General features: G+C 43.6%; 6 protein-coding genes across 13 annotated transcripts; 3 read left to right on the top strand and 3 right to left on the bottom strand.

The window, feature by feature from the left end:
* Window positions 1–29897: 29897 nt before the first annotated feature.
* LOC110504002 (kelch-like protein 23) lies at window positions 29898–34333 on the bottom strand. Of its 3 annotated transcripts, XM_021582934.3 has the most exons (5): window positions 34067–34176; window positions 32147–32251; window positions 31219–32014; window positions 30619–31030; window positions 29898–30500 (listed from the first exon to the last, which is right to left on the bottom strand). In XM_021582934.3, the coding sequence occupies exons 2-5, from the start codon at window positions 32180–32182 to the stop codon at window positions 30197–30199; spliced, it is 1548 nt and encodes a 515-aa protein (XP_021438609.3). In that variant the 5' UTR covers window positions 32183–32251; window positions 34067–34176; the 3' UTR covers window positions 29898–30196. The 3 variants fall into 3 exon arrangements, with proteins under 3 accessions (XP_021438609.3, XP_021438453.3, XP_021438540.3); XM_021582778.3 differs by having other exon boundaries at window positions 31219–32251; window positions 34067–34333; XM_021582865.3 differs by having other exon boundaries at window positions 31219–32251; window positions 34161–34296.
* Window positions 34334–45817: 11484 nt separating this feature from the next.
* Window positions 45818–70199, top strand: tmprss9 (transmembrane serine protease 9). 4 transcript variants are annotated; one of them, XM_036964798.2, is made up of 17 exons: window positions 45818–45994; window positions 48939–48992; window positions 49176–49355; window positions 49461–49588; window positions 49694–49761; window positions 50022–50197; window positions 50429–50470; window positions 50570–50683; window positions 50793–50958; window positions 51295–51569; window positions 51684–51826; window positions 52340–52601; window positions 54255–54368; window positions 66905–67073; window positions 68728–68993; window positions 69124–69260; window positions 69750–70199. In XM_036964798.2, the coding sequence occupies exons 3-17, from the start codon at window positions 49220–49222 to the stop codon at window positions 69909–69911; spliced, it is 2358 nt and encodes a 785-aa protein (XP_036820693.2). In that variant the 5' UTR covers window positions 45818–45994; window positions 48939–48992; window positions 49176–49219; the 3' UTR covers window positions 69912–70199. The 4 variants fall into 4 exon arrangements, 2 of the variants coding, with proteins under 2 accessions (XP_036820693.2, XP_036820748.2); XM_036964853.2 differs by lacking the exon at window positions 48939–48992 and having other exon boundaries at window positions 45828–45994; XR_016482762.1 differs by lacking the exon at window positions 52340–52601 and having other exon boundaries at window positions 45874–45994.
* Window positions 70200–70451: 252 nt separating this feature from the next.
* LOC110503939 (mitochondrial import inner membrane translocase subunit Tim13) lies at window positions 70452–72333 on the bottom strand. The gene is made up of 3 exons (XM_021582641.3): window positions 72077–72333; window positions 71588–71656; window positions 70452–71407 (listed from the first exon to the last, which is right to left on the bottom strand). The coding sequence occupies exons 1-3, from the start codon at window positions 72194–72196 to the stop codon at window positions 71309–71311; spliced, it is 288 nt and encodes a 95-aa protein (XP_021438316.1). The 5' UTR covers window positions 72197–72333; the 3' UTR covers window positions 70452–71308.
* A 12980-nt stretch (window positions 72334–85313) lies between these two features.
* LOC110503571 (vimentin-type intermediate filament-associated coiled-coil protein) lies at window positions 85314–93393 on the bottom strand. 3 transcript variants are annotated; one of them, XM_090183045.1, is made up of 4 exons: window positions 92881–93393; window positions 92567–92781; window positions 92100–92448; window positions 85314–86277 (listed from the first exon to the last, which is right to left on the bottom strand). In XM_090183045.1, the coding sequence occupies exons 1-4, from the start codon at window positions 92908–92910 to the stop codon at window positions 86122–86124; spliced, it is 750 nt and encodes a 249-aa protein (XP_090039171.1). In that variant the 5' UTR covers window positions 92911–93393; the 3' UTR covers window positions 85314–86121. The 3 variants fall into 3 exon arrangements, with proteins under 3 accessions (XP_090039171.1, XP_090039175.1, XP_021437678.2); XM_090183049.1 differs by having other exon boundaries at window positions 92567–92738; window positions 92854–93021; XM_021582003.3 differs by lacking the exon at window positions 85314–86277 and having other exon boundaries at window positions 90689–92448.
* On the top strand, window positions 88104–90341 carry larp6b (La ribonucleoprotein 6, translational regulator b). Its single transcript, XM_021582117.3, has 4 exons — window positions 88104–88190; window positions 88325–88449; window positions 88694–88910; window positions 89034–90341. The coding sequence occupies exons 1-4, from the start codon at window positions 88146–88148 to the stop codon at window positions 90144–90146; spliced, it is 1500 nt and encodes a 499-aa protein (XP_021437792.3). The 5' UTR covers window positions 88104–88145; the 3' UTR covers window positions 90147–90341.
* Window positions 93394–93412: 19 nt separating the features above from the next.
* LOC110503510 (NADH dehydrogenase [ubiquinone] 1 alpha subcomplex subunit 11) lies at window positions 93413–95735 on the top strand. The gene is made up of 4 exons (XM_021581890.3): window positions 93413–93568; window positions 94007–94099; window positions 95052–95174; window positions 95546–95735. The coding sequence occupies exons 1-4, from the start codon at window positions 93490–93492 to the stop codon at window positions 95656–95658; spliced, it is 408 nt and encodes a 135-aa protein (XP_021437565.1). The 5' UTR covers window positions 93413–93489; the 3' UTR covers window positions 95659–95735.
* The last annotated feature ends 47929 nt before the right edge of the window (window positions 95736–143664 follow it).

Genomic DNA, 143664 nt, shown 5'->3' with positions numbered 1-143664 from the left:
ATCAGTTTGTCCCGAACACCAAGCGGCACGTACCTTCGCCCCACTGGACACTGAGGAGGCGCGGGTTCAGCCCGTAACGCCCGCTCGATGTCCGAGTCCACCTCCCATACCACTGGGGCTACCAGCTTCGAGGCGGGAAGGATGGGAGTAGGTTCGGTGGACCCATCCTCCGTGTCATAAAGGCGGGACAGTGCGTCAGCCTTCACGTTCTGGGAGCCCGGTCTATAAGACAAAGTAAATCGGAACCGGGTGAAGAACATGGCCCACCTTGCCTGACGTGGGTTAAGTCTCCTAGCTGCCCGAATATACTCCAGATTCTGGTGGTCGGTCCAGATGAGAAAGGGGTGTTTAGCCCCCTCAAGCCAGTGTCTCCACACCTTCAGAGCTCTAACCACCGCTAGCAACTCCCGGTCCCCCACATCATAGTTACGCTCCGCTGGGCTGAGCTTCCTTGAGAAGAAAGCGCAGGGTCGGAGTTTTAGTGGCGTACCCGAGCGCTGTGACAGCACGGCACCCACCCCAGCCTCGGACGCGTCCACCTCCACTATGAATGCTAGAGAGGGGTCCGGATGCGCCAACACGGGCGCATCAGTAAACAGCGCCTTCAACTTGTTGAATGCTCCGTCCGCCTCTGCTGACCACTGCAAACGCACCGGGCCCCCCTTCAGCAGTGAGGTGATGGGAGCCGCTACCTGGCCAAAACCCCGGATAAACCTCCGGTAGTAGTTGGCAAAACCCAGAAAACGCTGCACCTCCTTTACCGTGGTCGGAGTCGGCCAATTACGCACGGCCCTAATGCGGTCACCCTCCATCACTACCCCCGAGGTGGAAATGCGATATCCCAGAAAAGAGTTTAGAGAACACGCATTTCTCAGCCTTGACGTATAGGTCATGCTCCAGCAGTCTACCAAGCACCTTGCGCACCAGAGACACATGCGCGGTGTGAGTGGCCGAGTAGATCAGAATGTCATCGATATAAACCACCACTCCCTGCCCGCACAGGTCCCTGAGAATCTCGTCTACAAAGGATTGGAAAACGGCTGGAGCATTCTTTAACCCATACGGCATGACGAGGTACTCATAGTGGCCTGATGTAGTACTAAATGCGGTTTTCCACTCGTCTCCCTTCCGAATACGCACCAAACTATACGCGCTCCTGAGATCCAGTTTTGTGAAGAACTGCGCTCCGTGGAACGATTCCACCGCCGTAGCGATGAGAGGTAGAGGGTAACTATACCCCACTGTGATGGCGTTTAGACCTCTATAATCGATACACGGACGCAAGCCTCTCTCCTTTTTCCTCACAAAAAAGAAACTTGAGGAGACGGGTGAAATGGAGGACCGAATGTACCCCTGTCCCAGCGCCTCCGTGACATATGTCTCCATTGCCAACGTCTCCTCCTGGGACAGCGGGTACACGTGACTCTTGGGAAGCGCAGTGTCTACCTGGAGATCTATCGTACAATCCCTTCCCGGTCGATAAGGTGGTAATTTAGTCGCTTTCACTTTACTGAAAGCGATTGCCAAATCGGCATACTCGGGGGGAATGCACACCGTGGAACCCTGGTCTGGACTCTCCACCGACGTAGCACCGATGGAAACTCCCAAACACCTTCCAGAACACTCCTCTGACCACCCCTGGAGAACCCCCTGTTTCCACGAAATTTTAGGATTGTGCCGGGCCAGCCAGGGAGTCCCCAGCACCACTGGAAACGCAGGCGAGTCAATAATAAAGAAACTGATACGCTCCCTATGATTCCCCTGCGTCACCATGTCCAGTGGGACCGTGGTCTCCCTGACCATCCCTGACCCTAATGGCCGGCTATCTAGGGAGTGCACGGGGAAAGGAGAATCTATCGGCACCAGCGGAACCGCTAATTTAAGGGCGAGTCCGCGATCCATAAAGTTCCCAGCTGCGCCTGAATCGACGAGCGCCCTATGCTGGGAAGAGGGAAAAAAGCGAAGGAAAAAAGTTAAGACAAACATGTGGCCAACAGGGGGTTCTGGGTGAGTTTGATGCTGACTCACCTGGGGTGACCGAGAAGCGTTCCGCCTGCCATCTCTACTCCCAGACGGACCCCCCCAGCACCGATCAGACGTGTGTCCTCTCCGACCACAGTTGGTGCAGGGAAGGCCTCCTCCTCCGGTACCCCTCGGCGCAGCCCCTCCCAACTCCATCGGAATGGGAGCGGAGGGGCTGGGTGGTGGAACGCACAGGACCCTCTCTGAACGCCCGCGGGCAGCCAGCAGATTATCCAGTCGAATGGACATGTCAATCAGCTGATCCAGTGACAGAGTGGTGTCCCGACACGCTAACTCCCGGCGGACATCCTCTCGGAGACTACACCTGTAGTGGTCCATGAGGGCCCTGTCGTTCCACCCAGATCCGGCTGCCAAGGTCCGGAACTCCAGCGCGTAATCCTGGGCGCTCCTCCTCTCCTGCCTGAGGTGAAATAGTCGTTCTCCCGCCGCTCGGCCGTCTAGAGGGTGATCAAACACGGCGCGGAAGCGACGGGAAAACTCTGGGTAGTGCTCCCGCGCTGAGTCTGGACCATTCCAGACCGCGTTCGCCCATTCCAGGGCACGACCTGTGAGGCAGGAGATGAGGACACTCACCCTCTCCTCTCCTGAGGGAGTGGGTCTGATGGTGGCCAGGTATAGCTCCAGCTGGAGCAGAAACCCCTGGCAACCCGCCGCCGCTCCATCATAAGCCCTCGGTAGCGTCAGACGGAGGGTGCTGGAGTCGGGAGATGGGGAGTCCGGAACCGTGGGTGCCGAAGGTGGAGAGAGGAGCCCACTCCTCTCCCATCTGTCCATTCTCTCCATCACTTGATCCATCGCGGATCCGATCCGATGAAGGACGGTGGTGTGGTGGAGAACCCGTTCCTCCATCGATGGGAGAGGGTTGGCTGCTGCTCCTGCTGACTCCATCAATTTGATAGGTGCGGGATTCTGTAATGCTCCGGGTGTCGTGGGTGTGGAGTCAAATGCAGGAGACAGAGAGTTCAATGCTGCGCGTCTTTTAATCGCACCAATGCACCACAGGGTGCTCACAAAAACGTTACATTCCCAAAACACAGGGAAATCAAAATGTACAATGGGAAACAATCCCGACCGGACACTAACACGTGCCTATACCACAGAGCCGAAGGTTTACATAGAAATAATCCCGCACAACAACCAGGCGGGCCGGCTGTCTAATAAAGACAAACTAATCAAACATTCACAGGTGCTACCACTCAACATACAAGGAGGGGAAGGAAAAACAATCAGTGGCAGCTAATAGGCCGGTGACGACGACTGCCGAGCGCCACCTGCCCGGGAAAGGGAAACACCCTCGGTCGGACTCGTGACAATACCTCTTGTGTCTGAGCCGTTGTTTTGCGCGGAGGGAATAGTTACACTGTTTGTATTCGGTCATGTTTCCGGTCACCTTGCCCTGATTAAAAGCAGTGGTTCGCGCTTTCAGTTTCACGCGAATGCTGCCATCAATCCACAGTTTCTGGTTTGGGAATGTTTTAATCGTTGCTATGGGAACTACATCTTCAATGCACATTCTAATGAACGTGGCTAAATGCAGTGCACCATATGGAAAATAGTGTGATTTGAGATTTGTCTAATATAACTAATGCTGAACTCCATTGTCGGTCTGCCTGTCCTTCCTACAGGGCCATAGCCATCCCACTGAGCAGACAGCTGGGGGTGAGAGACAGGGTGTGGATTCGAGCCCCATCTGTCCCAAAGCTGGAGACCTTTTATAAACGGAACAAACATCAACCCTCACAGGTCAGTAATGATACACTCAACTAAACCTATTGTACTGTATATCAATCTTAGTTTGATATGGAATATCCCGTTATAGAACTGTAGAAACATCTGTTACTGATTCAGTACAGATTACTAGAATCTTCTACAAGACACTACAAAAGGCATAGCAGATATTGCATATACATGATAGTATTAATGAAATGAGTCTAGTCCTCAAGTAGAATTAGAGCATTGGCACATAAAGGGTGAGTTGTCATTTTATGGTCTTCACTGGGTGAATAGGGATCAGGTTGGAGTTGAAGTAGTTTCTGCTATCTCTTTCTGAATGGAAGAAGTCATACTTTAGATAAAAGGGAACGATTAGATGGAACTCATTCAGTGGTATTGGGTTGGGCTTACTGTCTACTGTTCTGGGTTGTAGTACAGCAGGAAATGATAGTTGTTTATTTGTCAGATATATTTGGTGGCATAGGATAAATAATAAGAGTACTTCCTTGGGTAAAACCCTTATTACTCAGATGACTTGGCTAAATGCTTTGGCATGCATTTTTCTAGTAGCCTTTCCCTTCCTTGCAGGCATGTAAGTACAGGTGTAGATAATATTTAATGCTTTGGCTTGGTTCACATGTAAATGTTTATTTAACCTTTTTATTAATGTTCCATCCCTTCTACTGGTTAGGAGCTTAGAGTGACATGTGGGACTGTACCCCTGTCTGGGCATGGGTCTCCTCGTTTATATGTTGAAATCTGATGGTAGAAACACTACAGTATATTGTCTTCTGGCCAGAGTGCAAATTACACCATGACATTTGGAGGAGGTCTCTATTGAGTGTACAATTGAGATTTGTATTTTTTTAATGGGACTAATATTAAAGAAGTAATTTAAATTGTAAAAATGAATGACCATTTAATGTGGCATGAACACAACCAGTCATGATATTTTCATCTAATTGTCAAACAAATCACTTAAAAAACTAGGCTACCTGTGCAATGGTCGTCCACTCCAAAATAATTCCAGCAGAGGCTACTCAAGCCATTTGATGAATGGAAATAGACATCTGTTACATACTTTTAAAGTGTATAGTCTACTTGTTGGATGGATTGGATGCACATTGGTGTCTAGCTGTAGGCTAGATGTCTAGTGATATTGTTGAGCACCATCAGCTGATCCAGGAAAGAAAACCAATATTGATAGAAAATGATAAAGCTAAATGGTCTGGTACTTCTGGTCACGGACTACACGGAGAACACCAGTATCCGCGCGCACCCGGAAAACAAAGCAATGAGCGCTCTAAAAAGCTGACTGACAAAAGCAAACAATGATAAATCAACGAATACATCTAATCCATTTGAGTAAAATTTATTTTTCATCAAGGATGCATGGTAATCAAATTGTGAAAATGAGGAAGTACAAAGGAGTTCAGCTGTAGCCCGAAATTCAGCGCTACTGAGTGGACAGCTCCTTCGCATAGAAATGGTTTAAACCATGACAGAGGGGTGAGGGTGTTCGTTTAATTTGTAAGTTCTTATTTTCATATTTACCACTACATTCAAACAAATAGGAGAATGGTTCAATTAGCATTATTGGTGCTCCTAAAAATAAAAAAAATCCAGATTGCAGCAAAATATTTAGGCGCATATACAAGTAAAATGGTCGCACTGTAGAGCCCTGCTCATTGGTACAGTTTGTTACAGATGTTTTGGAGGTTTAGGTGAGTGGTTTGTCTGTCTCTGTGCTCGGCATTTACTCAAAGTGACAGGCTTACTAGTACTACTAGGAGCCTCCTAGGGAAATGAAGTACCTCCCCACACAGCAGCCATTCTACAGTGCAGTAGAAACATAAACCTGGGTAGTGTAAAGTGTCAGGGAGAAGCGGGGGGGGAAGGGGTATAGCTTACACAGAGCAGGGATAAGGGGAAGACAAATGGGGGGATTAAAGACATTTGTCATTTTAAGAAACTTCCTTATTTCTTTTACATACAGTAAATATTAAAATTATGTTCTAATGAACTTGTGATAAAACACCTGTTGAGATCATTTTAAGGCACTGAAGTAGGTAATGGCTTATCGCTCTGAAAAAATCTGTATATGAAAGATATTATATTGATTGTCTTCTTGGGAAAAGGGACAGTGGAGCTGCTCTCTCTGAGCATTTGTCCCGTCTGTTCATAGTGAGGTCCTGGGCCTGGGGAAGCAGTCTCAGTCAGCTACAGATGGAACCGGTGTTTCACCATCGCCGAAACCAACACAGACCGAGCAACACCAATACGTTTTCTCATTCAATGTAGGCCTATTCATGTGATTCATAACAGGTCAAGGTATAGTTTATTATAGAAAGAATACTAAGTTATTGTCTCATGACAAATATTTTGTTTAGTTGTTTTTTGCAGTAGGAGGTTTGTTTTCTACATCATTGCATTTTTGTGGCAGCACTTACGTATCTGATTTGATGTAATATATTAAGCACATTCACTGTTTCAACCTTTATCCTGTACAGTGCTACTGCTCCATGCAGGCCTACTACTTCTAACAGGCCCTCTCTGTGACCATTTGTTCTACCCCCTCAGACCCCCTAGTTCTGGGACCACAGCGAGTGCTGGCGAGGCTACCCAAAACAAGTGAGTAGAACAATTCACTCTAACCAGTGGTTTCCCAAACATATTTGTCCTGTGACTCATCAAAATCCTATGGAATTTTCCTGTCACCCACTAAGTAAATGCATCCAATGTTTCCAATGACAACCCATTCTAAGAGGAATAAGCCGCATCCCACACCATTGAGAGTCGAGTCCCAAAACAAGATTTGAGAACAACACTGCATTGGTTAATCTCAGGAAACTCACTCTTTCACCATTGGCAATTATGTCTGTCTGGAGGAATTGATAACAGTAATGACATTCCTCAAGGGGACTTAACCCATCCTCCCTCTTTACCTTTGGAGGTCATGACCTGAAACGGAGAAAACACTACAAGGACAAATATCATGGCATCTCTATCTAAACTTAAACTGATTATGGCCCTGTAACTGTTACGGTGAGTGAATGAGGACCCAAAAGCGAACTAACTTAAACAGAGCTTCTTTAATAACCAAACATAGGTAGGCTCAGATAGACCGGCAGATTCCGACAGGACAGGACAAGGTTACAGCAAACATGACGATAGTCTGGCTCAGGCATGAAACACAACAAACAAGAATCCGACAAGGACAGGAACAAAAACAGAGAGAGATATAGGGGACTAATCAGAGGGAAAAGGGGAACAGGTGGGAGAAGGGGTGACGAGGTAGTCAAGAGGAGACAAGGAACAGCTGGGGGAAAGCGGGGGAGAAAAGGTAACCTAATACGACCAGCAGAGGGAGACAGGGTGAAAGGAAAGGACAGAAAGACACAACATGACAATACATGACAGTAACCCCCTAATGCTGTTGACCTTTTCTTTGTTGAAGCCTGGCTGTTTTCTGTGCCTTGCAGGGAGGGAGGATGTGATTTCTAGGTGTTAAATGGCCCAATAAGCTTCCCTCTGTCTCTCTAGAGCCTTGGAGAGTACTGTTTGGTGGTGGGTGTTTGGTTCACGTCAGACTTTTTTTTTTTTGTGACCAACTTTTTATTTAGTTTTGTTATTTTTCTTTTTCAGAGGGGGGTTACAGGTATTCCCATCCCACCCTGTAACCAAAGCTGTTTATCTGTCCCACTCCCACCCATCCATCCCGAGTCTCCCCTTAGATTCCCACCAATGATCAGATGCACCCCCCTCCCCCTTGTACCACTCCTTCCCAGTGGGACAAAAAGCACCAAAAGTCTAAATCAATTCATATAACTGGTTTGTATGTGTGGGGCTTTAGCTGAGATCGTTCTTTACAGAGTAAAATATATTTGTCCATGCCTCAATTGGAAAGGGAAAGGCGGATACCTAGTCAGTTGCATAAGTGAATGCATTCAACTGAAATGTGTCTTCTGCATTTTACCCAATCAGACTAGCTGTTGCTGTCGATAATTGCAGTGGTATAACTTCTAACAGTAACTGTATCCACTGGTTAAATGGGAGAGAGTGAGGTGGTTGCCATCTTAGAGTCAACCTTTTTTTTGCATCAGTAGTGCCTGCTAGCAGTGATCTTCTCTGATTGATTGAGAGATTCAAGGGGCTATCATTGTTAAGTTAGATAATGGATGGAAAGCATTGAATATTTATATTCATGCACTTCGAAATTAATTTTGCAACTTTGACTGCAGGGCACTGTCACATCATATGAAGGAATGTGCCTACCTGATTTAGGGGACACAGTAAACAGTTGGGAGTTGGGGCCAATTTCATCATAAAACATTTACTTGGTGTTAAATATAGTCTGTGAACTAACTTAGTGTATAAATTGATGGTTCAGATTAGGGGATGCCAAGGTCATACTTTTCCATATTCTGTTCCAGTTAAAGCGTCACAGCCATTTTGATTTATCACCACTTTTTATGCGTGTACATATCCCCTCTGGTTTTTTATGTCAAGCCCTAGACTGCGGAGGCGTTGGAACGCTTGCTAAAGGACAGGGTTTTCAAAGCTTCAGCTTCAAAGCTTGGCTTGTGAATTGGAGGGGGTGTATTGAGCAAAGTTGCACTTTTTTTCTATTTCAGTCAAGGGAGGACCTCCAAACACAGAGCTCCATGTTGTAAATACTCAGCTGTGTGGACTCTGGCCTGGCATGGGCTGAGTGTCTGTCTATCTGCTGCTGCTGGGCCTTCTTGGTAACCTTCTGACTGATCTCTCCCAGTGCACCACTGGAGGAGGGAGTCTCTCTCTCTCTCTCTCTCTCTCTCTCGCTGCCTCGCTGCCTCGCTGCCTCGCTGCCTCGCTGCCTCGCTTTCTGAATGCTTGGCTATGAAAATCCAACTGACATTTACTCCTGAGGCGCTGACCTGTTGCACCCTCTACAACCACTGTGATTATTATTTGACCCAGTTGGTCAACTATGAAAGTTTTTAAATCTTGAAGAACGATCTAGCCTTAAAGGCCATGTACTATTATAGTCTCCACCGGCACAGCCAGAAGAGGATTGGCCACCTCTCGGAGACTGGTTCCTCTCTAGGTTTCTTTGTAGGTTCATGCCTTTCTAGGGAGTTTTTCCTAGCCACCGAGCTTCTACATGTGCATTACTGTCTCTTTGGGGTTTTAGACTGGGTTTCTGTATGAGTACTTGGTGACATCTGCTGATGTAAAAAGGGCTTTATAAATACATGTGATTGATTGATAGTCCTCCCTACTTGGGCTGGGTCTCAAAAGGTCTCCTTACTCTCCCTGGTTTCCATTTTTTCATCATCCACGCTTAAGTGTGAGAACTGGACGGGGGAAAGCAAATACGTCCATTTAGGCTTCAACTTTCCTGTTCTGTCAGATCAGTGCAGATGAAGTGAAGAGGAAATTAAAAGGAAGCCACTTTAGACGATTGGGATGCACCCAGGGTCATGGTCAGTAACCTTTAACCCCCCTGGTGTTTGTTTTGTTTCTCTCTTTCCCTGCAGCCTGTCGCTGAGGCTCACTATTGGTATTACATCACAGAGCTTAGTTTCTATTGGTCCCTGCTGTTCTGTGTCTGTGGATGTAAAGCGGAAGGTATGTGTCACTTCTGTCACCTCACACACTCTCCTGTCATCTCACACAAACTCTCCTGTTAACTCACACAAACTCTCCTGTCCCCTCACACAAACTACTGTCATTTAGCAGACGCTCGATTTACAATCAGAGCATTAATCTTAAAATAACTAGGTGAGGCAACATCAAAGATGTGAACACATTTTTATGACCTAATGATTAATTGTTATCTAAGAGGATGTTTGTTTCAGTATAAATTAAGCTGGACATTCTACCATTCGTCAGTGTTCAGTCTATTTAGAGAATCCTGGATTATGGTTCAAAATGTTCAAAAAGCTCTATAACAAATCATGTGGAATATGATTTTAGCTAATGGCATGGCAACAAAGAAACTTTCTCCACACACACACACATAGTGACTCTAAACCGCAGGACGGCCTCAGCTTTCATAGGAAAACCATTACTTTCCATTCCAGATTATAGTTGGTGTTCACAGCAGATTTCCAGCTTGTTTTGCTGAAACTTCCTTTTCATTTTTGTAGAGTCGTGTTTCCTCAAAGGAACTGCCTGCAGAGGTGGTTGATGTTTTCAATGATAACTAGAGTATGTATCTGGATGTTGTCCACTGAGGTTTAGTAATTATACACTAGTCCTGCCCTTCAGGACCCAGGTTACCTGCTCCCTGCCAAGCCTTCCCTTCCTCTCCTCATTCAAATGGGCAACTGAAAGGTCACTTATTTGAATCCCCAAGCCGACAAGGTGAAAAGGGAGAGTTTGGGATCTGCAAAAAACACATTTTCAATTCACACATTAGTATTAATACACACTTGTACATGTGTGAAAATAGGACAATTATAAGCACCCACCTAATTAGTATGGTTATTCTCTCCTGCTATTCCCTCTGCTGTACTGATAAAATATCTACCTGTAATCTTTCCACAGATTGTCACGTACGGTGCATTCGGAAACTATTCAGACCCCTTGATTTTTTTTCCACATTTTGTTACATTACAGCCTTATTCTAAAATTTAGGGAAAACATTTTTTCAATCTACACACAATACCCCATAATGACAAAGCAAAAACAAGTTTAGACATTTTAGCAAATGTATTAAAAATAAAAAACAGAAATATCACATTTACGTAAGTATTCAGACCCTTTACTCAGTACTTTGTTGAAGCACATTTGGCAGCGATTACAGCCTCGAGTCTTCTTTGGTATGACACTACCAGCTTGGGACACCTGTATTTGGGGAGTTTCTCCCATTCTTCTCAGCAGATCCTCTCAAGCTCTGTCAGGTTGGATGCGGAGAGTCGCTGCACAGCTATTTTCAGGTCTCTCCAGAGATGTTAGATCGGGTTCAAGTCCAGGCTCTGGCTGGTCCACACAAGGACATTCAGAGACTTGTCCCGAAGCCACTCCTGCGTTGTCTTGGCTGTCTGCTTAGGGCCGTTGTCCTGTTGGAAGGTGAACCTTCGTCCCAGTCTGAGGTCTTGAGCGCTCTGGAGCAGGTTTTCATCAAGGATCTCTCTGTACTTTCCTCCGTTCATCTTTCCCTCGATCCTGACTAGTCTCCCAGTCCCTGTCTCTGAAAAACATCCCCACAGCATGATGCTGCCACCAAATAAAATCAAATTTTATTGGTCAAATACACATATTTAGCAGGTGTTATTGTGGGTGTAGCGAAATGCTTGTGTTTCTAGCTCCAGCAGTATCTAACAATTCACACAATTCACAACAATACACAAATCTAAAAGTAAAAGAATGGAATTAAGAAATATAGAAATATTAGGACGTGCAATGTCAGTGGCATTGACTAATACAGTTGAATAGAATGCAGTATATACACATGAGATGAGTAAAGCAGTATGTAAACATTAAAGTGACTAGTGTTCCATTATTTAAAAAGTGGCCAGTGATTCCATATCAATATAGGGCAGCAGCCTCTGAGGGGCAAGGTTGAGTAGCCGGGTGGTATCCGGCTAGTGATGGCTATTTAACAGTCTGATGACCTTGAGATAGACACTGTTTTTCAGTCACTCTGTCCAAGCTTTGGAATGATGGTCCCAACGATGAGCCCCTTCGTTTTGTTGACATTGAGAGAGATGTCATTTTCCTGGCCCCACTCTGCCAGGGCCATCACCTCCTCGTACACTGTTTCGTCATTGTTGGTAATCAGGCCTACTACTGTTGTGTCGTCTGCAAACTTGATTGAGTTGGGGCCCCACCCTTGTGGAGCCCCTGTGTTGAGGATCAGCGATGTAGAGGTGTTGTTTCCTACCTTCACCACTAGGGTGCGGCCCGTCAGGAAGTCCAGGACCCAGTTGCACAGGGCGGGGTTCAGACCCAAGGCCCCAAGCTTAATGATAAGCTTGAAGGATACTATGGTGTTGAAGATGGAGCTATAGTCAATGAACATCATTCTTACATAGGTATTCCTCTTGTTCAGGTGGGATAGGGCAGTGTGCAGTGCAATGGCGATTGCATCGTCTGATCTATTGTGGCGGTAACCAAATTGAAGTGGGTCTAGGGTGTCAGATAATGTAGCTGTGATATGATCCTTAACTAGCCTATCAAAGCACTTCATGATGACAAAAGTGAGTGCTATGGGGCAATAGTCATTTAGTTCAGTTACCTTGGCTTTCTTGGGTACAGGAACAATGGTGGACATGTTGAAGCAAGTGAGGACAGCAGACTGGTATAGTCCTTGGGAGCTGGCTGCATCGATGGCACTGTGTTATCCTCAAAGCGGGCAAAGATTGTGTTTAGCATGTCTGGGAGCAAGACGTCGGTGTCCGCGAGGTGGTTGGTTTTCCCTTTGTAATCTGTGATTGTCTGTAGACCCTGACAAATGTCTTTTGTCTGAGCTGTTGAATTGCAACTCCACTTTGTCTCTGTACTGACGGTTGGCTTGTTTGATTGCCTTACGGAGGGAATAACTACACTGTTTGTATGCGACCATATTCCCAGTCACCTTGACATGGTTAAATGCAATGGTTCACACTTTCAATTTTGTGTGAATGCTGCCATCTATCCACGGTTTCTGGTTTGGGTAGGTTTTAGTCACCGTTGGAACAACAACCCCTATACACTTCCTGATGAACTCAGTCACTGTGTCCGTGTAAGCGTCAATGTTATTCTCAGAGGCTATCCAGAACATATCGAAGTTCACGTGATCAAAACAATCTTGAAGTATGTATTCCGATTAGTCAGACCAGCGTTGAGTAGAACTTAGCACGGGTACTTCCTGTTTGAGTTTCTGCCTATTGGAAGGAAGGAGCAAAATTGAGTCGTTAGCCGATTTGCCTAAGGGAGGGTGGGGGATGGCCTTGTAGGCATCTCGAAAAGGCGAATAGCAATGATCTAGTGTTGTCCCTAAATGAGTACTACAGTCAATGTGTTGATAGAACTTCGGTAGTGTTTTCCTGAAATTTGCTTTGTTAAAATCCCCACCTACAATAAATGTGGTGTCACGTTCTGACCTGTATTTCCTTTGTTTTGTATTTATTTAGTATGGTCAGGGCGTGAGTTGGGTGGGCAGTCTGTTTGATTTTCTACGTTTTGGGGTATTTCTATGTTTCGGCCTAGTATGGTTCTCAATCAGAGGCAGGTGTCATTAGTTGTCTCTGATTGAGAATCATACTTAGGTAGCCTGGGTTTCACTGTGTTTGTGGGTGATTGTTCCTGTCTCAGTGTTTGTTTGTTCACCAGATAGGCTGTTTAGGTTTTCTCACGTTTGTTGTTTTGTTAGTTTATTCATGTATAGTTTTCTTCATTAAAAGCCATGAATAACCACCACGCTGCATTTTGGTCCGACTCTCCTTCACCTAAAGAAAACCGTTACAGAATCACCCACCACAACAGGACCAAGCGGCATGGTAACGGGCAGGAGCAGCGTAATAAGGACTTCTGGACTTGGGAAGAAATCCTCGATGGGAGAGGACCCTGGGCAAAGCCAGGGGAGTGTCGCCGCCCCAAGGTGCAGCAGGAGAAACGGCAGCAGGAGCAGCGAGAGGAATGGACATGGGAGGACGAATTGGACGGAGAAGGACCATGGGCTCAGCCTGGAGAATATCGCCGCCCCAAGGTGCAGCAGGAGAAACGGCAGCAGGAGCAGCGAGAGGAATGGACATGGGAGGACGAATTGGACGGAGAAGGACCATGGGCTTAGCCTGGAGAATATCGCCGCCCCAAAGAAGAACTGGAGGCGGCGAAAGCGGAGAGGCGCTGGTATGAGGAGGCAGCACGGCGACGCGGACGGAAGCCCGAGAGTCAGCCCCAAAAGTGTATTGGGGGGGTGGGCTCACAGGGAGTATGGCGAGGCCAGGTAGGAGACCTACGCCAACTTCCTGTGCTTACCGGGGGGCTAGAGAGACCAGGCAGGCACCGTGCTATGCTGTGGAGCGCACGGTGTCCCCAGTGCGGGTGCATAGCCCGGTGCGGTACATTCCAGCTCTGCGTATCGACCGGGCTAGAGTGAGCATTGAGCCAAGTGCCATGAAGCCGGCTCTACGCAGCTGGTCTCCAGTGCGTCTCCTTGGACCGGCTTACATGGCACCAGCCTTGCGCATGGTGTCCCCGGTTCACCTGCATAGCCCAGTGCGGGCTATTCCACCTCGCCACACTGGCAGGGCGACCGGGAGCATTTAACCAGGTAAGGTTGGGCAGGCTCAGTGCTCAAGAGCTCCAGTGCGCCTGCACGGTCCGGTCTACCCAGTACCACCTCCACGCACTAGCCCTCCGGTGGCAGCTCCCCGCACCAGGCTTCCTGTGCGTGTTCTCGGCCCAGTACTACCAGTGCCAGCACCACGCATCAGGCCTACAGTGCGCCTCGCCTGTTCAGCGCAGTCAGAGTCTTCCTCCTCTACAGCGCTGTCGGAGTCTCCCGCCTCTCCAGCACTGCCAGAGCCTTCTTCCTCTCCAGCGCAGCCGGAGTCTCCCGCCTGTTCGGCGCTACCAGAGCTCCCGCCCTTCATTCCAGAGGCGCCAGAGCTACTCAGTCCAGCGCTGCCAGAGCCTTCCTCTCCAGCGTTGCCGGAGCTTCCCGTCTGCCCGGCGCCGCCTGAGCCGCCCGTCTGCCCTGAGCCGCCCGTCTGCCCTGAGCCGCCCGTCTGCAAGGGGCCGCCAGTGCCCCTCGTCTGTCCCGAGCTGCCGCCCCTCTGTCCCGAGCTGCCCCTCTGTCCATTGAGAAGGGTCGCCATGGTTAGGAGGCCACGGAGGCGGACAATAAGTCAGACTAAGACTATGGTGAAGTGGGGGCCACGTCCAGCACCAGAGCCGCCACCGCGGACAGACGCCCACCCAGACCCTCCCCTATAGGTTAAGGTTTTGCGGCCGGAGTCCGCACCTTTTACTGTCACGTTCTGACCTGTATTTCCTTTGATTTGTATTTATTTAGTATGGTCAGGGCGTGAGTTGGGTGGGCAGTCTGTTTGATTTTCTATGTTTTGGGGTATTTCTATGTTTCGGCCTAGTATGGTTCTCAATCAGAGGCAGGTGTCATTAGTTGTCTCTGAGAATCATACTTAGGTAGCCTGGGTTTCACTGTGTTTGTGGGTTCCTGTCTCAGTGTTTGTTTGTTCACCAGATAGGCTGTTTAGGTTTTCTCACGTTTGTTGTTTTGTCACCTAAAGAAAACCGTTACATGTGGCCCGTTACATGTGGTCCAGTGTAGTTCCTTGAGGGCCGTTGATGTATTGGCTTGTGGGGGAATATACACCGCTGTGACTATAACCAAAGAAAATTCTCCTGGGAGGTAATACGGTCAGCATTTGATTGAGGTATTTTAGGTCGGGTGAACAAAAGGACTTGAGTTCATGTACGTTATCACAATCACACCATGAATAGTTAATTATGAAGTATACACCCCTACCTTTCTTCTTCCCGGAGAGTTATTTATTCCTGTCTGCGTGATGAACTGTGAACCCAGCTGGCTGTATGGACAGGGACAGTATATCCCAAGAGCCATGATTCCGTGAAACAGTATGTTACAGTCCCTAATGGCTCTCTGGAAGGAGATCCTCGCCCTGAGCTTGTCTACTTTATTGTCCAGAGACTGCACATTAGCAATAATATACTCGGAAGTAGTGGAGGGTGTGCCTGCTTCCTAAGTCGGACTAGAAGTCCACTCCGAATACCTCTACTCTGCCGGCAGCAACTTGGAGCAACCTCTGGGATAAGTTCAATTGCCCTGGGGGGTACGAACAAAGGATCCAATTCGGGAAAATTGTATTCCTGGTCGTAATGCTGGTGAGTTACCGCCGCTCTGATATCCAAAAGTTATTTCCGGCTGTATGTAAAAAAACGTTATGGGCTAATAATGTGAGAAAAACACACAAGAATACTGCAAAGTAGCTTAGGAGCTAGAAGCAGAGCTGCCATGTCTGCTTCACCGTAGGGAGGGTGCCAGGTTTCCGCTTGACGTGACGCTTGGCATTCAGGCCAAAGTGTATCTTGTTTCTCATGGTCTGACAGTCCTTTAGGTGCCTTTTGGCAAATTCCAAGCGGGCTGTCATGTGCCTTTTACAGAGGAGTGGCTTCCGTCTGGCCACTCTACCATAAAGAGCTGATTGGTGGAGTAATGCAGAGAGTTGTCTCCCATCTCCACAGAGGAACTCAGGAGCCCTATCAGAGTGACCATCGTGTTGTTGGTCACCTCCCTGACCAAGGCCCTTCTCCCCAGATTGCTCAGTTTGGCCGGGCGGCCAGCTCTAGAAAGAGTTTTGGTGGTTCCAATCTTCTTACATTTAAGAATGATGAGGGAACTGTGTTCTTGGGACCTTCAATGCTGCAGACGTTTTTGTAGCCTTCCTCAGATCTGTGCCTCGACACAATCCTGTCTCGGAGCTCTACGACAATTCCTTTTTGCTCTGACATGCACTGTGAACTGGGAGAACAGGTGTGTGCCTTTCCAAATCATGCCCAATCAATTTGATTTACCACAGGTGGACTCCAAGGTGGGCTCTAATTAAGGATGATTGATGGAAACAAGATGCAACAGAGGTCAATTTTGAGTATCAAAATAATGGGTCTGAATAATTATGTAAATAAGGCATCTGTTTTTTATTTTTAGTACATTTGAAAAATGTCAACCTGTTTTTGCTTTGTCATTATGGGGTATTGTGTGTTGATTGATGAGGAAAACGTTTTATTTAATCCATTTTAGAATAAGGCTGTAACATAACTACAGTAAATGTGGAAAAATGGAATGGGTCTGAATACTTTTGGAATACAATGTAGATCTTATTTGTACTGTTTTTTTAAACAGCTTTTTCAGCATTCTGTACCATTGATAAATCAACCAGTACTGTACACAGCTGACTGATTTACAGCACCAGGGGTGAAGGACTGCTGAAGCCCAGGTTATAGTATCCTCTACAGTTGTGTGGTTTGTGTTTGTTTCCAGGATTTCAAAGAACAGATTATCCACCACATTGCTACCGTTTTCCTCATCGGGTTCTCGTACTGTGCCAACTATGTGCACGTTGGCACTCAGGTGATGCTAGTTCACTATTCCTCAGACTTCCTCCTAGAGGTAGGAGATCAGTCTCAGCTTACAAGTCTCACACAAATCATACACACAGTAAACTAAAGTCAAGTAAAATAGGAATACAATAATTATTCTATAATTATTATTCTTATCATACATGCTCAAGCTAATTTGGCATTACCATTTTCCCACAGACTGTTTTGAGGGGTTGTGTGGTTATTTAAGCAAGTTTCTTGGCTGACATGGAGGTCACTGTAAACTTGATTTGAATACAGGGATTGTTTATTCACATAACATCCTCATCTTATTTTGACCATGAATTTCTCTATTTTCATAGCAATCAAACACATTTGGTTTTAAGTACCAATTTTTTTGTGGAAAGCAAAACTCGTCTTGGGGGTAAACTTCTCTTACCTCTCTCAAGAGACTTTCAGCTCTGAAATACGACTCCTATTGTCACATTTATTCCTAAGTGTTTTTAAACGAACTCAGTAAAGTCTAGTATTGCCTTGATGTTATCTCATAATAAACATTGTCTCTATCATCTGAGCCTGATGAAATATGTGTGGCTTGTGGTGAGGATCCAGGCATGAAGAATACCTCCTTTAGAAGCAGTCAATGGGAGAAATTGGAACAGAAGGGGACAAGGTGTCAGTTAGCCGAGCGGTTAAGAGTGTTGGGCCAGTAAGGTTGCTGGTTTGAATCCCCAAGCCGACTAGGTAAAAAATATTCCAATGTGCCCTTGAGCAAGGTACTTAACCCTAATTACTCCTGTAAGTCGCTCCGGATAAAAGCGTAAATAGCTCAAATGTAAATGTGTAATGTATGTTAGAGAACCACAACACTTGTCCATCAGAGTAGGAACTGGGAGCTCATACAATATGTTAGACAATATCATCCCTGTACTGTACATTACTATTTGCTCAACCACTGTGCTATATTAGTAAACCCAGATGATAATTAAGCAATAAGGCACCTCTAGGATTTGTTGTATTTGGCCAATATACCATGGCTAAGGGCTGTGTCCAGGCAATCCGTGTTGCAGCCCTAAGCCGTGGTATATTGGCTATATACACCATTGACTAGTGGTCTTCCCTGGCCGGTGAGACTGGAGGCTTTTTCACAAATTGGCGCAACAATTTATTAGGAGTGCATTACGAAGGTCAAGTCTAATAAAAGTAGTAATAAGATTACTTAGGGTCCATTATATAGTCATTTTATAGATTGTTTACAGTTGAAGTCGAAAGTTTACATACACTTAGGTTGGAGTCATTAAAACATGTTTTTCAACCACTCCACAAATGTCTTGTTAAAAAAACTATAGTTTTGGCAAGTCGGTTAGGACATCTACTTTGTGCAAAACACAAGTAATTTTTCCAACAATTGTTTAGACAGATTATTTTACTCATAACTCACTGTATCACAATTCCTGTGGGTCAGAAGTTTACATACACTAAGTTGACTGTGCCTTTAAACAGCTTGGAAAATTCCAGAAAATTATGTCATGGCTTTATAAGCTTCTGATAGGCTAATTGACATAATTTGAGTCAATTGGAGTTGTACCTGTGGATTTATTTCAAAGAATACCTTCAAACTCAGAGCCTCTTTGCTTGACATCATGGGAAAATCAAAAGAAATCAGCCAAGACCTCAGAATTTTTTATAAGGCTCAACAAGTCTGGTTCATCCTTGGGAGCAATTTCCAAATGCCTGAAGGTACTACGTTAATCTGGACAAACAATAGTACACAAGTATAAACACCATAGGACCTCGCAGCCGTCATACCGCACAGGAAGGAGACGCGTTCTGTCTGCTAGAGATGAACGTACTTTGGTGCGAAAAGGGCAAATCAATCCCACAGCAAAGTACCTTGTGAAGATGCTGGAGGAAACAGGTACAAAGTATCTATATCCACAGTAAAACGAGTCCTATATAACATAACCTGAAAAGCCGCTCAGCAAGGAAGAAGCCACTGCTCCAAAACCGCCATTAAAAAGCCAGACTACGGTTTGTAACTGCACATGGGGACAAAGATCGTACTTTTGGAGAAATGTCCTCTGGTCTGATGAAACAAAAATAGAACTGTTTGGCCATAATAACCATCATCATGTTTGGAGGAAAAAGGGGGAGGCTTGCAAGCCTGAAGAACACCATCCCAACCATGAAGCATGGGGTGGCATCATCATATTGTGGGGGTGCTTTGCTGCATGAGGGACTGGTGCACTTCACAAAATAGATGGTATTATGAGGGAGGAAAATTGTGGATATGTTGAAGCAACATCTCAAGACATCAGTCAGGACCCCAAGCATACTTCCAAAGTTGTTACAAAATGGCTTAAGGACAACAAAGTCAAGGTATTGGAGTGGTCATCACAGAGCCCTGACCTCAATCCTATAGAAAATTTGTGGGCAGAACGGAGAAAGCGTGTGCGAGCAAGGATGCCTACTAACCTGACTCAGTTACACCAGCTCTGTCAAGAGGAATGGGCCAAAATTCACCCAACATTGTGGAAGCTTGTGGAAGGCTACCCGAAACGTTTGACCCAAGTCAAATCAAATCAATTTATATAGCCCTTCGTACATCAGCTGATATCTCAAAGTGCTATACAGAAACCCAGCCTAAAACCTCAAACAGCAAGCAATGCAGGTGTAGAAGCACGGTGGCTAGGAAAAGGCCAAAACCTAGGAATAAACCAGGCTATGAGGGGTGGCCAGTCCTCTTCTGGTTGTGCCGGGTGGAGATTATAACAGAACATGGCCAAGATGCTCAAATGTTAATAAATGACCAGCATGGTCAAATAATAATAATCACAGCGTTGTCGAGGGTGCCGCAAGTCAGCACCTCAGGAGTAAATGTCAGTTGGTTTTCATAGCCGATCATTAAGAGTATCTCTACCACTCCTGCTGTCTCTAGAGAGTTGAAAACAGCATGTCTGGGACAGGTAGCACTTCCAGTGAACAGGTCAGGATTCCATAGACGCAGGCAGAACAGTTGAAACTGGAGCAGCAGCACGGCCAGGTGGACTGGGGACTGCAAGGAGTCATCATGCCAGGTAGTCCTGAGGCATGGTCAGGAGACACTGTTGCCCCATCCGATGATACCCCCAGACAGGGCCAAACAGGAAGGATATAACCCCACTCACTTTGACAAAGCACAGCCACCACACCACTAGAGGGATATCTTCAACCACCAACTTACCATCCTGAGACAAGGCCGAGAATAGCCCACAAAGATCTCCGCCACGGCACAACCCAAGGGAGGGCGCCAACCCAGACAGGAAGATCACATCAGTGACTCAACCCACTCAAGTGACGCATGAAAGAGCACCAGTAAGCCAGTGACTCAGACCCTGTAATAGGGTTAGAGGCAGATAATTCCAGTGGAAAGAGGGGAACCAGCCAGGCAGAGACAGCAAGGGCGGTTCGTTGCTCCAGCGCCTTTCCGTTCACCTTCACACTCCTGGGCCAGACTACACTCAATCATATGACCCACTGAAGAGATGAGTTTTCAGTAAAGACTTAAAGGTTGAGACCGAGTCTGCGTCTCTCACATGGGTAGGCAGACCATTCAATAAAAATGGAGCTCTATAGGAGAAAGCCCTGCCTCCAGCTGTTTGCTTAGAAATTCTAGGGACAATTAGGAGGCCTGCGTCTTGTGACCGTAGCGTACGTGTAGCTATGTACGGCAGGACCAAATCAGAGAGATAGGTAGGAGCAAGCCCATGTAATGCTTTGTAGGTTAGCAGTAGGTTAGCAGTTAAACAATGTAAAGGCAATGCTACCAAATACTAATTGAGTGTATGTAATCTTCTGACTCACTGGAAATGTGATGAAAGAAATAAAAGCTGAAATAAATCATTCTCTCTACTATTATTCTGACATTTCACATTCTCAAAATAAAGTGGTGATCCTAACTGACCTAAGACAGGGAATTTTTACTATTATTAAATATCAGGAATTGTGAAAAACTGAGCTTAGATGTATTTGGCTGTCACGCCCTGACCATAGAGAGCCCTTGGTTCTTTCTCTATGGTGTAATAGGTCAGGGGGTGTTCTAGTATGTCTATTTCTATGTTGGTGCTAATATGGTTCCCAATTAGAGGCAGCTGTTTATCGTTGCCTCTGATTGGGGATCATATTTAGGTAGCCATTTCCCCACCTGTGTTTTGTGGGATATTGTTTTGTGTTTGTGCATCACTACTGTTCACATTTAGTTATTGGTTTAAAGTTTCACCGTAATAAAGATGTGGAACTGCAATCATGCTGCGCATTGGTCCGCTCATTACGACGATCGTGACATTGGCTAAGGTGTATGTCAACTTTAGACTTTGACTGTACATGTGTAAATCAAATGTAGACCTCAATGCAAATATCCCATTGCTTCTGATGTACGCACATCTCAACTGTGTTCAACAGTGTTGGATCCTGCCTAGCCATCTGTCTCAAGAGGACCACAATGGAAATAGGTCCCAGACTTTATTGTGTTATCCTCCATGATTTTATTCATGTGCATGTATGCTTTTTAATTAATTTTTTTAAATGGTCTAATTAATTAACTAAACTAAAGTCAGAATAGAGCACATAGTGTCTACTGTAAATCAGATGGATGTGTTCAGAAGTAGGGTGGCAGGTAGCCTAGCAGGTATAACATTGGGCTAGTAACCGAAAGGTCACTGGTTTGAATACCTGAGCCATCTGGGGGTAAAAAATCTGATGTATCCTTGAGCAAGGCTCTTAACCCTAATTTGCTCCAGTGGTGCCATACTACTATGGCTGAACCTATAAAACAACACATTTCACTACACCTATCTGGTCTGTGACAATAAAACATCATGTAGGAAATGTTCAAAATGCAAGGCTTGAGGAAGGGTTCATTTACTGTTTTCTATGACACTACTTCCTGATTTTCAGAATAGTCCACAATACCCTGTTTGTTACTTTAGATTTCTTCCAGCCTTTCCTTTCCTAATACTTCTTCAATGCCCTGCTACTTGTGCTGCAAGCTCTGCACATCTTCTGGGCCTGGCTGATCCTACGCATGGTCTACAAGTTTGTCTTCATGGGCAAGGTAAGTAGACTAAAGTCATCATCATTTACCTTATTGCCTAGTAGGGATTTCATTGGTCCATGATACAGTACAATAATAGATTATTTGTCAGAAGTAGCTTAGTGCTGAATCCTTGTAGTAAAGCCCATAATGATAGAAATTGACAGTTACACTATACATTATCTTCATTGATTTATTTATTCTCTGTATGGACGTGTTTCATCCTAAACGTTCAACACACAGCAGACGAAACGTGTCCATACAGAGAATACATGAATCATTGAAGATTATTATGGTGTACAGTCCTTTTCTTTCAATATACAGTACATATAAGTGTCCCAGAGTACTACCTTTAGAGCATAGTGTTTGTAAGATTTATTGGCATTATCAATAATTTCTCTTCTGTACCATCTGGTAATTGTCCGTTATTTTTTAAAACCCTTTTTCTCCCCAATTTCGTGGTATCCAATTGGTAGTTACAGTCTTGTCTCATCGCTGCAACTCCCGTACGGACTCTGGAGAGGCGAAGGTAGATGAGCCGTGCGTCCTCTGAAACACAACCCAACCAAGCCGCACTGCTTCTTGACACAACGCCCACTTAACCTGGAAGCCAGCCGCACCAATATGTTGGAGGAAACACGGTACACCTGGCGACTGTGTCAGCATGCACTGCGCCCGGCTCGCTACAGGAGTCGCTAGTGCGCGATGGGACAAGGACATCCCTGCCGGCCAAACCCGCCCTAACCCGGACGACGCTGGGAAAATTGTCCGTCTCCCGGTCGCGGCCGGCTGCGATGGAGCCTGCCTTATACCACTGCGCCTCTCGGGAGAGATTTAAAACCTTGGCCTGTCACTTAAACAGTGGGGGAAAAAAGTATTTAGTCAGCCACCAATTGTGCAAGTTCTCCCACTTAAAAAGATGAGAGAGGCCTGTAATTTTCATCATAGGTACACTTCAACTATGACAGACAAAATGAGAAAAAAAAAATCTGAAAATCATATTGTAGGATTTTTAATGAATTTATTTGCAAATTATGGTGGAAAACTTTTGTTATTGACCAAATACTTATTTATCTCAATACTTTGTTATATACCCTTTGTTGGCAATGACAGAGGTCAAACGTTTTCTGTAAGTCTTCACAAGGTTTTCACACACTGTTGCTGGTATTTTGGCCCATTCCTCCATGCAGATCTCCTCTAGAGCCTTGATGTTTTGGGGCTGTTGTTGGGCAACACTGACTTTCAACTCCCTCCAAAGATTTTCTATGGGGTTGAGATCTGGAGACTGGCTAGGCCACTCCAGGACCTTGAAATGCTTCTTACGAAGCCACTCCTTCGTTGCCCAGGCGGTGTGTTTGGGATCATTGTCATGCTGAAAGACCCAGCCACGTTTCATCTTCAATGCCCTTGCTGATGGAAGGAGGTTTTCACTTAAAATCTCACGATACATGGCCCCATTCATTCTTTCCTTTACACGGATCAGTTGTCCTGGTCCCTTTGCAGAAAAACAGCCCCAAAGCATGATGTTTCCACCCCCATGCTTCACAGTAGGTATGGTGTTCTTTGGATGCAACTCAGCATTCTTTGTCCTCCAAACACGACAAGTTGAGTTTTTACCAAAAAGTTATGTTTTGGTTTCATCTGACCATATGACATTCTCCCAATCTTTTTCTGGATCATCCAAATGCTCTCTAGCAAACTTCAGACAGGCCTGGACATGTACTGGCTTAAGCAGGGGGACACGTCTGGCACTGCAGGATTTGAGTCCCTGGCGGCGTAGTGTGTTACTGATGGTAGGCTTTGTTGCTTTGGTCCCAGCTCTCTGCAGGTCATTCACTAGGTCCCCCCGTGTGGTTCTGGGATTTTTGCTGGGTGAGATCTTGCGTGGAGCCCCAGATCGAGGGAGATTATCAGTGGTCTTGTATGTCTTCCATTTCCTAATAATTGCTCACACAGTTGATTTCTTCAAACCAAGCTGCTTACCTATTACAGATTCAGTCTTCGCAGCCTGGTGCAGGTCTACAATTTTGTTTCTGGTGTCCTTTGACAGCTCTTTGGTCTTGGCCATAGTGGAGTTTGGAGTGTGACTGTTTGAGATTGTGGACAGGTGTCTTTTATACTGATAACAAGTTCAAACAGGTGCCATTAATCCAGGTAACGAGTGGAGGACAGAGGAGCCTCTTAAAGAAGAAGTAACAGGTCTGTGAGAGCCAGAAATCTTGCTTGTTTGTAGGTGACCAAATACTTATTTTCCACCATAATTTGCAAATAAATTCATAAAAAATCCTACAATGTGATTTTCTGGATTTTTTTCCCTCATTCTGTCTGTCATAGTTGAAGTGTGCCTATGATAAAAATTACAGGCCTCTCTCATCTTTAAGTGGGAGAACTTGCACAATTGGTGGCTGACTAAATACTTTTCTGCCCCACTGTGTGTGTGTGTGTGTGTGTGTGTGTGTGTGTGTGTGTATGTATGATATATATATATATATTAGATGGAGAAAGATGAGCGTAGCGATGAGGAAAGCGAGCCTGAGGAGTAGGCAGAGAGACTAGCTGGGAACTGAGAAAGGGCACTCTTAATTCCAAACTGGCGTTGCTTGCCAACAACTGTGTCCTGAACAACCTAACCAATCATGGAAATATGAACAGCAGACTGCCCAAAGCATTTTCCTCTCCATCCACAGTATATGCTGGTAATATACAATGCATTCGGAAAGTATTCAGACCCCTTCCCTTTTTCCACATTTTGTTACAGCCTTATTCTAAAATGGAATAAATACATAAAAATCCTCATCAATCTACAAATCAAATCAAATCAAATTTTATTTGTCACATACACATGGTTAGCAGATGTTAATGCGAGTGTAGCGAAATGCTTGTGCTTCTAGTTCCGACAATGCAGTAATAACCAACAAGTAATCTAACTAACAATTCCAAAACTACTGTCTTGTACACAGTGTAAGGGGATAAAGAATATGTACATAAGGATATATGAATGAGTGATGGTACAGAGCAGCATAGGCAAGATACAGTAGATGGTATCGAGTACAGTATGTACAAATGAGATGAGTATGTAAACAAAGTGGCATAGTTTAAAGTGGCTAGTGATACATGTATTACATAAGGATACAGTCGATGATATAGAGTACAGTATATACGTATGCATATGAGATGAATAATGTAGGGTAAGTAACATTATATAAGGTAGCATTGTTTAAAGTGGCTAGTGATATATTTACATCATTTCCCATCAATTCCCATTATTAAAGTGGCTGGAGTTGAGTCAGTGTCAGTGTGTTGGCAGCAGCCACTCAATGTTAGTGGTGGCTGTTTAACAGTCTGATGGCCTTGAGATAGAAGCTGTTTTTCAGTCTCTCGGTCCCAGCTTTGATGCACCTGTACTGACCTCGCCTTCTGGATGATAGCGGGGTGAACAGGCAGTGGCTCGGGTGGTTGATGTCCTTGATGATCTTTATGGCCTTCCTGTGACATCGGGTGGTGTAGGTGTCCTGGAGGGCAGGTAGTTTGCCCCCGGTGATGCGTTGTGCAGACCTCACCACCCTCTGGAGAGCCTTACGGTTGAGGGCGGAGCAGTTGCCGTACCAGGCGGTGATACAGCCCGCCAGGATGCTCTCGATTGTGCATCTGTAGAAGTTTGTGAGTGCTTTTGGTGACAAGCCAAATTTCTTCAGCCTCCTGAGGTTGAAGAGGCGCTGCTGCGCCTTCTTCACAATGCTGTCTGTGTGAGTGGACCAATTCAGTTTGTCTGTGATGTGTATGCCGAGGAACTTAAAACTTGCTTCCCTCTCCACTACTGTTCCATCGATGTGGATAGGGGGGTGTTCCCTCTGCTGTTTCCTGAAGTCCACAATCATCTCCTTAGTTTTGTTGACGTTGAGTGTGAGGTTATTTTCCTGACACCACACTCCGAGGGCCCTCACCTCCTCCCTGTAGGCCGTCTCGTCGTTGTTGGTAATCAAGCCTACCACTGTTGTGTCGTCCGCAAACTTGATGATTGAGTTGGAGGCGTGCGTGGCCACGCAGTCGTGGGTGAACAGGGAGTACAGGAGAGGGCTCAGAACGCACCCTTGTGGGGCCCCAGTGTTGAGGATCAGCGGGGAGGAGATGTTGTTGCCTACCCTCACCACCTGGGGGCGGCCCGTCAGGAAGTCCAGTACCCAGTTGCACAGGGCGGGGTCGAGACCCAGGGTCTCGAGCTTGATGACGAGCTTGGAGGGTACTATGGTGTTGAATGCCGAGCTGTAGTCAATGAACAGCATTCTCACATAGGTATTCCTCTTGTCCAGATGGGTTAGGGCGGTGTGCAGTGTGGTTGAGATTGCATCGTCTGTGGACCTATTTGGGCGGTAAGCAAATTGGAGTGGGTCTAGGGTGTCAGGTAGGGTGGAGGTGATATGGTCCTTGACTAGTCTCTCAAAGCACTTCATGATGACGGAAGTGAGTGCTACGGGGCGGTAGTCGTTTAGCTCAGTTACCTTAGCTTTCTTGGGAACAGGAACAATGGTGGCCCTCTTGAAGCATGTGGGAACAGCAGACTGGTATAGGGATTGATTGAATATGTCCGTAAACACACCGGCCAGCTGGTCTGCGCATGCTCTGAGGGCGCGGCTGGGGATGCCGTCTGGGCCTGCAGCCTTGCGAGGGTTAACACGTTTAAATGTCTTACTCACCTCGGCTGCAGTGAAGGAGAGACTGCATGTTTTCGTTGCAGGCCGTGTCAGTGGCACTGTATTGTCCTCAAAGCGGGCAAAAAAGTTATTTAGTCTGCCTGGGAGCAGGACATCATGGTCCGTGACTGGGCTGGATTTCTTCCTGTAGTCCGTGATTGACTGTAGACCCTGCCACATGCCTCTTGTGTCTGAGCCGTTGAATTGAGATTCTACTTTGTCTCTGTACTGACGCTTAGCTTGTTTGATAGCCTTGCGGAGGGAATAGCTGCACTGTTTGTATTCGGTCATGTTACCAGACACCTTCCCCTGATTAAAAGCAGTGGTTCGCGCTTTCAGTTTCACGCGAATGCTGCCATCAATCCACGGTTTCTGGTTAGGGAATGTTTTAATCGTTGCTATGGGAACGACATCTTCAACGCACGTTCTAATGAACTCACACACCGAATCAGCGTATTCGTCAATGTTGTTGTCTGACGCAATACGAAACATGTCCCAGTCCACGTGGTGGAAGCAGTCTTGGAGTGTGGAGTCAGCTTGGTCGGACCAGCGTTGGACAGACCTCAGCGTGGGAGCCTCTTGTTTTAGTTTCTGTCTGTAGGCAGGGATCAACAAAATGGAGTCGTGGTCAGCTTTTCCGAAAGGGGGGCGGGGCAGGGCCTTATATGCGTCGCGGAAGTTAGAGTAACAATGATCCAAGGTCTTTCCACCCCTGGTTGCGCAATCGATATGCTGATAAAATTTAGGGAGTCTTGTTTTCAGATTAGCCTTGTTAAAATCCCCAGCTACAATGAATGCAGCCTCCGGATGAATGGTTTCTAGTTTGCAAAGAGTTAAATAAAGTTCGTTCAGAGCCATCGATGTGTCTGCTTGGGGGGGGGATATATACGGCTGTGATTATAATCGAAGAGAATTCTCTTGGTAGATAATGCGGTCTACATTTGATTGTGAGGAATTCTAAATCAGGTGAACAGAAGGATTTGAGTTCCTGTATGTTTCTTTCATCACACCATGTCACGTTAGTCATAAGGCATACGCCCCCGCCCCTCTTCTTACCAGAAAGTTGTTTGTTTCTGTCTGCGCGATATGTGGAGAAACCCGTTGGCTGCACCGCTTCGAATAGAGTCTCTCCAGTGAGCCACGTTTCCGTGAAGCAAAGAACGTTACAGTCTCTGATGTCCCTCTGGAATGCTACCCTTGCTCGGATTTCATCAACCTTGTTGTCAAGAGACTGGACATTGGCAAGAAGAATGCTAGGGAGTGGTGCACGATGTGCCCGTCTCCGGAGTCTGACCAGAAGACCGCCTCGTTTCCCTCTTTTTCGGAGTTGTTTTTTTTTTGGGTCGCTGCATGGAATCCACTCAGTTGTCCTGTTTGTAAGGCAGAACACAGGATCCGCGTCGCGAAAAACATATTCTTGGTAGTACTGATGGTGAGTTGATGCTGATCTTATCTTCAGTAGTTCTTCTCGACTGTATGTAATGAAACCTAAGATGAGCTGGGGTACTAATGTAAGAAATAACACGTAAAAAAACTAAAAACTGCATAGTTTCCTAGGAACGCGAAGCGAGGCGGCCATCTCTGTCGGCGCCGGAAGTCATTCAACCCCGTAATGACAAAGTGAAAACCGTTTTTTAGAAATGTTTGCAAAAACAGAAATACCTTAAGTTTTCAGACCCTTTACCATAAAACTCAGTCACACAGCCAAGACAACGCAGGATTGGCTTCGGGACAAGTCTCTGAATGTCCTTGAGTGGCCCATTCAGAGCCCGGACTTGAACTCGATCAAACATCTCTGGATGTGTACAGTGACACTCCCCATCCAACCTAAGGGCTTGAGAGGATCTGCAGAGAAGAATGGAAGAAACTCCCCAAATACAGGTGTGCCAAGCTTGTAGCGTCATACCCAAGAAGACTCAATGCTGTAATCGCTGCCAAAGGTGCTTAAACAAGGTACTGGGTAAAGGGGCTGAATAGTTAAGTAAATGTGATCCGTTTTTTAAAATGTTTAATACATTTGCTAAAATGTCTAAAACTCTTTTTTTTCATTATGGGGCTTTGTGGTTTTAGCTGACAATTTATACAAACTTCCCAAGCATTCTCATTTTTGTCATCAATTTGTCATACTGGCCATATTCCTTGTTAGAATTGTGATATCGCCCTCTAGTGAAGAAAATGAGAACATGCCTATTCGTTGGGGCGGGGCGGGGCGGGGCGGGGGGGGGGGGGCAGGAAATTCTGCCTTATGGAGCAGCGTCATGACCAGGCATTTAACATTTTATAAGGTTTTTCTATAATTGTTTTATATGAATATCCCTGTGACAACAGAGAGGCGTTTGCAGCATGTTTCACCAACAGGTTGTTTTACTCTGTGCTACTGAACTTTAATACTTTGTCACAAGCACTTGTTAGAAAATATGACAATGTTTTAGATTCTGTCTGAATCTATAACTGGAATGTCTCAATCGATTCAATTTTACTACTCATATTGGTTATAGGAGTTTTTGCAAAAATGTGATGTCATTAGATTGACAAAATGTTCAAGCACTAAAGACATGATACTACTGTGCTGTGAAAAGATGGGGGTTTGGAATTACTCTTTTGCCCAGAGACGTGTCAATCATCTCTATCTCACACTGGAATAAGAGATCTGTATGAGCTTGTCATGCAATGACAGCGATAATCACATGGGATGACTAAAGCACACACCGATCTGGGACCAGGTTAGGAACACACTTCTTTGAGACTGACAATGTTGTTACCAGGGTCTAGGTGTGCCTCACTCTCTTAATGCTGCTTTTGTACTGTAACACCAGTGTTACACCCTTATGTTATACTAGGGACATGTTGTTTCCATAGCTAGGGCTGACAGTGAGGACTTGTGAGGAGCAGAATCAACAACCTCTGCATAACCAAAACAGTTGCTTTGTTTTGAAGGTATTAAAGTTCACAGTTAGTTGTTATGCTCAAAAACATTAAAAAAAATATATCTTCCTAGCAAAGAGCAATTTCTCAAATCAAGAATTTAGCTAGAACTGTCTGGGAGTGGTCTGAGTGGGAAGGGGAAAACTGAAAACTAGCTGTTATTGGCAGAGAGGTTTGGAACTCTTTCTTATTGGTCTATTAACTGTGAAATTGTGAAAATTATGATAATTCCCTTTTTAGTGTAAGAACTGTTTGAAAAGACCGCCTGAAATGTTTGACTATTTTGGTGGGATGAAGGGCATTATCAGCATTTTCAAATGTTCACAACCTCAGTGTGGAAATGTACTGCATATATAAAACACAGAGAAATCACATTTTTGACTGCACTGGGCCTTCCATCATGATTATTGGATGTTTATTTTATTACAAGTTCTATTAGTGCAACGATACAAATGGCAATAACACATAACTAGTCTTGTTCTGAATGCACACATACGTTTGTTCACTCTGGCCAGTTCAACAAAATCAATAAATAACCTTTATCAAACTATTGATAAATGTGTTTGTACCTTTCCATTCAAAAGCAAAATCAATAGCTGATAAGTGTCTGACCATTTCAATAGAATATCTCTTATATTGGGGAGAGGGATTTGGTGAGAAGGATGTGAACTGCTAAATGATTACTGGCAACTCACCAGTGTCATGTGGCCAAGCGCATGGTAACACAGCCACGGAGAGGCACAGGACAGGGTATGGCATTGTCTATTTCCATGCAGGTGTCGATGTAAGGATCCATCAGTACCATGTTGGGGAATGCTTTGTTCATCTTTCGCTCGCTCAGCAGGTAGATCTGCCCATTGACTGTGGTGCAGCCACCAAAGAACTTTCTGTCCAGACATTCTTCATCTAGAACTGTCCATTCGTCTGTCTCCACATCTAGCCGCAATGCCTGACCTCCCAGGAGATAGAGGGCCCCGTTGAGCACTGTTGCAAGAAGGTCATACCTACGGGACATAAATCTATTTTTATAAGGAACCTGCCCCAGACAAAAGTCTGATGCAACCTAGCTAGTTCCATGACTTTCAACCTAGCAGAACTAGTGCAAGCTCTGATTTCACTTACCTGGGCAGAGGGGAGTAGGTGACCACGTCCCATTGGTCCTCCTTCACCAGGTATCTCTGAATGCCACTGTACACCTCCCCATTCTCATCCAGTCCACAGGCGACATAGATACACAAATCACGAGCAACGGTGGCAGCCCTATCCACAGCCCGCACCATGGGGCTGACATCCTCCCAGACCTGTGCTCCCAGCGGCAGCTTCTCCACGTGGGCCACAGGCCCCTCGTCCATGGTGCCCCCCAGGACGTACAGCTCCTGCCCCAGGCCCACAGAGCAGTGGCTGTGCCTGGACTTCTGCAGCGGAGGGCCATCCACCCAGCGCTGGTTCCCACACTGGAATATCCGCACCCAGTCCACGCTGTACCAAAAGATCTCATCACGGAAGTTTCCTCCGGTGACTACAATGTTTTCTCCTGGGAGAGGAAGAAACAAGAGCCTGGCATAAATTACTTGAATTATGACTCCTATGGCTTATTCAAGTATACATACTCCCGATAGCGTACTGATAGTAAGTTCATAGATCACTTCAGCTGACTTAATTTATTCAGAATAAGAAAGGGTGTTTAACTTCAGAAAGGGAGTCAAATTGTCAAATCATTACCTACTGCTGCCACAGAGTACTGTGTGAGATTCTTCCTCTGAAGTGGTGCATGGGACTGCCATCTCCCACTGTGGGGGTAAAACTGGTAGAGAGACTGTTTGTCCTGGTCATGGGGCCCTCCGAGTATGTACAGTGTCTCGCTGGCCCGAGGTATGGACCTGCCCATAGACCAGCTAGTAGGAAAATTGTCATTCAGTTTACAGATGAGTTTGGCTTGTGGGTCAGACCCTTTGAGCCTGGTAAGCAGATCAGTGATGTAGGGCAGAGACAGGCTCTCTAGTCGCACCAGCTCCACCAACTCCATGAAGTCCTCCTCCCGACTGGGGTCAAAGGTTGCCCAGCGTAAGGTCATCTCCAAGGCTTGATCCTCCCTGGGTACAAATAGTTTATCACTGGCAAGAAGGTCCGCCACACTCTCCTTAGACAGATACATGAAGTCTTCCTCTGTGGCGATAGCAGGTAGGTGGGTTAGAGCCACCTCACGTGCTGCTGTGTAGAGCTCCCGGCATCCCAGCTGCCAAGCGTAGGACATCATACCCAAGCAGTTGCTTAGATGCAGCTCTCTCTCCAGGAACTTGCAGCATAGGAGCCTGGGTCTCTCCAGCTGGAGGAAGTCTGCTGTCTCTAGGATCCTCAGGACATTTTCTCTGCTGAGAGATAGCTTGGATGTCTGGGTGTATTCCATCAGAACACGAAACTGGTCCGCACCCACACCTTTGATCTCAATGTGGCGCTTGCCACTCTCTCTGCCGCCGCCATAGAAAAGTGCACGGAAATAGGGGCTCTGAAGAGCCAGCTGTTGACGGTTCACAAAGAAGGATTCTGTCTCTATGTGAAGAACTGTGTCAGGTATCATCACATTTATCTCAGCCTCCTCGTTGGAACTATCGTTATCAGGGCATAACACAGGAGAAGGTGTTGCTCTTACAGTATACGGCACCAGCTCTGGATTTCTGCAGGCCATGTCACAACAGCCACGGTCCTCCCCTCGTCTTACTTTCTCTGGTGCGACCTTTCTCTGGTTCTCTGTTGGCTACCAATGGGGAAAATAGGTCAGGTCAGTTTGCAAAACACAAGCTAAATATAACTGTGGCCTATGTGCCAACCAGACCGCAGGCATACCAAACTATTTGTTGTGGGTGAAAGGGGTTTGTAAAGACCCATGTAATAACATTGAATTATAACATTGGCTCCTTTATAAATCGCAGCTTTATGTGTTAAACAGAGAATGATCAATTTACATTTATTTTTGTAGCCCCTGCGTGTGACCCCTGCTCTTTGCCGAACATGAGAGATTTCTGCACAGAGGGAAATTAATAAATATCGGGTCCGTTTTTTTCTATGAAACATATTTAGACTATGGAAAAAACACCTCTTTATTATTAATAGAACATTCTATTGTTATGGTCTCAACTACACACAAAAAACGTCAGATTGGAGGACTAATCAGGTCAAACTGTCACTGAATTTACGGAACAGCGAAAATGGCTGGGAGTTCGTGTTTTGTTCGTCTTGTTTGAATGAATAAACAAAAATAATTTAGCTAATTTCCATACATTTTGTAAAGGGTTCAACTTTTAAATATTTTTGTAGTCTTTACTTATCATTCCGACTAGATAGAGACACCTAACCACCAACTATTGTATTTCTAGCTCTGCTCCATGGCATTACATGTGGCTTGAGTCTGCTTCAATGCCCTCTATCTTTACTCACCAAAGTAAAATATGCTCAAGTTCTGACGAAATTCGACGCAATGTGCGAGCAGGCCCATGGGCATGCGTCGGATCTGCATTACGAGCTGTGTGCGCATGGACAAGAGCTAGTCTGACGACAACCAGAGTGCTCGAAAGTAGTTTATTTCGTATTTTGGACAAATGACAACTTGCGCATACTTAAATAAGTTGGTCAGCACTCCTGCAACACTTATGTTTGCGAGTAACGAAAGTATATTAAAGCCAGTCAGTAAACATAATTAGAAAAAAATCCTCTATGGAGGGTAGCCATGTAAACTCGAACCTCAGCTGCATATCTAATATGCTGTTTATTAGCTGTAAATATATTTTCGACTAAGCTTTACTTGGTGATACTTTCTTTGTTCTCGATTTGGAAGGGGCCGGTGTCTTATAAACCTCTGTGTCCAGTTGCAGGTGGAACTCCAATAAGGAGGATATATTCAGAAAGATATATAAACCACGTTCTGTGTGCTGCATACATTGGATAAATTGGACGTATGCGTAGACGGCTTGACAGAAATGGTAGCGGAAGGCGAATGTTGAAATTATGTTGCTTACATATCCCGATGAGGCTCTACCATTTTGCGCAATAACACTGTCGGTGTGATCGAGGTGTTACAAATGACTAGTTCCTGCAAAGATGCCAAACGCCAGATCTCCAGCAGCTAAAGTGGCGAGGAACCTCCTCCTGTGGTGCAAAAATTAGATTAAATATTTTTCAGAATATTCCGTTTTTTGGAGTACCACCTGCAACTGGCCACAGAGGTTTATAAGACACCTGTGCATTCCTAATCAACAATGAGGAGTATTGCCAAGCAAAAGGTGGTCAGAAATTTGATGACTACGGCTAAATAGGAGCATAGTAGCGACGGCTATCACAAGCAAATTAAATTAATACGCATACGTTAAATTGATGATAGTCGTTTGATTTGATATCAGTTATATTAATCGAAATATGCAGGCCGTTGAAGTCGAGGCTCAAGCCACACATAACACCCTGGACCAGAGCTAGCATGTTTCCAATCCACACGTGACACATTGTCAATTCATAAGTTATTTCCTCTGCAGCATAAAGGTAAGAAGTATATTTGACCTTTCAAAATATATTGACATACCAATCCGAGTGAAATTTCAGGGAGGATGAGAAGGTAATTGTCGCAGCTATTTTGACCTAGGACTGGTCATTCATGTTTTTGAAAGTCAATGCACCTCAATTCCAAACAGTAATTGTATTCACTGACAATCGTTCACAGCCAGTGGTGTCCTGAAGGGTTTTGATCCTCTGTTGAACCTACTGTTGGATGAAACAGTTCAATACATGCGCGGAAAGGGATACAAACTCCTCTGACAAATTTAATAGCATACTCATGTCCTCTCTCCTTGCCTCCTTTCTCAAAACCCATTGGAGGAGAAGTTCAGAGAGGAGGAACCTCTGTCTTTCTCATCCATTCCTAACACCTTTTTACAGCAGCAGGAGGGCTAGCCAGTAGCAGCACCTCCACCACCTCTCTCCTATTACTCTCAGGGGATGCATCTCAACAGTCTACATTGGCTTCCTCTCCTTTTATTCTCCCCTTTATCTGTTCCCGAAAAGACAAGATCGGTGAAAGCAGTAGGACTACTAGAAATGTTTCTAGCATTTGTCCAGCTATTCTTTTTATTTTAATTGAACCTTTATTTAACTAGGCAATTTAGTTCATTTATTTATTTTTAATTTAACCTTTATTTAACAAGGAAAGTCAGTTAACGAATTCTTATTTACAATGACAGCCTACCAAAAGGGCCCCAGCAGGGACGGCTGCTGGGATAAAAAAAAAAACACATAACTTTTTAATATATTTTTAATTCACCTTTATTTAACCAGGTAGGGCAGTTGAGAACAAGTTCTCTTTTAAAACTGCGACCTGGTCAAGATAAAGCAAAGCAGTTCGACACATACAACAACACAGAGTTACACATAAACAAACGAACAGTCAATATAACACAATAGAAAAATCATTGTACAGTGTGTGCTAATGTAGAAGATTAGGGAGGTAAGGCAATAAATAGGCCATAAAGGCAAAATAATTACAATTTAGCATGAACACTGGAGTGATAGATGTGCAGATGATGATGTGCAAGTGAAGATACCGGGGTACAAAAGAGCAAGAAGATACAAATCAATATGGGGATGAGGTAGTTGGGTGTGCTATTTACAGATTGGCTGTGTACAGGTACAGTGATCGGTAAGCTGCTCTGACAGCTGATGCTTAAAGTTAGAGAGGGAGATATACAGTTGAAGTCAGAAGTTTACATACACTTAGGTTGGATCATTAAAACTTGTTTTTCAACCACTCCACAAATGTCTTGTTAACAAACTATAGTTTTGGCCAGTCTGTTAAGAAACCTACTGTGTGCATGACACAAGTAATTTTTCCAACAATTGTTTACAGACAGATTATTTCACTTATAATTCACTGTATCACAATTCCAGTTGGTCAGAAGTTTACATACACTAAGTTGACTGTGCCCTTAAACAGCTTGGAAAATTCCAGAAAATGATGTCATGGCTTTATAAGCTTCTGATAGGCTAATTGACATAATTTGAGTCAATTGGAGGTGTACCTGTGCCTTTTTGCTTGACATCATGGGAAAATCAAAAGAAATCAGCCAAGCCCTCAGAAAAAAAAATGTAGACCTCCACAATTCTGGCTCATCCTTGGGAGCAATTTCCAAACGCCTGAAGGTACCACGTTCATCTGTACCAACAACAGTACGCCAATATAAACACCATGGGACCACGTAGCCGTCATACCGCTTTAGTTTTACTAGCATTTAAAAGCAGTTGGAGGCCGCGGAAGGAGTGTTGAATGGCATTCAAGCTCATTTGGAGGTTTGTTAACACAGTGTCCAAAGAAGGGCCAGATGTATACAGAATGGTGTCGTCTGCGTAGAGGTGGATCAGAGAATCACCAGCAGCAAGAGTGACATCATTGATATATACAGAGAAAAGAGTCTGCCTGAGAATTTAACCCTGTGGCACCTCCATAGAGACTGCCAGAGGTCCGGACAACAGGCCCTCCGATTTGACACACTCTGAGAAGTAGTTGGGGAACCAGGCGAGGCAGTCATTTGAGAAACCAAGGCTATTGAGTCTGCCGATAAGAATGCGGTGATTGACAGAGTCGAAAGCCTTGGCCAGGTCGATGAAGACTGCTGCATAGTACTGTCTTTTATCAATGGCGGTTATGATATCGTTTAGGACCTTGAGCGTGGCTGAGGTGCACCCATGACCAGATCGGAAACCAGTTTGCATAGTGGAGTAGGTACGGTGGGATTCAAAATGGTCAGCAATCTGTTTTTTAACTTGGCTTTCGAAGATTTTAGAAAGGCAGGGCAGGATGGATATAGGTCTATAACAGTTTGGGTCTAGAGTGTCTCCCCTTTGAAGAGGGGAATGACCGCGGCAGCTTTCCGATCTTTGGGGATCTCAGACGATACGAAAGAGGGGTTGAACAGGCTAGTAATAAGGGTTGCAACAATTTGGGCAGATACTTTTTAGAAAGAGTGTCCATCACGACAAGAGAGACAACACAACACTACATAAAGAGAGACCTAAGACAACAACATAGCAAGGCAGCAACACATGTCAACACAGCATGGTAGCAACACAACATGACAACAACATGGTAGCAACACAACATGGTAGCAGCACAAAACATGGTACATTATTAGGCACAGACAACAGCACAAAAGGCAAGAAGGTCGAGACAACAATACATCACACAAAGCAGCCACAACTGTCAGTAAGAGTGTCCATATTTGAGTCTTTGAATGAAGAGATTGAGATAAAATTGTCCAGTTTGAGTGTTTGTTGCAGCTCGTTCCAGTCGCTAGCTGCAGAGAACTGAAAAGAGGAGCGACCCAGGGATGTGTGTGCTTTGGGGACCTTTAACAGAATGTGACTGGCAGAACGGGTGTTGTATGTGGAGGGTGAGGGCTGCAGTAGATGTCTCAGATAGGGGGGAGTGAGCCCTAAGAGGGTTTTATAAATAAGCATCAACCAGTGGGTCTTGCGACAGGTATACAGAGTTGACCAGTTTACAGAGGAGTATAGAGTACAGTGATGTGTCTTATAAGGAGCATTAGTGGCAAATCTGATGGCAGAATGGTAAAGAACATCTAACTGCTCGAGAGCACCCTTACCTGCCGATCTATAAATTACGTCTCCGTAATCAAGCATGGGTAGGATGGTCATCTGAATCAGGGTTAGTTTGGCAGCTGTGGTGAGAGGAGCGATTACGATAGAGGAAACCAAGTCTAGATTTAACTTTAGAGGGGAGAGGGGCATTCTTCTTACCAAACCACATGACCTTTGTTTTGGAGGTGTTCAGAAGAAGGTTAATTGTAGAGAAAGCTTGTTGGAGACTAAGAAAGCTTTGTTGTATACACAATCCTGGGAGGGATATAAATATAAATGTAAATGGATGAGAGAGCTTCCTACTGCCTGTGCTATGTTGTTGATGTAAATTGAGAAGAGCGTGGGGCCTAGGATCGAGCCTTGGTGTACTCCCCTTGGTGACAGGCAGTGGCTGAGACAGCAGATTTTCTGACTTTATACACTGCACTCTTTGAGAGAGGTATTTAGTTAACCAAGCCAAAGACCCCTCAGAGACACCAAAACTCCTTACTAAAGAACAAATTCTCATTTTACAATGACGGCCTACCCTGGCCAAACCCTCCCCTAACCCCAGTGGTGTAAAGTACTTTAGAAAAAATACTTTAAAGTACTGCTTAAGTAGTACTACTTTAGTACTCTTTGAAGGACTAAATGTCAGTATTTTTTACTTCAACCACACTTGTGTATTCAAAAGAAAGCAGAGGCTCAGAAAAGTGTTTTCACCCTCATACCGCCCTCTGGAAACTTCTTTCTCAAAACTAAGGATACAAATCACTTTCTGTGCATGTTATTTTGCACACACATTCAAGTTTTTCTCTTTACTCTATGCTTTTCTCAACCTCCTCTGAACCCTCAACCAATTTGATCGACATGATGATGTAGCCAATGTCTCTGCCTCATATTTCTGAACAGCTGAAATAACTTGCCGGCGATTTGAAAGAACATTCCAAAAACCTATATATTATAAAGTCTGTCTGTTGTAATGGATGTTGCTGTAGCACAAGCAAGACTGTCTACACATTGTATTGTGGCAAAACTATCAGTGTTTTGTGTTATGTCATCTTTATAGTTATGCTGCCATATATCCAGAGAACTCTGCCTCCCAATAGCCAATGTTTGCGCATTAAATTACTATTGACTGCCTGTCTGTGTTTTGCTTGTTGATATGCTACATACATATAGCTTGCCTACATAGCAGTGGTGTAAAGTACTTAAGTAAAAATACTTTAAAGAAAGTACTATTTAAGTCGTTTTTTTGTGGTATCTGTACTTTACTTTACTATTTATATTTTTGACACCCAAAAGTATACCTTTCATTTTGACAGGAAAATTGTCAAATTTGAAGAAAACTGTGATGTCTCGTTTGCTTAATATAAGGAATTTGAAATGAATTGTACTTTTACTTTTGATACTTAAGCAGTGGCGATTTAGCAAATACATATTGGGATGCATGCCAGCTAAGCCACAGCACAACACTAAACAATATATTAATTGCACTATAACGGTGACAAACGGTGCCCACCAACTGTTAGGGCCTACATAAAGCTGTCCCAACAGCAGTCCCAACATCTTACCACTGCTACACCTGGCTATCAGCGGAGCCTTGTCTGGCAGCGAAATAGTTAATTTAGCCTCATTTACTGCCTTTTAAGCAAACATAGCTGATATGGCTGACTTGCTTAAACAAATGTGGTTTCTAATGACAATTGAGATGTACAAACTATGGCATAAGGGGACGACAAGCAGATAAGAGGCCATCCGTAATTTAGATTAAGACATTAATGAGCGAGCTAGGATGGACGTAGTCAATATAACTATTTGTTTAGCACTTTTGAAATGTACAGCGACAGAATTCAGAACATGGGCCATTCTTACAGTGTTCTCCCTGTACACCAAGTCAGAACCGTAGGATAAATAAAGCAGACAATGAAAGATTTTACATAATTTTACATAGTAAGCAGACAATGAAAGCTTTTACAATATTCAATGATTACATTTCTCTAAAACAGGTTATAGGCTACTTGTGCACCACTAAGTCAGAACAGTAGGTGAAAGTAAGTGTGGTAAATAGACCAAATTATTAGGGTGAGGCACATGGGCTACTAACATCTTATTACACAACATACACTTAGTATTAATTTCCTAGCTACAGCATACATATCTCCCTGGCATATTACATAATTCATGTAGCAGCATACAATGCATTTTTGGACTCACCTTATTATGCTGTGCTCATGTGAACTGGAAGGTGGCGCGACGGTTCTTCGTGGGCAAAACAACTGGGAACTTGGAAAAAAAAACAAGGTTGAATTATGATGACATCATTGGTCTTCAGGTCGTATATCTAGAAAGAGGCCAGATTTACAATTCGGAGTTGGATGAACGTTCAAAACGTATTTTCCCAGTCATAGCTCGTTTATTCCCGACTTCCCAGTTGTCTTGAACTCACTGAAGTCAAGTTTTCGCAGTTCCGAGTTAACAGTTGTTTTGAGTACGGCACCACTCATGCTTCATTGACACCATGACCAATGTTGAATGCTTATCATTTAAAACCTGGAAAAGAGCCCCTTAATCACAGATTTGGGACCATACAGCCACTCTACTGAATAGCAGGCTAGTGATTGCATTGAAATGCTTGCAGTTAGCCTCTGTCACTAATTCCTTCCAAACCACTCATTGTTGAATTTGTGATTTCCAACTTGTTGTGGAATGTTTATGTCCAATGGCCGATGAACACAACTACGTTTTTTCTGTAATTTCTCTTCATTATTTCTCTTCATATGACAAGCATTAAAAATGATTGTCGACTTGATTCATGATGATGACTCGTAGCTAAGATTTTGAAAATATGATGTTGACATGATCAGTCCAATCAAAGTTACTGTACATACAACGTGATTTGCCGTAATTTTATCTGTGGCCAATGACCTTGAGCCTTTTTGGATGGGCACTTCTATTGTAACTATATCAAATCAAATCAAATGTTTGTTGTTACATGCGCCGGATACAACAGTGAAATGCTTACTTACAAGCCCTTAACCAGCAATGCAGCTTTAAGAAAAGTAAGTGTTACGTAAACAATAGATAAGTAAAAAAGAAAAGTAACAAATAATTAAAGAGCAGCATTAAAATAACAATAGTGAGGCTATATACAGGGGCTACCGGTACAGAGTCGATGTGCAGGGGCACCGGTTAGTCGAGGTAATTGAGGTAATATGTACATGTAGAGTTAAAGTGACTATGCATAGATAATAAACAGAGAGTGGAAGCAGCGTACGGGAGGGAGGGGGTCAATGCAAATAGTCTGGGTAGCCAATTTATTAGCTGTTCAGGAGTCTTATGGCTTGGGGGTAGAAGCTGTTAAGAAGTCTTTTGGATCTAGTAGAGAAAACAGTCTATAACTAGGGTGGCTGTAGTCTTTGACCATTTTTAGGGCCTTCCTCTGCCACCGCCTGGTATAGAGGTCCTGGATGGCAGGAAACTTGGCCCCAGTGATGTACTGGGCCGTACACACTACCTACCCTCTGTAGTGCCTTGCGGTTGGAGGCCAAGCAGTTGCCATACCAGGTAGTGATGCAACCAGTGCTCTCGATGGTGCAGCTGTAGAATCTTTTGAGGATCTGAGGACCAATGCCAAATCGTCTCCTGAGAGGGAATAGGCTTTGTCGTGCCCTCTTCACAACTGTCTTGGTGTGTTTTGGATCATGATACTTTGTTGTTGCTGTGGACACCAAGGAGCTCTCAACCTGCTCCACTTCAGCCCCGTCGATGAGAATGGGGTGCTTGGTCCTCTTTTTCCTCTAGTCCATAATCATCTCCTTTGTCTTGATCACGCTGAGAGAGATGTTGTTGTCCTGGCACCACACCACAAGGTCTCTGACTTCCTCCCTATAGGCTGTCTCATCATTGTCGGTGATCAGGCCTACCACTGTTGTATCATCTGAAAACTTAATGATAGTGTTGGAGTCGTGCCTGACCATGCAGTCATGAGTGAACAAGGAGTACAGAAGGGGACTGAGCAAGCACCCCTGAGGGGCCCCCAGGTTGAGGATCAGCATGGTGGATATGTTGTTACTTACCCTTACCACCTGGGGGCGGCCCGTCAGGAAGTCCAGGATCAGTTGCAGAAGAAGGTGTTTAGTCCTAGGGTCCTGAGTTTAGTGATGAGCTTTGAGGGCACTATGGTCTTGAACACAGAGTTGTAGTCAATGAATAGAATTCTTACTTTGGTGTTAATTTTGTCCATGTGTGAAAGGGCAGTGTGGAGTGCAATAAAGATTGCATCATCTGTGGATCTGTTGGGGCACTATGCAAATTGGAGTGGGTCTAGGGTTTCTGGGATAATGGTGTTGATGTGAGCTATGACCAGCCTTTCAAAATACTTCATGGCTACAGACGTGAGTGCTACGGGTCGGTAGTCATTTAGGCAGGTTACCTTAGTGTTCATGGGCACAGAGACTATCGTGGTCTGCTTGAAACATGTTGGTATTATAGACTCAGTCAGGGCCTGGTGAAAAATGTCAGTGAAGACACTTGCCAGTTGGTCAGCGCATGCTCGGAGTACACGTCCTGGTAATCCATCTGGCCCAGCGGCTTTACTCACATCGGCTATGGAGAGCGTGATCACACAGTTGTCAGGAACAGCTGATGCTCTCATGCATGTTTCAGCGTTACAGTCCTTGAAGCGAGCATTGAAGTAATTTAGCTTGTCTGGTAGGCTCGTGTCACTGGGCAGCTCGCGGCTGTGCTTCCCTTTGTAGTCTGTAATAGTTTTCAAGCCCTGCCACATCCGACGAGCATCGGCGCTGGTGTAGTATGATTCATTCTTAGTCTTGTATTGACGCTTTGCCTGGTTCGTCAGAGGGCATAGTGGGATTTCTTATAAGCTTCCGTGTTAGAGTCCCGCTCCTTGGAAGCGGCAGCTCTACCCTTTAGCTCAGTGCGGATGTTGCCTGTAATCCATGGCTTCTGGTTGGTGTATGTACGTACATTCACTGTGGGGACGACGTTATCGATCCACTTATTGATTAAGCCAGTGACTGATGTGCTGTACTCCTCAATGTCATCGGAAGAATCCTGGAACATATTCTAGTCTGTGCTAGCAAAACAGTCCTGTAACTTAGCATCTGCTTCATTTGACCCCTCACTTGTGCTTCCTGCTTTATTTTTTTTCTTGTAAGCAGGAATCAGGAGGATAGAGTTATGGTATGATTTGCCACCAAATGGAGGGCGAGGGAAAGCTTTGTACGTGTCTCTGTGTGTGGAGTAAAGGTGGTCTAGAGTTTTTTCCCTCTGGTTGCACATTTAACATTCTGGTAGAAATGAGGTTAAACTGATTTAAGTTTCCCTCCATTAAAGTCCCCAGCCACTAGGAGTGGCACCTCTGGATGAGCGTTTTCCTGTTTGCTTATGGCCGTACACAGTTCATTGAGTGCCGTCCTAGTGCCAGCATCGGTTTGTGGTGGTAAATAGACAGTTACGAAGAATATAGATGAAAACTCTCTAGGTAAATAGTGTGGTCCACCGCTTATCATGAGATACTCTCCCTCAGGTGAGCAAAACCTTGAGACTTCCTTAGATTTCGTGCACCAGCTGTTGTTTACAAATATACACAGACCCCCACCCCTTGTCTTACCGGAGGCAGCTGTTCTATCCTGCCGAAAAAAGCGTGAAACCCGCAAGCTGTATGTTATTCATGTCGGCGTTCAGCCATGACTCGGTGAAACATAAAATATTTCAGTTTTTAATGTAGGATATATGTGCTCGTAGTTCGTCTATTTTATTATCCAATGATTGCATGTTGTCTAATAGGACCGATGGTAAAGGCAGATTACACACTCGCCATCGGATCCTTACAAGGCACCCAGACCTACGTCCCCAATATCTCTGTCTCTTTCTCCTGTGAATAATTGGGATGAGGGCCTTGTTGGGTGTCTGAAGTAAATCCTTTGCATCTGACTCGTTAAAGAAAAAATCTTTAACGAGTGAGCAAAGCTGCCATCATGGCAAAGGGTGGCTATTTGAAGAATCTCAAATATAAAATATATTTTGATTTGTTTAACACATTTTTGGTTACTACATGATTCCATATATGTTATTTCATAGTTTTGATGTCTTCACTATTATTCTACAATGTATAAAATAGTAAAAATAAAGAAAAACCCTTGAAAGAGTAGGTGTTGTAAAACTTTTGACCGGTAGTGTAGTTCTTCATGTACAAGCAGCAGCGGTGTCACAGAGTGAGTGAACACTGAGCAGCAGCTGAAACTTGGAGGGGGAAGTGCGCAGATGATCCTGCACATATGTAGAAATGTTTAGTAAAACAAATATGGGTTCCAGAAAATCCGGAACCGCAACCACTGTAAAAAGAACATTGTGGAGGGTTGGTAGCTTGCTGGCTATAGTGTCACATTTATAGCTAAGTTAGAGGGGCTGAACGGCTCTTTTCATCCTCCAGGAAGGGAGGCTTGTTGATTGTGATCAGCGGGCTGTAATTCTTAGCTGCTGTAGGGGGCTACTCAAGCTTGCGGGCACAAACAAAGAGACGCTTGTGGGCGGCTCGGGTCTTCCTGGGGTCTTAAGCGGTGCATGGCTGCGAAATGAATATAGGGGAAACACTGTTGACTCTTGAAAGCATTTACATTTAAACCAGCTACTGGCAATTATTTATCTGTAGATAGATCAAAATGTAATGCCACTTTATTTTCATCCTAAATAGTGTACTGCGTGAGTGGCACAGTGGATGTGGTCTAAATGCACCATGTAACTAGAACTGATAAGCGAAGTTGGCTAGAGAGACTGCAGTCCTGGTAAGATAAGTAAAGATCTGCCAAGAGCAGTGAGCCCAAGGCATCGAGCCAAAAGTTAAAAGAATTCTAGGACTCTCCCCTCCATCTTGAAGTGTTTTACTATGTCAGGAGATAAGGTAATGATGTATACTGAACAAAAAATATAAACGCAACATGTAAAGTGTTGGTATTTCTGCCTGTAATAAAGCCCTTTTGTGGGGGAAAACTCATTCTGATTGGCTGGACATGGCTCCCAAGTGCGTGGGCCTATGCCCTCCCACGTCCACCCATGGCTGCAACCCCTGCCCAATCATGTGAAATCCATAGATTAGGGCCTAATGAATATATTTCAATTGATGGATTTCTTATATGAACTGTAACTCAGTAAATTCTTTGAAATTGTTGCATGTTGCGTTTATATTTTTGTTCAGTATAATAGCCTACATGAACACAAATATTTAGACACTACATGACAAAGGGTAAGTGAACACCTGCTCGTCAAAAACATCTCATTTCAAAATCATGGGCATTAATATTGAGTTCTTCCCCCCGTGGCTGCTATAACAGCCTCCACTCTTCTGGGAAGGTTTTCCACTAGATGTTGGAACATTGCTGCGGAGACTTGCTTCCATTCAGCCACAAGAGCATTAGTGAGGTTGGTCACTGATGTTGGCCGATTAGGCCTAGCTCACAGTCGGCGTTCCAATTCATCCCAAAGGTGTTCGAGGGGGTTGAGGTCAGGGCTCTGTGCAGGCCAGTGAAGTTCTTCCACACCGATCTTGACAAAGCATTTCTGTATGGACCTCGCTTTGTGCACAAGGCATTGTCATGCTGAAACAGGAAAAGGCCTTCCCCAAACTGTTGCCACAAAGTTGAAAGCAGAGAACCGTCTAGAATGTCATTGTATGCTGTAGCTTATTTCCCTTCACCTTAACGGGCCTAGCCCAAACCATAAAAAAGAGCCCCAGACCATTATTCCTCCTCCACCAAACTTTACAGTTGGCACTATGCATTCAGGGAGGTAGTGTTCTCTTAGCATCCGCCAAACCCAAATTCGTCCATCAACTGCCAGATGGTGAAGCGTGATTCAGAGTCCAATGGCGGTGAGCTTTACACCACTCCAGCCGACGCTTGGCATTGCGCATGGTGGTCTTAGACTTGTGTGCGGATGCTCGGCCATGGAAACCAATTTCATGAAGCTCCCGAAAAACAGTTATTGTGCTGATGTTGCTTCCAGAGGCAGTTTGAAACTCGGTAGTGAGTGTTGCAACCGAAAACAGATGATTTTTACACATTATGTGCTTCTGCACTTGGCGGTCTGTGAGCTTGTGTGGCCTACCACTTTGCGCCTGAGCCGTTGTTGCTCCTAGACGTTTCCACTTTAAAATAACAGCACTTACAGTTGAACGGGGAAGCTCTAGTAGGGCAGACATTGTATGAATTGACTTGTTGGAAAGGTGGCATCCTATGACGTTGCCACGTTGAAAGTCACTGAGCTCTTCAGTAAGGCCATTCTACTGCCAATGTTTGTCTATGGAGATTGCATGGCTGTGTGCTCGATTTTATACACCTTTCATCAATGGGTGTGGCTTTAATAGCCGAATCAAATAATTTGAAGGGTCCACATACTTTTGTTTATATAGTGTATATCCAATCAAAACTTTTTTTGATTTGACATTCAACTCCTATGAAATTCACCTTTTTTAGCTCAAAATAAATGTCACAACATTTCAAGTAATTCCATGATGAATACTAGGGAGCACCCTTTGTTTTGTTTTACCTGTAGATTTTTACACATATAATACTGTTAGGTCACATCATTTGTACAATGAAGCCTATGTAAACCGGGATGTAGCCAAACCCTTTTTTAAGGCTCTAGGTGGGATCAGGGTTGGTGGGAGGGGGGACTCAGAGGATTTGTGAAGGGAAGGATATGAACACAAGGTGATTCTAGCGCCTTCACGCCCACTGGCAGGTTGAACAAATACTGGACCTGTTTCCGATGTATTTAGTCTCCATGGATCTTTTGTCTGTCCCGACTCATCTTCTGAAAAGGATACTGTGATCGTCAGTGTCGGACATTGGAGACGGGACAGGTGAGTTGGCATACTTTAAATCGTTTTACTTTTTACTGTAAGCAGTTACTAATGAGTGCTAGCACCTGTCGTGTCGAATTGCTCGACATAACTTTATGCGTAAAAGTGGCGCTTAGGGTTTCTAAAATTACATTCAACTAGTTTAGGCTGCTCATCTCACAATGCCATTGGTGGCGTGTAGACTCAGCATTTGTTTTTCTTACATGGACTTCAAACAACAGACTACTTCTCCTATTTATAATGCTTTTTATTTGGCCTATCCAGTCCTTAGGGCGATCCATTACTCCGATGCGCTTTTGACGGATGAGCGTAAATTTCGAAATCGGCCAAATTGAAGCCATCAAATTAGAAACTTAGATGAAAATCATAAACACCTAAGTATAGCCTACTAAATATGTATAGTTTTATTTCACCTCCACTTTTATTAATAATACCAATGTCTAGTGATATTGTGCTTGTTTACTTATAGTAAATTGCTAGCTTTCTTTGCATTAGTAGATAGGTTTTCATCCAATTGCTGACAGATTTTCATGCGATTATTCTAAAATCCGCATAAAGAAAATATCCTATGTGAATTTCTCACCATTGGTGTTTCCACCAAATGGACTTGTTGAGGATAAAAATCAGTGCGTCGTGATTTAGTGCACACAACATTTACTTTTTTGTTAACATTTTCATGTACCCAATAAAAACCTAAAGTTCAATGTGTTTCTATCGCATTTTCAACTTTACCGATAGTTTTGTCACAAAAACGGTTGAGTTTAATAGCAAATGTGCTTACTCTGGTATTGGAGTGTGCAGGCCTGCAGATACAATGCATGTAGTAGGCTAGACATGATGAGATTAAGGATAACAGCGAGAATATTTGTATTTGTCAAATGGCAGTCAAGCATTGACCATGTCACCAGAATAAGACCCTCGATATTTATTGGAAAGGAGCATCAAAATCACCTTGCAGTTTTCACCACCCTGGGAAGTTCATCATAATTTAATACATCTGTAGCCTAATAAAATGCATAGTTTCTAGTCATTGTGGGAGGGCCACACATCATATCATCGCTTGAAGTTTACTTAGATTTGATGGTTATTATATCAATATTTGCGCATAAAGACTTTTCCACCGTCATTTATCGCATTATTAATTTTACCAACACAAAATATCCCACCATGTCGAACTAACAAATGATCTGTTGGCATTTACAAAATTATACCCAAACTTCCTGTTTCCATCACAGCTGTTTTGATTGTTTAAAATAAGGTATAACTTTACTCGCATAAAAACTGTGGATGTAAACGTGGTTAGTAGCTAGGTTTCCATCCAATTTGCAACAGATTTTCATGAGACTATTCTAACATCCGCAAGAAAACAATATGCGCATTTTCCCACGAGAGATGTGCTTCCATCAAATGGGTTCAAATGTTGCAGATAAATCTGTGCGTGAGGATGTAGTGCACATAAAAATACCTTTGCGGTTAAATTCCCATGTACCGAATAAAAAAAATAAAAAAGTTACATGGGTTTCCATCGCATTTTCAACTCAACTGAACGTTTTCGCACACAAAAGTGCTATCTGTGCGCTGTTGGCTAGAGTGCACGCATAGCCTACATGATGAGATTATGGGGGCTAATATGAACAAAAGAGCGAGATTATTTTTATTTGTCAAATGGGTTGTGTCCGAAAATCATGTCACCAGAATAAGACCCTCGATATTTATTGGAACGGCGCATCAAGCTCATCACCTTGCACTTACACCACCCTGTGGAGTTCATAATGTATTTAATTTGTAGCCTAAAAAACTGCATGCTTTCCCGAGTCGTAGTGGGAGCTCCACACAACATCTCATCGCACAGCCTGGTCAACCAGCCAGCCAGCGTTTAACTACAAGTTCTCTTCAATATTATGGTTATTATATACATTTTTGTGCATAAAATGGTTCCGCTGAAATTTCTAGTATAATTCATTTTACAGACACAAAAAGATCCCACCCACCTTGTCTAGCGTTTTTGGTTTTGTGACATTTGTAACGTTTACCGAAACATTTTATTTTGCCATCAGGCCTGTCATTACATTTGTTTTATCTTACTGTGTACTTTACTCGCATACAAAGGATGGATGGAAACCTGGTTTAAAAATTTCAATGGCCTAGTTAAATGGAATATTTAGTTCCATTGCTCCAGGGTGGTGTATTTCAACTAATGGAATAACATTGGATCGGAGACCAGCCCTTTCTCCCCACGAGAGCCATAATTAACAGAGTTATGCAATGTAAATATCCTCTGGTCAAAAATAGATATCTCATGTAACTAAATATCACCACAAGTTGTAGTATCATTGCCGGATAAAGAATTTCGACCAGTAGCCCTACAGTATATTCCATTACCCTAAATCTTTGCTAGCTAAAGCTCCACCTTATCTCGGCTCACTGGTCACCATAGCAACACCCACCCGTAGCACGCGCTCCAGCAGGTATGTTTCACTGGTCATCCCCAAAGCCAACACCTCCTTTGGCCGCCTTTCCTTTCAGTTCTCTGCTGCCAATGACCGGAACGAATTGCAGAAATCTCTGAAGTTGGAGACATATCTCCCTCACTAACTTTAAGCATCAGCTATCTGAGCAGCTTACCGATTGTTGCAGCTGTACACAGCCCATCTGTAAATAGCACACCCAACTACCTACCTCATCGCCATATTGTTTTTATTTACTTTTTTGCTCTTTTGCACACCAGTATTTCTACTTGCACATCATCATCTATAACTTCAGAGTTAATTTGCTAAATTGTAATTACTTCGCCACTATGGCCTATTTATTGCCTTACCTCCTTACTCCATTTGCACACACTGTATATATATTTTTCTATTGTGTTATTGACTGTACTTTTGTTTATCCTATCTGTAACTCTGTGTTGTTTTTTTGTCACACTGCTTTGCTTTATCTTGGCCAGGTTGCAGTTGTAATTGAGAACTTGTTCTCAACTGGCCTACCTGGTTAAATAAAGGTGAAAAGAAAATTGCCCTTAAATTTCATACCCATCTTGCCATTATTCTTTATAACTTTCTGTTAAACGGGGTTTGATATGCTTTACGTAGAGTAGGCTACTATTACGGGTTTGCCAAAAAAAGGAAAGATTACAATGCATTTCCCAATCTTTGACTGACTGAGTATTCCATTCTATGTGCAGATACTGGAATGCTCTGTATGAGGTAAGGTTGCTTTGAAGCCAACATGGAGTTAAAGAAGGATCATGAGTGGCCCCCAGGGGAGCCCGCTCCTACTCCCCCCAACTCTGTCTGCTGTAGGAACATCACCCTGGCTTTTATCCTAGTCTTATTCATCAGCGTCTTTGTGGGCTTGTTGGTTGGTGAGTCATGTAACTTACATAATGCTTATTACAGATAATGTATCGGCTATTTGAGTAGTAATAATCAATTGCATACAGATGTTTGATCCTCTCTGACATCAACAGCATACTTGGTGGAAGAGGAGCATTACTTCATGGAGACGGTAGAGTTGAAGGGTCTCAAGTATGGTCCTGACCTGCAAGATGAAAGCTCTGCATTCTCTATAGTGCTCACTTCTACTCTAAAGACTAAGGTAAGAGCTGACTGCACTGAGATCCTGGGGCCTGATTTCATGTCACACGTTCACATTTCAATGATTTTATTAATAAATAGTTCCAATCTTTCAATCCACTTGCAGATCAAGAATATTTTCATTGCCTCATCAATAGCACATCACTATATCGACTGTAATATTGTTACCTATGGGTAAGTTCAAAGATAATGAATGTTACACTGAATAATAACATATGCCATTTAGCAGATGCTTTTATCGAAAGAAACTTACGTGCATGCATACATTTTACGTATGGGCAGTCCCGGGAATCAAGCCTACTATCCTGGCGTTGTAAGCGCTATGCTCTACCAACTGAGCTACAGAGGACCGCACATACTTATATGAAATGATAGTAAACAAGTGTTTTAGAACCTTTTATGTTTGTTTACTTTGATGTTTCCATTTATTCCAGTAACATCAATGGCAATGTGATGGCCACATATCGACTGGTCTTCAGCGTGGCCAAGGTCCAGCAGTACTCTGATAACTTTATTCAGGACCTTTTGAGGGTAGGACTGAACGCCCTGTTTCATGGGAAGTCCATAAAAGTGCCTGAGTTTGGAGAGATCAACACTATTGTTTTACTGGGTACTATGTCATCTTTTTTTGTCCGATAGTTATGATGTATGATAGAAAATCCCACTCACACTCAAACACCCTGACTAACATATATCCTGATTGTAGTTACAATGTTTTGACCAAAACAGATCAAGAGATGTTGAAAAAGAGGGGGTATAGATAATGCATAGTTCACAACTATCATTTAAGTGTATAGTTACATATTATGTCATGCTTTCTTCTTTCGTGTTCACTCCCCAGGGGCCAGTGGGAAGTCATTCTATAACATTGGAGACGATATGGGTGAGTTTCTATTCTACTCTGATATTGATTGCTCTAGAAAAGTCAGGGCACCGCAGGTCAGGTTTTTCCATCTGACCATATGATACTGTCTCTCCTCAGCCAGCTGTCCTGACAACACTTTTACCTGTGACAATGGGGAGTGTGTCACCAAGGTCAATGCCGAGTGTGATTTCATCCCGGACTGTGCCGACGGCTCTGATGAAGCGTACTGCTGTAAGTGCTCTAACCTATGACTGACAGACAGAGAGAGATAGTCAGGACAGACAGAAACACTAAAACATACAATTTTCACAATATAGTAACTGACTGCTGTTGTCCCCAGCCTGTGGGACACGCCCGGCCATGGGCAGTAGAATAGTGGGTGGAGTGGATGCACGTCCTGGGGAGCTGCCCTGGCAGGTCAGTCTGAGGCTGCATGGCAGACACAACTGTGGAGCCTCCATCATCAACAGCCATTGGCTTGTCACTGCTGCTCACTGCTTCGAGAAGTAGGTTACTACACTACACCATGCACCGGTTTTCACTAGATAGCACAGCCACAAAGTCAAAATTGGATTTAGCGTAAAAATGTGGTCTTAATTTAAGGTTAGGGTAAGGCATAAAGTTAGCAGTGTGGTTAGGGTTAAGGCTATGTTCAAAATCTCATTTTAAGAAGAGACATTGTAGAAATACGTGGGGTTTCTTTGTGGCTGTGGTAACTAGTGACAACCCCTTGCATCTGTCAATAGACTTGCCACACATAGGCTATCAACGTTGAGAAGTGAGGAGTGATTGGGTCAGTTTGAAGTTGAGTGAATTGACCTCTCTTTTCCAACTCCCTACAGGGACAATGACCCAAAAGAATGGACAGCCCTGGTAGGAGCCAGCCTGGTGAGTGGAGAAGAGTCAGAAGCCATCTCTGTGAACATCAAGTCTGTGTTTGTGTCCCCAGACTACAACCCTATGACCACTGACAACGATGTGACCATGCTGGAGCTAGAGACCCCCCTCACCTTCAGCCCCTACATTCAGCCTGTCTGTCTGCCCTCCTCCTCCCATGTCTTCAGCCCAGGCCGGAACTGTGTGGTGTCAGGCTGGGGGGCTCTCAACCAGCATTCCTGTGAGTTAACTTTGAATTTGTTTTTACAACCACAGCATAACTAAAGTCACACCTTTGCAAGTTACCCTTTGTATTGTGGTGCTCACTGACCCTGCTCTCTGTTGTGCTGTGTAGTTGATACGCCACCATCTCTACAGAAGGCAGTGGTTAATATCATTGATTCAAAGGTCTGCAACAAGTCGTCCGTTTACAGAGGCTCTGTGACCGACAACATGATGTGTGCTGGCTTCCTACAAGGGAAGGTCGACTCCTGTCAGGTGAGAAAGAGAGAGCGATGAGCCTGAAAAGCTATCCGCTTGGAGACTTTGACATTTTTGGTTCCCCTACAGGGTGGCTCTATTTAAGTAAAAAGGCCAATATATATACACCATGGCTAAGGGCTGTTGTTATGCACAACGCAACGTGGAGTGCCTGGACACAGCCCTTAGCCGTGGTACATTGGCCATATACCACAAACCCCCAAGATGCCTTATTGCTATTATAAACTAGTTACCAACGTAATTAGAACAGTAAAAACATTTTTTTTTACATACCCGTGGTATACTCACGGCTTTCAGCCAATTAGAATTCAGGGCTCGACCCACCCAGTTTATAATGCTATAATACATACAAAATACATGTCCTTTTTTTCTATTATTGTTGTGTGGAATGTGTACTTAGAGTTCAAATAACACATTGACCCTTAGGGCTGTCCTACAAATAGTGGTCTGGGATTATGGCATGTTGACATGCTTATTAAATTCCCTGATTTTATATTAAATCACTATCAGGGTGACTCTGGAGGGCCATTGGTGTGTGAGGAGGCCCCAGGGCGGTTCTTCCTCGCTGGGGTGGTGAGCTGGGGCGTGGGCTGTGCTCAGATCAACAGGCCAGGGGTCTATTCCCGCGTCACCAGGCTACGCAACTGGATCCTCAGCCATACCAACCCTGGCATGGTCCACTACCCTGCCCACACCCCGCCAATGGTGCCAGTTACGACACCAACAGTCAGTCCTATTTCCAAGACAATGGTAGCAGCCCCACTCCTGCATGGTAATTTTGGAAGCAAGGTTATAGAGACATTTTAGGTAGTTGATGTTTGATTATTCGGAAAAATTTTCAGACCCCTTGACTTTTAAAACATTTTGTAAAGTTACGAACTTATTCTAAAATGATTTAAATTGTTCTGTTCCCCCTCATCAATTTTCACACAATACCCCATAATGACAAAGCCAAACATTTTTTTTTTGACAATTTCTGCTAAAAAACAACAACAACAATTGAAATATCAAATTTACATAAGTATTCAGACCCTTTAAACAGTATTTTGTTCAGGCAGCTTTGGCAGCGATTACATCCTTGAGTCTTCTTGGGTATAACGCTATAAGCTTGGCACACCTGTATTTGGGGAGTTTCTCCCATTTCTCCCATTCTTCTCTGCAGATCCTCTCAAGAATTGTCAGGTTGGATGGGGAGCGTCGCTGCACAGCTATTATCAGGTCTGTCCAGAGATGTTTGAACGGGTTCAAGTCCGAGCTCTGGCTGGGCCACTCAAGGACATTCAGAGACTTGTCCCGAAGCCAATCCTGCGTTGTCCTTGCTGTGTGCTTAGGGAGGTTATCCTGTTGGTAGGTGAACCTTCGTCCCAGTCAGAGGTCCTGAGCGCTCTGGAGCAAGTTTTCATCAAGCATCTCTCAGTACTTTGCTCCGTTCATCATTCCCTTGATCCTGACTAGTCTCCCAGTTCCTTCTGCTGAAAAACATCCCCACAGCATGATGCTGCCATCACCATGCTTCACCGTAGGGATGGTGCCAGATTTCCTCCAGATGTGACGCTTGGCATTCAGGACAAGAGTTCAATCTTTGTTTCATCAGACCAGAAAATCTTGTTTCTCATGATCTGAGAGTCCTTTGGGTGCCTTTTGGCAAACTCCAAGCGGGCTGTCATGTGCCTTTTACTGAAAAGTGGTTTCCGTCTGGACATTCTACCATGAAGGCCTGATTGGTGGAGTGCTGCAGAGATGGTTGTCCTTCTGGAAGATTCTCCCATGTCTACGGAGGAACCCTGGAGCACTGTCAGATGACCATCACCTTCCTGACCAAGACCCTTCTCTCCCGATTGCTCAGTTTGGCCAGGTGGCCAGCTCTAGGAAGAGTCTTGGTGGTTCCAAACTTCTTCCATTTAAGAATGATGGAGGCCACTGTGTTCTTGCGGACCATCAATGCTGCAGAAATGTTTTGGTACCCTTCCCCAGATCTGTGCCTAGACACAATACTGTCTTGGAATTCCTTCGACCTCATGTCTTAGTTTTTGCTCTGACGTGCACTGTCAACTGTGGGACCTTATATAGACAGATGTGTTTTTTTCTAAATCATGTCCAATCATTTGAATTTACCACAGGTGGACTCCAATTAAGTTGTAGAAACATCTCAAGGATGATCAATGGAAACAGGATGCACCTGAGCTCAATTTTCAGTCTCATAGCAAAGGTTTCTGAATACTTATGTAAATAAGGTATGTTTTTTTATTTTAATAAATGTGCAAAAATATCTAAAACCCAGTTTTCGCTTTGTCATAATGGGGTATTGTGTGTAGATTGATGAGATTTTTAGAATAAGGCTGTAACGTAACAAAATGTGGAAAAAGCGAAGGGGTCTGAGTACTTTCCGAATGCACTGTAACTAATCATTGTGTTTTTTTGGCAGGTGTGAACTGTAGTGAGAACTTCAAGTGCAGGGCTGGGGAGTGTGTCAGCAAAATGAACCCTGAGTGTGATGGTGTCATTGACTGCTCTAACGAGGCTGATGAGAAGAACTGTGGTGAGTTCATCGCTGGCCTGTCTCACAAACTGTACAACTGTCTCAGTTGTCAACATACAATACCTTCAGAAACTATTCACACCCTTTGACTTTTTCCACGTTTTGTTGTGTTACAGCCTGAATTTAAAATTGATTCAATTTAATCTTTGGGGCACTGACCTACACACAATACCCGATAATGTCAAAGTGGAATTATGTTTTAAGAAATGTTAACAAATGAATGAAATATTAGTTTAGGAGTAAAAATGTGCAATACTAGTGTTTAACATGATTTTGAATGACCCCACACATACAATTATCTGTCGAGCAGTGAATTTCAAACACAGATTTGAAAGGTTTTCTAAAGCCTCGCAAAGGGCACCTATTGGATTTCACCGTGAGGCCAATGGTGACTTTAAAACAGTTACAAAGTTCAATGGCTGTCATAAGAGAAAACTGAGGATGGATCAACAACATTGTAGTTACTCAACAATACTAACCTAAATGACAGAGTGAAAAGTAGTAAGCCTGTATAGAAAAAAAATATTCCAAACATGCATCACCTCTTTTCTGAGTATATAACCAGCTTCTCAGGCGCTATCTCAGTGTGCTTCATTCTATATTTAGTATCACGTTTCAACGTAAGACCCAGATGCAGACAACATTGAATTAACAACAGTTTAATAATCCAACAGGGGCAGGCAAAGACAGTTCAAAGGCAGGCAGGGGTCAATAATCCAGATAGGTGGGGCAAAGGTACAGGACAGCAGGCAGGCTCAGGGCAGACAGAAAAGGTCAAAACTAGAAAACAGGAACAATCAAGAGACAGGAACAGAGGGAAAACCGCTGGTAGGCGCGACGAAACAGCCCCCCCAGGGGCTCCACCTGGTTTCCTTCCTGGGTGCATACCTGGTTGACCAGGGTGTCGGCATTGGAAATCCGCGATGAGGCCCTGGAGGGGAGCCAGGACTTCTCCTCCGGGCCATAACCCTCCCTGTCAACCAGGTACTGGAAACCCCTGCTCCGAGGTCGAACCTTCAGGAGACACCTCACCGTGTATGCCGGTTGGCCGTTGATGAGACGAGGGAGAGGGGTGGGCCTGGAAACAGGAGACAAAGGGCTGTGTGACATGGGTTTAACTCGGGACACATGAAACGTGGGGTGTATACGAAGGGTACGGGGCAACAGAAGAACAGCAGAGGGGTTAATAATTTTAGAGATGGGAAACGTGCCGATAAACCGGGGGGAGAATTTGCGGAATTCCACGCGGTGGGGCAGATCCCAAGTGGATAGCCTGGATTTAGCCATATCTTCTGCCGAGACGATACCGGGGAAACAGGGTCCGATGGCGATCCGCTTGTCGTCGATACCTGGAGGTGGTCTTGAGGAGGGCCGACCGGGCTCTCCTCCAGGTACGACGACAGCGGCGGACAAACATCTGAGCAGAAGGTATGCCGACCTCATCCCTGCTTGGGGAAGAGCGGGGACTGCTACACCAGGGAACACTCAAATGGCGATAGCCTCGTGGAAGAGCAAGGAAGGGTGTTGAGGTCATATTCCACCCACACAAGCTGCTAGCTCCAGGTGGTGGGGTTGGCGGATACCAGGCAGCGCAGTCCTTGTTGGCTCGCGCCGGTCGGAAACCATGTCCACCGGCAGTGCATGGATCAGGAAGACATGCTGCAACATGAGCTAGGCCGTCTCCTTGGCCAAGGGTAGTTTGAGGGGATGAATGAAGTGGGCGGCTTTGGGAAACCCGGGCAACCACAGTCAGGATGGCAGTGTTGCCCTTAGACGGGGGGGGGGGGGGGCATGACGAAATCCAGGGATATGTGGGACCAGGGACGGTGAGGGACGGGCAGTGGTTGCAGAAGACCAGCCGGAGCTTGCCGAGGAGTTTTCATCAGGAACCATAGTAGGCCACCAAAAGCATTGTCACAGGAAGGCCAGGGTCTGACGGGAGCCCGGGTGGCAGGCAAGCTTGGAGGAATGGGCCCACTCCAGGACTGCAGAGCGGACAGCGTCAGGCACAAACATCCGGTTATCTGGGTCCCCGTCCAGGGCTAGGACCACTGCGCCTCCCGGATCTGTTTCCCTATACCCCAGCTGAGTGCCGTCAGCAGGCATGAGGTGGGAAGGATGGTCTCGGGCTCCGGGGCGGTAACTGTGGGGCCATAGAGGCGAGACAGGGCATCCGGCTTGACGTTCTTAGACCCCGGCCGGTAAGAGAGGGAAATGTTGAACCGGGTAAACAGCAGGGCCCATCTCCCTTGCCTGGAGTTGAGGTGCTTGGCGGTGCAGAGATACTCCAGGTTTTTGTGGTCGGTCCACACAATGAACGGATGTTCCGCCCCTTCCAGCCAGTGCTTCCATTGCTCCAATGTCATCTTCACAGCGAGAAGCTCCCGATTCAGCACATTGTAGTTCCTCTCCGTGGCATTGAGGCGGTAGGAGAAGAAGACACAAGGATGCAGCTTAAGCTCCAGGGCAGAACATTGGGACAGGAAAGCCACCACTTCGACATCCAAAGCATCGGTTTCTCCTTTCCTAGGCAATCAGCAATTAGTACCAGGAGGTGTGCTCTTCACCTTTGCAAGGCAATTAGCAATTCATATTAGTACTTCAGTCTCCCCTGTTTTCTCAGCGGTGGTCTTTTCAGCGGCAGCCTCATCACAAACTAAGACCATTGCCGAGTCAAAGACAGTTCAGCCGAGTTCTGCAGTGTTATTTGAGGAAGGAAAGAAAGGAAGGCTCCACACCACTCTCTCACTTGAGTATCTTACCTAGTTATTTTCAAATAATCTAATTTTGCTCTTTTGTAGCTTTGGCAACTATGTGTGTGTTTTCTATCCCAGTTCGCTTCTCTTCCTGTAGGCTTTACAGACGCTCCCCACCCCTTGGCTGCAACCTTTCTAATTTAGTGTACAACCCATGTACCCACGCGTACAACCCATGTGGAATTCCTGGTCTCTGGCAGCGTTTGGAACTGCCAATCTGCAGTCAAGAACGTTGAGTTAATCTCAGCCTATGCTGCCCTTCAGTCCCTTGACTTTTTGGCCCCGATAAGACATGGATCACCCCAGAGAACACTGTTACTCCAGCTGCTCTGGCTTCATCTGACAACGTTTTCTCTCAAAGTCTGAGAGCATTTGGTCGTCGCGGTGGTGGCACAGGGCTACTAATTTCTCCTAAATGGAGATATTCTCTTTCCTGCCTCTCATCTGTCCATCTCCTCATTTGAATTCAATGCTGTCATGTCACTTGTCCACTAAAGCTTAACATTGTTGTCATCTATCGCCCACCAGGTGCCCTTAGAAAGTTCTCTTTGAGGTTCCCTCAATGAGCTTGACACCTTGATAAGCTAATTTCCTGGCGATGGCTCACCGCTCTTAGTACTTCAACCTTCTGATGTCTGTCTTCGATTAATTTCTTTCCAGCTCTCTCTTTACCCTCCTTGCCCCTTTTGACTTCACCTTTTCCTAGTCTCCTCACAATCACAAGGCAGGCAATATGCTAAACCTCATCTTCATGCCGTTCGCCCCCAGGTCTCTGATCACTACTTTATTTCCTTTTCTGTCTTCCTGTCCTCCAATCCTAGTCACTCCGCTCTTTCTCCCACTACTCTCCCCCCTTCTATCCTATCATCTCTCCGTTCTGCTGAATCCTTTTCCCTCCTGTCTCCTGATTCTGCCTCTTCAACCCTACTCTCCTCTCTTTCCGCATCCTATGACTTGCACTATCCCTCTTTCCTCCAGACCGGCTCAGCCATCCCTTCCTGCTCCATGGCAGAGTGACTAATTGCGAGCTTACAGAACAGTGAAAATTGAGGAAAACTAAACTTCTGGAGGACCTATCATCCTTCCACTCCCTCACTCAACCTTCTCTTCCTCTGTATCTGCTGCTAAAGCCACATTCTATCACTCTATATGTCAAGCTACTGAAACTCCTTAATCTTCCACGCCCTCCCCTCCCTCCTCCTTCTCTGTGGACGACTTTGTCAACCACTTTCATTCACTCAGCCACTGGTCCCACTCACACCGAACTACCCTACGCCTTGACCTCTTTCTCCCCTCTCTCTAGATGAAATCCTGTGACTTGTGAGGTCCAGCCGCGCGACAACCTGCCCTCTCAACCCCATCCTCTCCTCCCTTCTCTAGACCATCTCTGGAGACCTCCCTCATAAACTCATCCCTGACCACTGGCTGCGTCCACTCTGACTTAAAATAACCTGACTCGCTACCCTCTTCAAGATACCAACACTTGACTCCTCTGACATCAAAAACTACAGACCGGTATCCCTTTATTTGCTTTCCAAAACACTTGAGTGTGCTGTCTCTGACCAACTTTCTCGCTATCTCTCCCATAACAATCTTCTTGACCCTAACCAGTCAGGCTTCTGCTCTTCTCTGTGTCACTGCCAAAGCTAAATGTCTATCCTCTGTTCTCATCCTCCTAGATCTAACCGCTGCCTTTGACACCATGGACCATCAAATCCTCCTCTCCACCCTCTCAGGGCTAGGTGTCTCAGGCTCTGCACACTCTTGGATTGCATCCTACCTGGCAGGCTGCTCCAACCAGGCAGGGTTTCCAGGTCTAGATATAATTCCGGGCCCAATGACCACTCAAAACCTGCCCAAAAGGCCTGAAAACTTTCCACATTTATACAATAAACCCCTTTTCCAAAACGTTATCAAGACAAGAAGAAGGAATATCAATGTAACTTGTAACAACGGAAGCAAAATTCGGTTGATCAAAATAATAATTATTGCGAGCTATGACGTAATAAAATAATTAAATATGTCGCAAGATGGATGGACTGAATATGGCCAATATACCATGGCTGAGGGCTGTTCTTAAGCATGACGTCATGCGGAATGCCTGGATACAGCCATTAGCCGTGGTATATTGGCCATATACCACAAACCCCCGGGGTGTCTTATTGTTATTATATACTGGCTACCAACATAATAAAAAATATATTTTTTTGTCATACCCATGGTATATGGTCCGATATACCACGGCTTTCAGCCAGTCAGCAATCAGGGCTCTAACCCGGTTTAAAATGTTAAATAAATCCCCTTTGCGCATGTGCATATCTATAGAAAAAAGTTGGACAGATGATCTCAAATTCTCTGAGCAAGAAACACTTAAAAACTGAATGTTGGGCTATTTTCTAGCAATTGTGCCATTATTATGTGCCAGACGTTAAGACTACAAACCGTTATAAATGGCCCATTTGAGAGATTGAATTGTAATTTCAATAGGCATAGTTCACAGTAGCGGTGCATGGGTAAAATCACCGGGGAAGCCAATCGAGAGAAAAATGTCATACAACCTATGTGTTATGATAACTACATTGTTTTCTCTATAACCTGTTAGTTCATATTCCTTGACACCGTGATATATAGGCCTAAGGCCGAGACAATATGAAGACCCAGTGGCAGAATAAATTCAACCATATATTTATTTCATTACAAAACCGGAGAGCAGCATCTGTCCGGTGAAGTCCACAAAACATATTGAATGTAAGAAACAGTTACAGGACCTATAGCAATGTCAAGCAAGGTAATGTTTCCAACATTTTTTGTACTACAAAACAACTATTGATATAGAACCATGGAGAGTTACCTCAAGTCGCAAAGAAAACTAGAGCTGTCTCCACTGTTCCAGAACCATTTCAACATCATCTAATCACCTATGCGTAGTGATACTTAGATACCAAAAATGATTTAGTCCAATCAACGTAAGCTAAATATGATGTGGCTGTCCATGGTACTGATGTCTCTCTCTCGGTGTGTGTGTGTGTGTGCGTGCGTGCGTGCGTGCGTGCGTGCGTGCGACTCACCCTACAGTACTAGTAGTGAAACCCAATGCCATCCTCCCCTTTCATGTTGCCTAAACAGTCTATGACTCTGTCATACAGTACATACTTTTAGTTTTTGTTGTCCTAGGCTACCTGGCTTAAATACTTGCTCGCTAGCCTTACATCCTTTTATGGGCAACTATACGCCAGGCCATCTAGTTAACATTAGCATACTACATCTAGTTAGATGTCGAACTCCCACCCTCTCAGGTTAGGGGCCAGCACGGAGAATTAAGTAAAACCGCAAGTCCAAATCACTATCTCCATCCATGGCTAATTTAGGAAAGGGACCATTTTAGCTAGCTAGCCACAGGAGGATGACAACACAACGAGATCCAACAATAAAAGTTTTTTTTCTGTCAATAATGACATTTGACCTGTAATGTGATTGGTCTGAAGCCAAATCCAAACTGGCTTCCCTTTACACTTTTTTTGGGGTGCACCAGGACCATTCACAGTTCAGCTCGCTCAATTTAGCTCAACGCTGATTGGCTATTATTTTATGTATATATACTTTTTTTTTATCAAAGTAGGCCAAATGACTTCCCTTGTATTCAATGCTAATGGTGGAAGCAATGTCACACTCTTTCTGACCAAACAGCAACAGATAGATATGCTACACATGCTGAGACAGAGGGGCACTATTCCGTTCCCAGCCTTTTGGGAATTGAATGTCATTTATGAAAAACAGAAAGACTAAAGATTTATTATTATTATTATAATTTTGAGACTAATTCAATCAACATGAATAGGGAAGCGATTTCGAGGTAAGAAGTGCTTGCGTTTCCCAATAGCCTGCTGGAATAGGCTACTGAGGATGGGGTCATAATTTCAGTCACTGAATTAAATATGAATAATATGTATATGAACTGAATATGCTTGTCAACAACAGCTAGAGTTTTTATTTTACATATGTTTTACTTGTAGCCTAATCTGTGTACCTTTACGGTCAATGTAATGCGTTCTCACAACTGATCGGCAATTGCGATAGAGCTTTGATAACTTCCGATTGAATGAATTAAACATGGCCATTAATAATTGCATAATAACACAAGGCTACAAATTGGCACAAATTGATTTGCAATGACTCCAGTGATATCGTTATTTCCACATATTTATTTTATCAAATGTTAGCCTGGTATATACATTAATAGGCTAATTGATGGCGAACAGAGGCAAATGTCAGTTGCATTGAGGACTTTTCCCCATTAAAAGAACCAGGCGAGGGATTTTCATAACTTCCATTTCAGATTTCCAATCGCGCAGCCCCCGATACCCAAGAACTGATGAGCATGCGTAAAACACTTCGCTTGATACCGTTTTCTTTAAGAGAAGTCGACATTAGAATGGAGTTTAAACCACCTCAGTGTCAAGTTATGTAATGCGCTCTAGTTCCCACAAAGTCGTTTTCCAGTCCTTTGGCTCATTTATTTATTTGATGTGCATCAGTTCTAGCGTGTTAATATGTTTTATGGGAAAGGGTTGGAAAAAATAGGCGTCTGCATAATGACAATCTATACTGAACAAAAATATAGTGAACAAAAAAATATAAAATGTTAACGCAACATGCAACAATTTCAAAGATTTTACTTAGTTACAGTTCAGATGAGGAAATCAGTCAATTGAAATAAATTCATTAGGCCCTAATCTATGAATAAAACATGACTGGGAATAGAGATGTGCATCTGTTGGTCACAGATACCTTTAAAGAAATGTGCCTCACAATGGGCCACAGGATCTCTAAAATTGTTTGTAGCTTATGCTTGTCCATAACACCACCGCCACCATGGGGCACTAAGTTCACAACATTTACATCAGCAAACCGCTTGCCCAAACAACGCCATACACGTGGTTTGCGGTTGTGAACCCGGCTGGATGTACTACCAAATTCTCTAAAACTATGTTGGAGTCGGCTTATGGTAGAGAAATTAACATTACATTTTCTCGCAACAGTTCTGGTGGACATTCCTGCAGTCAGCATGCCAATTGCACGCTCCCTCAAAACTTGAGACATCTGTGGCATTGTGTTGTGTGACAAAGCTGCACATTTTAAAGTGGTCTTTTATTGTCCCTAGCACAAGGTGCACTTGTGTAATGATCATGCTGTTTAATCAGCTTCTTGATATGCCACACCTCAGGTAGATGGATTATCTTGGCAAAGGAGAAATGCTCACTAACAAGGATGTAAACAAATATGTGCACATAATTTGAGAGAAATACACTTTTTGTGCGGATGAAACATTTCTGGTATCTTTTATTTCAGCTCATGAAACATGGAACCAGCACTTTACATGTTGCGTTTATATTTTTGTTCAGTGTGCATAGCCTGCCTAACACTAGTAAAAAGTTGTCATGACATGCGCGAGTGCTGCTCTTGCTCCTCTCACTCAAGTGGCTCAGCCAATAGTGGACTAAGCTGCCTGCTGCAGTGCTCTCTCAACACACACACCCCTCCAGCCCTTTCCACCACTCACTCACTCAGCAACAGACTGCCTCACTGCCTGACAGTCAGCAGCAGGTCACAGTGAAATAATTTTTTAAGAGAAATGCCATGGTTGTCGCGGAGTAACTTAATACACTATATATACAAAACTATGTGGACTGCCCCGCTAAAGCTGCCCTGGTCAACTGTAAGTGCTGTTATTGTGAAGTGGCAACATCTGAGAGCAACAACGGCTCAGCCGTGAAGTGGTAAGACACACAATCTCACAAAATGGGACCACCAAGTGTTGAAGCGCGTATTGCGTAATAATTGTCTCTCCTCGCTTGCAACACTCACTACCGAGTTCCAAACTGCTCCTGGAAGCAGCCTCAGCCCAGTAAATGTTTGTCGGGAGCTTCTTGAAATGGGTTATCATGGCTGAGCAGCTGCACACAAGCCTAAGTTCACCATGCGTAATGCCAAGCATTGGCTGGAGTGGTGTAATTCACGCCGCAATTGGACTCTGGAGCAGTGGAAACACTCTGGAGTGATGAATTACACTTCACTATCTGGCAGTCCAATGGACAAATCTGGGTTTGGCGGATGCCAGGAGAACGCTACTTGCCCGAATGCATAGTGCCAACTGTAAAGTTTGGTGGAGGAGGAATAATAATCTGGGGCTGTTTTTCATGGTTCGGCCTAGGCCCCTTGTTTCATTGAAGGGAAATCTTAACGCTACAGCATATAATGATATTCTAGACGATTCTGTGCTTCCAACTTTGTGCCAACAGTTTGGGGAGGCCTGTTTCAGCATGACAATGCCTCTGTGCACAAAGTGAGGTCTATACAGAAATGGTTTGTCGAGATCGGTGTGGAAGAGCTTGACTGGCCTGCACAGAACCCTGACCTCAACTCCATTGAACACTTTTGGGATGAATTGGAGTTGCTCTTCCTCTCGGGGGAGGCCTGCCCACTCAAAGACCTCTCCAGCACAGTTGACAACTCCCCAGTGTTCTCCTCCCAGAGTGCAAAGAACCTTGACAACACCCTGTCATTCTCTGCAAACATCAAAGCAGTGACTCACCCCTGCAGGTTCATGTTCTACAACATCCATGGAGTATGACCCTACCACACACAGGAAGCGGCGCAGGTCCTAATCCAGGCACTTGTAATCACCCGTCTGGACTACTGCAACTCGCTGTTGGCTGGGTTCTCGTTTGTGCCATCAAACCCCTGCAACTTATCGAGAATGCTGCAGCACGACTGGTGTTCAACCTTCCCAAGTTCTCCCTTGTCTCACCACTCCTCCGCCCACTCCACTGTCTTCCAGCCGAAACTTGCATCCACTACAAGACCATGGTACTTGCCTACGAAGCAACAAGACAAACTGCCCCTCCTTACCTTCAGGCTATGCTCAAACCCTACACTCCAACCTGAGCACTCTATTCTGCCACCTCTGGTCTCTTGGCCCTCCCACTCCTACAGCTTTCCCCTGAAGCTAAGACACCAGCGTTCCTGCCCATCATCCGAAAAACCTCTTAAACCTACCGCTTCAAAGAGTATCTTAAATAATCCCACAGCATCCCCGCCTCACCTGACACCTTCCTTAGCTCTGACTTTGCTGATACTGTAGCTATTTTTTAGTTAAAAATGTTGTACTTTCTATGTCTGATACAGTGCCTTGCGAAAGTATTCGTCCCCCTTGAACTTTGCGACCTTTTGCCACATTTCAGGCTTCAAACATAAAGATATAAAACTGTATTTTTTTGTGAAGAATCAACAACAAGTGGGACACAATCATGAAGTGGAACGACATTTATTGGATATTTCAAACTTTTTTAACAATTCAAAAACTGAAAAATTGGGCGTGCAAAATTATTCAGCCCCTTTACTTTCAGTGCAGCAAACTCTCTCCAGAAGTTCAGTGAGGATCTCTGAATGATCCAATGTTGACCTAAATGACTAATGATGATAAATACAATCCACCTGTGTGTAATCAAGTCTCCGTATCAATGCACCTGCACTGTGATAGTCTCAGAGGTCCGTCAAAAGCACAGAGAGCATCATGAAGAACAAGGAACACACCAGGCAGGTCCGAGATACTGTTGTGAAGAAGTTTAAAGCCGGATTTGGATACAAAAAGATTTCCCAAGCTTTAAACATCCCAAGGAGCACTGTGCAAGCGATAATATTGAAATGGAAGGAGTATCAGACCACTGCAAATCTACCAAGACCTGGCCGTCCCTCTAAACTTTCAGCTCATACAAGGAGAAGACTGATCAGAGATGCAGCCAAGAGGCCCATGATCACTCTGGATGAGCTGCATAGATCTACAGCTGAGGTGGGAGACTCTGTCCATAGGACAACAATCAGTCGTATATTGCACAAATCTGGCCTTTATGGAAGAGTGGCAAGAAGAAAGCCATTTCTTAAAGATATCCATAAAAAGTGTCGTTTAAAGTTTGCCACAAGCCACCTGGGAGACACACCAAACATGTGGAAGAAGGTGCTCTGGTCAGATGAAACCAAAATTGAACTTTTTGGCAGCAATGCAAAACGTTATGTTTGGCGTAAAAGCAACACAGCTGAACACACTATCCCCACTGTCAAACATGGTGGTGGCAGCATCATGGTTTGGGCCTGCTTTTATTCAGCAGGGACAGGGAAGATGGTTAAAATTGATGGGAAGATGGATGGAGCCAAATACAGGACCATTCTGGAAGAAAACCTGATGGAGTCTGCAAAAGACCTGAGACTGGGACGGAGATTTGTCTTCCAACAAGACAATGATCCAAAACATAAAGCAAAATCTACAATGGAATGGTTCAAAAATAAACATATCCAGGTGTTAGAATGGCCAAGTCAAAGTCCAGACCTGAATCCAATCGAGAATCTGTGGAAAGAACTGAAAACTGCTGTTCACAAATGCTCTCCATCCAACCTCACTGAGCTCGAGCTGTTTTGCAAGGAGGAATGGGAAAAGATTTCAGTCTCTCGATGTGCAAAACTGATAGAGACATACCCCAAGCGACTTACAGCTGTAATCGCAGCAAAAGGTGGCGCTACAAAGTATTAACTTAAGGGGGCTGAATAATTTTGCACGCCCAATTTTTCAGTTTTTGATTTGTTAAAAAAGTTTGAAATATCCAATAAATGTCGTTCCACTTCATGATTGTGTCCCACTTGTTGTTGATTCTTCACAAAAAAATACAGTTTTATATCTTTATGTTAGAAGCTTGAAATGTGGCAAAAGGTCGCAAAGTTCAAGGGGGCCGAATACTTTCGCAAGGCACTGTATATGGTTGTCTCACCTAGCAATCTTAAGAAGAATGCACTAACTGTAAGTCACTCTGGATAAGAGCATCTGCTAAATGACTAAAATGTAAATAACGCACTAAAGTGAAACTGCAGAAAATGTGGCAAATAAATTAACTTCATGTCCTGAATACAAAGCGTTATGCTCGAGGCAAATCCAACACAACACATCATTGAGTACCACTCTTCATATTTTCAAGCATATTGTTGGCTTCATCATGTTATTGGTATGCTTGTCATCGGCAAGGACTAGGGAGTTTTTTTAGGATAAAAATAAATGGAATAGAGCTAAGCACAGGCAAAATCCTAGAGGAAAACCTGTCTCAGTCTGCTTTCCAACAGACACTGGGAGACACATTCACCTTTCAGCAGGACAATAACCTAAAACACAAGGACAAATATACACTGGAGTTGCTTACCAAATCGACAATGCTCCTGAGTGGCCTAGTTACAGTTATGAGTTAAATCAGCTTGAAAAATCTATGACAAGACTTGAAAATGGCTGTCTAGCAATAATCAACAACCAACTTGACAGAGCTTGAAGAATTGTTTGAAGAATAATGTGCAAATATTGTACAATCCAGGTGTGCAAAGCTCTTAGACTTACAGCTGTAATTGCTGCCAAAGGTGATTCTAACATATATTGACTCAGGGGTGTGAATACTTGTGTGAATTAGATATTTCTCTATTTCATTTTCAATAAATTTGCAAAAATTTCAAAAAACATGTTTTCACTTTGTCTTTATGGGGTATTGTGTGTAGATGGGTGAGAAAAAAACCCATTTATTCAATTTTGAATTCAGGCTGTAAAGACAAAATGTGGAATAAGTCAAGGGTATACTCTCTGAAGGCACTGTATGTAGCAGATGTAGATGGACCCAATTTTACAATCCCTCTTCAAAACATTGACGACTTTTAAAGTTCTAAGTTACCATCCTGTACTCTCTCTCTCCTTAGACTGTGGCATGCGTCCGGCAATGGGCTCCCAGAGGATTGTGGGTGGCTTGACAGCACGGAGGGGGGAGTGGCCATGGATTGGCAGCCTACAGTATCAACGCTTACACCGCTGTGGAGCCACTCTCATACACTCTAAGTGGCTCCTGACTGCTGCCCACTGCTTCAAAGGGTACAGAATACATCACTCTCTGTCAGGGCCTAACATATATTGTAGACCATTCACAATGTCACATACTGTAGAAGAGTGATTCCTCATGAAACACAGACAAAAAAATACCATGATTTGGGGGATTTTCATGAAATGTAATCCAAGGATTAGTCCAAGGAAAAATTGTTGACATATATTTGACATTTGTATCTAAAACGATAATATAGCAATTATTTATCAAAGTTGGCATATTTATGACATGTTGGCCTTACCCAGGCCTCCTTTAAGACTCCCTAATGTTTAATCTATAGATGCTACAAAGCAAACATTGGTGTCATATGAAGCTTTACCACTTGCTCTGTAATATGAGTCGTATTTAGATTTCCAAAAATGTTTTTTCTTTCCATTCATTTATGAATATTGACAAATATAAAGATACATTTTTCTATACATTGTTGAACATAATATACTCTACAAGCATATCAAAGTTCCAGAGCGGGATCTCTGCTAGTTTTAAAGTTATGGCCTATTTTAGTATATAGAGAAATTGGCATAGTCCGGAATGTATCCAATCACAGCACTTTCTTTTACTTTATCCATTGCACATCCAGCAAATCACCAGCAGAGGGTGACCATTTTGAATCCATTTGCACATTCACTCTTTTGGTAACACTTACAAATTCAATCATAACTCTAAAAGTAGCAGAGATCCCACTTTTGAAATTTTGAAATGCCCGTAGAGCAGGGTTCCCCAACTGGCAGCCCATGGACCGAATTTGGCCCCCCTAGTTTTCTAAGCAAAAACAAGACATTTTAGATTTTTTCATTGTTGGACATAAAATACTAAAAACACAAGGAAATCAACTCCAATTTATTTTAATTTTGGAAATCTGTTCCCAAGTATTCCCAGGCATAATAGAGAGACGTGATCGTATACACATGTAAGCAAGGTTTGAAATGATTGTTTTAGCCAAATATTATATCTGTTTGGGATTCATGCAGTCTACAAATTATTTGTAATTATGTTTCCGGCCCCCGACCATCCGCTCAAGAAAAAAACTGTCTGAATCTAGTTGATTGACTCTGCCGAAGAGTATATTACTTTCAACAATATAAAAAATGGCCAAATAAATTGTCTTTTCAATATTCATAAATTAATGTTTTAAAAAGTTATTGAAATCAAAATACGACTCATATTACAGAGCAAGCACATGACACCAATGTTTGCTTTGTAGCACCTACAGATGAAACACTAATGAGTCTGGGTAAGACATGAGTAAGGCTAAAATGTCATAAATATATCAACTTTTATAAATGATTTCTCAATTATGTTTTAGATACAAATGTCAAATATGAGTCAACAATCATTCCTCTAAAGTACTATTCTATGGATTACATTTCATGATAATCCTCAAAATCATGGATTTTTTTTGTCTGGGTTTCATGAGGAATCATTCATAAATTGTTTACTTACACAGGGAGGGACATAAGATTCCCCATAACATATCCTTCAATTTTTAAGAATAGGGTAAAGGTGTGCATGTCTGTCTGTCTCCAGTGCCCCTCATAAATAACTGTATATAGAACATTCACTTCTACACATACTCCAAAATCTATTCCCTGCCGAAACGGCCAGTTAAATCATCAGCTCATTGTCCTCATCCCATCACCGTAGTAACTCCGACCCTGTCGCCTGGTCAGTGAGTCTGGGTTCAGTGCTGAGGTCCGGGGTGGGAGCTCTGGTTATCCCCATCCAGAGGATCATACTGCACCCGGGCTTCAACAGTACCAACATGGATTATGATGTGGCCCTGCTGGAGATGGCTGTCCCAGCACCCAGGTCCTACACAATCCAGTTGGTTTGCCTCCCCTCTCCTGTACACAGCTTTCTGAAGAACACTGAGTGCTACATTACTGGCTGGGGCTCCATGAGGGAGGGAGGTGAGAGTAATATCAGATATCAAGACATTCTGTTGTGATAAAATGTTTCATATGTTCAAATAAGTGATGTGTGTATAAATCTTGAAATGTCATTCTTTGACAATGTGACTCATGTTAACATTTGTCTCAGGTTCTCTGACCAACCTGCTCCAGAAAGCTGATGTGAACATCATTGAGCAGTCAGACTGCCAGCAGGCATACGACAACAGCCTCACCCCAAGCATGATGTGTGCCGGCTACATGGAGGGGGGCAAAGACACATGCCTGGTAAGAGCTCAAATGACATGAAATACAGTGCACACTATCTCCATGTTAGATGCAACTGAAGTCTTTTAAAAGATTTAAACTCAAGTTAAAATGTTTCTGTACTCTTTCGAGTGGTTGTTTATCCTAAGACACTGCTGTACTTAAGTGATGCTTATCTTTACATTTTTTTCTCCTTAAAACTGCAGTCAGTCTCCTCTTAAGCTGCTTATGTAACCAAGTCAGCCGATTTGCATTCCTGGGTTCAGGCATCCAGCGTCTAGCTAGCCAAATAGCACTCTACTCAGCAAAAGAACAAAAATAATGCCACACACAGTCAGTTCTCAAAAGTACATTTATGGTGACAAACATTTAAATCAGGTGACTTATTTTTGTTCTTATGCTCTAAAGCCATCTTCCCAGGACCAATGCACATTTGGGATGTACTTATGGCCTTGTATTTTCAATTCTCTAACAAAGTTGTCAACCGAGGTCTCCGTTTCTGAAACGCAGGGAGATTCTGGTGGCCCCTTGACATGTCGTGAATTCTCTGGCCAGTGGTTTGTTGCCGGGGTAACTAGCTGGGGACATGGCTGCGGACGGACTGCTTTCCCAGGAGTCTATATGCGGGTCACTGCCATCAGGGAATGGATATCCAACTATCTGCACTTCTGAGGCTATGGAAGAGAGAAGGAATTGAGACTGACAGAGACATCATACAATACTTGAGGACACAAAATGGGTTTTCTACATTGCAGCCACCACTGGCATGTGTGTTACTGGTAAAGGAAGATATGCCACCAGTAAACTGCCTGGAGAGTCCAGCTGAAAGTTTAATCTTGGACAATAAATGTGGATAACTGGTCCATGGACATTTTACTACAACATACATTATTAAATGGGGAAGTGTATTTATTTTAGTCTTTGTGGGTCCAAAAATATATTTCATTTTATTGGCATTTACCCAACTGTCATTTGTCTTATTTAGCCAATCACCATTTTGATGCAAGTTCAATAGACCAACCAAAACTAAAATGTTTGACAATTATGTGCACAGCTATAGCAGATTCTTGTCAGGAAGTCTTGCATGAAAGCATCTTTACGTGGGTAAATCTACATAGCTTCTAGAAGCTGTTCAGGCACTACATGAAAAATGATAGCCACTCTGGTTCCTCAAGCAACAGAACATTCATTTTCAAAGGACAAAAACAGCAATTTGACAATTTAATCTGGATTTATTTATTTCTGACAAGTGAAAAAGGCCATTCCAGTCAGTCACAAACTGAGCAGCACCCACCGTTCAGCATTCACAGGCCATTTCTTTTTACTTCTCTACACAAGTCAAAGGGCTGAATGAAGTGGAGCTGTTCCCAGAAATCTGACAAACCAAGCACACAAAGCCAGCTGGGTTCAACACAAAGTCTGCACCACAGCAGACCTTGTTAAAACAGACCCACTACTGTGGTGGGCAGATAGAGTGACAACTGGAACCAAAGTCTTGACAATACTGTTTTGTTCTCAACACGTATTCTGATATAGGATTCTTTGGCTTGGCCGGGTTCACAGTTATGAAAACAAAAACTTGTTCCTCAATTCTTCCCCATGAGAGAAACTAGGTTTACAGATGAAAGTGGTGGTAAAATAAACCTTACCTAACCTCTTCAGGGAACTGTTTCACCCACACAAACACATAGCCATAGCCTGTGACAAACTGAAGAATTGGGTACCTGGCACTGAATATAAGGGGACGGTTACAGAGAGTAGACTAGTTTAGAGGGTGATTGAAAAGTGACATAATTACAGAAAGTCTTTTTTCATGAAAATGAATTCATGACTCTTGTAATAAAAAATAAACATTATAGAAGATATCCATTTGTTAAACTATCCTTTAGTGAAAGGAGAATGTCCACAAATATGGCTGCTGTTCACAAGGTCGACAAACCAAACCTGTCCGTGAGGTGTTGTCACAGAAGTTTGTGTGGCATCGTGCCAGCCTCAGCCACTACCGTTAACACCTTCCCTGCCATATGTTTGGGCTTTGCTGAGGTAGGGCTGACAGAGTAGGATAATGTTCATATACGAGCCCTTTCCCTCTGTAGTCTGGAATTGTAGGCACGGGACACAGTATTCCATGCATCCATATATCGATCCATGCACATAGCGATGCATTTCTGCAATAAACAAAGATATCAGTCAACATTACCACTGCATAATATTTGCATTTTATGATGTCCAACATACCTCAAACATGTCTCAAATGACAATTCACTGACTCAAGTTAGGGGTCACAAATCAACCACTTCACATCCATATCCTGTCATAATAATCTGCGAATAAATACACTGGCATACCTGTTCAGAGTTATCCAACGTGCCTCCTGGTTTGCCTATGCATTTCTTGAAGCATTTGTCTGTCATCCTCTACAACAAAGGAGAAAGATAAGATTTAACCCACCATCACTCACCTCAGGCTCCACGACCTGACAGGCAATTTAACTAACGTTACATTGAGAGTAGGCCTGGCCTACAGACCAAATATGCCGTTTGTAGTTAACTATATACATGTAATACAATATTTACATGGCTTGCTAACAAACAGCAAGCATTCATTCATTCATTCATTCATTCATTCATTCGACAGGCTAAGGTAGCTAGTTAGCTAACTAACGTTAGCCAGCTTGTAGCTTATAAGGCCTATTGTATTCGTAGCTTACTAAATAGTTGTAAGGTGGTAGTAACTTATTGCTTTCACATCAGCTTTTTCAACTTGCTACGCAACAATTAGTTAACCTGTCAACTAGCTGTCCGGTGTCTAGTTACCTAGTATAGCAAATTACCTACCTGCAAGAGCTCTTGCGCATTAGCCACCGCAATCTGGACCTTCACTTGCTCCATGATTGTCCCGGTGTCCATTTTACCGGACCCAGCACCTGATGAAAAGTCGGAACCAAATCCGTCCATAACTAATTGTGATAGCTAATATTAAAACTTTAAGAAATTAAACTGTAGCTACCTAACTACACGTGCAGCTCTTGCAACCACTTCGACAAGTTGCCCTTGAAACAAGATAATTCGATCACGTGACTTCCTGTAATTGTGTTTCCAACATGGGAGATGTAGTTTTCAGTTTCCTAGCCAGTTCAGTTCACTAAGGGCCTGTTTCACAGACAGAGTTTAGATTACTCCGGGAGTAGGATTTAATGTGTACAGTCGTGGCAAAAAATTGAGAATGACACATTCATTTTCACAAAGTCTGCTGCCTCAGTGTCTTTAGAGATTTTTGTCAGATGTTACTATGGAATAATGAGTATAATTACAAGCATTTCATAAGTGTCAAAGGCTTTTATTGACAATTACATGAAGTTGATGCAAAGAGTCAATATTTGCAGTGTTGATCTTTTTTCAAGACCTCTGCAATCCGCCCTGGCATGCTGTCAATTAACGTCTGGGCCACATCCTGACTGATAGCAGCGCATTCTTGCATAATCAATGCTTGGAGTTTGTCAGAATTTGTGGGTTTTTGTGTGTCCACCCGCCTCTTGAGGATTGACCACAAGTTCTCAATGGGATTAAGATCTGGGGAGTTTCCTGGCCATGGACCCAAAATATCAATGTTTTGTTCCCCAAGCCACTTAGTTATCACCTTTCCCTTATGGCATGGTGCTCCATCATGCTGGAAAAGGCATTGTTCGTCACCAAACTGTTCCTGGATGGTTGGGAGAAGTTGCTCTCGGAGGATGTGTTGGTACCATTCTTTATTCATGGCTGTGTTCTTTGGCAAAATTGTGAGTGAGCCCACTTCTTTGGCTGAGAAGCAACCCCACACATGAATGGTCTCAGGATGCTTTACTGTTGACATGACACAGGACAGATGGTAGCGCTCACCTCGTCTTCTCCGGGCAAGCCTTTTTCCGGATGCCCCAAACAATCGGAAAGGGGATTCATCAGAGAAAATGACTTTACCCCAGTCCTAAGCAGTCTTTTGCAGAATATCAGTCTGTCCCTGATGTTTTTCCTGTAGAGAAGTGGATTCTTTGCTACCCTTCTTGACACCAGGCCATCCTACAAAAGTCTTTGCATCACTGTGCGTGCAGATACACTCACACCTGCCTACTGCCATTCCTGAGCAAGCTCTGTACTGGTGGTGCCCCGATCCCGCAGCTGAATCAACTTTAGGAGACGGTCGTGGCACTTGCTGGACTTTCTTGGGCACCCTGAAGCCTTCTTCACAACAATTGAACCGCTCTCCTTGAAGTTCTTGATGATCCGATAAATGGTTGATTTAGGTGCAATCTTACTGGCAGCAATATCCTTGCCTGTAAAGCCCTTTTTGTGCAAAGCAATGATGACAACAAGTGTTTCCTTGCAGGTAACCATGGTTGACAGTGGAAGAACAATGATTCCAAGCACCACCCTCCCTTTGAAGCTTCCAGTCTGATATTCAAACTCAATCAGCATGACAGAGTGATCTCCAGCCTTGTCCTGGTCAACACTCACACCTGTGTTAACGAGAGAATCACTGACATGATGTCAGCTGGTATTTTGTGGCAGGGCCGAAATGCAGTGGAAATGTTTTTGGGGGATTCAGTTCATTTGCATGGCAAAGAGGGACTTTGCAATTAATTGCAATTCATCTGATCACTCTTCATAACATTCCGGAGTATATGCAAATTGCCATCATACAAACTGAGGCAGCAGACTTAATATTTGTGTCATTCTCAAAACTTTTGGCCATGACTGTACTATTTAAACTATGACATTTAAGTAGCTTTCTTGAACATGGCTTACATTTGCTTTAGTTAGTCAGAGACTATGGAGTCCTGGGCTTCGGTCCAAACACTTAAAAGACACACCCTCGTCCACTTACCCTCCTCGCCTTATGCCCTTGGGGGAATCCCCGCTGCCATCTTGGTGGGTGGTCCAAATGATTAGCTAAGCAAGGGAAGTTTGCAATGTAAGGCCCTCGTTTTTAGTCGGCTTTGCAAGTGTACAATTGTGTTTACTCCCGTGCCTGAAACTCTCCATAATTCAATTTGCGACGATTGTACATCCGCTAAGAAAAGTCCACAATAACTTAAAAACAACTTCAGTGGAGAAGTCAACATTCAAGTGTCAGTACAAACGAATGCAAATAAGTTAGAAAGTGTGCTACTAATGCACAAACGTTTCGTAAAAAGTAAATATGTTTTTGTTTGGTTATCTTTTGGGAATTGTAGAAATAAAACATTTTCCTTCTTCATAAGTTCCAGCTAGGTATGCTAACGTTAGCTAATTAATTTGCTAGCCATCTTACAGTAGGCTAATATTAATAATTATATATTTAATATTAAGTAGACATGCAATCATAATTGACTGTCGCTCATACCGGTAGTTGAAAAAACAATCATCTCGGGATCAACGGGCGATGAATTTATGGCCAAGGGTGGCCCATTTAAAAATCTTTCCTTCCTCCCTCGTCCTGCAAGTGTATACTCGTCAGACGTCATCAGAAGTGTCCACTTAATTTGAGGGCTGAGGGGATAGGGTGTGTCTAAGTTTTTGGACAGCAAGTCCTGGAGTAAGTTAAGTAAGTCTAAATGAGAACACCTGTGTTAACACTTCTTGGCGCACCGATCCCTTTAGCGGGATCATTTTTGTCAACATCCGCTGAATTGCAGAGCGCCGAATTCAAATTAAATTACAAAAAATATTGCACAAGTGCAATATAGCTAAACACAGCTTAGCTTGTTGTTAATCCACCTGGCGTGTCAGATTTCAAAAAAGTTTTTTGGCGAAAGCAAACCAAGTGTTTATGTAAGGACATCTCTCTCAGCAGACAAAACATTACAAACAGCTAGCAGCAAAGTAGATTGGTCACGAAAGTCAGAAAAGCAATAAAATGAATCGCTTACCTTTGATGATCTTCGGATGTTTGCACTCACGAGACTCCCAGTTACACAATAAATGTTCCTTTAGTTCCATAAAGATTATTTTTATATCCAAAATACCTCCATTTGGTTGGCGTGTTATGTTCAGAAATCCACAGGCTCGAGCGGTCACGAGAGGGCAGACGAAAATTCCGAATAGTATCCGTAAAGTTCGTAGAAACATGTCAAGCATTTTTTATAATCAATCCTCAGGTTGTTTTTTCAATAAATAATCGGTAATATTTCAACAGGACCAAAGCTTTTTCAATACGAGAGAGAGAGAAAATGTATGCTCCAAGCTGCTCGCACATGCAAAACTCTGCTGGCACCCAGCCATCCACTGACGCGATGTGATCTTTCTCGCTCATTTTTCAGAATAAAAGGCTGAAACTATGTCTAAAGAATGTTCAGACCATGTAGAAGCCATAGGGAAAGGAATATGGTTGACATCCCTTTAAATGGAGGGAAGGCATGCAATGGAACAGGGAGCTTTCAAAATAGAAGGCACTTCCTCTTTGAATTTTCCTCAGGTTTTTTGCCTGCAAAATCAGTTCTGTTATACTCACAGACAATATTTTGACAGTTTTGGAAACTTTAGAGTGTTTTCTATCCTAATCTGACAATTACATGCATATTCTAGATTCTGGGCCTGAGAAATAGGCAGTTTCATTTGGGTACGTTTTTCATCCAAACATCAAAATACTGACCCCTACACTCAAGAGGTTTTATGCCTGATTAGGTTAAGTATGAGCACATGCTGTTGGTTTAATGGTGCTCATAAAAACCCGAAATGGAATAGAAAACGCCATTACTGGTGTGAATCTCGAGACAAAGACAATGGCAGAGGCTAAAATCATTTGTGAGTCAAATCATCCAGTTATTGAAAGTAAAAACAACACTACTGCTACTGAGCAAAATAAAGAGTGGTTGGGCTGCAACTTGAAGTGAAATCAATAAATTTGTAACCACAAGAAGAGTACAACTTCGAGTGAGATATCTTCATTAATATCAGTATTTTACATTTCTCTTTCATATCTGTGACATCACTTATAATGAATGATATCTGCCTTTATAGACTCTGTGGAAGAACCTTAAACTGGCTTTAAAAAGAGAATGCCGAGATCAGAAGAGAGTGATTTACTACTGGTGGTGGACCACCAAAAAAAAGACAAGACTGATGAATTGAGTGACTTGCTGTCTGTAATAATAGAGCACCAGCAACCTCTGGATGGTATACCAGACAATGACCAACCTCTGGATGGTATACCAGATGATGACCAACCTCTGGATGGTATACCAGACGATGACCAACCTCTGGATGGTATACCAGACGATGACCAACCTCTGGATGGTATACCAGACGATGACCAACCTCTGGATGGTATACCAGACGATGACCAACCTCTGGATGGTATACCAGACGATGACCAACCTCTGGATGGTATACCAGACGATGACCATTTGGACATTTCAGATAAAGAACTGAGCACAAATGGTACATATACCAAAAAAAGTTAATTAGTTACTTCCTTTGGTAAATATATTCCACTCTCTGAGTCAATCTTTACTCTTCTTTCATTCTAAGGACCATATGAGTTTATGGTCCTTACAATGTTTATGGTCCTTACAATGTTATTTACAATGTTATTTTTTCAGAGGAAAGGAATGTGAACAGGTTGGAAGAGCCAGTGCACAGTGCGTGTGTACCCTCTACATCTGCTATAGCACCCCTGAGAGAAGATGCTGCCACCACCTTTCAGCAGAGAACAAAAAAGATGACCATGCATGAAAAGTTAGCCAGAGAATTTCATGAGCATGAAATGAAATATCTGAATGAAGAACATGAAATTACAATTCTACAGGTTGGATTGGATATGAAGTTGGAAGAGAGAAGAATGATCCAAAAAAGATAATGATGAGACAATTGTGATAACCAGCCATGGTGAACAATATATATAAAACATTTAAATGTTTTTATTTGGATATTCATGAGTATTTTAATCACCACAAACTACATTTTAAACCAGCCTTGGTTTAGTCACTTCATTTTGCTGCACACTATTTGAATTTTGTACAGAACAAACATTATCAAAGCAAAAAATAAGCCATAATGAATACATTCCATATTTAAATGCATCTCATCTAGTTGAAGTGCTGCAATGTGAAAGCAACTCTGTATGCAAGTCCTCGTTGGTCATTGCCTGCCTCAGCCTTGGGCATATTATCTTGATCCTGATCTTCCATTGGAGGAGGTAGTTGTGCAGCACAGCTGTAGCAATGATCACCTTGCAGCATCTTCTTGGCTTGAAACTAAGTGTATTGCGTAAACACTGGAATTGATTTTCCATACTCCACACATACACTCGACCATCCCTCTCGTGCGGGTATGAGCTTGGTTGTAGTATCTTTGCTGCTCAGCTGTTGTGGGATTTATGTATGGAATGAATATAAAGTTATTCTGACCATATCCACTGTCAATTAGTAGTCCACGTTGTTGTCCTCCCTGAAACTGAGCACACAATGAAGAGTTGAAAAATCCTTGAATCGTGAGTTGCACCTTTCCAGTGGGCAACAATGTTTGAAAACTCAAAATTAGGAGTGCATACACCCTGAACATTGATGGAAAATAATTTCTTACGGTTCCTGTACACTTGATGGTAATATGACATCCATCCAAACAGCCAATCACTCCTGGGAAGTGCCTATATTCATAGAATTGCACTTTATAGTTGGCTTGGCCAGCAGCATCAGGAAACTTGATGTAAAAGACCTCAGTTCAAAAATGGCCTTGTTTCACGATGAAAGTTTCCAGATGCCAAAAACCTCAAAGTGATCAGAACTTGGAGAGAATTGGTTAAAGGCCTTCCTCTTTGAGACAGAGAGGAAAGTCTAGGCAAAGATTATCTTCAATGCATTTTCTTTGTACATACGAAAGCGGTCTCAAAGCCATTTTTATCAAAGTAGTTTAATGGATTACTCCTATCCACAATGTTAGGGAAGATTCAGAATTTGTTGGTAACATATGTAAGATGTTTTATATTCATCAAATGTGTGTAAGTTAATTCTCATCAGAATGGTATTTTTGTGTAATTCTGTGGTGAGGTTGCAGTTATCTGTTCTATGTCAAAACTAAGTTGCCTGGGCCGCTGAGAGGGGAGAGGTCAAAGTGTCATCATGTGTAAACATATCTTTCACTCTCTACCTTTCCCATAGTGGGGAAAGGAAGGTTGCAGTGTCTGGAATCATTCTATGCTCCCTCTTATGTTGTTTCTATCTTAACCTATAGCCTCACCCTCCTCTCCGTGAGTTTGTCCAGGAGTTTGTATTTAGAGTGGGTTGTATCTAAATGACAATTTGATATATGCCTGTTGTAATGGAGGATTGGTTTATGGTTCTGGGTTTGGGAAAGGAGACAAAGCTGAACGATGAGTTATGTCTATGCTGTCTGACTATGTGTGTCTTTGCTATTAAAGGAACTCAGTTGCATTGTAAGGGGGCTCTCAGAGGATTCACTGGGAGACACTGAATCAATCTGAGAGTCACAGGGTTGTGATAGAGCTCATATAATTAAAGATGGACTTTTATAACTAACTCTGACTTGTGTGTGTGGTTTGCTCCCATGATTTGGTAAATAGAGGAAATTTCCACGACAACAAGTACTCATCTGGCTGGCCTCTGTAGTGCATGTTGGTCTTCATTTAGATATTCCAACTAGTCCATGCTCCCCCACAAACAGTACTAAGCAGAGGTTAAACCTGCCTTTTTGAAGGATTAATTTAAGCTTCAATTTAGTCCTAGAGTAGCTCTAATCCTCCCTCTTGCAATCGGCTTTGTTTAATCCAGAACAGGATAAATCTAAGACTATTTTAAGATAAAGCGACTTGTACAGACTAGAATTAAGATAGCACAAAACAGGCATTTTACTCATGGAGTAGGCTTAAGCGTTGTCTGTGAAACCGGCCCTAAAAGTTGTATATCAAGTGCAAACATTTTGTCTTGATTCATTGAAATAAAAACCTTTAACATAATCTGCCTGAATTGTGTTTTAGTCCATTTTAATGTTTTTGGGACACATGAGTGTGTGGTGTGCTATATTCCAACACATACACTACCTTTCAAATGTTTGGGGTCACTTAGAAATGTCCTTGTTTTTGAAAGAAAAGCAGACATTGGCTGTGAAGTTAAGTTGTTTTGTAAGTATATAGCATATGTATCTGTCTTGTATTCCAAGAAACGTTTACAAGCATTTAAATATTTGTATATTTTTCCATTTGTTTTCTGGTAAATATTTGAAGCTTGCTCGAATTGGCTGTAAATGTATAGATTTGCACATTAAATGTAGTGCAAGTAAAATTTTCAATTGACTGTTCAGTTGCCCAGTTACAGACTTACTGGTCCTTAACCCTTTCTCCCTAGTCATTAGTCATGTGTGTCCAATTCCAAATCAAATTTTAGGCCAGGGTTGGTATGGAATTGGACATTGGTTTCTAGTTAGTGTTTGCATATCTGGAGGTTCTAGATTTGTGTATGTAATATGGCAGAAGTGTCCTGGAGTCCATTTTGCTACACCTATCCAAGCCCCATCAGGTCAAGCACTACAAAGATAGAGTAGGGGGTTAAAAATCCTTCTCTCGGCCTGTACCTTGACATGGTTAGAGGGCTTCCAACTAACCCAGGCCCATGTTATTGAACTGGTTGCCTGTCGAGGACAAGTGACAAGAAGAACTAGCCACAGCACCTGATCAAGCATCTCCTGATTATGCCCCTTTCCTCATCCTTTAACTCTTTCTCTCCTCCCAACTAACACAGAGATTTGAAGGAGCAGAAGACTTACAAGGCAAGCATACGTTGTTGCCAAGGGGCCCAACTTCCTGTGTAATGCCCGATTCCTATTATTAATTGAAGCCATTTGGGATCTGCAGTAATGGTGCCATCGACGTGTTCAATAAAAATACTCTGGCTCAATGCATACAACACCAGGAGCGACCCAAAAGTTATTGGTGGCCATTTCCTTGATACGGTTGGGGAAGTGGGGGGCTGTGCCCGCATTGTAGGAGCAGACATGGGGACGGAGAACAGTCGTGTCTGGGACATGCAATGGTACCTACGACAGAATGATGATGCCATTGGGGGCGAGAGAAGCTTCTTATACGGTCGAACCACCAGCAATCAGAGAATTGAAAGCTGGAGGGGGTTTCTGCCTAAAGTATGTTGATTTTTGGCTTGAGCACCCACATAGACTGAAAGATTCAGGTGATTTCGACAGACTTCTTGGACAAGAACCTTATGCTGTTCTGCTTAATGGGCTTACCTGCCACACTGTACTGCACTTACCTATAAACGTTCTTCTTCCTTATCCATGTACCTCACCAATAATGCAATTACAAGCATATTTTGTAGTGTTTCCGAAAACAAGGACAGAATGAAACTCTTAATATGTTTTATTTTCCTATGATTTCATATCTAATTGCAAGTGAATTGCATGCTGTTAGGAGCAGACAAGCGTCCAACTCCAATCAATAGACCCCCCCCCCCCTTACATCAGCTGATATCTCAAAGTGTTGTACAGAAACCCAGCCTAAAACCTCAAACAGCAAGCAATGCAGGTGTAGAAGCACGGTGGCCTGGAAAAACTCCCTAGAATCCTAGGAAGAAACCTAGAGAGGAACCAGGCTATGAGGGGTGGCTAGTCCCCCGGGTGGAGATTATAACAGAACATGGCCAAGATGTTCAAATGTTCATAAATGACCAGCATGGTCAAATAATAATAATCACAGTAGTTGTCGAGGGTGCAGCAAGTCAGCACCTCAGGAGTAAATGTCAGTTGGCCTTTCATAGCCGATCATTAAGAGTATCGCTACTGCTCCTGCTGTCTCTAGAGAGTTGAAAACAGCAGGTCTGGGACAGGTAGCACGTCCGGTGAACAGGTCAGGATTCCATAGCCGCAGGCAGAACAGTTGAAACTGGAGCAGCAGCACGGCCAGGTGGACTGGGGACAGCAAGGAGTCATCATGCCAGGTAGTCCTGAGGCATGGTCCTAGGGCTCAGGTCCTCCGAGAGAAAGAAAGAAAAAGAGAATTAGAGAGAGCATACTTAAATTCACACAGGACACCGGATAAGACAGGCGAAGTACTCCAGATATAACAGACTGACCCTAGCCTCCCGACACATAAACTACTGCAGCATAAATACTGGAGGCTGAGACAGGAGGGGTCAGGAGACACTGTGGCCCCATCCGATCATACCCCAGACATGGCCAAACAGGCAGGATATAACCCCACCCACTTTGCCAAAGCACAGCCACCACACCACTAGAGGGATATCTTCAACCACCAACTTACCATCCTGAGACAAGGCCGAGTATAGCCCACAAAGATCTCCGCCACGGCACAACCTAAGGGAGGGGGAGCGCCAACCCAGACAGGAAGATCACATCAGTGACTCAACCCACTCAAGTGACGCACCCCTCCTAGGGACGGCATGGAAGAGCACCAGTAAGCCAGTGACTCAGCCCCTGTAATAGGGTTAGAGGCAGAGAATCCCAGTGGAGAGAGGGGAACCGGCCAGGCAGAGACAGCAAGGGCGGTTCGTTGCTCCAGAGCCTTTCCGTTCACCTTCACACTCCTGGGCCAGACGATCAGTGTATTCTCTATGGCCTGTAGTGGAAACCAAAAGATCTGGAGCATTAGTTGCAATAATCTTTACGTGTATTCACTATTTTACAATTCTAAAGTTCAGTGGAATCGGAACAATGTCATTGTAAACATAGCAGTCTCTCTCCTATGAGGCCTTTCACCGACCAACACACTAGCAATGCCAATCCCAACGAGCCACAGGTTTGGAATTTTGTCATGAGCTCTGAGTTGAGCGGCCGTGCTGCCCCTTTAATTTATGTATTTTTAGGATGTGTGTATTGCTATGCATTACTGCGCCATTGGAGCTAGAAACAAGCTTTTTTCTGCACCTGCGATAACATTTGCAATTATGTGTTCACAACCATTAAAATTATATTTTTTAGCGTTGCTGTCCAGCAACTGGTGGTGCTGAAATCTCAGAGGTATCGCTCTTATGTTTATTTGGTGCTGATTTGTGCCACTGTTCATGGTCCTGAATCAATACGTGTCTGCTGTTTTAATGAGCACATCTTGGAGTTCATGGGGCTTCTCCCATGGCAGGCCACTAAGCCTAATACAAACTTCTGAGCCCCAAATTCGACAAGGGCTTTGAAAAACATATAGGATAGGCTACTGGTAGTCACAAATTATGGTAAAATACCTATATTTTTTCCTTATTTTGGCACTTGTAGGGCTTGTTATGTTCATGATACCTTAATAACAACAACAACAATATTTCCACCTCTATAGGATGAATTGGACACTACAAAGGAGACCTGGAACACCTGATCCACCCGTCAAAGAATGAGAATGTCCCCCCATTTTCGGCCTGATGTCGACACACACTGTGTGGTGTGTCACAAGAGGACATAACCAGCTGTGAGGACCATCGTGTCCACCGTCATGACTGACATAGCTTGTGGTGAGGATGTGTATACCTTGTGCTCCTACATCATGGCAGAGAACAATCTAGCTGTTCCTGTAGATGCATATGTAACAGTATAACTTTAGACCGTCCCCTCGCCCATACCCGGGGGCGAACCAGGAACCCTCAGCACACATCGACAACAGTCACCCATCGCTCCACAAAAGCCGCGGCCCTTGCAGAGCAAGGGGAACTACTACTTCAAGGTCTCAGAGCAAGTGACGTCACCGATTGAAACGCTATTTAGCGCGCACCGCTAACTAAGCTAGCCGTTTCACATCCGTTACACTCACCCCCCTTTTGACCTTCCTCCTTTTCCGCAGCCACCAGTGATCCGGGTCAACAGCATCAATGTAACAGTATAACTTTAGACCGTCCCCTCGCCCATACCCGGGCGCGAACCAGGGACCCTCTGCACACATCAACAACAGTCACCCCTTGAAGCCTCGTTACCCATCGCTCCACAAAAATATACTAGCTATTTACCAGTCATATTATTTGAGAATCAATGGATAGGAATTGTGCCTTTAAGTAACAGTATACTTTTACATTTATTTTCAGACAAAATATAAGCAGTGTTGACTTTTGTTATCAATGATCCTTTTATTTCATGAACATGTAAACACATGAACAAACTTTGGACTCAAACACATGAAGTTTTTACAAAGTAGGCTACTCCTGAGTGGGGCGAGTGCGCACTGAGGAACCGCGGCTGTAAAAAAGAAAAAAAAAGAAGTGAAAACCAAACCCATACGCTAATTATTGGTAGTTGTTTGGCAAACATAGATGAGTCTCTTCTTTCAGACGGTCTTCAAAATCAAAACATCTGGGCTGTATGCAATTTGAAATTATGATCTGAAAAAAAGTTACATTTTTTTAAAGAAAACTAAAACAGAAGATGCTCCATGTAGACCGAAATAACTCGCTGATCTTCAGCCTTTTCAGTCACAATCGATAAGTCACCCATCAGAGTATTCTCAATTTAATATATTTATTATTATTATTGAAAATAGTTTTGATATTGTTTAGGTGTACTTTTGATGGACAAGCAACTTGTTGGATGAAGGGGCAGGGAGGAAAAAAACATACTCCCAAAAACTGCTTATAACAAATTCTGACTTAATTTTGCCGGACACCAGGAAAAGTAGCTGCTGTCTTGGGGATCCATAATAAATACAAATTATTGTGTTTTGTGATTTAGAAATTGTAACAATGTCAGTGTGTTTTAAAGAAAAGTCAAGGATGGGGACAATGGCACTGAGTACAACATGTGTGTGTTCTTCAGTAGTCTTGGGGGCTTCTTCCAAAGTTACTCTTAGTTTCAACACAAGGACATGTGCGCCAGTTGAAGAAAGTAAGACAGGGTAAAACATAACATTGTAAATGTAGTGGTTGAATGTGTTGTCAACATAATTGGGTCAGGTAGCCTGGTGGAACAAGACAGATACATTTATACTGCTCCCCTCTAACGCAACTAGCATCCTCCCTGGTAACTTTTGACAATTCATCTACTAATGCTACATGATTGATTTGAGAAAGTTCATTGTGTGTGTGTGAGAAATTGTCTCACTTACATTTAAATGATGTCCATCACCCACACTTTGAAATCCAGGACCTGGGTGAATTCCTCTGGCATCTCAAGGTATGATGTGTAGATGTTGGGGGAACTCCAAAACACATCTGCGGGTGTGTGATTGGGGCTTCTCACAAAGTCACTCTTGGGCTCAACAAAGTAGACGTGAATGGCTGAAGACACAAGTACATCTGCACCTGTATAAGAAAGTAAGACAGAACAGAGAAACAGTAAATACATTTGCATTTAACGTCCATAGAAGCAATATCAAACAAAACACATGCTAGCTGGTGAGCTACTTAATTATCATTGTTCAACATTGAAATTACCTGTGCAAAATCTGAGAAATGTCTTAGGCAGTTGGTTGAGCAGTTATGGATGTACTTATTTAAAAAGTCCATGATCGTTTGTTCCCTCTTGAGAAGGTATCATGTTTAACAGCTGCAGCAACTCTTGAATGTTGGTGTGAGGCTCCCGAGAACCTAGTCAAAACCCCCAAGATGCAGTTTCAACCTTTTCAGTACGCTGTTCCAGGACTCAGCAATGTAGGCAGGATATGATTTCTTTGTGGGTGACTTCAAGTAGCATCTTCTGCCAGTTCATCTCATTGATCAGAATCTTGACATCATGTGCTCCCAGCAACTGACGAGCAATCTTGGATTGACTGTTTGACGATGACCTTTTCCTCACTTGGTATAGACTCCAAAAATGTTGCCAAGAAGTTTTCAGATTTGATCTGTTCTCCAAGGGAACAGGGAAGTAGCCTACCATGTTGTAATCCAAGGATCATCACTTTTGCAACAGTTTCCCACGAGTCCTTCATGTCATGGGAATTTTCATGGTCCCACTTGTGCACTTCCTCATGAATGTTTCCCAGTATTCACTTAAGGCGTCCCTCAGCACTCCACCATGGGCCTCACCTTTCTCTGTGGTGCCACTGGGTAGAATAATTTCTCTCTCTAAAATGGTGTCTTCTTCAGAAACACCTACATCTTGAATGGCAGCATTCAGGTCTTGGAACACATTTCCTCTACACACTTTGATTCTGGGTATCCTTTGCGGGGTGGGGGTGGGCCTCGGCGTTGAAAATAACATAGCGTCAATTGGAAGAGCAAAGCACTCATCAGCTAGAAAAACATATCCCACTTCAATTTCTTTGTCCATTGATATTGATACACCCAGTATTTTGTCACTCAAACCTGATATTTCAACCATTGGTTGTGAGGGGGTATCGCAGATGCAAATGTTTTTGTTCTTCCTGGCCAGGTGAATGGAGGGAGTGGTAAGCTTGAAGACCGATGGGAATGTCCTGTGTCAATTTCCTCTGATTCCAGGCTTTCTTTGCGGCGGATGGTAATGTCCCCTGTGCTGATTTCCTCCAATTCCAGGCTTTCGTCGTCAGATGAGAAAACATTGGCGATTCTGTTGTACTTGATTCTGTTATTCTTCTCTGTAGAGATAGAGGCAGCTGCCTTGAGACTTTCATCTGCCGCATAGTTTATTTTTTTGCTGGAGAGATATAGTCTAAAAATGTTTAAAACTCTTCTGAGTTCGTATTGTTCGACCAATGTAGTAGATGGGTCTTCCTCAGTAAAGTCTCGCATGGTGAATTCAAAACCATTAACATGCCCTAGTTTGCTTTTTCTATTTGGAAAGAAAAGTGCCTTACCGACCACCAACAGCTCTGCCACTGTACCCATCTTTGCTGCCTTTAATTGTCTTGTCTCACCACCTTTCTTTATCTGTGACTTGGCAGAATGAGTTGACACCAACTTGTTCCAGTCATACAATTTGGAAAGTACATTCTGTTTTCTAATTCTTGGCGTTTCCAAAGTTTTGCTGACTTCTCATTACTTTTCTTTCAGTGTTTAAAATGTTCCATATCCCTCTCTGCAGCTTTGGATACACTTGATCCCTGGAGAGCGGCCACTTCTCTTTTGCAGTACTGACTTAAGATCACCAAACCTGGGCACGTATTGTGTGAGTTGGGCATCCGTCATGCCCTCGACAGCACTGCAGTCAATCTGAAAACAAAGGAGGAAAATAGTTACAGCTTTGAGCAAGTAACTATATTTGATGGATGGTTATAGTGGATGGATGAATAAATTAAGATGTAATAGATAGATAGCTCAATTAAAGCAAGAATCCATAACTGAAGTAATAAAAAGCTGAGGAATGGGCCTGGAGAAATGTAACCACTCAAATTCATACACAGAGCTATGGATGCAAGGACTGACCATCCATGATATCAAAATTAAAACAAGCTTATATTTTGGGTTCTGATAGGATGCGACAGTTGAACTAAGCTCATGAGGCATTTATAAGTTATATTCTTGAAGAATCAATATATCTCTCATTAATCTATAAGTCCAAAAATGAATGTCACAAACACAGCGATGTGTGAGACAAACTGTGCCCCAACTATCCCACAAATGGGAGAATGATATACATCTGGCTAGGCAGCAGCACTGGCCTTTCAGCACCACTGAGTTGTTCTGCTATACCAGGGTTTCCAGAATTCGGTCCTGGGCCCCCCCCTGAGTGCACATTTTGTTTTTTGTCCTAGCACTTCACAGCTGATTCAAATAATCAAAGCATGATGAGTTTAATATCTTCATCAGCTGTGTAGTGCTAGGGCAAAAAACTAAATGTGCACTCAGGGGGGGGCCCAGGACCGAATTCTGGAAACCCTGGTATAGCAGAACAACTCAGTGGACCCAGGACCGAGTTTGGGAAACCTGCCTTATACTTGTCCAATGAGCGGAGTCACTGCGCACGCAAAGCGCTGTCCATTCAGCATTACTGAATGTCGGCTGCTGGCTCAACTCCCCCATGGCTAGAACTTCTTGTAGCCTACTTCCACCATTGTTTGGTTGAGTTTGCGTTGTTTGTCATGCATATGTGGTCGGTGTGGTGCATACATTAGATTTATCGAATGTATGCGTAAAACTGTATGTGTAGACGGCTTGACAGAAATGGTAGCAGAAGGTAAATGTTGAACTGTTGTTGCACACATATCCAGATGATGCTGCGCAAAAATGCTGTCAGTGTGTTCGAAGCGTCACCTTCTGCTACCATTTCTGTCAAGCCGCATAAATTTGATAAATCCAATTGATGCACCGCATCAAACGCAATGATGTAAGGCAAACGCTGCGTTTCATTGGAATTGAATGTAATTGTGGTGTACCAAAATGCAAAACACTGTCGGTGTGATCGAAGCGTTACTGCCAGCTAGCTACATAAGCAATTATACATCGTTTACCTGTTCTAATTGATCTCAGACTATGGTTCCATCAGCAGCATAATTTCTGGCAAAGGGGTGCAGACACAAATGAATGGAAAAACACGCATATTCCGAGGATTATTAAAATTGAGTGGATTAAAAACCTGAGTGAATTAATACAAAATATGAGGGAACTGATAAAAAAATATATATAATTGCAATGGATTTTTTTAAATCAAGGGGAATGGATAAAAAAACAACAACCAAGGAACGGGTTAGTATGGCAGTTTTTTCCTCTCCACAATGACGCCTAAGGGGCGCCATACCAATTAGATCAGCTTTGAAAAATAACTGATGTGATTGGTCAAACGACCAAATAGCGGAAAAAATATCTAAATTGGGCTGCCTGTCTTAACAGTCACACAGATAAAGTACGGTGAACAACATGTATATGAAGATTCGATTTAGGCCTGAATGTGTGGCCTTCAAAAACAAGGGAAAACTGCTCACACAACGGTATAAGCAATGGTAGTGTAGAATGCCAAATGTAAACACCTGATTTTCCTTGATTGCATACATCAGACATGTCATTATCCAATGGTCAAGTTCTCTCAATTGTGACGTAAGGGGCACCAGAAATTAGAATTTCTAAAAATATTCCATGTCAACATGTGCGGTGGAGACCGGGGAAACGTCGGGCAAAGAGGATATCAGGTAAGCTAATTGAATACTTTTGCTTTGTAACTTCAGGTAATGGTTACAATATAAAGTAAACTACAAACATGCTCAACACACATACATGTAGACTACAAATCATCTGAGTTTATCGATATAAAAATTCGTTTCAGTCTCACAACATGTCTTCACCAACTGCAGACGTCTTCCGATGTGGCTTGCAAATGTATCAGCTGTCCCCAGATTCAAGGCGGCTTGGGTCATACACAGAGGACAGAACATATGATAGTTTGGATGGGTAAGAGCCCTTGTTACAGATGATTACTGTAATATCTGATAATAAATTTAAATGTGTCATGTTTTTCAGATTGTTCAGACTTACAGGGACCAGATTGGTCATTACAAAAACATGATCAGAAATATAGGCTGTAATGTTCTTGTTCAGGTGGAGCATGTGCATTCACCTCAATTGAGGTTTATTCAATGTCAAAAAACACTAAATGTTTATCAACTTTTGAATGTTGATATCAATGGTTCTGCAGAAGTTCCACAGAGTTGACTGATGTGTTTGAAGAAGAGGACTGTATTCAGGATGAAGGCTGGAGTACCCCTGTTGTAGACCTGAAACAGAAAATTGCAGCTCGGCTAGAAAACTATCTTACCAATGAGAGCCTGTCTGAAGATGCCTTTTTACTGAAACATGTTCAGAGGAACAAGAAGGGCTACGTCAGTGTGAAGTTACTAACTTCATTCAAAAAGGTAGGATTTATAGATTACTTTTATTGAAAACTACCCTGTTCACTGCTTTGGCCTGCACTGACATGTCTTTTGATAACAAGTATAACCTTTGACAATTACTAACCTAAACATTCTGTGTCATAGATCAGGGAGCTCACACGTGACTGGCGAACCACTCTGGCTGCGGCTCGCACCACGCAGCAGCTGGAAGTCAACGAGGAGGGAACCAAGGTGCGACGGAGGGACCCAGTGCCCGACTGGCTACTGTGTGTCCCCACCAGCAAGCTGCTGCTGGCCTGGAACCTCCTGGGAGGAGAGGACAACGATGAGGAGAGCGTAGCCCCGGGGGTGGAGCAGCAGAGCCTGATGGAGACAGCTATGAGACTATTTGGCTGCCACGGCACCATCACGTCCCTCCGCATCCTGCGCCCAGGGAAGGAGATCCCTGCCGAGCTCAAGAGGTATGCAAAGAAACACATGGAGCTGGGGCGTAAGGTGTGTGCCGTGGTGGAGTATGAGTACCTGGAGGGGGCACGGCGGGCCTATGAGGCCCTGCAGGCTGAAGAGCAGCTACAGGGGAACAGGGCTGTACGCGTGGTACTCCTAGGCAGCAGGGGCACCAGGAAGCCAAGGGGCAGCCAGGACCGCACAGAGGAAGAGTCTGAGGACGGCATCGAGAGTGTGTGCTCGAGGAAGCCCAACCGCAAGGGCAGACACTACCCGGGCTACTCCCTGGAGGACTCTGCCCTCTACAGCTCATCTGAGTCAGACTTCGCCCCCGCCTCGCCCAGGCCCAACCGCAGGGTCACACGACCTCAGGCTCTGTACGGCAGCCCCCTGGCCATCCCCCGGGTGTCCTCCTTCCGCTCAGACCCCTACAAGAACCCAGTTTGTAGCCCTGTGGGGAGCCCCCTCCTGCCCCGTAAGCTGTTCCCCAATGGCCACACTCCGTCCCCGCTGGCCGCTCCAGAGATCAGCAGCAGCCCTGTATCCAGTGGCAATGGAAGCTTTGGCAGCAGGAGCAAGTGCTCCGGGGACTATTCCCAGGAAAGTTTGGGCTTTGTGGGGAGCCCCTGGGTCCAGCGTCGGAAGACTGCCGCCCAGACATTTTTTCCTGACAAAGGTGGGCCCCTCTCGCCTGGCCTGCCCAAGAGGCCACTGGGCGTGGTGGATGTGCTGCGCCAGCCGCTTGGCCCTGATGGCACTAAAGGCTTCTACAACTGCATTGGCAGGGGGAAGCTGGTAGTGCAGCAATGATAAAGCCTGGCGAAAATTACCTCTGCCCAAAGCAAGGAATGATTTGATCTTAATGTAACCACCATATAGTGTTTACAATTACTTTTGATTGTCTCAATGTTTATCTAAATGAAATGGGGGGGGGGGGGTCACATTGGTCAAACTTATGAAAATTTTATTTTGTATTGATTAATAAAGATTACGATGTACTTTCAACAGTTCTTATGTTATTTCCCTTTATGCCCAGTATGGACTAAAATTATTCCGACTATGCAATATCTCAGTACATTACTATTCTGGGGTGAAACATGGTTTCATTCCTGCCTCAACTGCTAAAGACACACGCATATATGGTTATCTGAACTTCCCTAGCATAACTTCTAATGTATGCGCCTCCACCAGGATAATGTTCTCAATGTGTCAAGTCCCACAGGGGCAATGGCCACTATAGTCTGTGTCAGGCACCATTCCCTGTGCCTGCATGTCTTCTAGTGGGCTATGTTCTACAAAGATAGTATTGTTTTTTTGTTCTCTCACACTGCCAAGTCATTTTTCCAAATAAATGGTGTATGAATAATTTATTCATGTAGCAGACTGCCCCATTAAAGCATTCCTCATTGAACAGAAATACCTATTCTCATTTCTTCATTGACTATGACCGTAACATGAACAGAGTGAGCAACACACATTTTACAGTTCAGAGGCAATATGCAACTGTCCCCATGCTAAAGGTACAGTGATCACAAACGGAACAATTTAAGCAGCCCAATCATGCAGTTGTACTGAAAGAAAAAGCAGACAAACTTTTAGCCACCTGATTTAAGCCAACACTATATTGCTTCTATAATGATTAAGCAAAACCATACAATATAAAGAGTACAAGGCATGGCTGTGACGTCAAACTACATTTGTAGATTTAATACAAGGTTCAATCAGGAAGGCTGATCTGAATGCTTGTTTAAACAACTCACTTTGTATTCTATGCCTGTAGAATAGAAAAACAGCATAGCATCTTGTTTCATCTCTTCCCATTAGCCAAGTGTGGAATGCCATTCACCTATTTACCTTAGCCTATAAGCGTGGCACAATAATGCACATTCCTCACGCTTGCCATTTAACCTATGGGCTCACGCTTACCACCTTTCTCTCAACCAATGGGTCTAAATCTTGGGATGTATTTGTCAATTTACCCTTGCTCTCATACTTGCTGTTTTTCAGCAACAGTTTGACAACCATCCACCTTCCTACCACCACCTATAATAACCTTGAAGGACATCATAGGAACTTTCCTTCCATTATGAAAAAAATAACCACTTTGATTCTGACCCTACTGGAATGTGACATCTATGTAGCAGCTAATGTTGCATAGACTTGCTTCACTGAAGCAAATATTGATGCCAGTAAGAGGCATGTCTTATATTCACCATTAAATGTGTCATGTTTACAAGGGAGTAACTACAATCCCTGAAAAAACTGAATTGTCACGAAAAAAAAGATTAAAAAGTATACACTACATATACAAAGCATGGGATGGATTGGAACCTAGCCTTGCAGGTGCTGCAGGTGTACTTTCTGAACTTTGACCAGGTGAACACTGACCATAGAGGTCCTGTTTACACTATTTCCAAATATTTGATATTACAGTATAAAAATATAGCAGTTCAAACAGTAACAGACGATAACCAGATGTCTATACATTTCACATCTGGTTAAGACATGGAATCAAGGCAGATTAGTTTCTCTCCATTTGGTTACATCAAAGGCTTCATAACGTGTCAAGCAGTTCCCCCACATTCATGTAAGATGTTAAGTTGTAAGTCATCTGCTTAACATACAGAACTACTTGAACATTAAAAAAATAACGACATGCATGATGTTTTGAAATTACTCATGCCTCTACTTCAAGTACTATCCTCTTCTAGAACCTTTTCACCTCTAACCTATGTAACTCTTCTCAGGGGCCTTTTACTATACCGTTGTTCCAAACACTATCTCATCCAGCTCCTGGTCATCCATGTCATCCTCACTGAGGGAGAAGTCTTTGTGGTTAGAGATGCGGTTGGGACTGCAGTTTGACTCCCCGTCTGTGAGGGACGTATTGGCAGTGGGTTCACCCATCCCCACAACTGGCCCAAGTCTTTCTGCCTCAGCCATATGGGACAGCATACTGTCTAGTAAAGGCCTGCTCTTGCAGATGTTGTCCAGGAGCTGGCAGCGATGTTGCAACTGTCCTATCATAGCATCCTTCTCCTTGACCATGTTCTGAAACCTCTGGATGGTCTCTTCTGACTTGCACAGCTTCTCGTGGAGGTAGTGAATCTCTCTAGAGAAAAGAAATGAGACATGATTGATAACCTTTTACATATTAAATAACAATGGTTGGGGATATTAAACGGGAGCTTTGGTATTGCCCCGAAGAGACAAGACCTCAAATCACTTACTTATCCTTGGCCTCGGCGATCTCCTGGGTAGCAGCCCTCAGTTGCTCGTCCTTCCTGATGAGACTCTCTGCTTGCTCCCTCACGGTGTTCTCTGCTGCCTCGAGCCACTGTTCCAGCTCTGCTACCCGCCTGTGCACAGCGACCAGGTGTGCGTTCGCCTCCCGAATTTGGACTGGTGATGGCGAGGACATGTCACATGAGGAATATGGTACGACCTAAAGTCAAGTTACAATAGCACACCGTAGAAGATTGATTAACGATCAAATAAGAGAGCAATGAATGATCACTTGAAATCTCGTGAACAAGCATTTCACCGGAGGGCTGGTGTTTACTCTTCCTGCCATGCCTGCACCCTCTTCAGCGTTTGTTCCTCGTTAAACAACTGAACCAAAAAATATTGTTCCGTGTCCAGAAAAAAAGTATTGATTATGTTATGCTAACCAGCTACCGCTACCGACACGTCATCCTACGAGATTCTAAGCTCCAAAACTCATAAGAAATGCATCAATATATAATTGAATTGATTCATTACGAACAACATGCCTCGAGCTATATACTCGTTCGTTATCTGCACTGTTTTGAAATTTAAAAAAAGCTGGATAACTTGAATGAACTTTGAAACTGATTCTCTTTGTAACCTGTGGATTAAACTCCGCCCCGGAAACAGTAGTGTTGACAGCTTTACATACAATGTAGAAAAATTGTCAGTGTGTTATGTTGTTTTATATGTAGCTAATAACACATTTAAAAAGTAATTGTATTTTCAACTTTTTTTTAAAGTAAACAGAATACTTTTCACAAGTTGTTTGTTTAGCTAATACATGTTTATCAATAAAGTTTTCCGATATTTCAAGTGTCGTCTTCTTTCCCCCCCCATCTCGCGATATTTCCTCAATGTCTGTGTCCTTCATGTGAAATCCAAAATGGGTTATTGGGATCTGCAAGAGGGGAAAGATTGTATCGAGAAAACATGGATCACCACTAAATTGGGCACAGCTCTAGGTATCTAAATCTAACACAAAGAAATACATTGTGGAAATTAGCTAGCTGGAGGTAAAGAACAGTAAAGTAACACTAGACTCCATAACCGGTTAACGTTAGCTAGCTGCCGAGCTAACTTGCCATAGCATATTTAACTGTCATTCTAACTAACTACTGCTAGCTTACTGTACTAGTAAGCAATGTGTTGTTTTCAACAAATGTAACGTTGTTCGGTTAGCTAGTTGTTTAGCCGGCAGTTGCTGTCAGGCAGTACAGCTAAGGCAGTAAATTAAACTATGGATTTTGAATGATGTTTACCAGTTAGCTAGCAAGCTAATCATAGCTAACATTCTTGTGACTTTGAAAGACAAAATGACTTGTCAAGTAGGTAGCTAGCTAGTTAACCCAATGCACAGTAATCTAACAGCCTATTTTTTTAAATATTTTTTTTACACACAGGGTTGGTGGGTTCAGCCTATCACATTGTGGCATTCCAGCCTGATTCCGCAATCCAAGCTGTTCAGAGAGCCACAAATGGCACAGTAACCATGGGTATGCATGTCTCTAATCTCATACACTGATAATAATCACCTGGCTTGCTGCCATGAAGGTATCCAATCTTACACTTAAATACCTAGCTACACCTAGACCAGTAGCCAACAGTGTTCAGGCTAGAATGTTATCTCAGATCAGTACACTACATTTGTCAAGAAGATTTAGTCCAAGGGCCGTATCCACAAAGCATCTGTTGGACTGCTGATCTAGGGTCTGTCCGTATAATGCAAAACTGATCCTAGATCAGCATTCAGCTTTGTGGATATGGGCCCAGGTCACAATGCTGAAATGTACCTAATAAACACAGTCTCTACAGCTGCCTCGTTTGAGTGATGGTGAAAGTGTCTGTTTGATCTTAGTGTTTCAATGGTGATCCGATTTTTTTTGGGGGGGGTGATCAGATGTTTGTCATAAGGAGTTGTAAACAAACACAGTTAAGGTGGGTTTATGCCAGTATGTGTTAATTTAGGGCTCTATTCAATCATATTCACTTCAGCCAACATCAACATAGCGGTTGTTTTGGCAGTGTAATTGTGTTAGAGCTGTCAAATCCACAAACGACACCTGTCATTATACCTAAAGCGAACGTTGCTATTAGCTGCATGGAGTTGCATTGCGAGAGATCCCATGCAGCCTTGTTTACACATTAGAACAGTGGAATGTGAGATGTAATTTACACCTCGATTAGGCTGATAGAAATCCTCATTATTTAATGATTTTCAATTTGAGAGTCATTACATTTTATATAGCCTACACTTTCTTGTTCTGAACGGGACAGGTGTGACTTTGTGAAAATGATCAAGTGCAGCTGCTCACCGATTTGACAGCTCCAACTCAGTTACACTGCCAAAACATCAGTTATGCGGGTGTCAACTATCGATGGTTAGGCCTAATGCTTGATCTGATTGAATCCAGGCCTTAAAACCAATTATCTTTCCTTTCATGACAGCTGCCTTGGGGGCGATCTTTGGAATGACCACTTGTCTAGCTGCACAGGCCCGGGATGCTCCTGATGATCCGGTGAACTATTTCCTCGGAGGCTGTGCATCAGGAGTCTTTCTTGGAGCTCGTAGTGAGTAGTCTATATTAAATAGTATGCTGAAGATTTGGGTTACATGCAGTAGGAACAAATGGGAACAAACGTTTTGAAACGGATAAATAAAATGAGCATTCTTATTGGATAAGTTTGGGTGGAACCTCTGTTTCAAAGCATTTTCTTCCAGGGTTTAATTATAAAAATAGTCATTTTCCCTTCTGCCCTTGTTAACATCCCACATAGTTACCATCATATTGCTGTCATCTATCAAGCGCTATAAGAACTTTGTAGGGCAGTGAACATCTTCTCATTGCCAGATGATGTTTGCTTGAGATACAGAGGGGCATCAGAGATTATCCTCTTTCTTTTCCACTAATAACATGTACTTTTTTCTTTATGATACACAGCTCACAGTGCAATGACAGGCACGACGGCATGTATTGGGCTGGGGACACTGGCCATGTTCACTAAGGTGGGCAAGATGGAGGGCTGGAGATTAGCTGGACCACCCAGGATGTAAACAGCCCAAGGGGGAGACTATATATTGACACGTATATTGTATATTAAATATTCCTTGAATAAACTTGTGTAAAAGAGTGTCTGACAGTCTGTATCCTGCACCTCCCTGCTTTAGCCACATGGTGGAAACATTGGCTATCTTCCCAGACAATTTGCACCAATCAACAGCAATTGAAGATTGTGTGTGTGTGTGTCAACTTAAACAGTGGTGTAAAGTACTTAAGTAAAAAATACTTTAATGTACTACTTAAGTTTTTTAAATATATATCTGTACTTAATAATTTATAGTTTTGACAACATTTACTCCACTACATTCCAAAATAAAATAATGTACTTTTTCCATACATTTTTCCTGATTAAAGTACTTGTTACATTTTGGGAGATTAATGGTCCAATTCACACACTTATCAAGAGAAATTCAAGGGACAATTAGGAGGCCTGCGTCTTGTGACCATAGCGTATGTGTAGGTATGTACGGCAGGACCAAATCGGAAAGATAGGTAGGAGCAAGCCCATGTAATGCTTTTGTAGGTTAGCAGTAAAACCTTGAAATCAGCCCCTGCCTTGACAGGTCGCCAGTGTAGGGAGGCTAGCACTGGAGTAATATGATTTGTTTTGTTCTAGTCAGGATTCTAGCAGCTGTATTTAGCACTAAGTTTATTTAGTGCTTTATCCGGGTAGCCGGAAAGTAGAGCATTGCAGTAGTCTAACCTAGAAGTAACAAAATCATGGATTAATTTTTCTGCATCATTTTTGGACAGAAAATGTCAGATTTTTTGCAATGTTACGTAAATGGAAAAAAGCTGTCCTTGAAACAGTCTTGATATGTTTGTCAAAAGAGAGATCAGGGTCCAGAGTAACACAGAGGTCCTTTTTTAGAAGACTGTACAACCATCAAGATAAATTGTCAGATTAGGGCAATTTTGGGGCTTCACCATGTTTCATTGAAATGTACAGCTGTGTGTCATCCGCATAGCAGTGAAAGTTAACATTATGTTTTCGAATGACATCCCCAAGAGGTAAAATATATAGTGAAAACAACAGTGGTCCTAAAACGGAACCTTGAGGAACACCGAAATTTACAGTTTGTCAGAGGACAAACCATTCACAGAGACAAACTGATATCTTTCCGACAGATAAGATCTAAACCAAGCCAGAACTTGTCCGTGTAGACCAATTTGGGTTTCCAATCTCTCCAAAAGAATGGAGAGATTGTATCAAATGGTATCAAAAGCAGCACTAAGGTCTAGGAGCACGAGAACAGATGCAGAGCCTCGGTCTGACGCCATTAAAAGGTAATTTACCACCTTCACAAGTGCAGTCTCAGTGCTATGATGCTGCGCAACAGCTTTTTCAAAAAAATTTGAGAGGAATGGGAGATTCGATATTGGCCGATAGTTTTTTTACATTTTCTGGGTCAAGGTTTGGCTTTTTCAAGACAGGCTTTATTACTGCCACTTTTAGTGAGTTTGGTACACATCCGGTGGATAGAGAGTCATTTACTATGTTCAACATAGGAGGGCCAAGCACAGGAAGCAGCTCTTTCAGTAGTTTAGTTGGAATAGGGTCCAGAATGCAGCGTGAAGGTTTAGAGTCGATGATTATTTTCATCATTGTGTCAAGAGATACAGTGGGGCAAAAAAAGTATTTAGACAGCCACCAATTGTTCTCCCACTTAAAAAGATGAGAGAGGCCTGTAATTTTCCTCATAGGTACACTTCAACTATGACAGACAAAATTAGAGAAAAAAATCCAGAAAATCACATTATAGGATTTTTTTTATGAATTTATTTGCAAATTATGGTGGAAAATAAGTATTTGGTCACCTACAAACAATCAAGATTTCTGACTCTCACAGACCTGTAACTTCTTCTTTAAGAGGCTCCTCTGTCCTCCACTCGTTACCTGTATTAATGGCACCTGTTTGAACTTGTTATCAGTATAAAAGACACCTGTCCACAACCTCAAACAGTCACACTCCAAACTCCACTATGGCATTGACCAAAGAGCTTGCTTAAGAGCTCCGGTATTTTTTGTATACCAGGGTGCTAGTTTCTTATGACAATTGTTTTTAGTTTTTAGAGGTGCAACTGCATCTAGGGTACTGTGCAAGGTTAAATTGAGTTCCTCAGTTAGGTGGTTAACTGTTTTTTGTCCTCTGACGTCCTTGGGTAGGCAGAGGTAGTCTGGAAGGGCATCAAGGAATCTTTGGGTTGCCTGAGAATTTGTAGCACGACTTTTGATGCTCCTTGGTTGGGGTCTGAGCAGATTATTTGTTGCGATTGCAAACATAATAAAATGGTGGTCCGATAGTCCAGGATTTTGAGGAAAAACATTAAGATCCACAACATTTAACTAGGTCCAGAGTATGACTGTGGCAGTGAGTAGGTCCGGAGACATGTTGGACAAAACCCACTGAGCCGATGATGGCTCCGAAAGCCTTTTGGAGTGGGTCTGTGGACATTTCCATGTGAATATTAAAGACACCAAAAATTTGAATATTATCTGCTATGACTACAAGATCTGATAGGAATTCAGGGAACTCAGTGAGGAACACTGTATATGGCCATGGAGGCCTGTAATCAATAGCTATAAAAAGTGATTGAGTAGGCTGCATAGATTTCTAGAAGCTCAAAAGACGAAACCGTCGTTTTTTTCTGTAAATTGAAATTTGCTATCGTAAATGTTAGCAACACCTCCGCCTTTGCGTGATGAGTGGGGGATATGGTCACTAGGGTAACCAGGAGGTGAGGCCTCATTTAACACAGTAAATTCATCAGGTTTAAGCCATGTTTCAGTCAGGCCAATCACATCAAGATTATGATCAGTGGTTAGTTCATTGACTATAACTGTGAGGTATCACAATCTCTTTCAATAATGGCAGGAATAGAGGAGGTCTTTATTCTAGTGAGATTACTAAAGCGAACACCACCATGTTTAGTTTTGCCCAACCTAGGTAGAGGCACAGACACGGTCTCAATGGGGATAGCTGAGCTGACTACACTGACTGTGCTAGTGGCAGACTCCACTAAGCTGGCAGGCTGGCTAACAGCCTGCTGCCTGGCCTGCACTCTATTTCATTGTGGAGCTAGGGGAGTTAGAGCCCTGTCTATGTTTGTAGATAAAATGAGAGCACCCCTCCAGCTAGGATGGAGTTTGTCACTCCTCAACAAGCCAGGCTTGGTCCTGTTCGTGGGTGAGTCCCAGAAAGAGGGCCAATTATCTACAAATTCTATCTTTTGGGAGGGGCAGAAAACTGTTTTCAACCAGCGATTGAGTTGTGAGACTGCTGTAGAGCTCGTCACTCCCCCTAACTGGGAGGGGGCCAGAGACAATTACTCGATGCCGACATCTTTCTAGCTGATTTACACGTTTCTGACTGTTTCATCCCAACATTGTTGGTGCCGATGTGGATAACAATATCCCTATACTCTCTACATGGACATGAGGGCTATCCAGGGGCCGACCAAACGCCATCTCTGCAGGGGTGTGGATCGCTCTCTCCAGCATGAAAAGGGCAGGCATGCAGGAGGTGGAGTCTTGGACAGCGGAGCGGCATGCCATGAGGACCATGGGCAGGTGCTTGTCCCAGTCACGCTGGTGTTTGGCAGAGAGGATGGCCAGCTGCTGTCCAAGCATTTTGTTGAAACGCTCCACAAGGCTATCACTTTGAGGATGGAGAGGAGTAGTGCTGGTCTTGTGCATACCCAGCCTCTCACACATGGTGGCAAACACACAGGACTCAAAGTTTCTGCCTTGGTCGCTGTGGATGGACTCTGCAGCTCCAAACCTGCTGAACATCCCCGCTGTCAGGGCGTCAACAATGGTCTCTGCCTCCTGGTCAGGCAGAGCATAGGCCTCGGGCCATTTTGTGAAATAGTCCATGGCCGTGAGCACCCAGCGGTTTCAACTGTCTGTGGTGGGGAACGGCCCAACTACATCCACTCCCACCCTCTCCATGGGATCCCCCACTGGGAACTGTTGGAGATGAGCATGAGAACGGCCTGGGGGGCCCTTTCTCACTGTGCAGTTGTCACAGCGAAAAAGTCCTCCACATCCCTCTTGTGCTGCCCCCAGTAAAAGCCCTGACGGAGGCGGCGGAGTGTTTTTGTGACCTCAAAGTGTCCAGTCCACACCCCCCCATGAGTACTCTGGAGCACAGCCTCCCGCAATGCTTTTGGGACCATCACCTGCCACCTCTCCTCTCCCATAGCTGACTCCTTCCATGCCCGCTGTAGCACGCCATCAGCCAGCCACAGTCTCTCAAACTTTGACCACAACACTTTGGTCGCGAATCAGAGCGCTGTCACCTCTTCCCATGGTGACCTCACCTGCGCCTCTACCCACTGTAGCACTGGCTGTAGGTCTGTGTCCCGTCCCTGCTGCTGCCCCCATTCAGCCACATCGTCAGTCTGCAGCTCACAGCAGACAGGCCCGCTCGCCCTACACACTGTGGCACAGACCCCCTCCTCTGCACACAGCTCTCTCTCCCGTCCCTCTCTCCTCCCACAGTGGCGGCAGCCGTCTGCAGTACAGGGCCGATGGGACATGGCATCGGCGTTGGAGTGGTGTGCCCCTGCCCTGTGCACCACTGTTAAAGTGGAAGCCACAACAGCCAAGAGCTCCCACCAGGTGACAGTAGCGGCGCTCATGTTTGTCAAATGTTTTGCTGAAGTATGCCACCACTCTCTCCCCCTCTGGCCCCACCTGGGCCAGCACCCCACCCATGCCCACATTGCTCGCGTCTGTGTCCAGGGCAAGGTGAAGCCAGGGGGAGGGTGAGCATGGGGGCCTCGATCAGTGCACGTTTGAGGGTGTTGAAGGCCTCCTCACACTCCACGGTCCAAGTAAAGGCCTTCGGCAGCAATCGGTTCAGGGGAGCAGTGATGCGTGAGAAGCCCCGTACAAACCTCCTGTAGTACGAGGCCAGGCCCAGAAAGCTCTTCAGCTGATGCTGGTCGTGGGGGTGGGCCAGTCTCGGACAGCCCCCTTCTTGTCCTCCAGGCCGTGCACAGGCCGAAGCACAGGACCTTGAACTGCCAGTGTCCTCTGTTAGTGGAGAAGGTAGTTTTGGCTCTGGCCTCTGGGGAGAGCTGTCTCTGAACTCAAACAGCAACTGCCACAACCATTCCTGCTGCTCGGGGTCAAGACCAACACGGTTCCTCTACAATATTAACGTTGGTTGCGAGATACAGAAAAAGACGAATAAGAAGAATATAGAGAAGAAGAAAAGTCAGTATTTCCACAGCTCCACAAGCTCCTTTCGCGATTGGCGAAAGCATCATATATGAAGTGAGTTTTAATGTTTAGCATCGGGTTTAGGTTTCCTGAACAACTTTTACGTAAGTTGAGTCTCTGTGTAAGTTATTGTTAGACCTTTGGCTCCATTAACAGACAGTTACTCAGATAAGAGAGATCGGTTCCCAGTTTAGACTAACATTGTTTACATCTGTGCTAGTAATACATGCATAAACAGTGCAGTGTCTTAAGTTACAGTATATGAATGTTTAGCTAATGTTGGGTAACTAGTAGGCTACAGCTGTCAGTGTTCAGCAAGTTAACATTCAGCAATTTGAAAGCCATTAACTTAGTTAGAGTTTCGTACTTGAACTCAAAACGAACAATTGTTATTGTCAATCTGTTAACGTTACTCTAAAGATTACCACAATTTGCAGATAGCCTGTTTGCTATTGTGAAGGTGTAAGACAGTATAGCTAGATAGCTAAGTTACTTACTGCAGAGAGGGCTAGCCATGATCTGACTAATAACTAAGGCTGGTAGTTGATTTTAAGGTACAGTTATGATAATGGAGATTTGTAATTAAGATTGAGTTTGGACTAAAATGTGGGTAATTGGATGCTTAGATGTAACCATAGACTGTCTTATTATTTGCATAGGGTCAATTAAACATGAAAAGAAATGGAGAGATATCAGACTTCTTTTTAAAGAAGGACAAACAGGCAGGTCAGGAGCAAAAAGACCCCAGCACTTGCATCACCACCGGACCCCAGAGCAGCTCCCTACCAGAGGCTAGTCAGAGTCAGTGTGGTCAGACTTCAGAAGGACCCAGTCTACCACCAGGTCAGAGCAGCTCCCTACCAGAGGCTAGTCAGAGTCAGTGTGGTCAGACTTCAGAAGGACCCAGTCTACCACCAGGTCAGAGCAGCTCCCTACCAGAGGCTAGTCAGAGTCAGTGTGGTCATACTTCAGAAGGACCCAGTCTACCACCAGGTCAGAGCAGCTCCCTACCAGAGGCTAGTCAGAGTCAGTGTGGTCAGACTTCAGAAGGACCCAGTCTTCATGTGTGTTCTTGTTTTGATGGCTGTGGAATTTTTATTGTGATTATACACTAATGCTTCTTGTGTTATTTTAATGTAATAGATGTATCAAGGGATGCCCGAGACCTCTGGCTCTGAACAAGACAGTGAGCCAGAGCTGCCAGGAGATGTCATCGAGTCCCTCCCTACTGTATCAAGCACCAGATATGCTGTTTCAGAAGGACCCAATGGTAGGCCAGGACTATACTTTAAACAACACCCAATGGTAGGCCAGGACTATACTTTAAACTACACCCAATGGTAGGCCAGGACTATACTTTAAACTACACCCAATGGTAGGCCAGGACTATACTTTAAACAACACCCAATGGTAGGCCAGGACTATACTTTAAACAACACCCAATGGTAGGCCAGGACTATACTTTAAACAACACCCAATGGTAGGCCAGGACTATACTTTAAACTACACCCAATGGTAGGCCAGGACTATACTTTAAACTACACCCAATGGTAGGCCAGGACTATACTTTAAACAACACCCAATGGTAGGCCAGGACTATACTTTAAACAACACCCAATGGTAGGCCAGGACTATACTTTAAACAACACCCAATGGTAGGCCAGGACTATACTTTAAACAACACCCAATGGTAGGCCAGGACTATACTTTAAACAACACCCAATGGTAGGCCAGGACTATACTTTAAACAACACCCAATGGTAGGCCAGGACTATACTTTAAACTACACATTTTAGTTAGCAGCTGTTAGTATCCAATATTGTGGATCCCTTAATTATACATTTCCATAGAGATATGACACATTATTTAACGTGTATTTCAGACATTTCAAGATCCAGAGAAGAGGGTCCTGTACAGCCGTGTTTGAAAACATTTCCCAGAACTCAGCATGGTACTAGGAAAAGGGCTTTCAACAGCTCCTGGTATAAGGACAATTCATGGCTTGAAATTTCTGTAAGTCAAGATTTGACTTATTGTTTTGCCTGTAGGCATGTTTCTCTGCCCAATGCACCTGAATCTGTCTTCACTTCACAGTCAGGTTTTTGTAACTGGAAAATGGTGCTGTTTAAAGATTCTGGGTTTAAGCTCCATTTGAAGGCAGAGCATCATATCAATGCTATGTATGCTTGGAATCAGCATCAAAGGGCTATTGACAGCAACTCATCAATGTTAGATGTCATAATTGAGGACCGGAAAAAGAAAGTGGAGGAAAACTGTACTTTCATTAAAACAATTGCAGATGTGCTCCTATTAACTGCCACTCAAAATGTAGCGCAGAGAGGTCATCGAGAGTCTGATGACTCTAACAACAAGGGTAATTTTTCCTCTGTCCGGTGTCTGTGTTCTTTTACCCATCTTAATCTTTTATCTTTTATTTTTACTGGCCAGTCTGAGAAATTGCTTTTTCTTTGCAACTCTGCCTATAAGGCCAGCATCCCGGAGTCACCTCTTCACTGTTGAAGTTGAGACTGGTATTTTGCGGGTACTATTTAATGAAGCTGCCAGTTAAGGACTTGTGAGGGGTCTGATTCTCAAACTAGACACTCTAATGTACTTGTCCTCTTGCCTAGTTGTGCACTGGGGTCACCCACTCCTCTTTCGATTCTGGTTAGAGACAGTTTGCGCTGTTCTGTGGGTAGTACAGGGAGTAGTACAGAGCGTTGTACAAGATCTTCAGTTTCTTGGCAATTTCTCGTATGGAATAGCCTTCATTCCTCAGAACAAGAATAGTCTGACGAGTTTCAGAAGAAAGTTCTTTGTTTCAGGCCATTGTGAGCCTGTAATCGAACTCACAAATGCTGATGCTCCAGATACTCAACTAGTCTAAAGAAGGTCAGTTTTAATGCTTATTTAATCAGAACAGCAGTTTTCAGCTGTGCTAATATAATTGCAAAAGATTTTCTAATGATCAATTAGCCTTTTAAAATGATAAATTTGGATTAGCTAGCACAACGCGCTATTGGAACACAGGAGTGAAGGTTGCTGATAATGGGCCTCTGTACACCTATGTACAGTTGAAGTCGGAAGTTTTACATACACCTTAACCAAATATATTTAAACTCAGTTTTTCACAATTCCTGACATTTAATCCTAGTAAAAATTCCCTGTCTTAGGTCAGTTAGGATCACCACATTATTTTAAGAATGTGAAATGTCAGAATAATAGTAGAGAGAATGATTTATTTCAGCTTTTATTTCTTTCATCACATTCCCAGTTCGTCAAAAGTTTACATACACTCGATTAGTATTTGGTAGCATTTAAATTGTTTAACTTGGGTCAAACGTTTTGGGTAGGCTTCCACAAGCTTCTCACAATAAATTGGGTGAATTTTGGCCCATTCCTCCTGACAGAGCTGGTGTAACTGAATCAGGTTTGTAGGCCTTCTCACTCGCACACACTTTTTCAGTTCTGCCCACAAATTTTCTATAGGATTGAGGTCAGGGCTTTGTGATGGCCACTCCAATACCTTGACTTTGTTGTCCTTAAGCCATTTTGCCACAACTTTGGAAGTATGCCTGGGGTCATTGTCCATTTGGAAGACCCATTTGTGAACAAGCTTTTACTTCCTGACTGATGTCTTGAAATGTTGCTTCAATATATCCACATACTTTTCCATCTATTTTGTGCACCAGACCCTCCTGCAGCAAAGCACCCCCACAACATGATGCTGCCACCCCTGTGCTTCACGGTTGGGATGGTGTTCGTCGGCTTGCAAGCCTCCCCCTTTTTCCTCCAAACATAACGATGGTCAGTATGGCCAAACAGTTCTATTTTTGTTTCATCAGAACAGAGGACATTTCTCCAAGTGCAGTTGCAAACCGTAGTCTGGCTTTTCTATGGCGGTTTTGGAGCAGTGACTTATTCCTTGCTGAGCGGGCTTTCAGGTTATGTCGATATAGGACTCGTTTTACTGTGGATATAGATACTTTTGTACCTGTTTCCTCCAGCATCTTCACAAGGTCCTTTGCTGTTGTTCTGGGATTGATTTGCCCTTTTCGCACCAAAGTACGTTCATCTCTAGGAGACAGAATGCATCTCCTTCTTGAGAGGTATGATGGCTGCATGGTCCCATGGTGTTTCTACTTGCGTACTATTGTTTGTACTGATGAACGTGGTACCTTCAGGCGTTTGGAAATTGCTCCAAAGGATGAACCAGACTTGCAGAGGTCTACCATTTTTTTTCTGAGGTCTTGGCTGATTTCTTTTGATTTCCCCATGTTGTCAAGCAAAGAGGCACTGAGTTTGAAGGTAGGCCTTAGAATACATCCACAGGTACACCTCCAATTGTCTCAAATTATCACAATTAGCCTATCAGAAGCTTCTAAAGACATGACATCATTTTCTGGCATTTCCAAGCTGTTTAAAGGCACAGTCAACTTAGTGTATGTAAACTTCTGACCCACTGGAATTGTGATACAGTGAATTATAAGTGAAATAATCTGTCTGTAAACAATTGTTGGAAAACTTACTTGTGTCATGCACAAAGTAGATGTCCTCAGCGACTTGTCAAAACTATAGTTTGTTAACAAGAAATTTGTGGAGTGGTTGAAAAATTTGTTTTAATGACTCCAACCTAAGTGTTTGTAAACTTCCGACTTCAACTGTATCTAATTTACATACATTACCAGTCAAAATTTTGGACACACCTACTCATTCCAGGGTTTGTCTTTATTTTTTAAAACTATTTTCTACATTGTAGAATAATATTGAAGACATCAAAACTATGAAATGACACATGTGGAATCATGTAGTAACCAAAACTGTGTTAACCAAATCAAAATATATCCTTTGCCTTGATGACAGCTTTGAACACTCTTGGCATTCTTTCAACCAGCTTCACCTGGAATGCTTTTCCAGCAGTCTTGAAGGAGTTCCTGTCACACCCTGATTGGTTTCACCTGTCTTTGTGATTGTCTCCACCCCCTCTAGGTGTCGCCCATCTTACCCATTATCCCCTGTGCATTTATACCTGTGTTCTCTGTTTGTCTGTTGCCAGTTCGTCTTGTCTTGTCAGGTCTTACCAGCGTGCTTTCCCATCTTCCTGTTTTCTCAAGTTTCTGTTTCCTAGTTTCCCCGGTTCTGATCATTCTGCCAGCTCTGACTCGAGTCTACCTGCCCTTCTGTAACTTCCTGACTCTGACCCATTTCCGAAAGGTTCTGACCATTCTGCCTGCCCTGACCCCGAGCCTCCCTGCCGTTCTGTACCTTACTGACTCTGCCCAGGATTACGGACCTCTGCCTGCCCGTGACCTGTCTTTTGCATGCCATCTGTTTGGGCAATATACATCTGTGATTCTAGCTGTCTGCATCTGGGTTCGATACATTGCTGGAGCAATTCCGCGGATTACCTACAAGGCATCAAGCCACACCAATAATTCCCCAGACTCTCAGCAATCCCGCTACCAGCGGTGATTCTTCCCAGCCTACCCCAGTGTCCTTAGAACCCTGCTTACCTCGTCCGGAGCATTATGCTGGAGATTCTGGAACCTGCCGGGAATTTCTCTTCCAGTGCTCCCTCGTCTTTGAGCTGCAGCCTTCTTGGTTGCCCTTAGACCATTCGAGGATAGCGCACATCATAACGCTGATGTCTGGGGGAGCACTCGCCTGGGCTATGGTGGTGTGGGAGCAACAGTCTGCCATCTGCCTCAGTCTGGAGGGGATTGTGGCGGAAGTACGGAAGGTGTTCGAGTTTCCGTTGTCCTGGAGAGAGGCTGCTCGTAAACTGCTCCAGACTACGCGGTGGATTTTAGCACGTTGGGGACTGAGAGTGCCTGGAACCCGGAAGCATTGTTCGACATGTTCCTTGACGGATTACCAGAGGTGATCAAAGATGAGCTCACAGCCCAGGAGCTGCCATGGACCTCGACTCCCTTATAGCCTTGACCATCCGGATCGATTGGCGGCTACGAGAACGAAGGAGGGAGAGGGAATCTGCCCCCTGATGCCCTCGCTCGCCCTCGATAACCCACCTCACCTCCGAGGAATCCGGAAAACCCGACGGCATTTCCGAAATAATCCGATCTCACCCGAGTACTTACGGGAATCGCCGAGAGTGGTCGCCTCGCCTCCTCCAGAGCCCAAGCTACTGGGAAGGGCTCGATTGTCTCCGGATGAACGTTTACGCAGACTGAACATCAGGAGCTGTCTGTATCGCGGGACTACAGGACATTATATTTCCAGGTACGAGCACTCTGGTGAGCCATATGGGGATTTTCCAATTTCCCATTACTCGTACCCCTCTCCATGCCACCCTGTTATGGGGTGACCAGGCCAAATCACTCTGGGTGCTCCTTGAGAGATTTATCGATACTACCTTTGTGTCGGAGCTTGGTATCTCCACTCAGCCCCTCTCCATTCCCATGGAAGTCAGAGCACTGGATGGGCGCTCTATTGGCAGAGTCACCCGCAATACGATTCCTGTCGACCTACGAGTATCAGGAAATGCAGTTCCTGCTCATCAAATCTCCCCATGTACCCGTGGTTTTGGGATATTCAGGGCTCCAGAAGCACAATCCCCTGATCGACTGGTCTATTAGTGCTATTGTGAGTTGGAGCCCGTTCTGCCAGGCTCATTGTCTCAAGTGAAGTACATGGACCTCCGGGAGGTCTTCAACAAGACCCACGCTACTTCTTCTCTCCATCTGCATCAACTCTATGACTGTTCAATTGACATTCTCCCAGGCACTACACCCCCTCGGGGGTGGCTTTACTCCTGTCGGGTCCGGAGACCAAGGCTATGGAGGAGTACATTGAGAACTCGCTCATTGCAGGGAGTATTCGTCCATCTGCCTCCTCCGCCGGCGCAGGGTTCTTTGCTGTGGAGAAGGACAAAACCCTGCGCCCGTGTATCAACTACAGCGCCTTAATGACATCACGGTAAAAAAACACTACCCTCTACCACTCATCTCCTCTGCTTTCGAACCTCTTTAGGGAGCGACCATCTGCTCTAAGTTGGACCTTCGGAACGCCTACAATCTGATTCGGGTACGGGAAGGAGATGAGTGGAAGACTGCCTTTAACACAGCTAGCGGGCACTATGAGTACTTAGTTATGCCATTCGGGCTGACCAATGCTCTAATTGTGTTCCAGGCCCTGGTCAATGATGTGCTCCGGGACATGTTGAACTGGTTCGTGTTTGTCTACTTCGACGACATCCTGGACTTTTCCTGGTTAGCGCAAGCACACATCCTCCACGTCCGTCAAGTCCTTCAGCGTCTCCTGGAGAACCAGCTTTTCGTTACAGCGGAGAAGTGTAAGTTCCATCGCTACACCATGTCCTTCCTTGGATTTCCTTGTGTTTCCTTGTGTTTTAGGTTATTGCCCTGCTGAAAGGTGAATTAATCTCCCAGTGTCTGGTGGAAAGCAGACTATACCAAGGTTTCCTCTACAATTTTGCCTGTGCTTAGCTCCATTCCACTTCTTTTTTATCCTGAAAGACTCCCCAGTCCTTATCGATTATAAGCATACCCATAACATGATGCAGCTACAACTATGCTTGAAAATATGGAGAGTGGTACTCAGTAATGTGTTGTATTGGATTTGCCCCAAACATAACACTTTGTATTCAGGTCAAAAAGTTACTTGCTTTGCCACATTGTTTGCAATATTACTTTGGTGCCTACATGCAAACAGGATGTATGAAATTCACTGCTCGACTGAGGGACTTTACAGATAATCGTATGAATGGGATACAGAGATGAGGCAGTCGTGCAAAGCTGTCATCTAGGCAAAGGGTGGCTACTTTTAAGAATCTCAAATATAAAATATATTTTGATTTGTGTGAACTCTTTTTTGGTTACTACATGATGCCATATGTGTTATTTCATAGTTTTGATGTGTTCGCTATTATTCTACAATGTATAAAATAGCTCTCCAGAGGGTAGTGAGGTCTGCACAACACATCACCGGTGGCAAATTACCTGCCCGCCAGGACAACTACACCGCCCGATATCACAGGAAGGCCAAAAAAGATCATCAAGGACAACAACCACTGCCTGTTCACCCCGCTATCATCCAGAAGGCGAAGTCGGTACAGGTGCATCAAAGCTGGGACCGAGAGACTATAAGACAGCTTCTATCTCAAGGCCATCAGACTCTTAAACAGCCATCACTAACATTGAGTCGCTGCTGCCAACATACTGACTCATCTCTAGCCACTTTAATAATAAAAATGTGTATGTAATAAATGTATAACTAGCCACTTTACACAATGCCACTTTATATAATGTTTACATACCCTACATTACTCATCTCATATGTATATACTGTACTCTATACCATCTACTGCATCTTGCCTATGCCATTCGGCCATCGTTCATCCATATATTTTTATGTGCATATTCTTATTCATTCCTTTACACTTGTGTGTATAAGGTAGTTGTTGTGAAATTGTTAGATTACTTGTTAGATATTACTGCGTGGTCTGAACTAGAAGTACAAGCATTTCGCTACACTCTCATTAACATCTGCTAACCATGTGTATGTGACAAATAACATTTGATTTGATTTAATGACAAAACCAAAACAGGTTTTTAGAGATGTTTGCAAATGTATTAAAAATAAACACCTGAAATATCACATTTACAAAAGGTATTCAGACCCTTTATTCAGTACTTTGTTGAAGCCTCTTTGGCAGTGTTTACAGCATAGAGTCTTCTTGGGTATGACTCTTCAAGCTTGGCGCACCTTATTATTTGGGGAGTTTCTCCCATTTTTCTCTGCAGAGCCTTTCAAGCTCTGTCAAGTTGGATGGGGAGCGTTGCGCACGTTGCTCTGGCTGGGCCACTCAAGGGCATTCAGAGACTTGTCCCGAAGCCACTCCTGCATTGTCTTGGCTGTGTGCTTAGGGTCATTGTCCTGTTGGAAGGTGAAACTTCCAACGGGACAACGAGCAGGTTTTCATCAAGGATTTCTCTGTACTTTGCTCAGTTCATCTTTCCCAAGATCCTGAATAGTCTCCCAGTCCCTGCCGCTGAAAAATATCCCCACAGCATGATGCTGCCACCACCATGCTTCACCATAGGAATGGTGCCGTTTTCCTCCAGACGTGACGCTTGACATTCAGTTCAATCTTGGTTTCATCAGAACAGAGAATCTTGTCTCTCATGATCCTAGAGTCTTTAGGTGCCTTTAGGCAAACTCGAAGTGGGCTGTCGTGTGCTTTTTCCTGTGTAGTGGCTTCCGCCTGGCCACTCTACCATAAAGGCCTGATTGGTGGAGTGCTGCAGAGATGGTTGTCCTTCTGGAAGGTTCTCCCATCTGCACAGAGGAACTCTAGATCTCTGTCAGAGGGACCATCGGGTTCTTGGTCACCTCCCTGACCAAGGCCCTTCTTCCAGATTGCTCAGTTTGGCTGGGCGGCCAGCTCTAGGAAGAGTCTTGGTGGTTCCAAACTTCTTCCATTGAAGAATGGTGGAGGCCACTGTGTTCTTGGGGACCTTCAATGCTGGAGACATTTTTTGGTACCCTTCCCCAGATCTGTGCCTCCAAGAACACTACGGACAATTCCTTTGACCTCATGACTTGGTTTTTGCTCTAGAGGCGAAAGAAACACACACCTATTAAGGTGAGGTGCTGGCTAGCAGATTGGAACACTTAAAAAATAAATAATAGCCACACACTCTAGGAGCTCAGATGCAAAATAATACGTTTCCAACGTTTCGACAGACAATCTGTCTTCATCAGGGTATAATGACAAACACTGTGGGATGACTTGAATATATAGTGTCAAAAGACACACACAGGTGTCTGTGATCATGGCCGGGTGTGGCCTGATATCATAGCATACAAAAACATAAATGGATAGCGTACGATCATAGATACAATTTGGCTACATAAACCTACAAACATTTACAATAGCAAAATCACAATAATCACAACATTTGTAAGTGCCATTGCTTTGAGCACAGCCATTACATTTGTATTTTCCATCCAGTAGGGGCGCAAATACACGTTGTGCATGGATATCTTGGGGTGGTAAATCAGAGTTTGCCAATTGATCTCTGAGGTTTCTGCCCCGCGAGAATACTACCAAGAAAAGGTCCGAAAGCACATTACCGATACTGTCATTGGATCTTAGAATGTGCCAATGTTTGTGAACGATTCCCTTAAGTTGTTCAGAGCACTTAGAATAGCGGGTAGTTAGAATGCAAGAATGCTTATTTTTGAAAAAGGTCATGTCTCTTTTTGTTTTGAATTTTCTCAATGGCAGTATTAATCTGACCATTTTTGTACCCCCTCTCCTTGAATTTTCTTTGCGTCTCAGCCATATTTCTGTCGAAATCTGATTGTTCTTTGGTTTTTGCTCTGACATGCATTGTCACACACAGGTGTGTGCTTTTCCAAATCATGTCCAATCAATTGAATTTACCACAGGTGGACTCCAATCAAGTTGTAGAAACATCTCAAGGATGATCAATGGAAACAGGATACACCTGAGCTCAATTTCGAGTCTCATAGCAAGGGTCGGATACTTTTGTAAATAAGGTATTTTAAGTTTTTTTTATTTTTATACATTTGCGAAAATTCCCCCCCAAAAATTGTTGCTTTGTCATTATGGGGTATTGTGTGTAGATTGCAGAATATTTTTATTTATTTAATCAATTTTACAGTAAGGCTGTAACGTAACAAAGTGTGGAGAAAGTCATGGGGCCTAAATACTTTCCGAAGGCACTGTATATGCTTGGTTTTAGTAGTGTCATAGACATTGCACTTTCTACTCCACTTTGCTTTTATAGAATTTCATATTTCTGTTTGGTTTCTCTCAAAACGCTCCCCTGGTTTATTAATTCAGCAGGGTTTTGAGGGACAGCATAAGTCTTTGTCCTTTTCAGTATGTTTACCCCTGCACTTATGCCTGTAGCTTCTGACTGTTGATACTGTATATATACAGTTCTTGTCAGAGAATCACATCAGGATTGACAAAGTAGCGTGTGTGAGTCAGGATGGAATGTGAACTTCCAAATCCTGCCATTCCCAGTCTGTGAGTCAGCTGTGACTCAGAGGTAAACCCTCACCACTCAATAGGTCCGCCCTACACCCCCTCATACCTGGGCTCTGTTTAAATACATTGCAATGCTTCAACCGTTTTCCACCTCCTCTTAAATAATCACTGGTCTGACTTGGCTGAGATGGTGTAATCTATGCAGTGGGATCCTTGCCGCTTCACTTAGCCGACTGAGTGAGCTTGATCAGTGATTACTCCAAGGAATGTATTCACACAGGGCTCAGTTGGTAGCTTAGTATTATGCTGGACCTTTCTCTCCATCCATCACTGCTTGGAACTCAACTTCCTGTGACAGTCCCTGGAGAGGATCCCTGTGATAAATGCCCTTTTTTAGAATTTGCCACAAACATTTTCATTATTAACACAATGCAATCATAAGTGCAAAATATGTATGCCTTCAATGTTTACATATTTGGGTAGCCTAATTATTTAGAGCGATGTGAAGTGCTTTGCATCTTGCCTGTTAAGATCCACCTTGATTGTTCAGCGCTGGGACAGAGCTTAATAATATAATATGCCGTTTAGCAGACGCTTTTATCCAAAGTGACTTACAGTCATGCGTGCATACATTTTACATATGGGTGGTCCCGGAAATCAAACCCACTACCCTGGCATTATACGCGCCATGCTCTACCAACTGAGCTACAAAGGACCCCTTGATGATCTGCATTATTTATAAGGCAGGTTTTTCGGTCAGTGGTTGAACCAGGCTGAGCATTCAGTCAGCGTGAGCTGGCTACGGCTGTGGGATGGTGTGGTGGAGGGAGGGTAGCAGAGGGACTTTACAGGGGATCAAGCCCTTTCAGAATGCCCAATTACACCTCACCTGTTTGGCAGCTATTTTCCTAGCGTTGAGGAAAAACTAAAGCACATCAGTATTGGCATGTTGGAGAAGGCCTTCATGGTGTTAAAACATTATTGATGTATCATGCAAATAAAAGCGCATCCTTCCAAAATGCATTTACAGGCGATTACTATAAATATTATGGTTCAGTGCATAAACACGGTAAATGAGATGCGAAAATACAGCTGCATCTTGTTGGTTTCCTGAGGTAACCGCATGACATGAAAGACATTAAGGAGATATTATGTGTGTTTAACAGACAGACAGACAGACAGACAGACAGACAGACAGACAGACAGACAGACAGACAGACAGACAGACAGACAGACAGACAGACAGACAGACAGACAGACAGACAGACAGACAGACAGACAGACAGACAGACAGACAGACAGACATATATGGAGGGACAGACAGAGAGGGACAGACAGAGAGAGAAAGAGGGAGAGAGAGAGAGAGGGAGGGAGAGAGAGAGACAGACAGACAGACAGACAGACAGACAGACAGACAGACAGACAGACAGACAGAGATGGAGGGACAGACAGAGAGAGAGAGGGAGAGAGAGAGAGAGGGAGGGAGAGAGAGAGAGAGAGAGACAGACAGACAGACAGACAGACAGACAGACAGACAGACAGACAGACAGATGGAGGGAGAGAGAGAGAGAGAGATGGAGGGAGGGAGGGAGGGACAGAGAGAGAGAGAGATATGGAGGGAGAGAGAGAGATATGGAGGGAGAGAGAGAGAGAGAGAGATGGAGGGAGAGCGAGAGAGAGAGAGAGAGAGAGATGGAGGGAGAGAGAGAGAGAGAGAGAGAGAGAGAGAGAGAGAGAGAGAGAGAGATGGAGGGAGAGAGAGAGAGAGAGAGAGAGAGAGAGAGAGAGAGCGAGAGAGAGAGAGAGAGAGAGAGAGATGGCATGCATAACTGGAACTGTAAAGAAGAAACAACAATGAGGGAGCATTTGACTTGTCCCAAATTCACTGCAAGCAGGTTGTCCATCAGTAGTGCTTAGAGAGTTGCGAGAGGCAGAGGTGAGTGGGGCAATAATTCATCCAGCTACTGCTACAGTAGGACGGGAGTCGACCCTCATTACTATCCCAAATCACATGCCTCCCTCAGCCAGTGTTACGGATACAAGTATCCTGTGTGTGTATCCCGTGTGTGTGTGTTTCTTTTCTCTCCTTCTCCCCTCACAGGTGAAAATCATCACTCCCCAATCAGTCACCAATCATCAATCAGAAGACACACCTCCTCCTGTTTCCTACCCAATCACCCTTCCTTTCCCTTTGTTTAAAAACCTTGTTGTTTGCTGTGGAGCTCAATCTCTCTGTAAATGCCATGTCTGTAGATCTCGCTGTTTCACTATTATATTTTGCATGAGTTATGTTACGGGTCTCGTTACCATCTCCCCTAGACTGTCGGGCCAAAAGGGATTCGTAACATAAGTGGGGGCTCATCCGGGATCTGTCTTTACTGACACCCATGCCGCTCATGCAGATTGTTTTAGTGGTATAGTTCAGTGTTGAACGTTATAGCTGAGGTAGCATTAGTGTTTGCTATTTTCGTTGGCTCTTGTGAAGTAGTTTAAAATGGCTACTTTTGAGTTGAAGTCCTTTTTGGATAACCCTTCGTGGGAGTATTTTGATAAATGTCGTAGAGTTGATTTAATGACCTTGGCTGACCATTATTCAATATAGATTCCGCAGAGTTTAGTTAAGGCGGAGGTTAAACAGCTAGTGTTAAATGTATTGTTAGAAGAGCAGGTGCTTGTGTTACCGCTGCCTGAGCCTACTACCCCTGTGTGGGATGTTGCTGCTCCTGTAAGCCCATTGGTGTCTGATAATGAGGGCGAGGCTAAAACACCAACCACATTGTCCCGTTTTGATCCACTCTCCCCACTGTTAAACGGTGATGCCAGGAGGGATGTCCGTTTAGCACAGTTCCAACTGGAGGCGGAAGAGGGAGCCCAAATTAGGCGAGAGACTCTCCAGTTGGAGATGTGTAAAATTGAGGCAGAAAAAGAACGAGAACAGCGGCAGTTAGATTTGGAGATTTGTAAAATTGAGGCAGATAAAGAACAGCGGTAGATGATGTTTAAAATGCGCCAGATGGAACTGGAGGCAGAGACAGCGAGGCTAGCCTCCGGTCCTGCTGTCACTGTCACTGAGTCGTCCTCACCTGCTGTATCCTCAAACACGTTTGACATTAGTAGGCAGATTGCCTTAGTACCTTTGTTCAGAGAGTCGGAGGTTGACTCCTATTTTTGTGTATTTGAGCGTATAGCTGTTGCATTGAAATGGCCTGAAGACATATAGTGCCTATTGCTTCAGTGTAAATGAACTGGTAAAGCCCAATAGGTTTTGTCAGCGCTACCTCTGGAGAACAGTTTGAATTATGAAGTGGTCAAAGCTACTGTTCTTCGTGCCTATGAGCTTGTGCCTGAGGCATACCGACAGAGATGTAGTTCTCATAGAAAGTCTTCTAGTAAGACTTATGTGGAATTTGCTAGAGACAAGGGAAATCTGTTTGATAAATGGCATGCTGCTAGTAAGGTAACTGATTTCAACTCTCTCCGGGAGTTAATCTTGTTGGAAGAGTTTAAAAATTGCTTACCCGAACGCATTGTAGTTTACCTAAACGAACAGAAAGTATCCTACCTGGCAGAAGCGTCTGTGTTGGCAGATGAGTTTGTGTTGACGCACAAGAGTGGGTTTTCGGCTCAAACTGAGAGTAGAGCCACAGAGTTGCCTACTTTTAGCCCTAGTCGGCCAGCAGTAGTATATCAAGCACGCCAGAAGAATGAGCGTCCCTGTTTCTATTGTCATAAAGTGGGACATATGATTAATGATTGCTTCATGCTTAAACGCAAACAAGGGATGCCTCTTCGTGCCAAGCCGCCAACAGGTGTTGGTCTAATTCGTACGGTTGTGAGGTCTGCAACGAAACAGGTGCCTCAGGGTGACTGCAGTTTGAAAGTCTCAGTCCCCGACCGCAGTTATGAACCATTCATTTTCGAGGGGTTTGTGTCCCTAACGAATGACGAAGCGTCTCAGCGTCCGGTTAAAATCCTTAGAGATACTGGTGCGGCGCAGTCGTTTATATTGTCTGATGTGTTGCCCTTAGCTGACGATACATACTGTGGTTCCAGTGTGTTAGTGCAGGGTATTGAAATGGGTTTTGTCCCAGTGCCAATGCACTTTGTGAAAGTACACTCTGAGTTAATCAGTGGAATATTCAGAGTGGGGGTACGTCCTATGTTGCCAGTGAAAGGTGTGACCTTTATAATGGGTAACGATATTGCCGGAGGAAAGGTAGTACCCGTATTGGAAGTATTGGATAAAAGTGATCATTCTCTCTCGAATGAGCTGGCACAGAGTTATCCACATGTGTTCCCCGCTTGTGCTGTCACTCGTGCTCAGGCACGACAATAGGGTGACGTGATAGATTTGTCGAACACGGTTCTGTTCAAAGAGGTTGATCAAGAGGATGGATTGTGTGATACCTCTGAGAAGCTGATCACCTCTGACAAACAGCCCAGGAAAGAATCAAAGAACGTTGAACTTATTGCTGATGCAATACAGTTATCAGTCACTCGTGAGCAGCTGATTGCTAACCAAAAGGTTGACAACAAGCTTGCTAAATGTTTTTCTAGTGTTGTCTCATTGGAAGATGTGAAGAAGAAGAACGTGGCTTACTTCATTGATGGTAATCTCCTCATTTGTAAATGGAAATCTCATGTTGACGCGGGTGGAGATTGGAATGCTGTTTATCAAATAGTGATTCCTACAGCCTTTCGACAAAATGTGTTATCCCTTGCTCATGATCACCAGTGGTCTGTTCATTTAGGAATCACAAAGACTTATGATCGGATCCTTCGACATTTCTTTTGGCCGGTTTTAAAACAAGATGTGGCTCAGTTCTGTCGGACATGCCACACCTGTCAGATAACAGGAAAACCAAATCAGGTTATTCCTCCCGCTCCTCTTTGTCCCATACCTGTCATAGGTGAACCATTCGAGCATGTGGTGGTTGATTGTGTCGGACCGTTACCGAAGACAAAATCAGGTAACCAGTTTTTGTTAACGATTATGTGTATGGCTACAAGATACCCCGAGGCCATTCCTCTGCGAAGGATTACAGCCCCGGTAGTGAGTAAAGCCTTAATTAAATTCTTCACGACATTCGGGTTACCTAAGGTGGTACAAAGCGATCAAGGTACCAATTTCCTATCCAAGCTCTTCAAGCAGGTGTTAAAATCCTTGTCAATTACGCACCGTGTGTCCAGCGCCTTTCACCTAGAGTCTCAGGGTGCGCTTGAAAGACGGCATCAGACACTGAAGTCTATGCTACGTAAATATTGTTTGGAATCTGAGAAAGATTGGGATGAGGGAGTTCCTCTAGTTTTGTTTGCTGCTCGTGAAACTGTGCAGGAGTCCCTAGGTTTCAGCCCGGCTGAACTAGTGTTTGGTCACACAGTGAGAGGACCAATGAAAGTCCTTAAAACAGTTCTTGTCCCAAGAGTTGTGTACAGGAGACTAGAATGTGTTGGACTACGTTAGTCACTTTCGTGAGCGCCTACACCAAGCTTGTGCTCTCGCAAAGGAAGCTCTGTCTTCCTCACAGAGGAGCATGAAAAGACCCTATGATAAAGAGGCTGTTTCTCGTCCACTACAGCCAGGTGACCAAGTACTGGTGTTATTACCTGTTCCAGGATCTTCACTCTCAGCTCGTTTCTCTGGTCCTTATTTAATTGAAAAGAAAATAAGTGAAACTGACTATGTGCTTCAAACTCCTGATAGACAACGCCAATCTCGTGTGTGTCACATTAACATGTTGAAAGCTTACCACACCCGACCCATCACACAGTTAGATAGTTCAAAAACAGAGGAAGTACTGCTGTCTCCTCTGCTACTACTGCGATGATAGTGGACTGTCATATTGATGATGTTGATGGATTGGAGTTGCGCAATACTCAACAGCAGTGTGTTAGATTGCCCAACTCAGAAATGCTGCTATCTATCCAATCCGGTCTGGTTCATTTAACGGACGGACAGGCCGATGATATTGTGAGGGTACTACACAGTTTTCCATGTCTCTTTAATGACGTTCCTACTCGCACAAACGTGTTGGAACATGACATTAATGTTGGAAATGCTACACCTATCAAGCAACACCCATATCGTATCAACGCTTCCAAGAGGAAGATAATGAGAGATGAGGTGAAATATTTGTTGGAGAATGACCTGGCTACGCCAAGTTCAAGCCCTTGGAGTTCTCCTTGCATTCTGGTTCCTAAACCTGATGGTACGTCCAGGTTATGTACGGATTATCGAAAGGTAAATTCTGTCACAATGCCAGATTCGTTGCAGTTACCCAGACTGGACGACTGTATCGACACTATTGGTGCTGCTAAGTATGTAACTAAGTTGGACCTCTTAAAAGGTTACTGGCAGGTTCCATTAACTTCACCGGCTTCTGAGATTTCTGCCTTTGTGACCCCAGACAACTTCCTACAGTACTCAGTCATGGCTTTTGGGATGCGAAATGCACCAGCCACTTTCCAACGACTGGTTAACTCCGTATTAGCTGGCGTTCCTAATTGTAGTGCATACCTTGATGACCTAGTGATTTATTTGTCTGAGTGGTCAGATCATGTTGACTCTCTAAGGGTAGTATGTGAACGGTTGGCAGCTGCTTCTCTAACCCTTAACTTGGCAAAGTGCGAGTTTGGGAAGGCTACTTTTACCTATCTCGGTAAAGAGGTGGGCCATGGACAGGTGCGCCCTGTTGATGCCAAGATCTTGGCTATAACTGCATTCCCTGCACCTACCACCAGACGACAGCTACGCCGCTTTTTAGGGATGGTTGGCTACTACCGTAGCTTCTGTAAAAATTTCTCTGCGGTAGTTGCTCCATTGACCATTTGCTCAGTCCGGCTAGATCATTTGTGTGGTCCCCTGATTGTAACAGAGCTTTTGAATCTGTGAAAGCACTCTTATGTAGTACCCCTGTACTTGCTGCTCCAGATTTTGAACAACCATTCAAACTTGAGGTAGATGCTAGTGCCAGAGGTGCTGGTGCTGTTCTACTGCAGCAGGACAAGAGTGGAGTGGATCATCCTGTTTGTTATTTTTCCCGTAAATGTAATAAATGTCAAACAAACTATGCGACAATAGAACAAGAAGCTCTTGCTTTGTTGTTGGCTCTGCAATACTTTTAAGTATATATTGGTTCCAGTGCCCTACCAGTGATTGTATATACTGACCACAACCCCTTAGTGTTTCTCCACCGGATGTACAACCAGAACCAGCGCCTTATGCGTTGGGCGCTGATTGTACAAAATTATAATTTGGAGATCCGCCACAAAAAGGGTTCTGATATAGTATTGGCAGATGCTTTGTCTCGTGTGTAATGATGATTTTTGTATGTTTTGTAAGGTTGACTTTGTTGTTGATTCATTGTAATACTGTGGTCGCAATCCCTAGGGTTGCTCTTTTAAGGGTGGGAGTGTTACGGATACAAGTATCCTGTGTGTGTATCCTGTGTGTGTGTGTTTCTTTTCTCTCCTTCTCCCCTCACAGGTGAAAATCATCACTCCCCAATCAGTCATCAATCAGAAGACACACCTCCTCCTGTTTCCTAGCCAATCACCGTTCCTTTCCCTTTGTTTAAAAACCCTGTTGTTTGCTGTGGAGCTCAATCTATCTGTAAATGCCATGTCTGTAGATCTCGCTGTTTCACTATTATAATTTGCATGAGTTATGTTACGGGTCTCGTTACCATCTCCCCTAGACTGTCAGGCCAAAAGGGATTCGTAACAGTAATCAGGGGATATCGGTGGACAAAAAGAAGGGGAGTGACCAAGTGGCTCAGATTTCCTTTGCTAATGGCTGGCTTTAATGCAGACAGTTTGGGCAGATCTTATCTAGTTGTTTGTCCGAGAGACTGTGTGGTGTTATCAAGCACTGAAAGAGGTTGCTTCACTCAACACCCTCAGACCACATCAATCCGTAACATCTCTATGGGGGATATAATCCTGGAAAACTGCCAGGAAAGATCAGTACAGTACTGTACAGTACTGTACCTCAACCACATCTAATGATTTTTGAATCTGAATCATTTTGAATCTGATAATTTGTGGCTCGATGGCTGAACTTGTAATCATTTTTCCAACATAATTTGTTGAAAGAGCATCATAGGGGAAGCGTGTTCCAAAAATGATGAGCCTATTAGCATGGAAAGTGATTCAGAAAGGTCCTTGCAAGTACAGTGAGTCATTTGTATCTTTCAATTCCCATTCAAACCTTCATTTTGAGACTCATTGACACAGTTAAAATGGACATGTCTTTGTGTATTGCCTTCGGAAAGTATTCAGACCCCTTGACTTTTTCCACATTTTGTTACGTTACAGCCTTATTCTAAAATTGATTAAATATATAATTTCCCCTCAAGAATCTACACATTATGACAAAGCACAAGCAGGTTTATAGAAATGTTAGCACATTTATTGCTTATTTAAAATAAAACAAAAACAGAAATATAACATTTACATACACTACCATTCAAAAGTTTGATGTCACTTAGAAATATCCTTGTTTTCAAAAGAAAAGCCCATTTTTTGTCCATTAAAATAACAGCAATTTGATCAGAAATGCAGTGTAGACATTGTTAATGTTGTAAATTACTATTGTAGCTGGAAACAGTAGAATTTTTATGGAATATCTACATAGGCGTACAGAGGCCCATTATCAGCAACCATCACTCCTGTGGCATGTTGTGTTAGCTAATCCAAGTTTATAATTTGAAAAGGCTAATTGATCATTAGAAAACCCTTTTGCAATTATGTTAGCACAACTGAGCAAGAGGACAAGCACATTAGAGTGTCTAGTTTGATAAACAGACGCCTCACAAGTCCTCAACTGGCAGCTTCATTAAATAGTACCCGCAAAACACCAGTCTCAATGTCAACAGTGAAGAGGCGACTCCGGGATGCTGGTCTTCTAGAGTTCCTCTGTCCAGTGTCTGTGTCCTTTGCACATCTTAATCTTTTCTTTTTGTCGGCCAGTCTGAGTTATGGCTTTTTCTTTGCATCCCGGAGTCGACTCTTCACTGTTGACGTTGAGACTGGTGTTTTGCGGGTACTATTTAATGAAGCTTCCAGTTGACATTCAAGCATAAGAGTTCAATCTTGGTTTCATCAGACCAGAGAAGCTTGTTTCTCATGGTCTGAGAGTCTTTAGGGGCCTTTTGGCAAACTCCAAGCGGGCTGTCATGTGCCTTTTATTGAGGAGTGGCTTCCATCTGGTCACTCAAGTTGTAGAAACATCTCAAGGATGATCAATGGAAACAGGATGCACAGCTAAATTTCGATTCTCATAGCAAAGGGTCTGAATACTTATGTAAATAAGATATTTATGTTTTTAGTTGTTTTTGTCATTGTTGGCTAATGTGTGTAGATTGCTGAGGAATTTAATTTTGTTTTAATACAGTTTAGAATAAGGCTGTAACGTAACAACATTTGGAAAAAGTCAAGGGGTCTGAATACTTTCCGAAGGCACTGTAGCAATAATTTACAGCTAAAGGAGAGACTCCAAAGAGAAAGAGACACAAATTCCATTAAATGAGAGTGGCTAGTGCAGACAGAGCCGGAAACACACAAAAATACACATTTAAGACTTTTACTAGTAGCACAAGCTTCTCCCCAGTATTCAAGCTCAGAGATAATATGTCATGGTGCATAAGGAGCATAATTCAACAGGCTTTAAAGATAAGATAACACATGGAGTCAGAGATCGGCCACATGCAACAATGATTCCAGCATCAATCTAAAACGCCAGCGGTCACTTCATAAGTCTTTCTTATATCCCTCCAGAAGACAGGCTTTTAGAGAAGCTGTTGGAGAGGACTTGGCTGGGCTAGTTGTAGGCTAGAGTAGACCATGCCCTTCTATTTACACATACACACATACATCTGTACAAATGATATTGTAGCGACACGTGAAATAAATCTACAATGATGATTCTTCACACACATACAGTATATGAATTTTAGATTCAGGACAATGTGGTTTGTAATGTGTGAGAGCATAAACTGAACATTGTTAAAGCTCATATCATAAGGTTTCAATAAGCACATCTGAGAAAGTGAGTGAACTCAGGAATTTTTGAAAAAGTTATACACAAGTTCAAAGCCCCCATAAATCAATCTGTATTCCAATCTTAATCCAACATTTTTGTATTGTGTAATTTTGCCAGTGAGAGATCACAAACATATGATACTTTGCTCTGTATGGGATTCAAAATTGCATGCCTGTTTCAATGCATGAGTTTGAAATGGGGTTTGGTTTGAACTAGTTAAATGGACTTCAGTAATTTAAGTACTGTACAGCAGCTCTGACTCCAGGAGGTCTTGATTGCACAGCCCATATTTAATATCTAATGTCTCCTGCTATTGCTGTTGCTCCATTGCCTGACGCCACCTTTGTGCCTGCCAAGTAGAGGTCAATGCGAAGGCATGGTATTAATAGAACCAACTGTCTTGTCTCTCTGTAAAATGGAAAGATAGCATGATGCTACACTGTCTTCCCTTTGTGACTTTGTCAGTAGACACAGCACAGAAACCGTCAGAGATACAATGCTCAGGATTTTGTGGTGGTGGTGGTGTGTGTGTGTGTGTGTGTGTGTGTGTGTGGTGGTGTGTACTTACAGTGCCTTGCGAAAGTATTCGGCCCCCTTGAACTTTGCGACCTTTTGCCACATTTCAGGCTTCAAACATAAAGATATAAAACTGTATTTTTTTGTGAAGAATCAACAACAAGTGGGACACAATCATGAAGTGGAACGACATTTATTGGATATTTCAAACTTTTTTAACAAATCAAAAACTGAAAAATTGGGCGTGCAAAATTATTCAGCCCCTTTACTTTCAGTGCAGCAAACTCTCTCCAGAAGTTCAGTGAGGATCTCTGAATGATCCAATGTTGACCTAAATGACTAATGATGATAAATACAATCCACCTGTGTGTAATCAAGTCTCCGTATAAATGCACCTGCACTGTGATAGTCTCAGAGGTCCGTTAAAAGCGCAGAGAGCATCATGAAGAACAAGGAACACATCAGGCAGGTCCGAGATACTGTTGTGAAGAAGTTTAAAGCCGGATTTGGATACAAAAAGATTTCCCAAGCTTTAAACATCCCAAGGAGCACTGTGCAAGCGATAATATTGAAATGGAAGGAGTATCAGACCAAATCTACCAAGACCTGGCCGTCCCTCTAAACTTTCAGCTCATACAAGGAGAAGACTGATCAGAGATGCAGCCAAGAGGCCCATGATCACTCTGGATGAACTGCAGAGATCTACAGCTGAGGTGGGAGACTCTGTCCATAGGACAATAATCAGTCGTATATTGCACAAATCTGGCCTTTATGGAAGAGTGGCAAGAAGAAAACAATTTCTTAAAGATATCCATAAAAAGTGTCGTTTAAAGTTTGCCACAAGCCACCTGGGAGACACACCAAACAAGGTGCTCTGGTCAGATGAAACCAAAATTGAACTTTTTGGCAACAATGCAAAACGTTATGTTTGGCGTAAAAGCAACACAGCTCATCACCCTGAACACACCATCCCCACTGTCAAACATGGTGGTGGCAGCATCATGGTTTGGGCCTGCTTTTCTTAAGCAGGGACAGGGAAGATGGTTAAAATTGATGGGAAGATGGATGGAGCCAAATACAGGACCATTCTGGAAGAAAACCTGATGGAGTCTGCAAAAGACCTGAGACTGGGACGGAGATTTGTCTTCCAACAAGACAATGATCCAAAACATAAAGCAAAATCTACAATGGAATGGTTCAAAAATAAACATATCCAGGTGTTAGAATGGCCAAGTCAAAGTCCAGACCTGAATCCAATCGAGAATCTGTGGAAAGAACTGAAAACTGCTGTTCACAAATGCTCTCCATCCAACCTCACTGAGCTCGAGCTGTTTTGCAAGGAGGAATGGGAAAAAATGTCAGTCTCTCGATGTGCAAAACTGATAGAGACATACCCCAAGCGACTTACAGCTGTAATCGCAGCAAAAGGTGGCGCTACAAAGTATTAACTTAAGGGGGCTGAATAATTCTGCACGCCCAATTTTTCAGTTTTTGATTTGTTAAAAAAGTTTGAAATATCCAATAAATGTCGTTCCACTTCATGATTGTGTCCCACTTGTTGTTGATTCTTCACAAAAAAATACAGTTTTATATCTTTATGTTTGAAGCCTGAAATGTGGCAAAAGGTCGCAAAGTTCAAGGGGGCCGAATACTTTCGCAAGGCACTGTATAGCCTTGGCCCATAAAGGAAAAGGAAGGATTTCCTGGAGGTTAGAACAATGACCCTTGTCAATGGCCTCCTGACCGACGCACACCGCAGCCCAGGTTGACGTTAACTAGATTTAAAAGGCTTGTTTCATGAAACTGAGCTTGCTGATCCTCTGCCATCCCATTTTACCACCCTGGAAAGAACAGTAGAGTACATCACATGTACACTGTAAATGTGCTAAATCATTTAGCACACTCACCTACATGATCTGACAGGCTATGGAATAGCATTTGATTGACTCAGAGGAAGAAACAGAAGCCACGTTTATACCTGGTTCTAACATGCATTCTGATTGTGTCCACATTTTTTGATAGGTGTAGAGGATTGAAAATACTCATTGTGAACTGATTTTATCAGATCTTATAAGTGTAAATTATCAAGATCAGGACAAGATCGGGACAAGATCAGGAAGAAAGACACATGCTAGCGGCAGGTAACATTCCAGGTATAAACGAGTCTTTAAAGAGGTGACCGGATGCTGAATTCATTGAAAATATACATTCTGCATTTCGCTGTATACACTTCATATTAAACCTCCAAGCCAAGGAAAACAAATCAATATAGAATGGAAAATGCACATTAGCCCCTTTTTTCCTTAAAACTCATTAGAATAAGAGGATGTGTTGAATAAAAAGTGAGAAAAACTGAAGTCAGTATACTCCAGGCAACAAATACTTATTTGTTTCTTCTCTATTTACTAGACTTAATATGCAATTTCGATATCTATGACACTATGAATCAGTAAGATTGATTTATACTGTATATTGACATTTTGTTAACTTACTGGTCCAGTATGCCAAAGACGACCAATACTAGTATACATTACTATTCTGACACACAAGATAGTACAAATCCAATTTCCATTTTGATCAAATAGACATTTTGGGGCTAAATGTTTGGAAACGCAAAACTCAATCACTCCATGTTGGTTGGGTCTGCACTCCTCACTGTGACAAGGATCCCACCATACTGTATGTGAGCCCGAAGTAATCCCCAGATGATGAAACATGAAGTTCAATTTGCAGGAGCAGACAAATGTAAATACATTTAGCTTGAATCATAATGGAATGGCACAAACCTTACGAGATACACACATACATGCAGGGCCTAAACACCCATTCATTGCATTCAAGTACATTGTAAATTGTAAAGAGGATTGATCAGCGCTTCCAGAAATGTTGCACAGTGGCCAGTGATTGATGAGACATGAAGCACACTAGCACAGTGAATGCTTTCACACAACAATCAGTCACCCTGAACCCTGAGCAGCAGAGCCCTGGCCATCTGTGGGGTCTGTAGGGGTCACAAGCCTTCAGACAAACATGCCAAGGCCCTGGGTTACACTGAGCATGATAGTGGAAGCTAAGCCAGGTCCGTGGCTGGAGCGGCTCATTTTTTACCTGACCAGCTCGAAGAAGAATCGAATGACAGGGTTTGGTATATCAGTCTTTGGTGTTTTAACATCTTCCTAATTGAAGTGTTGAACTGCTTAAAACCAGTTAGCTCAGGGAGTATATATGCAGTGTTAAAACAAAACATCCAATGGGAGACCAATTTTGCTACAAACTTGTTCAGGATTATTATAATGGTTACCCTAATGTCTTTGTATGGACTGCGAGAGTGTCACTTTATCCGTACTTATAACTCTCTACCATGTTTATTTGACAGACAATTACGAGACCACTTGCTAGACATAGTCCAAACATTTGTGATCCAGAAGTTTTTTTTCTTGCAGATAACCCTAACCACAGATTGCCTGACTATGGATGGCAATCCTAGCCAGCCGTGTTACATTAAGGTTGTGTATATTTTGACAGAGATGCTATGCTGATGGTAAAGATGATTATTCCACTATTTCCACCCTCACACCTCTGTCAGAGGCTCTCATTTGCCCAACACACAGGACAGGTCACAGGTCAGATTCCTGGGCCTAAATAACCTGAGGAGGACAGTGGTTAAACCCGCTCTGTAAACCACCTATCAGGAATTCTTTAAAGTAGTACAGCTTACACCCATTTGTAGCAATGGTTGACTGTGGCCTGTTTCGCTGGTGATTTACTTTTTCATCCACTGAACAACATGTTCCAGAGCAGGGCGACAAGGTGTTTGTTGGCCGCTAATGTGGTCTGATTTGAACCAGAGTGTTTACACTTGACTAACTATGCCAATGTTTATGTGGTCTCTGAGTTTCCTTTGAATTACCGCTGAACCCACAACATACCCTCGTAGTGTATACAAACTCTCACAAGCGAGGAAGCCTGAAAGACTGTTTCCGTCAAAATTAGCTCCATGACTCCCATTTTAAAGTTATTTTATAGTCTACATTTCTTCTCAGTAATTTATGTAGATTTCATTTCTCCCCATTGGTTTGAAGAAGCATTGATATTATCATCAAAACCATTATCATTGAAAACTATAAAGCAGATACCATTTATCTAATTGGCTGATGAAGTTGTGGCATTAAGTTGCTGTTAGCAGTTATCCATGTCCTTTTCACTCACATCCACTAGACAAGATATATCTGAGAGTTAGCAGATGTAATAGATGTCCCAGGAAGACAAGAAGACGGGTCTCAGCGCCAGTGTAACAGATGTGATCGTACTTCATAACACTCTTGCATAGTTTTTAAAAGAAAGGACTACTCAGCAAGGAGTCCCAGTTGATTGGTGTTTATTCTGACGATAGACACAAGGAAGCACATTAGATGTGCAGGGCAACAGTATGTTGATGGCTGTAGATTTGTGCGTCGTCACTTGAATGTCAATATCAGACTGGGTCTTTTGTAATCAAGCATCGTAACAATGACAAACATTTTAGAAAATACAATAAATGCACTGAGTGTAGAAAACATAAAGAACAACTTCCTAATATTGAGCTGCACTCAGAACAGCCTCAATTCAGGGCATGGACTCTACAAGGTGTCAAAAGTGTTCAATAGAGATGCTGGCCCATGTTGTCTCCAATTTTATTTATTTTTTTAATTTTACCTTTATTTAACTAGGCAAGTCAGTTAAGAACAAATTCTTATTTTCAATGACGGCCCAGGAACAGTGCCTGTTCAGGGGCAGAACGACAGATTTGTACCTTGTCAGCTCGGGGGTTTGAGCTTGCAACCTTCCGGTTACTAGTCCAACGCGCTAACCACTAGGCTACCCTGCCGCCCCAATGCTTTCCACAGTTGTGTTAAGTTGGCTGGATGTGCTTTGGGTAGTTGACCATTCTTGATAACCATGGGAAACTGTTGAGCGTGAAAAAAATAGAAGCGTTGCAGTTCTGGACACAAACCGGCGCACCTGGCTCCTACTACCATACCCCGTTCAAAGGCTCTTAAATCTTTTGTCTTGCCCATTCATCCTCTGAATGACACACATACACAATCCATGTCTCAATTGTCTCAAGGCTTAAAAACCCGTCTTTAACCTGTCTCCTCCCCTTCATCTACACTGATTGAAGTGGATTTAACAAGGGACATCAATAAGAGACATTGCTTTCACCTGGATTCACCTGGTCAGTCTATGTCATGGAAAGATCAGGTGTTCATAATGTTCTGTGCACTCAGTGTAAGTACCTGACGATTCACACTAGGAAGCACATTAGATGTGCAGGACAACAGTATGTTAATGGCTGTAGATTCGTGATTTGTTTGTTAGCCTGGAAATAACTGTGAATTAGCAAGGAGCTAATGCAACAATTACAATTAAAGCATGATAGCTAACTCACTCTTACAGCAATAACAAACAGAAGCACATCCCAGGATGCCCCCAATATCTAATAGATACTGTACACGCACGCGCGCACACACACACAGACACACACACGCATGCACGCACGCACGCACGCACACACGCACGCACGCACTCACACACACACTCACACATACATACAGTTGAAGTCAGAAGTTTACATACACCTTTGCCAAATACATTTAAACTCAGTTTTTCACAATTCCTGACATTTAATCCTAGTAAATAATCCCTGTTTTAGGTCAGTTAGGATCGCCAATTTGTTTTAAAAATGTGAAATGTCAGAATAATAGTAGAGAGAATTATTTATTTCAGCTTTTATTTCTTTCATCACATTTCCAGTTTGAGTTTGAGTTTGAGTTTATATTTATTTTTACAGGGATAGTGCACATTAATCAACGTTTCAGTAAAAGTGCCGGTTTTAGCCAGCCGGCTAATTTTCAACTGCAGTCCCTGGGCAGGTTATTAAAAACGATTACAATATAGACAATAGCAACATAGAACAAGCAAGACATAGCAACATAGGACAAGCAAGACATAGCATACAGACAGATCAACATAGGACAAGCAAGACGTAGCATACAGACAGAGCAACATAAAACAAAAAGCAGCAAGACAAAATTTATAAAAGTAACACAGTGTTTCCACACCTCACAAGCTACAGACAACAGACAACATGGAAAGCGGCAACACACAGCTAGGGACCATGTTCACAAATCTGATTGACCTTTAGCCATGTCTTCAAGCATTTTGTGAAAGTGTGATATGTGGTGCAGTTATGTGTGTCTGATGGCAGTGTATTCCAGACATGGGAAGCTCTCACAGAGAATGCAGATTTACTAAAGGTGCTTTTCCTTAGGGGAACTATACAGTCACCTCTCATGGCAGACCTTGTGGATCTGCTGCCATATGTCTGGGTTTTCTGTTTAACAAAAATATTGAGTGGAGGGGGAGCCAGGCCATTAAGGATCTTGAATACAAGACATGTGTTGGTGTATTGGACAAGATTTTCCCAACTCAAGAGCTCATGCTTTCTAAGGATGTGACAATGATGATGGCTATTGGGCTTCCTATCAAGCACTTTGAGAGCCTGTTTGTAGGCAGACTGAATAGGTTTTAATGTTGTACAGCAAGCTTGGGTCCAACTAGTCAAGCAGTATGTTAAGTGGGTCAGACGTTTACATGCACTCAATTAGTATTTGGGAGCATTGCCTTTAAATTGTTTAACTTGGGTCAAACGTTTCGGGTAGCGTTCCACAAGCTTCCCACAATAAATTGGATGAATTCTGGCTGTCTGGGAGTCCGGTTTGTAGGCCTCCTTGCTCGCACACACTTTTTCAGTTCTGCCCACAAATTTTCTATAGGATTGAGTTCAGAGCTTTGTGATGGCCAATCCAATACCTTGACTTTGTTGTCCTTAAATCATTTTGCCACAACTTTGTAAGTATGCTTGGGGTCATTGTCCATTTGGAAGACCCATTTGTGACCAAGCTTTAACTTCCTGACTGATGTCTTGAGATGTTGCTTCAATATATCCACATAATATTATTTCCTCATGATGCCATCTATTTTGTGAAGTGCACCAGTCCCTCCTGCAGCAAAGCACCCCCACAACATGATGCTGCCACCCCCGTGCGGTTGGGATGTGTTCTTCGGCTTGCAAGCCTCCCCTTTTTCCTCCAAACATAACAATGGTCATTATGGCCAAACAGTTCTATTTTTGTTTCATCAGACCAGAGGACATTTCTCCAAAAAGTACGATCTTTGTCCCCATGTGCAGTTGCATACCGTAGTCTGGCCTTTTTTATGGCAGTTTTGAAGCAGTTGCTTCTTCCTTGCTGTGTGGCCATTCGGGTAATGTCGATATAGGACTCATTTTACTGTGGATATAGATCATTTTGTACATTGTAGAATAATAGTGAAGACATCGAAACTATTAAATAACACATATGGAATCATGTAGTAACCAAAAAAGTGTTAAACAAATCAAAATATATATATTCTTTTGATATTCTTCAAAGTAGCCACCCTTTGCCTTGATGAAAGCTTTGCACACTCTTGGCATTCTCTCAACCAGCTTCATAAGTAGTCACCTGGAATGCATTTCAATTAACAGGTGTGCCTTATTAAAAGTACATTTGTGAAATTTTTTTCCCTCTTAATGCTTTTGAGCCAATCAGTTGTGTTGTGACAAGGTAGGGGTGGTATACAGAATATTTGGTATGCTCAAATAGGCAGAGAAATGATAGTCCATGATTAATTTAAGACATGAAGGTCAGTCAAGGTGGAAAATTTCAAGAACTTTGAAAGTTTCTTCAAATGCATTCGTAATAACCATCAAGCGCTATGATGAAACTGGCTCTCATGAGGACCGCCACATGAAAGTATTTTCAGCCCAAATAAATGCTTCACAGAGTTCAAGTAACCGACACAACTCAACATCTACTGTTTATTTTTTTTATTTCACCTTTATTTAACCAGGTAGGCCAGTTGAGAACAAGTTCTCATTTACAACTGCGACCTGGCCAAGAAAAAGCAAAGCAGTGCCACACAAACAACAACTTAGAGTTACACATGGAATAAACAAAGGTACAGTCAATAACACAATAGAAAAAGTCTATATACTGTACAGTGTGTGCAAATGGCGTGAGGAGGTAAGGCAATAAATAGGCCGGAGTAGCGAAGTCATTCCAACTGAGCAAATTAACACTGGAGTGATAGATGTGCAGATGATGATGTGCAAGTAGAAATACTGGTGTTCAAAAGAGCAAAAAAGTCAATAAAAACAATATGGGGATGATGTAGCTAGATTGGATGGGCTATTTACAGATGGGCTGTGTACAGCTGCTGAGATCGGTAAGCTGCTCAGATAGCTGATGCTTAAAGTTAGTGAGGGAGATATAAGTCTCCAACTTCAGCGATTTTTGCAATTCGTTCCAGTCATTGGCAGCAGAGAACTGGAAGGAAAGGCTGCCAAAGGAGGTATTGGCTTTGGGGATGACCATTGAGATATACTTGCTGGAGTGCGGTTGTTACGGATACAAGTATCCTGTGTGTGTATCCTGTGTGTGTTTCTTTTCTCTCCTTCTCCCCTCACAGGTGAAAATCATCACTCCCCAATCAGTCACCAATCATCAATCGGAAGACACACCTCCTCCTGTTTCCTACCCAATCACCGTTCCTTTCCCTTTGTTTAAAAACCCTGTCAGTTGTTTGCTCTAGAGCTCAATTTCTCTGTAAATGCCATGTCTGTAGGTCTCTCTGTTTCACGCTCTCTTTATGTATTGACCTCTCTTTTGTTGAGCACCTCCATATTACTTTGTCCTCACCTGTGAGTATTGTTTTTGGTTATGTTGTTTGTTTGCTGGTGGGAAAAGGGGGAACCAAGACAAGTCGCCCATGGGCATACACTACCCGTAGGTAAACTTTGTTAAATACACTAGTTAGAACTGGGCGGACCACCCACTGTATTTTTGGTTAGTTAGTTAGCTGTTGTTAAAGTAGGCTAGTCTAGCTTAGGGGTGTTTTTGAATACTTATTGTTTCTTTCCTTGGGTCCAGCTCAGCCCCTTTTCCTGCTCCCCCCATTACCCTGTGTTTACTAATAAACCCTGAGTTTGACGGTAGATTTCAGTTGTCGTAGTTATTTTGTTCTCACGTTTACTTTGTCACTATTAGAATTTGCATGAGTTATGTTACGGGTCTCATTGCCATCCCCCCCCCCCCCCCCCCTAGACTGTCGGGCCAAAAGGGATTCGTAACAGCGGTGCTACGGGTTGGTGTTGCTATGGTGACCAGTGAGCTGAGATGGCGGAGCTTTACCTAGCAAAGACGTATAGATGATCTGGAACCAGTGGGTCTGGCGATGAATATGTAGCGAGGGCCAGCCGACGAGAGCATACAGGTTGCAGTGGTGGGTGGTATATGGGGCTTTGGTGACAAACTGGATTGCAATGTGATAGACTGCATCCGGTTTTCTGAGTAGAGTGTTGGAGGCTTTTTTGTAAATGACATCGCCAAAGTCGAGGATCGGTAGAATAGTCAGTTTTACGAGGGTATGTTTGAGCAGAGTGAGTGAAGGAGTCTATGTTGCAAAATAGGAAGCCGACTCTAGATTTAATTTTGGATTGGTGATGTTTAATATGAGTCTGGAAGGAGAGTTTACAGTCTAGCCAGACACCTAGGTATTTGTAGTTGTCCACATATTCTATGTCAGAACCGTCCAGAGTAGTGATGCTAGTCGGGCGGGCGGGTGCAGGCAGCGATCGGTTGAAGAGCATGCATTTAGTTTACTAGCGTTTAAGAGCGTTGGAGGCCACGGAAGGAGTGTTGTATTGCATTGAAGCTCGTTTGGAGGTTTGTTAACACAGTGTCCAAAGTAGGGCCAGATGTATACAGAATGGTGTCGTATACATAGAGGTGGATCAGGGAATCACCCGCAGCAAGAGCGACATCATTGATATATACAGAGAAAAGAGTCGGCCCGAGAATTGAACCCTGTGGTACCCCTACAGAGATTGCCAGAGGTCCGGACAACAGGCCCTCCGGTTTGACACAGTGAACTCTATCTGAGAAGTAGTTGGTGAACCAGGCGAGGCAGTCATTTGAGAAACCAAGTCTGTTGAGTCTGCCGATAAGATTACGGTGATTGACAGAGTCGAAAGCCTTGGCCAGGTTAAAGCCTTGGCCAGAGGAGACTGCGTGAATCAGGCCTTCATGGTCGAATTGCTGCAAAGAAACCAGTACCAAAGGACACCAATAAGAAAAAGACTTGCTTGGGCCATGGAATGAGAAATGAACATTAGACCGGTGGAAATCTGTCCTTTGGTCTGATGAGTCCAAATTGGAGATTTTTGGTTCCAACCACCATGTCTTTGTGAGACGCAGAGTAGGTCAAAGAATGATATCCGCATGTGTGGTTCCCACCATGAAGCATGGAGGAGGAGATGTGATGGTGTAGGGGTGCTCTGCTGGTGACATTGTTGGTGATTTATTAACCAGCATGGCTACCACAGCATTCTGCATTGATACGCCATCCCATCTGTTTTGCGCTTAGTGGGATGTCATTTATTTTTCAACAGGACAATGACCCAACATACCTCAAGGCTGTGAAAGGGCTATTAGACCAAGAAGGAGAGTGATGGAGTGCTGCATCAGATGACCTGGCCTCCACGATCACCTGACCTCAACCCAATTGAGATGGTTTGGGATGAGTTGGTCTGCAGAGTGAAGGAAAAGCAGCCAACAAGTGCTCAGCATATGTTGGATCTTCTTCAATACTGTTGGGTAAGCATTCCAGGTGAAGCTGGTTAAGAAAATGCCAAGAGTGTCCGAAGCTGTCATCAAGGCAAAGGGTGTTTACTTTGAAGAATCTAAAATCTAAAATATATTTTGATTTGTTTAACACTTTTTTGGTTACTACATATGTTATTTCATAGTTTTGATGTCTTCACTATTATTCTACAATGCAGAAAATTTTAAAAATAAAGAAAAACCCTTGAATGAGTAGGTGTGTCCAAACTTCTGACTGGTACTAAGGGGCCAGGGTTCAGGTCTTGAAGCACGGTTTCAATTGCTCCTGCAGTTTTGCTTCAATACTGCGTTTTACTGATGCCTGGCCCAGAAAGACAATTTCCATAGACAGACACATAATTCCTAATAAGACACATATTAGCTATCACTTTTGTGCACAAAAGATCCATTGAATTATTCAAATAATTGTTGCTGATGCCAGTGTTTTTTTTTCACTAACAGCTTAAGATATTAACATTTTATATTCATCCAATGGCTGCCATGTCTTTGGATGACGTTGTCGCTGCTCACGCTGCTCCTTGTGCGCAGTGAGTTCTAGGGATAGTAAAATGGTCAGAGTGAGGTGTTCTCTCATTTGTGTCTGGAAGTAGCTAGCAAGCTAGCCAACGTTAGCCAGTTAGCTTGGGTGCTTGACTGCTGGCGTTGAGAGGTCAGAACGCTCTGATCAACCCTACTCCTCGGGCCAGGCGTCCAGTGTGCGCTTTGAATTTACGAAAGGACAATCTGACAACACTCTGAATTTAAGAATGGCACTACATAATTAATTTATGAACATACCTGAAGTCGTATGATGTCTTGCTAGTAATTTCTTATACTAACAAGCTAGCAAGAGGTTGCATAGCATCAACTTCCGGTAGACAGGCGAAGCGCTAGTATACTCAACTGAAAGGATGTTGTTCGTTTACAGTACACTAAAATGAACTAATAGTATATAATGTATACTACATACTTAATGAGTATATACTATGTTAGTATGGGTATTCGAGCACAGCAATCCTCTTACTGTTAATGAAGCTGAAAAGTCAAACGTTCATGGGCATCATTTCCCAAACATTAACCCCGCCAAAGAATCTCTAAGAGACTATAATGTGACTGAGATAAATGAAAGCTGCCAAAACATCAACATAATACACTTCCTAAAACCCAGAACTAGAGAGCTCCTTGCATTCGCGGCAGGTAGCCTAGTGGTTAGTGTTGAGCCAGTAACAGAAACTTTGCCAGATCGAATCCTGAGCTGACAAGATACAAATCTGTCATTCTGCACCTGAACAAGGCAGTTAACCCGCTGTTCCTAGGCCGTCATTGTAAATAAGAATTTGTTCTTAACTGACTTTGCCTAGTAAAATGAGAAATTCACTGAGAGGACACAAATGGACCAACATTTATTTTGGACCACCCCTGCGAACGGATGAACCCTTTAGAATCCTTTAGAATAGGGTGCATAATGTTAATTAAACATAACAGAGGTTCCTGGTTGGAAATGCAGCTAAGTTACATTTGGACAAAAACAAATCACCATTGGCTCTTGAGTTTTTGGTGGAATCAAACATAGATAATATGGAGAGGTTTATTTCTGAGTTCCAGGAGTTTTCAGGAGACATAATTTAAGTATGTGAAAGAGGCTTAGTGGGTACTATTTTTAACCAGCTTTAACAAGTCTGAAAAACAATCATGAATATCCTGTTAGTGAGAATGTAGGCTTGATAGTAACAGCTATTCCTGATTATTTTGATTTCTCTTACTTCTGAGAATCAGGCAGTAAGGTGCAAGGAGCTGTGTCGCACGTGATGGACAGTCAGCCAATAATCCTCCAAACTAGGAGTCCCAACACTGAATAATTTACCGAATGCTGAGCTTGGGGAATCCAATACACTCTGTAAACCAAACTTCTGAAGTTTGGCTGGTTGAACTCATGCACACACTCACACACACCCAGATAAACACACACACTCCTTTTCCCCGATGCATGCATGTGCACGCACACATGCCAACGAGGGTATAAACTTTAACAGAAAAGAGAAATGCACATGTCCTCGGGGCGATACTATGGCTGTTAAAAGGTTTGTCTTACTCGTTTCTGCAGCAAGGAAAGAACATGTTGGAGAAATTCATAGGCCCTCCCAGAGGAGAGCTCTCTCCCAGCCCAGTGCTTCCACAGCCGTACCTCATCTAGGGGGAGGAGATGACACAGTCCTGCTCTCTGTACTCTCATATCTCTGTTCTCTGATAAATGGGAGAGCATGGAGAAAAGGTACTCGGCAGCCCACACTGACGTGAAGATCAAGTTTGAATCCCTCCACCGCAGAACTGTAACTGGAGGGATTTTACACCCACATCTTCTGTAGTATATCAGCTATTTGTCCAATATCTATGACTTTTTCATGTGGTAATATTGTAATATTGTACCCTGTATATTACCCTGTTGAATGACATACTCCTTCCTACATTATATGATCTTACTGGAATGACGCATATGACAATAGATCGGTCGTTGTGAACATTCATCACTTAATAAACAAAATATATTTAGTCCTCTGTAGCTCAGTTGGTAGAGCATGGCTCCTTTGGTGTCACTTAATTCACACAAGTCTGTCAAATATGTCCAATCACCGTTCAGTTGTCCATGTTTCATAAGCCAATCGTGTGTAGATTCTCCTTCTTTGGAAGAAGGACACAACAATAGCGTCCTTCCATCTTTGAATTATGGAAGATGTGAAAGGAAAAAGCAAGCTGGTTGACTGGAGCTAGCTCGACCAAAAGCAATCCTGATAGAAATGTGGTGGGAATTTCATTTTTCAACTTACAAGGTAAGATCCGAGAGTAATAGCTAATAAATCATACTGTAATTCGTTATATTGTTGCATGCTAATAGTTGCCAATTTAAGTAAAGGACAGCCATTGTCATCGACAATTTACTAGCAACATGGGTAGATAGCCAGGAGTTGTGGTGGTAGCTAGCTAGCTAACATTTCATGACAAGGCAAAATATGAATCCAGCTAAGGTTGTTTCTTCACTTCTGTGAAGTTGCTACGCTAGTTAGACAGCATCACCTAAGTTAGCTAGCTAGATGATTTGTCATGACACACTGGAAAGGCGACACTGACAGCTGTGAGATTTACTCAGATTCCAAATTTGCATTCATTTTGACATGACAAGTTAAATACTAAGCCAGTTAAAACTGCTATAGATACAGCTGTATAAGCTAGCTACACTGGCAATCGTTTGCTTTGATATCCAGGGGAAAAACTTGTATCTTGTTATAAACACGCCTAACGATAGCTACCTATAATGTATTTGTTTATTCATTAAAATCAGCCAATGATAAAGCCTCACATAGCTAGCAGATATTGCCTAAATTGACTCATTTGCAATGATGCTTGATTAGTCTAATTGCTTGAATAGTGACTAATTTCCCAATAACCATGTATTTTTGTAGGCTGACTGTATTAGCCTAGTTTACATTAGGTTTGTTATGTACTGCTTATTGTTCTTGACTTTGCCGTGGATGGGAGAGATTAGTATGTCAGGTGAGACTCCAGTCCCTCTCACAGGTGTGTTGTAAGGCAGAAGTAGAAAGTGCATTGTCTTGGATTCTCTCTCTTACCTGTCCTTACCTTTTACCTCTGTAGTACCAGCTAGTCCAAAACAAACATTACCTGCTTAGTGTACACTACAGTCAAGACGGTAGTGGTAAAACACAAAGAGTCAGACGCACTTTTATTTGTGTCTTAATTCTAAAAAATGTAACAAAAAATAAAAATCCATTATTTAAATTTCCTGTTGCTGCAGGATTTGTTTTCCTGCTGTCGCAAACTAGCTCAAATTAAGATCCTGTGCTGTGTCATTGTTGTCTGTGTGTGTTTGTTTCACATTTGTCATTAATAAACATGTTTCTAATATAATCTATATTTCACACAATACTTTGAATTACTTTTTATTTATTTAACCTTTATTTCACTAGGCAAGTCAGTTAAGAACACATTCCTATTTACAATGACGGCCTACCAAAATGCAAAAGGCCTCCTGCAGGGACCGGGTCTGGGATTAAAAATAAAATAAAAATATAGGGTAAAAGACACATCATGACAAGAGAGACAACACAACACTACTTGAAGAGAGACCTTAGACAACAACATAGCAAGGCAGCAAACACATGACAACACAGCATGGTAGCAACATGGTAGCAACACAACAGTGTAGCAGCACAAGACATGATATAAACATGGTTGGGCACAGACAACAGCACAAATGGCAAGAAGGTAGATACTACTCCATCACGCAAAGCAGCCACAACTGTCAGCAAGAGTGTCCATGATTGAGTCTTTGAATGATAAAATCATTCTTTGAATGAGTGTTTGTTGCAGCTCATTACAGCCGCTAGCTGCAGCGAACTGACCCAGGGATGTGTGTGCTTTGGGGACCTTTAACAGAATGTGACTCGCAGAATTGGTATTGTATGTGGAGGATGAGGGCTGCAGTAGATATCTCAGATAGGGGGGAGTGAGGTCTAAGAGGGTTTTTATAAGTAAGCATCAACCGGTGGGTCTTGCGACGAGTATACAGAGATGACCAGTTTACAGAGGAGTATAGAGTGTAGTGATGTGTCGTATATGGAGCTTTGGTGGCAAATCTGATGGCCAAATGGTAAAGAACATCTAGCCGCTCGAGAGCACCCTTACCTGCCGATCTATAAATTATGTCTTCGTAATCTAGCATGGGTAGGATGGTCATCTGAATCAGAGTTAGTTTGGCAGCTTGGGTGAAAGAGGAGTGATTACAATAGAGGATTTAACTTTAGCCTGCAGCTTTGATATGTGCTGAGAGAAGGACAGTGTACCGTCTAGCCATACTGCCATGTACTTGTATGAGGTGACTACCTCAAGCTCTAAACCCTCAGAGGTAGTAATCACACCTGTGGGGAGAGGGGCATTCTTCTTACCAAACCACATGATCTTTGTTTTGGTGGTGTTCAGAACAAGCTTAAGGGTAGAGAAAGCTTGTTAGACACTGAGAAAGCTTTGTTGTAGAGCATTTAACACAAAATCCAGAGAGGGCCAGTTGAGTATAGGATTGTATCATCTCCATATAAATGGATGAGAGAGCCTCCTACTGCCTGAGCAACGTTGTTGATGTAAATTGAGAAGAGCGTGGGGCCTATGGTCGAGCCTTGGGGTACTCCCTTGGTGACAGACAGTGTCTGAGACAGCATATGTTCTGACTTTATACACTGCACTCTTTGAGAGAGGTAGTTAGCAAACCAGGCCAATGACCCCTCAGAGACACCAATACCCTTTAGCCGGCCCACAATAATGGAATGTTCTACCGTATCAAAAGCTTTGGCCAAGTCAATAAAAATAGCACAACATTACTTAGAATCAAGGGCAATGGTGACATCATTGAGGACCTTTAAAGGGCGAGATCAAGCTGATCCTAACTGTTATAGGCCTATTTCTATTTTGCCAATTTATCAAAAGTTTTGGAAAAACTTGTCAAGCATCAACTGACTGCCTTTCTTGATGTCTATAGTATTCTCTCTGGTGTATAATCTGGTTTCCACTCAGGTTATGGATGTTTCACTGCAACCTTAAATAAATGACGGACCGTGGCTGCCTTCCAAGCAATGGGAACCTCTCCAGAAAGGAGAGACAGGTTAAAAAGGTCGGAGATATTCTTGAGGTGAAGTAACTCCGCAAGATCATGGTCGACCCAGGGCTGAACCTGTTTTTTAATTCTTGTTTTATTTATGGGGGTGTGTTTGTTAACAATTCCACTGAAAATATAAAAAAAGAAGGTCCATGCGTCTTCGACAGAGGGGATCAAGCTGATTCTTTAGCATTTTACAGAGAGAGGCCAGTTCATGAAGGAAGGCTTGCTCATTAAAGTTTTTTAGCAAGTGTCTATGACAAATCCGGACAGGTCATTTCACAACTTATTTGTAGGTCAATATTATTTGTAGGTCAGTATTTCAATATGAGTTTTACGGTCTCCCAACCAATTGTGCTATTATGTGTTTTTTTCGCGATATTTGTAAATTATTTTGTACATAATGTTTCTGCAACCGTATCTTACGGAAGAAAAGAGCTTCTGGATGTCAGGACAGTGATCACTCACCTCGGATTACACAAATATTTCTTCAACAACAACAACAACAAGCAGGACTCACACGATATTCTTCACAGGGCAGACATCCCAATTATTCGCAAAAGGAAGCAACGCAGAGGACTAAGAACCGGATGCCTCGTCCAGACCCGCAGAAGGCAACTAGGAAAGCTGCCGTTACCGTCAATATTACTCGCCAACGTGCAATCATTGGACAATAAACTAGTACGATCATGAATATCCTACCAACGGGACATAGAAACTGTAATATCCTATGCTTCACGGAATCGTGGCTGAATGACGACATGGATATTCAGCTAGCGGGATACACGCTGCACCGGCAGGATAGAACAGCACACTCCGGTAAGACGAGGGGGGGCGGTCTGTGCATATTTGTAAACAACAGCTGGTGCATGAAGTCTCTAGATTTTGCAGGCCACACTACTTGCCTAGAGAGTTCTCAGCTATACTTTTCATGGCTGTTTATTTACCAGCACAGACAGATGCTGGCACAAAGACCGCACTCAGTCAGCTGTATAAGGAAATAAGCAAACAGGAAACCACTCACCCAGAGGCGACGCTCCTAGTGGCCGGAGACTTTAATGCAGGGAAACTTAAATCAGTTCTACCAAATCTCTATAAACATGTTAAATGTGCAACCAGAGGGAAAACAATTCTAGATCACTTGTACACCACACACAGAGACGCGTACGAAGCTCTCTCTCGCCTTCCATTTGGCAAATCCGACCACAACTCTATCCTCCTGATTCCTGCTTACAAGCAAAAATTAAAGCAGGAAGCACCAGTGACTCGGTCTATAAAAAAACAGTCAGATGAAGCAGATGCTAAACTACAGGACTGCTTTACTATCACAGACTGGAACATGTTCCGGGATTTTTCCGATGACATTGAGGAATACACCACATCAGTCACTGGCTTTATCAATAAGTGCATTGAGGTTATCGTCCCCACAGTGACTGTACATACATACCCCAACCAGAAGCCATGGATTACAGGCAACATTAGCACTGAGCTAAAGGGTAGAGCTGCCGCTTTCAAGGTGCGGGACTCTAACCCGGAAGTTTACAAGAAATCCCGCTATGCCCTGTGACGAACCATCGAACCATCAGGCAAAGCGTCAATACAGGGCTAAGATTGAGTCATACCACACCAGCTCCGACGCTCGTCGGATGTGGCAGGGCTTGCAAACTATTACAGATTACAAAGGGAAGCACAGCCGCGAGCTGCCCAGTGACACGAGTCTACCAGACGAGCTAAATAACTTCTATGCTTGCTTCGAGGCAAGCAAAACTGAGGCATGCATGAGAGCATCAGCTGTTCCGAACGACTGTGTGTTCACGTTCTCCGTAGCCGACGTGAGTAAGACCTTTAAACAGGTCAACATCCACAAGGCTGCGGGGCCAGACGTACAGTATTACCAGGACGTGTGCTCCGGGCATGTGCTGACCAACTGGCAGGTGTCTTCAATGACATTTTCAACATATCCCTGATTGAGTCTGTAATACCAACATGTTTCAAGCAGACCACCATAGTCTCTGTGCCCAAGAACACAAAGGCAACCTGCCTAAATGACTAAAGACCCATAGCACTCACATTTGTAGCCATGAAGTGCTTTGAAAGGCTGGTAATGGCTCACATCAACACCATTATCCCAGAAACCTTAGACCCACTCCAATTTGCATACCGCCCTAACAGATCCACAGATGATGCAATCTCTATTGCACTCCACACTGCCCTTTCCCACCTGGACAAAATGAACACCTATGTGAGAATGCTGTTCATTAACTACAGCTCAGCGTTCAACACCATAGTACCCTCAAAGCTCATCACCAAGCTAAGGATCCTGGGACTAAACACCTCCCTCTGCAACTGGGTCCTGGACTTCCTGACAGGCCGCCCCCAGGTGGTGAGGGTAGGTAGCAACACATCTGCCATGCTGATCCTCAACACTGGAGCTCCCCAGGGCTGCATGCTCAGTCCCCTCCTGTTCTCCCTGTTCACCCACGACTGCATGGCCAGGCATGACTCCAACACCATCATTAAGTTTGCTGACGACACCAACAGTGGTAGGCCTGATCACCGACAATGACGAGACAGCCTATAGGGAGGAGGTCAGAGACCTGGCCAGGTGGTGCCAGAATAACAACCTATCCCTCAACGTAACCAAGACTAAGGAGAGGATTGTGGACTACAGGAAAAGGAGCACTGAGCACGTACCCATTCTCATCGACGGGGCTGTAGTGGAGCAGTTTGAGTGCTTCAAATTCCTGGTTTCCACATCAACAACAAACTAGATTGGTCCAAACACACCAAGATAGCCGTGAAGAGGGCACGACAAAGCCTATTCCCCCTCAGGAAACTAAAAAGATTTGGCATGGGTCCTGAGATCCTCAAAAGGTTCTACAGCTGCAACATTGAGAGCATCCTGACCGGTTGCATCAGTGCCTGTTACGGCAATTGCTCGGCCTCCAACCGCAAGGCACTTCAGAGGGTAGTGCGTACGGCCCAGTACATCACTGGGGAAAAGCTGCCTGCTATCCAGGACCTCTACACCAGGCGGTGTCAGAGGAAGGCCCTAAAAATGTCAAAGACCCCAGCCACCCCAGTCATAAACTGTTCTCTCTACTACCGCATGGCAAGCGGTACTGGAGTGCGAAGTCTAGGACAAAAAGGCTTCTCAACAGTTTTTACCCCCAAGCCATAAGACCGGACTATTTGCATTGTGTGCCCCCCCCCAACCCCCTCTTTTACGTTGCTACTCTCTGTTTATCTTATATGCATATTCACTTTAACAATACATTACTTTACATACTACCTAAATTGGCCCGACCAACCAGTGCTCCCGCACATTGTCTAACCAGGCTATCTGCATTGTGTCCCATCACCCGCCAACCCCTCTTTTTACGCTTCTGCTACTCTCTGTTCATCATACAGTGGGGCAAAAAAGTATTTAGTCAGCCACCAATTGTGCAAGTTCTCCCATTTAAAAAGATGAGAGAGGCCTGTAATTTTAATCATAGGTACACTTCAACTATGACAGACAAAATGAGAAAACAAAATCCAGAAAATCACATTGTAGGATTTTTAATGAATTTATTTGCAAATGATGGTGGAAAATAAGTATTTGGTCAATAACAAAAGTTTATCTCAATACTTTGTTATATACCCTTTGTTGGCAATGTCAGAGGTCAAATGTTTTCTGTAAGTCTTCACAAGTTTTTCACACACTGTTGCTGGTATTTTGGCCCATTCCTCCATGCAGATCTCCTCTAGAGCAGTGGTGTTTTGGGGCTGTTGTTGGGCAACACGGACTTTCAACTCCCTCCAAAGATTTTCTATGGGGTTGAGATCTGGAGACTGGCTAGGCCACTCCAGGACCTTGAAATGCTTCTTACGAAGCCACTCCTTCGTTGCCCGGGCGGTGTGTTTGGGATCATTGTCATGCTGAAAGACCCAGCCACGTTTCATCTTCAATGCCCTTGCTGATGGCAGGAGGCTTTCACTCTAAATCTCACGATACATGGCCCCATTCATTCTTTCCTTTACATGGATCAGTTGTCCTGGTCCCTTTGCAGAAAAACATCCCCAAAGCATGATGTTCCCACCCCCATGCTTCACAGTAGGTATGGTGTTCTTTGGATGCAACTCAGCATTCTTTGTCCTCCAAACACGACGAGTTGAGTTTTTACCAAAAAGTTATATTTTGGTTTCATCTGACCATATGACATTCTCCCAATCTTCTTCTGGATCATCCAAATGCTCTCTAGCAAACTTCAGACGGGCCTGGACATGTACTGGCTTAAGCAGGGGGACACGTCTGGCACTGCAGGATTTGAGTCCCTGGCGGCGTAGTGTGTTACTGATGGTAGGCTTTGTTACTTTGGTCCCAGCTCTCTGCAGGTCATTCACTAGGTCCCCCCGTGTGGTTCTGGGATTTTTGCTCACCGTTCTTGTGATCATTTTGACCCCACGGGGGGAGATCCTGCGTGGAGCCCCAGATCGAGGGAGATTATCAGTGGTCTTGTATGTCTTCCATTTCCTAATAATTGCTCCAGCAGTTGATTTATTCAAACCAAGCTGCTTACCTATTGCAGATTCAGTCTTCCCAGCCTGGTGCAGGTCTACAATTTTGTTTCTGGTGTCCTTTGACGGCTCTTTGGTCTTGGCCATAGTGTAGTTTGGAGTGTGACTGTTTGAGGTTGTGGACAGGTGTCTTTTATACTGATAACAAGTTCAAACAGGTGTCATTAATACAGGTAACAAGAGGAGGACAGAGGAGCCTCTTAAAGAAGAAGTTACAGGTCTGTGAGAGGCAGAAATCTTGC

This window comes from Oncorhynchus mykiss, chromosome 1 (assembly GCF_057628025.1).
Source record: "Oncorhynchus mykiss isolate SJ-2025 chromosome 1, ASM5762802v1, whole genome shotgun sequence".
In the NCBI taxonomy this organism is placed as follows: Eukaryota; Metazoa; Chordata; class Actinopteri; order Salmoniformes; family Salmonidae; genus Oncorhynchus; species Oncorhynchus mykiss.
The sequence above is the reverse complement of the archived record's forward strand: the minus strand, read 5'-3'. Positions and strand labels throughout refer to the sequence as shown.

What these genes read in the sequence shown, in the direction of transcription:
- LOC110503510 (XM_021581890.3), top strand. Translation starts at nt 93,490, where the DNA reads ATGGGTTATTGGGATCTGCAAGAGGGGAAAGATTGTATCGAGAAAACA. An exon ending in TAAATTGGGCACAGCTCTAG is followed by an intron (nt 93,569 to 94,006) that starts GTATCTAAATCT and finishes TTTTACACACAG; the next exon opens with GGTTGGTGGGTTCAGCCTAT. An exon ending in AAATGGCACAGTAACCATGG is followed by an intron (nt 94,100 to 95,051) that starts GTATGCATGTCT and finishes CTTTCATGACAG; the next exon opens with CTGCCTTGGGGGCGATCTTT.
- LOC110503571 (XM_090183045.1), bottom strand. Translation starts at nt 92,910, where the DNA reads ATGGCAGGAAGAGTAAACACCAGCCCTCCG. An exon ending in ATCGCCGAGGCCAAGGATAA is followed by an intron (nt 92,449 to 92,566) that starts GTAAGTGATTTG and finishes TCTTTTCTCTAG; the next exon opens with AGAGATTCACTACCTCCACG. An exon ending in AGATAGTGTTTGGAACAACG is followed by an intron (nt 86,278 to 92,099) that starts GTATAGTAAAAG and finishes CTTTGTTTTCAG; the next exon opens with ATTGACTGCAGTGCTGTCGA.
- tmprss9 (XM_036964798.2), top strand. Translation starts at nt 49,220, where the DNA reads ATGGAGTTAAAGAAGGATCATGAGTGGCCCCCAGGGGAGCCCGCTCCT. An exon ending in TAACATTGGAGACGATATGG is followed by an intron (nt 50,471 to 50,569) that starts GTGAGTTTCTAT and finishes GTCTCTCCTCAG; the next exon opens with CCAGCTGTCCTGACAACACT. An exon ending in GGCTCTCAACCAGCATTCCT is followed by an intron (nt 51,570 to 51,683) that starts GTGAGTTAACTT and finishes TGTGCTGTGTAG; the next exon opens with TTGATACGCCACCATCTCTA.
- LOC110503939 (XM_021582641.3), bottom strand. Translation starts at nt 72,196, where the DNA reads ATGGACGGATTTGGTTCCGACTTTTCATCAGGTGCTGGGTCCGGTAAA. An exon ending in ATGCGCAAGAGCTCTTGCAG is followed by an intron (nt 71,657 to 72,076) that starts GTAGGTAATTTG and finishes CCTTTGTTGTAG; the next exon opens with AGGATGACAGACAAATGCTT. An exon ending in CGTTGGATAACTCTGAACAG is followed by an intron (nt 71,408 to 71,587) that starts GTATGCCAGTGT and finishes TGTTTATTGCAG; the next exon opens with AAATGCATCGCTATGTGCAT.
- larp6b (XM_021582117.3), top strand. Translation starts at nt 88,146, where the DNA reads ATGTGCGGTGGAGACCGGGGAAACGTCGGGCAAAGAGGATATCAG. An exon ending in TCGGGCAAAGAGGATATCAG is followed by an intron (nt 88,191 to 88,324) that starts GTAAGCTAATTG and finishes AATTCGTTTCAG; the next exon opens with TCTCACAACATGTCTTCACC. An exon ending in ACATATGATAGTTTGGATGG is followed by an intron (nt 88,450 to 88,693) that starts GTAAGAGCCCTT and finishes ATGGTTCTGCAG; the next exon opens with AAGTTCCACAGAGTTGACTG.
- LOC110504002 (XM_021582778.3), bottom strand. Translation starts at nt 32,182, where the DNA reads ATGGCCTGCAGAAATCCAGAGCTGGTGCCGTATACTGTAAGAGCAACA. An exon ending in GTACTCTGTGGCAGCAGTAG is followed by an intron (nt 31,031 to 31,218) that starts GTAATGATTTGA and finishes TTCCTCTCCCAG; the next exon opens with GAGAAAACATTGTAGTCACC. An exon ending in ACCTACTCCCCTCTGCCCAG is followed by an intron (nt 30,501 to 30,618) that starts GTAAGTGAAATC and finishes TATGTCCCGTAG; the next exon opens with GTATGACCTTCTTGCAACAG.